Raw genomic sequence first — 132,589 nt, forward strand, 5'->3', positions numbered from 1 at the left:
CTGAGAAACCAGAGCGAAGCAAGCTTTGTCGGGGTAAATAGGTAAGGTGACGGAGAAAGAGCAGAACAGGAAAGAAAAAGAGAGCTTGGGTATCGATGAAGCTGCCGTGGGCAGCATGAAGCGCTATCGGGCGGAGGGGGAGTACCAGGAAGGGGGCATTGGCATTGCCGGGCCGTCCCGGGCTATGAGAGGTAAAAGTGAGCGAGCCATACACGCACAGCCCACGCGCCAACAGAAACGGGCCCTCGCAATCTGTGGTCACGCTCTGCGATACTGTTGCACGTTCCCTGATTCGTTCGCTCTGAGCTTTATCGTTTCGGTTGTATGGAGAGACCACATATAGTCGTCAGCTCGTCGAAAGCGACGGAGCACCCGCTATAATGTTATTGGGGATCGTGGGAAGGCCAGGATGTCCGTCAACACTTACGGTTGTGAGGGTGCAAGCGGGGAATTGTGGCGGAGCGAGAGGGCGGCCCGTTTCGTTCATTCCATCTTGAGCAGGAAGGAGAGAGAGGAGCCAAGAGACCAGGAAACCGCCATACCCTCGATGCGGTTGGGCACCGTGAGAACCGTGGCGTCACTAAGCCCTAGCCCGTACGTCAAGAAGCTGTACATGTACGCCAGTTCCATGCAGGCAGTTTCCTCAGGGGCGGTGGTCCGCCTCGCAGATTCCCGGTGGCACACCTCTTGCCCGACCTCCTTGTACGAGGAGACGTAGACCTGGCTCCCCTCCTTGAGGAAGTCGTAGAGGCGGTTGTAAAAGTAGGAGAAGGCGTAGATGGGATGCCGCCTTGACGGAAACAGCGGCTGCGGCACGCCGCGGGCGCCACAGGCATCAAACTTGCAGGTCGACGTTGTTATGACATGTTCGCGAAATAGTCCTGCACACGCGTTAAAGTCCGTGGCGTCACTGTTTCGAAGTTCCACACCGTTTACGCGCTTCGTATACCCTCTCGGGAAGCACGGGAAAGACAACGTCCCGTTCGCTTCGGCGAACAACGTCATAAGCCTCTTCTTCGCCTCGTTCATCCCAAGGCCGAGGTAGCTGTGCTGATACATGGCGATCGTGCGCTTTGGTGTGCGCAGCTGGTAGGCATAGTTGAAGGGCAGCCATTCTCCAGACGTGGGCGTCGTCTCGAAGACGACCTGTGTCGAGGCGCCTCCCATATCGATGGTCGCGACGGTGGCAACGTCCGTGTCGAGTCTGTCCAGCAGGTAGTTCACCGTCAGCCACCCGTAGACGCCCTCTTGAGCGCCAGAGATGATGGAGGCGCCGCGAGACTGAAATGGAGATGCGTTGAGTGTGTGCTGGGCAACGTCCAGCAGCGCCTGCTGGGCGGACTCAGGTAGGAGCCTAAGGCCGGCGGTGGCCTTGAGAGTGACAGAGGTGCACTTCTGGTAGCTCTGCGGAACCACCGTATCCGCAAAGCGCAGAAGCCCCTCAAGCGACGCCTTGGCGCCGTCCAGGTCGGTGGCGAAAGAGGACAGATCCGGCTCTGCTCGTTTGAAGCGCTCTCTCAGAAGTACGAAACCGGTGCGGCCGCGCTCGTACTGAAATACATGCACACGTGAGCCAGTGCTGCCAGCGTCGATGACGACGTCGTATACATTCGCGTACGCCGAGTCACATGGGGAGAACAAAGGGCTTTGATGGTAGACGAGGAAACCGAAGATAACAAGCGCGCTAAGCACAAGGGTGCTGGCGACGCGCAGGCGCTTCGATTGTTGAGTCATGCGCCGCACCGAGGAGTACGGACGCATCCCATCCTGACACACAACAGTGTCACGTAGGTTGGAATCCAGCAACGTCAGACGTGGAGCAAGGAACGAGGGGGCCGCAGAGAGTTGTACGTAGAGGAGAAAACTAGGGTCCTCATGGAGGTCATGGTAAACGTTAGACGAAAGGAAAGCAGTGCATTAGAAATGAGGCCAGTGAGCGCGGATAGGAAGACAAGCGGAGACGGTGTGATCGTAGCTGGTGTGGTAGCGAGAAGTTCGTCGCCAGAGAAAGTGGGTCGGAGCGGGAGACTACAGAGGCAGCGCGCAGAGGAAGCTGCAGCCTATAGCCCCTGGCAAGGTGGGCGGGGGGAAGGGAAGACAAGGGTAGCTGGGGGGTGAACTTTAATCGTCACCGGCCTTCACCCCCTTTCAGTAACAACGTCGAAGTCGACAAGGAGACCGTGTGTGCACGGCAGTGTGATCGTGGAAAGGGACCACGGCATTACCTTTGCTTGTTTCGTATGTGCTCGCGTGTATGTTCAAAACGTCAGCACTCTTCGCAGAGAGAGAATGTGTGGCGCTTCTGTGATCGGCAACAGTCGCACGCGTCTGAAAGCTACGAGCACGCACAGCACACTCACAGAAGAGAGGAAAGAGAAAGGGCAACGGAAATCGAAATGCTGGTACTCTTAGTATGTATGGCTTAGTTAGAGTCAGGAAAGGGAGTGTGAGCGAGCGACTGTGGCGCATGCGCAAATAACGAGAGAGCCAAGGCTAAAAGAAAGGGCACGCACAGAGACGCACACGCCCCCCCCTCTGGGATGATGAAAGACGCGTCCAGCATGTGTGCGTGTGGGAAGGAGTGTAGGTGACGGCAAGCAGGGCGGCAGCTTCGGATTCACTCTGTGCTGGGCGAATCACTTGCCAAGCGGTGATAAAAATCTTTGATGTGCTCGACCGCCTCTTCCGCGGAGTCAGTGAAGAGCAAGCTATCGATCTCCTCCTGCGATATCACGCCGTAGTTAGCCAGAGCCTGCCAGTTCACCACCGTCTGCCAAAACTCCTTGCCGAGCAACACCACTGGCAGCGAAGGTATTTTCTTCGTCTGTTTCAGAGTGAGCAGCTCAAACATTTCGTCCAGCGTGCCAAACCCACCTGGGGCGATGACTATGGCGCGGCACGAGTACATCATCCAAAACTTGCGGGTGAAGAAGTAGTGGAACTCAAACGCCAACCCCTTCGTCACGTGGGGGTTGAGGCCATTCTCAAATGGGAGGGAGATACCCATGCCCATCGTCACAGCGCCAGGTACCGACTCTGCACCGTGGTTCGCCGCCTCCATGAATCCGGGGCCGCCACCCGTGGTGACGACCAGGTCGTGAAAGCGCTTCTGCAAGTCGTCCAGGGACTCCGACCCATCCTCTGGAGTCAGCCTGAAGTAGTCCGGAATGTGCCTGAAACTGCGGATGATCATGTCCTGCTCCTTCTGAGAGAACTCGGCCACCATTCTCGCCAGATTTTCCACCACGTCGACCCACTTGCACATCCACTGCGTCTTCTTCAGGCAAGCGAGCTTGTTCTGAAGGCTCGCCTTCGTACTGTCGTCTGTCGCGGCCGCCAGTTTGGAGTGGATGTCCTGGACGGTGCTGTCGTACTGCGCCTGAGTCATCGAGCGGGCACTGCCGAAGAAGAGAACCGTGGTGCGGATGAAGTGCTGCTGAAGGCGCTGCTTGGGCTCCTCGAATTCGCACAAGATGCGGATCATGCGCCCTGAGTAGCTGTTGAGAAACTCCATGTTTCGGTAGGACTTGATGGTGGGAGTCAGCTTCTGGCCGGAGAGGTCCTCCCCCTTCTGCACATAAGGGGAGGGCTCGTGCGAGTGGCGCAGGGTCGACATGGCCGTTTATATGGGACGCAGTCGAGACGTCTGTGTGTCGTCCGTGGTGTGGGGGAGGAGTGCCGTTGATGAAAGCACGCAAGAGACTTCTGAAAACGCAATCGAAGGAGGAAAAGAAGCGCCGAAGGCGTGCGCCTGGTCGTGTCGTTTTTGTTCGAGTTGTGATGGAAGTCGAGAGCACGAGAGAGAGAGAATGGCAAGGAGAACCACGTGGAAGAGTGGGCGCCACACTATCAATACTCCAAGATGGACAAGGAACAAGAGGAAGGAAAGGAAAGAATAAGCGGAAGCAGAAACGCTTATTAGCGTATGGAGATAACGGCACTCGCGGGGTTGTTGTTCGAGGGGTTGTCTGTCTCTACTGGAGCGTGTGTCTACGCGTGTTTGAAGTGCACCAGAGAATAACGGCGATGTCCCTTACGAGCAATGAAAAACCGACAGAGGGAGAGGTGCAAAAGCAACGGGCCAAGAAATGATCGTTCTCTATGCGGTGTGCGCACCGGTTGAGCGAGGAGGAGAAGCAGCAGAGGACTAGCGTCGTGCCAATCAAGTGTGCGGCGAAGTAGTGACGGCCATGAAAGAGTGAAAAAAGAGGATCGATGCAACGAGGGGGGAGGGGGCGAGTACCGCAAAGACATGTAAGGTGAGTGTGCGAAGGTAGCGGGTGTACAATCGTGATAAGACGCAGCGCATGAAGGCAGCAAAATTAAGGCCATAAGTAGGAAACAGTGAGTGGTTCAGGTTCGTCCTCCCCCCTCCCTTCCCTGAACGGACGTCCCGCTGGGGAGAGGAAGGTATGCGTAAAGGCAAGGCGATCAACCGGGGCGCGGTGCCTCCTGGGTGCACACGTTAGATAGAGGTGAGTTTGCGGGGCGCTGAACTGCCTCTCCTAGAGAAACAAGAGCGGGGAGGAGCAGATTAAGATTGCCGGCCGTTCCATCGGACTACTTGCTGATGTGCGAGTGATACGTACCGTATCGAACCATTATCCATCACGTTCGTTTTGGTTCTGGTTCTTTCGTTAGTGTGTGCATACTCTACACTCGCTAGACGCTATCGATAGTCCGCTACTGCATCGGCTCTTATCTTATTTCCTTTTGTTTCCGTTGCTGCTGCTTGGCGTCCGTGTTCGGTGGTGTGGCGGTGGCCATATCGGTGTTTGCGCGTGCGCCTTATTGCCGGTGTCCATGGGGGCACCCCAAAAGACAACCATCATCTACAGCACCACCTCGCACCACTGCAGCAAAGAGAAAGAAGCTTCCTTCTTCGTTGTTCGATGGGCCTATTTGCTGTCTATATGAGTCAGGCGCCACTCTGCGCCACCACCACCACCCGCCTGTCTGCCACAGGCCCCGTCGCCTGGTGCGAAGCATGCCGTTCGCACACGCGTTGCAGCTGTGTGCCGTCCCAGTCAGCTGAGAGCACGGCCTCTGCCTCACACGCTACGCACCACCGCTCCGCGGGTCGCCTCGCAGCCGCCCCCATCACGCCGGCCGCCACCTGGTGCATCCCCCTCGGTGTGGCACGCAGGCTTCACACCAGCAGGCAGTCAGGGGCCGGGCGGGATACGCTCGAGCTCGGTTGGCGCTGTGCCCATGATGTGGATGTGCAAACGTGTGCACCGTCGCAGGTCGCCCCGATGCCACGCCGTCCAGCGCCTGACCGCCGGCATACCAGCGGCGTTACATCGCTGTGACCCCTCCCGCACATGCCAGGCACTTGAGCCTGCCACCGCCACAGGCGGTTCTGGCACTGGCAGGGGCTAGGGACCGAGTGACTTCTCCCCGCACAGAGTGGGAGTACCGGACCCCTACATTACCCTGAGGTGTAGCCCCATCACGAGTGCACCGAGAGAGGAGGGAAAAGGAGAAACAAAGGGACTGGGGAAACAACTGGGAAGAACACAAGAAAAACGGAAGAGAAGTCAAAAAAAAAGATATAGTAGGAAAAACATTTTACACACGCACGCGCCCGTACAGAAGTCTCGAACATGCACCGAAGGGAGACGCGAAAGAGAAGACCGGAAGAGGTAGGGGGAGGCGGAAGCGGAAAGCAGAAGAGGGACAACAATAATAGAGCACCAGACGCAGTGCGCAGCCACTGCCGCACCACCATTTGCACCACCCTACCGATGTGCTTGGCCCACTTCACAGCGTCGCCCCCCCCCCCACACACACACACCTCTGCTGCTTGTTAGACTGTAGGGGACTTCGCGTCGTCTTCGCGAGTGCCAGCTCGTCATCAGCCGCGTCAAATGTCACATGGGACCCATGGGTATCTACTGCGCAGCATACACAATGCGCATCAAAACCGCCGAATCGGTCTCTTGCGTACCTCAACAGGAAACTGATGTTGACGCCCCCTCCCCTGCACACACACCTTCGGCTGCTGGCTCTTTCTTTCACGCAGAGGTGCGGGTGAAGTCAGTCGACAGTGCGCGCTCAGTACTTGAAGACCTGCTCCTCCGTGTAGCCTAGCGTTTTCAGCAGGCCGCCTACCTGGCCCTGCTGGGGCGGCTTGCCAGGCTCAAACAGCTTGTCGCCGCTGATGGCCTGCATCATCGGAGGGGGGCCACATACGAGGATCTTCGTGTTCTTCTCCCCCGGCTTCGGCATAAAGGTGGTTACCATGGCACTATTCACATAGCCGATACCGCCTAGCCATCGGTGCGGCACCTCCAGAAGGGTCAAATACATGTTGAAGTTGGTGTAGACCTTCTGCATCTCAATCAGTTCGTTAGCAAGCAGAATGTCGCGGCGCTGGTTGTTGGCATAGATGAGAGAAATGTTGGTCTTGTCTCTGGGATTCTCTAGCACGGCACGAAGCACCTGGTACATTGGAGCGATGCCGGTACCACCGGCGATCATGCCCACGTGCTTCCACATGTTGGGCTTGTACGCAAACTTCTCAAAAGGGCCCTTGACGAGCAGTTCGTCGCCTGGTTGCATGGAGAACAGATAGTTGCCCATTTTTCCTTTTGGATACTTCTTCACAACAAGTTCAAAGTGGCCCTTGGTGCTATTAGAGGAGATGGGAGTGTATGGCCGAGCAACGTCCTTGCCGTCTGCATCGGTGTACTTCGCGATGATGCACGAAGCAACTGGCATGTAGAAGCTATCATCGGGGCTATCGAGGGCAAAGTAAAAGCGGCGCGTATCGTGCGACTCGTACCGAGAGGAAATCAGCTTAAATGGCTTGTACGCATCGGGGGAGAACGTATCCACTGGTTTCTTGGCGCAGGTGGCCGCTAAGCGCTCCGACTGCTGCCTGGTACTCCACATGGCACCAGCGCTAACACCGCCTACTAGGCCGGCGACGGCGCCAACAAGGAAACGAACCATGATCTACAGATATTCGCAAGCACTACAACGTTGCTGTGGTAGGATGCTTGTGTACGCAGGAGCCGAACGGAGAGAAGGTGAGGGCGAGTTGGTGTACAGTAAGGGGATGGGTGGTGGTGCGTCTGCCGGTGCCAAGCCTGCTATCAATCAAGAAAACAGAAGCTAAAAGAGGCTTTTAAAGCCTGAGGTTGAAGGAAGAGTGGAGGCAGCGGCAAAGGGAGAGGATCGCAACGACGTTTCCAGCATGAGACGCGAAGGCGGAGGAGTGCACGAGGGCAAGTGTGGAGGCGACGGGGAGAGGGAAGGTAAAAGCAGAGGAAAAGGGAGAGAGGAGAGAGAGGAAGCAGACCAGGACCAATAGCGATTGCAGAGGAGCCCACCTTTTTTTGTTGCTCAGTGCTCCTATAGGATCGACAGAGAATTTCAGAGGAGTGGCCATGCAACGGGAGCATTCGAGCATTGGCGGCAAAGCACCCTCGAGCTGCAAGGAAATAGGGCGAATCCCTGAGAGAAGGAGGATCGGTCGGCTTCGCCGGCATCTGTGCTAGCGAATGTTCACCTTTTCGCTTTAGCTATGTGTGTATGGGTAGAGGGGGACATGCTCATGGGACGTGTGGGTGTCTCCAAACGAAGTCGCATCTTGAACACAGAAACAGAGATGAAGAGCTGTCTGTGTGACATGCCTCCTCGTGTATAGAGAAGCACGCCTCTCACCGAGTTCCCTTGTGCTTGCATGTGTCTGTCCATGTGTGTTTGCGTTTCCGTGCTCCAGTCCGGACGTCGCCATTTAGTGAGAAACAGAATGATACATCAGAGTGTGTTGTGGGACAGCCCCATGGGTGCCCACCTTGAAGTGAACAAACACACCGAGACGCACAGCCTCATCAGGGACATAGACATCCACACGTCGAAAGAGGACCAAGCCGCGTGCGTAGTTCTTAGTTACCGAAACCTCGCTTTCGTTTTAGCGGGACAACACGCACGGAATGAGCCGAAAAAGGAGAACAGAAAGATATACACGCGCATGCGCAGACCGACTGAGAGAGCGAGAGAGAAACAGAGAGAGAGAGACAGAGACGAGCCACTGCGCGGAGCAAACAAAGAAGGAAGAGAGAAAACTTCACAAATTCAAAACATAAGATAACAGCAAAAAAAAAAGAGAAGGCAGACATCACATACAACACAACAACAAACGTGTTTTGTTCAGTTTTCGTTTCTACGACATGTCGGCTCTCTGCCTCACGCAACAGGAGTCAAGCGCCACTCTGCGCCACCACCACCCGCCTGTCTGCCACAGGCCCCGTCGCCTGGTGCGAAGCATGCCGTTCGCACACGCGTTGCAGCTGTGTGCCGTCCCAGTCAGCTGAGAGCACGGCCTCTGCCTCACACGCTACGCACCACCGCTCCGCGTGTCGCCTCGCAGCCGCCCCCATCACGCCGGCCGCCACCTGGTGCATCCCCCTCGGTGTGGCACGCAGGCTTCACACCAGCAGGCAGTCAGGGGCCGGGCGGGATACGCTCGAGCTCGGTTGGCGCTGTGCCCATGATGTGGATGTGCAAACGTGTGCACCGTCGCAGGTCGCCCCGATGCCACGCCGTCCAGCGCATGACCGCCGGCATACCAGCGGCGTTACATCGCTGTGACCCCTCCGCACATGCCAGGCACTTGAGCCTACCACCGCCACAGGCGGTTCTGGCACTGGCAGGGGCTAGGGACCGAGTGACTTCTCCCCGCACAGAGTCGGAGTACCGAACCCCTGGGATGCCATGCGTCGAGAGGTGTGCGTGCCCCCGTCATCAGCATACAGAAGAAACGAGGAAAAAAGAAGCACGCAAGTTAGGAAAGGAAAGCAAGAGAAAGGCAGAAACTGTTGAGCTACAAACGTACAGATACACGGGCAGAAAAAGAGACGCACATGGTTGGGGAAGGGCGGGTGCGCCGTGCAGCTCCCAAGAGCACAGAGAGGCATTCACGAAAAAGGAGAAGAAAGAGGAGGTGTAGCGACAAAGGCGAAAACAACAGCGTGTGGACATGGATGATGATGGTGGCTTTTGTCAGCTGAGGGAGAAGAGGGGAGAGAAAAGAGGCTTCGACGCACCGCGGGGCTCGAAGCTGAAGAAAGAAAACGAAGTAAGGTCCGCTCCTCTGTTCTCGCTCTTTGCGCCTCCAACAATGCTCCTACGATGTCGCTCTTTCGTGTCGGGGGTGCGCAAACGTGGACATGGTGGTGGTCTTTGGTGGTTATGTCTTAGCTGTTTTTTTTCGTTACTTTTAAAGCCATGTCAGCTGCGGCGGTCTGGCAGTCGTGTGGAGGGACAGCAGAGAAAGCGAGAAAGACATGAGGGAACAAAAGGAAACACAAAAGATGCGTAAACGGAGGCAATGGTGAGAGGGGAAGGGGTGACAACCACACTTACAGCGAGAGAGAGAGAGAGAGAGAGAGAGCATGAAAAGAGAAGAGAAACAGAGGAGAAACAAAGGAAGATAAAAGTGAAAGCACACAAAAAATTTGAACAGAGAAGAACGGAGCGATGAAAGACGCATACACACACGCACACACGGCGTCGAGAAAACGTGACATTGAGCGCTAAATGAACGAAGAGATAAAGAGCAAGAGGGAGAGAAAGGGGGTGAGAGGGTGCGCGGCTGGTCGTATTCACTTTAAGTGTGTCAGTGTCAGTACCCTATGCACGGGGTTGGCCATGCACCGTCCAGAGAAGTCGAAACAACACTGCTTGCCATGTTGTCTGTTTGCCCAGATGCCCACAAGACAGACGACACACGAGTCTCCGATCGCACCCCACTGAATGAAGGAGAAAGGGAGCAAGAGGGAAGGAGCGAGAAAATGAGAGACACACAAGCCAGCCACACGATCTAGCTGCATGACGGAAGCATAGCCGAGCAAAGTGTTTTCCCCGTCACCGTCGACATGACTTCCATTGTCAGGGCATCTCGCCTTTCTCCATCCCTACGTTCTTCTACCTCTTTCCTCCTCTCGATCCATTCTCGCCTCCCAGCCATACACTCACCGCTTTTGCTGTTTCTCTGTTGAGCACCTAGGGCACGACCGAGCCTCCAACGCGCCGAGCACAGCTACACCGTCGCCGAGACTGGCAGCGACACACACACTTGCTCTCCAGTCCTCACAGTGCGTGCTGTCGCGCATCGGTTCTGCGCGTGTGTAAGGAAGCTCTCCTCCGTTCCTCACTCTCTCGATTTATTGCTGTTTCCTTACGAGATCAACAAAAGAAGTCCTTCCCTTCCCTGCTGCGATGCTCGAAGAGGTTGCCTCATGCTTGACATGTGTGCTGCCGATTTCTCCCTTGCGCATCTGCTGCCGCTCTCTCGCCGTTTCCCACATTGTCAGCTTCGTCCCACGCATCTGCCCGTATCGCACACCGAGACTGCCTTTGCCGCAGCAGGCTCGCGAGAGAACCTGGACACAGTCACGCGCGTATGATGCTGTGCAGGAGATATGTTAGGTAAGGCGAAGAAAGGGGGACGACGGAGGCACAGAAAAGCCCGCGAGTGCGCGCCTGTCCACAGCCAATCATCTCCCCACAGTGCCCGCCACACCCCCAAGACAAAAAGAAGGGGCAGAGGGTTAACAAGCGCAACGCGCAAGAACACACAGGGAAACGTATCGTCGGACTCCACCCCCCCCCTCCCTTCCTCCCTCCATCCCCCCACCGCAGAGAACAAAAGGGGAAAAACAAAAGACAACATTCGGGGCAGAGAATACAAACGTACATAACCGCAGCAGCAACACAGATGACATCGATAGGGGGGGAGGGGGCTACGGGGACGCAGGGAGAGAAGCGAGTGGTGCACACGACAGAGATCAAAGACCGTAACGCGGTAGACGGAAGAGAGAGCTGCCCAAAGAGAGAAAGTGCGGGTATGTGAAGGTGCGGGCCCTGTTGCAGTCTCCGCGACCGCGCAAACAGCGAAGGGGAGGAAAGAAGACAAAACACACACACACACACACACACACGCACACACACACACGCACGCACACACGCAAATAGCGAAGAAAAGAGTGCCGGGTTGATTGATGTGTAAGTGCTCGTGTTCATTTTTTGTTTTCTTCACGTCACTTCCTGAAAGTCGACAACATGAAGCGAGAAGGGCACAGAGACACAGAGAGCCATGCAGAAGGAGGTGGACAGCGCGCATCGCCACGCACACTCGAGGGTAGACATGCGCACACGCACTCCGTAACTGAACCATCAAGAGAAAAACATTTTAAAGCGGAATGATAAACTAAGAGCGACAAAAAAGGAAAAAAGAAAGGAAGGAGGAGACGGCAACGTCAGTTAGTCGGGCAGTCTACGTGTGTAGAGGTGAGTGTGCGATGGGTGCGAAAAAGAGTCGCGTCATAGACAAAAGCAAAGAGAGAGAGAGAGCGGCATGGCGACGCGTGGTGGTACTGACACGAGTACACGGAAAAGGGAGAGAGGGGGCTCTTTGCTTCGCTTCGTCCCTATTCGCGCTGTTTGTTTTGCACCCTCGCCTTTGCTGCAGTGAACTGAAAAGTATAGCACAGCCAGGAGGGCTGTAGAATGGCACATGATGAAGGCCGAAACAGTGCGTTCGAGTCGAGAAAAGGGGGAGGGCCTCATGGCTCTTAACTCAGATGTCTCGCCCACACTTTCCGTCACTACTCTCCATTTTACTTAGCTTGCATGTCTAGAGCTGGGGTGTGGGTACGCGGGTGTTTGTCAGTGGTGGTGTGGCAGCACAGGAATCGCAGAGGTCGGTGGAACCGCGTCGCAGCAAAGCGGGGCGTAGCACCACACCGAACTGAAATAGCGGATACAAAAGCGGGAGTCATGTGCACCTTCGCCATCACGTGCACCGCTGCTGTCTTTGCGCCCCGGTTTATTTTTTTCCTCTTCTATAGAGTCGCCCCTTCCAGCGTACACTTCTCCACCTCTATTTTCAAATTCAGGTTCCGCTGCCCTCCTTTGTTCGCAAGACAGCGTCCAGTACGTAAAGCCAGGCAGTCGCAGCGAAACACGTGTTCTGTGACCTTACCACTGGAGAGGCAAGGAGGGAGGGAGAAGCGAGGGTGAGGGAGGGAGAGGAAGGCTAGCGGGATGGCCGCGGCATCGAAGACGACAGAAACGCAAACAGAGCACAAAAACGCGTAAAATACAGTTGTGGAAAGCAGGCAGGAGGAGAAAACAAAAAGCTCAACCGAAAGGAGGAAATGACGGTGTTGAAGGCGAACAATAGTAACAGAAGGAGGCGGCAAGCGTGTACGTGCGAGAGAGAGCAGAGCCTCAAACACAAGCAGGGTTGCGCGCAGCACAGCAGTACAGAAATACGCATCGAGGGAGGCGGCGGGGGGGAGCACACGCTCAAATAGAGAACAGAAGAAGAAAAAACGCCGCCGTACATGTGTTTGTGTTTTTTTTTGTTTGTTTGATATCGACAACAAAACAAAACAAAACGAGCGAGCGAAGAGATCGAAAGCATGAGCTGACGGCCGAAGGGCACAGGTGAGAAACTGGCACAGCACGAGACACACAGGCACGCACGCACGCACAGAGAGGGAAAGAGAGGGAGAGAAGAAGGGTAGCCCAAGATAACACAAAACAGATACAAGGCGATGCACAACAGTCATACGCTCCAGGAGGCATGTTGCACGCGAAGTCAGAGAGACGGAGGGGAGAAAAAGAGAAGGAGAGAAACCGAGAATGAAAGGACAGCGAAAAGGTCAAACCGAACCACTGCTCCTTCACATCTCGACCCTGCATCTCGCTTTCTCTCTTCCACTATCCCCCTCCTCCCTCGTTACCACCTTCCTGTCTTTTCCCATCACACCCTCCTTGGGAGTCGAAGCCGTGCAATCGCCCTCCCTTTGCTGGAGCATCCGCTCACACGCGCAGGTGCGGCGATGCTGGCGTTGGCGTTGGGAGGTTGTGTGAACACGGAGGAAAAGAGAGATGCGAGAGAAGCACTTTCCTGTTCAGTCTCTCTTTTCGCTCCCTCCCTACGCATCCGCTTCGCTCTCCGCCAGTGTTATACTCCTCACATGCTCTCTCCTCTCCATCCCTGCGGCCTGCGAGCTGGTCACCGTAAGGCTCACCGTTTTACCTTTCCCCTTACAGCGTGGCGGCATCGACTTGGCCAACGTTCCGCCGCCTTCCCCCCCCCCTCCACCCCTCACCCGTCCTCCTCCGTTATTGCTTCACCACGCAGAAGCAGAGGTGTGGAGAAGAAAGCGAGGGAGGTGTACGCTGGCTCGAACGGATCGGGTGCTTACATTGTGTTTTTTATGAGTTGTACAAAGAACATGGGAGCCAACAAGAAGACACGAACTCGCACTGTACTGCAGCACCTTCGCCCTTAGCTGTAGCCCTCTCTGTCCCCTGCTGCTGCCGCTGCTGTGGCTCTGTCCTTCCCTTCTCCTTTCGCTTCGACATCGCGATGATCATCGGAGAGGGGAGAGAGCGAGTTACGTAGAAAGCACAGTGCCAAGCGAGGAAGCACGTGAGGGAGGCAAACATGAGGAGGGAAGGGACAAAGGGCAGCCGCGAGAAACAACGAAAGGAGACGAGGAAAAGAGGAACGCAGATGAAAAATGAAACAAAAGAGAGAGCGGCGCAGCACAGTGCCGATGAGGGGTCCGGCGCTCCCTTGTTTCGTTGGTGAAAGCAATGTGTGTTGTCATGTTAGCTCCACGCAGGCTTTGTTACTTTCTCCTTATCTCTCACTCTCACGCACACACTCACAATTTCTCACGCACGCGTAGAGCCGTGTGCGTTGTTTCCTTGTCTGTGTGCGTATGACAGTACACACGTTGGTGTCTTTTCTTCTCCTTTTACGATAAGTATGTGAGGACGGTGGCCCACGGCAGCTCTGCATCGACGAGGGCGTTGTGGTACACGGCATAGACGCTGGCACTGTTCTCCGGTGCATGCAGGCTCTGCAGCAGGTTCAAGACGACCGTCGTGTCAAATATGTTAAGCGTGCACCAGCGGGAGTACATGAGACGCAGCTGCCGGACGCGGATGCTCTTGCGCGGGTTCGAGCCGGAGACGGACAGCGTGTGGTGCATAATGACTTCCATGGCGGCCATGGCCTGGAACAGCGGGCCAGAGCGGCGCTTCAGCATCTCACACACAAGCTCGTCCACCTCGGTGGCCGACAGCAAGCTCGTGCCGTTCACCGACACAGTAGAGCATGCCAGGAGAGCACCAATCACCTTGGCCATCTGAACAAGCTGCGAGACAGTGGAGCCGTTGCCGGTCTCCGCGAGGGCAAGGCTCACCAAAGCCTCCTTCCATGCCGCGGTGCGCTCGCTGGCATCGACACGGGCACGGCGCAGCACGACAAACTCGGCATCGTCGGTCACCTTGTGAAACAGCATACACTGGGACAGTGGGTCATAGTGGCCAACACTGCTGATGGACTCCATCTGCGGGATATTGCGCGTATTCGGTGTCGTCGGTGTGCGGCACTGGGGTGTAATGCATGGAATGCCGGTCTCTGAGAGGTTGCTGACACTGAAAAAGTATGGCAATATCCGGAAGCGGCACTGCAGCGCCACGCGCAGCGTCGCCGCCTCACTCTTCCGGTCGGCGATCGTGTTCAGCAGCGACACACCAATCGAGAAGGCGCTCTTGACAAGGGTAACCATCTGGTCCGTGCCGTTCGAAGTGGTCAGGTCGTGCAGCATGACGTTGAAGAGGCCTAGGTGCAGCAGGTTCTGCACCTCGCTGATGTTCGGCAGCGTGGACACATCGGCAGCGTAGCAGCGCTGGATCATGTGACCCATGTTCTCGAACATGCGGGGGCATTGGTGGTATTCGGCCTTTTCAATATCGAAGCGGATCCACTCGATGATGGCGGAGATCAAGTCACTGGGCTGGAAAGAAGGGCAGGAGGTGAGTATCGAGGAGAGCAGCTCTGTGATGCGTTGCCGCTCGTCGAAGCGTGAGGTATCGGTGGTCACCTGCCGCAGCCACCATGTCAGGCACAGCACCTTGTTCTTGAGGCTCATCGCGCTAATGCCATTCAGCACGGTCGCCTCCTCCCTGGGGTCGTTGAAGTTTTGTATGAGCTGCTGCGTCACCTCCTGGATGTTGACCACCTCCGTCGCGCCCGCCATCGAGGTACGGCTGCGCGGCAGCGAGGAATGCGGCGGGGCGTTGCTGAGGGAGTGAGAGGCGGGCAGGTCGATCGACGGGCGAATATAGGCGGAGGCCGGGGACCGCCGCTCCGGCATGGTGCTCTGCACAGGCGCGTTGTAGGAGGGGCGCAAATGCGAAGGGCTCAACGCAGCCGGCTTCGGCGGGACGTAGGCGCGCGACAAGGTGGGACTGTTGCTGGGTGTGGAGGGAGAGATAGTGATGCTGGTGCCGAAACCGGAGTTATCGCGGAACGCGACGGAGGCTGGTCGAGGAAGCGCAAAGTCGCAGCGCTGCATCGTGTTGTCCTCGCTCGGGCTCATGATGGAGGACTGCAGGAAGGAGGTGCTGGCCACGCTGTCGATGTGCTTCATGGACGACGAGCGCTGCAGGTCGTCGCATGAGTCCGCCTCACGCATCACCCGCTCGGTGGAGACCCACCCCTGCTTCTTGTTGAGGTCACTCAGGTCCATCATGAGGAAGCGGATGCGGGGGCGCGGGTGCGAGTTCTCGACCGCCTTGGCCACACCTAGGTAGCGCGCCAGCACTAACGGGCGGCGCTCCTTTAGAATCGGTCCGACCGTGCGGATCAGCGTCGAGAAGACCTCGAAGATGTAGTCCTCGCGCTCGACAGGGTTGCTCGGGTCAAAGTCGCCGACGAGCAGCTTGAACATATTTTCCACGACGCGGTCCGTCACGAGGTTGATCTTGAAGAGCTCGCCCAGGAACTTGATGTTGCCGACGAGGCGGTTCTTCAGGCGGGTGCGCTTCATGTCCACCTCCTCGTCGCTGTAGGGCTTGCCAGTGGTGCGGTCGACCTTCTCGTCGGCAGTCAGCTCGATGGGGCGGTGGAACTCCTCGTCACAGGTGTGGAGCAGCTCGCGGTTGATGCGGTTGCAGAAGAGGCGGTCGCGCAGCTCCGCCTCCAACTCGCGCTCGCCATCCTTCATCTCGCACAGCTCACTGAAGAGGCGCGCGTAGAGCTCACTGTACTCCGGCTCCTGCACGGCCTTGTCAAAGAATACCTTGACTACTTCGTGCAGCTCAGATTCGTCCGTTTGACGCAGCGGTAGCTGCGTCAGCTCCTGAAGCAGCTCCGTGAACTTCTGCGGCGTGATGCGGCTGAGCACCGACATTACCTTGTGGTGCACCTGTCGCACCGGCTTCGCGCGTGTTCTGCCCTTTAGGCCGGAGCCCAGCGCGCCGCGGCTAATGCCGTCCTCCGAGTTGAGCACTTCGCTCATGGACAGCTGCAGGTGCGTCGGTACCTTTAGCGTGGGCACCTCCAGGTACTGCTGCACACACCAGCGGAGCACGCCGTGTGGCGTGTGCGAAGCATCCTTCCGGACCGACATAAACATCTCCACTGGATAGACGCGCGCCGCCGTCGCCACCTCCGTGATGGTGTGGAAGAAAGTGTGCACGGGAGTGCTGAGCGGAGAGAACAGGCTGCTTTGCAGACTCTGCATCGACAAATCTGTCAGCGGTGCCAGCACAGGTGCGCTTTTTGGTTTGACGTCTGGTGACTGTCCCAGCGCGGTGGGTGGTGCCGGGATGAGGCGAGGAGGAGTCACCGGCTTCTTCTCCACATCGGCGCTCGTCGGGTACCACGGGCGAGCCGTAGCCGTGAGTGTTTTCTTATGCGGCGGCACGCACTTCACGAACTTGGGCGGGCGGAAGACAGACTCGGTGCGCCGCTCCCTATCGATGAGGGAGCGGCAAATCTGTGTTTCCATGAGCATCTTCTAGTGAGCTGAGGTGAGTGAGTGCGGCGAAAGGAGGATGGGGGGAGGGGGCGAATACGGAAGCACACGCACACGGGGAGCAAACGAAGGGAGGAAGAGCTGAACGAGGGAGTGGGGGGACGGGGCAGGAGAGAGACAAATGTGCGCGCGGATGTGTGGGAAGTCACTTCCGATAGAAAGGCAAACAGAAAGAGCGATGGGGCAGCGAGGGGAGAAGCAGACAGAGGCATTACGATGGAAAGAAAACGGCACGCGGACAAGAGAGGCCCGAAACACGCTTTGCACGTGCGTGAGCCTGCGTCTGCGAGATAGAGCGATTGCGAGGCTACAGTCGACGTCAGCACGTGTGCTCGACACGGAGACCCGTACCAATGACAGAGACTGGCTCACATGTGCCACTGAGTCCTCCAGCGCATGTCGACTGTTGTCTTTCCCGACACAGAGACGGGTTCACCTGATGGCGGGAAGGGGGTACACACACCTCTCGGTGCATGGCATCGCAGGGTCTCACGTACACACCCGCCCTGCCAATGCCAGAACCGCCTGTGGCGGTGGCAGGCTCAAGTGCATGGCATGTGCGGAGGGGTCACAGCGATGTAACGCCGCTGGTATGCCGGCGGTCAGGCGCTGGACGGCGTGGCATCGGGGCGACCTGCGACGGTGCACACGTTTGCACATCCACATCATGGGCACAGCGCCAACCGAGCTCGAGCGTATCCCGCCCGGCCCCTGACTGCCTGCTGGTGTGAAGCCTGCGTGCCACACCGAGGGGGATGCACCAGGTGGCGGCCGGCGTGATGGGGGCGGCTGCGAGGCGACACGCGGAGCGGTGGTGCGTAGCGTGTGAGGCAGAGGCCGTGCTCTCAGCTGACTGGGACGGCACACAGCTGCAACGCGTGTGCGAACGGCATGCTTCGCACCAGGCGACGGGGCCTGTGGCAGACAGGCGGGGGGTGGTGGTGCAGAGTGGCGCTGGACTCCTGTTGCGTGAGGCAGAGAGCCGACACGTCGCAGAAACGAAAAAGGTGCGCACCAGCCTCTACAAAAAGTGTTCATCCTCTGCGCGTGAGTAGTTGAGCGCAGCATACGCGCGATACATAAGAGCAGAAAGAAGCCCAACGGCATCCACGAGGACTACACAAGGATACACGTTCACAAAGCGAGGTCACACGGCGACATCAGCATCTGCCGGGTCAAGCTTCAGGGTCGCTGTCGTCTGCATCCTCCGCCCCCGCAGCCACTGGAGAACGCAGAACTAGAGGTGTAGACTCGTACGTCGCCAAAAGATCAGCCGCATGCGTGCAGGCGGCACCCAAGTGGCGGCGCAGCGCACTGAATGGTTCGTCCGGTGCCGGTGGTGGAACGCAGTTCAGTCCCGCCTCCTTCGCTCTAGCCTCCTCTTCGCGAGCAAGCTCAAGCAGGCGCTGGACCTGCTCTTCCTCTATGGCGCGTTCTGTGGTTTGCGCCCAGGACGGCCGAAGTGCTGCAACAGATGAGGGCACGTCATCAGCCGGGGCTAGCGCGAGCGCCGCTGCCCGCCGCTGCAGCGCGCGGAGGCGCTCATTGACGGATCGTAGCTGATGCGCCATCTTCTCATGCTCTCTTGCATAGCGCATGTAGGCGTTTCCGAGATCTGCGGTTGTTTCTCGGACCTTGGGCAACGCAGCAGCGAGCACGTCTGTCGGTGCGTCCTTGAGGTGCTTCAAGGCGTCTTCGGTCATCACCGCGCCGCGGCCGGCTGCATAGCGCCGCGCCTCTGCCTCCAATGCGCGAAGGCGCTGCTCCTTTTCTGCGCCAAGTACATACAGGTTGGCCATCAGAGCAGCAGTGGCGGAGGGGTCGAGCAAGTGCTCGACACGCGTCGCCTCGCTATCCGTCAGACTCGCCTGTGGCCGCACAGGAAACGCCGGCAGCCTCGCCGTAGACAGCCGACTGGACTGCAAGAGTCGCGTCGGTGGAGGGGATTTGGAGAAGCGTGTGACCTGATGCACTCGCGCGCTGTGGTGCGCTGTGGACCGCGTCGAGCGGACGGGCTTTGACAGCGGTGGGCGTCGCACTCGCTGGCTCGGTGGGTGGCTTGTTGTCGGCGTCGCCTCACTAGACAGCGGAGAGACGGCGGCAGATGTACCCCCCTCGGTCCTCGCAGCACCTTCGTCGGGCGAGGCAACGAGCGCAGCGTCACCTGCTGGCACCAACTCCATCTCCCCCTCAACCTCACGGAGAGAAGCTCCATCCTCGAGATCATTGTCTTCAATGGGCACCTGCACGTGTCCAGAAGCGCCAACGCGGATCTCGTAGCTGCACCCCTCGTTGTCGACTACGGTGATGAAAGTGTTGATCTCTTCCTGCAAAGCTGCCATGTGCGCCTCCATGTCCGCCGCCGTCGTCACAGGAACGCGGGGCCTTTCCGCAGGTGCGGTCCTGATGCCGCCGTCACTCTCGGCGCTTGCGCTCGAGTAGGTAGAAAGGTAGCGGAGTACGTCACCGTCCGAGATGCGCCGGATGTCCTCCGCCGTGAACTCCGCGCAGAGGCCTCCTCTCGAAAGATGCACCGTCTTCTGCAAGGCAGCCTCAGCTTTGGCGATGGAGGACAAGGGCATGGGCACCGGCACCGCGCGTGCTGCAGCGCTCCCTACTCTACCGCTGACATCTGAGTCCTCATCACCGCCCCCGAGGCCGCTAGCGGATGACAGCACTGAGGAAGACGATAGCGACGACGCTGGCGATGTCCCACGAAGGTCGGCATCGTGTATGCCGAGGCGAGACGCGATAATGTCACGCCGCACCTTGGGTCCGCGATTCACCCCCACAACACTGCACTCTTCTGCATCGGTGGCCACTGCTGGCGGAGACGAACTCTTTTGCAGCGGCTGACTCATGATCTCTCGGAGGTGGCAGCGGGCCGATGCACACGTACGCCGCACACAAGCGCACAAAGTCGTGGGAGGGAGGGGGGACTCCACGCGGAGGCGTCCCCTGCAGGTGTGCAAAACGGCAACGGCTGCAGCGGCAGGCAGTAAGGAAGACGTCAGGAGGATGAAGTAGGTGGCTGAGAGAGAACTGCGACGTGGTCATCGGACGTGGAACCCTACAGGGAGGCGACTGCGGCGGGGAGAGAGAAGGTGCAAAGGCGCAGCAAAAGTGATGCAGAGCACCGAGAGAGAGAGGGGGCGCTGATTGGGCGAGGGGGTGCGGGGCGGAGAAGACCCGACTTTGCCATGGGCATAGTACCATGTTTGAAGGGAAGGACGCACAGAGATAGACGCGCGTCGTGAGGCGGTCTTTGAAGGAAGTACACGCGAACAGGCATGCGCTGTCCGCGCGCAGTCGACACTAAGCTGTGGTCGCTCAGCTCACGTGAAAGCGTCTCTCAGTTCAGCTCGTTTTGTTCTGCGTGTTGCGTGTCGATTAATGTGGAGAAGAGCCACGCAAACGCGCGGAGCACACCCGCGGCTACAGAGAGACACGCAAGCACGTACATATGAAGCCTTCGACATGCTGCACAACGAGGGGCGCACGTGCAAGCGGGAGGGTCGAAAGCTGCACAGTGGTGCACCGACAACTTCCCGCAGTCGAGACAACGCCACCACCTACCCCTTCCCGCAAGTTACACTTTGGGCCACAATGAAAAGAGGGTGAGAGAGGGAGAGAGAAGCGGCAAGTGGTGGAGTGAGGCAGCAACAGAGAAGAGGCGAAGAGGAGGGGGCAGCAGCGTCTCCCTCTCCTCATATTGCCCCCTCCCCTCCTGCCCCTCAAGCACCTTGATGTGTCTCTGTAGAGTCCAACACCGCTCACTGATACCCGACAGCCAACACATACGCAGAGAAAGGGAGACACAAATCTGCGAGAGTACCGCTGCTGCGCATCAGCTTTCTGTCTTCTTGCTGGCAGGAGTGCGCTTTGCTGGCATCGCCTCCTCCATGTGAAGCACAGGCGACGCGCCTGTGTACCAGTCGCTCTTGCCGGTGTGATCCAGTGCCAACTCTTGCAGCTGTTTCACGCTGTCATGCTCCGTTTCGTGGATCGTGACCTTGTAGGAGATGGAGGGACTGCTATCGTCCAGGTCCGCCTCCGTGGAAAGCAACTCGGCGAGGGAGTCGGCGGACATGACCTCGTCGCCCTCTGCGGCATCCTTGGCAGCGTCAGCAACGGTCTCAGTAGAGCGCTCCACAGTGGCGGCAAAGGCCTCTCCCGCTTGCGCCTTCTCTCGTTGCTCTTTGGCCAACAGCGTCACCTGGTGCGGAGTCAGCTGCTCCTTCTGTAGCTGCGTCAGCACCCCCATGAGGACCGTGGCCTCACGCATGGAGATGTACTTGCCGGACAACTTCGCCTCCTCAGCCTGAATGGCGGCTACGCGCTTCTTGACGGTGAGTTCGTCGTAGAACATCTGCAGCACCCGCTTGATCGCCACCGAGTGCGCTACACCCTTGCGCTCTAGCTCGTAGTAATGCCGCTCCATTCGGTCGAGCGGCTTGCGTATCCAAAACACGTTGTAATACCGCATTCCCTCCGAGGCTAATAGGCGGCTCTTGCGCGCCAGCTCATCGCGCAGCGCGATGCGCTCGACGGAAAGGTAGTCCGTGTCATCCTGTGTCGGCTCGCTCACGTTGTGCGGGTTGAGCGTCTTCTCTTGTTGAAAGTTGTGGTTGATGGGCGGGAACATGCGAAAGTGGTTGTACCACTCCGGGGGGATGTAGAAGCCGGTGCCCGCCAACCGCCCCATGCGCTTCAGGTGCTCCCATGGCTCGTACTTCTCGTTCCATGTGTCGAAGCGCGGCGCCACACCCGTGTTCTTGGGAATCTTATACAAACACGACGAGGAGCGCCGCATGATGGGACGAGCAAGAAGGAAAGGGTGTGACGAGGTGAGGATGACCGAACCAGAGAGTGGGCGTGCAACGAGCAGACACGCAGAGGCAGAGGCAGGCACGCGTCCGTCGCCACGTGCCGCTTCCTCGATCGAGTGTGCCCCAGCGGGGAGGGGAAGAGGACGCGGGAGGGGGAGGGGAGGGGGGCTGTGAAGAGAGAACGTGCGAGCAAACCACAGCTGCCGAGGGTCTGATGCAGGGGGACCCAAAAGGGGCGCAGGAGCCGAAAAAAACGATGCGACGGCCCTCCGCCTTCGGAAGTGACCAGATGAACTGCGAGGTAAGGGGAGAAGGGGAATACAGAGTAGAGGTGGAGACCGGAAGGAACGACAGGAAAGAGGTGCAATCCCGGAAAAGGCCCTTCGTCACGCATTGACATCCGTAGGATGCACCGTTGTTGCTACCACGGTGACGCGAGGGGCTCTGGCTGCCGAGGAGGAGGAGGAGGAGGAGCAACGACACGTGAAGACGGCGAGCAGCAGCAGCAGTGCTGCATAGCCGAATGGGTCGTCACAATGCGTGGGCGCACGAGGACATGAGAGAGGGAACGGAAGGGCCGCTGTGCACATCGGCTACACGCGCACCCTCCTCCCCCACACACACGTCACCTGCTACTGTAGGCATACAGGCGCGCGCACGACTTGCTGGGAGAGGGAGACAGCGCTGGGGATAGGGAGGGAAGGGAGCGTCCCCTCTCTCTGATCATTTTACTCTTGCTGTTCCGTTCCTCATCTCTTCGTGTGCCTTCTCTTAGCCACAGCAAATATGAGAGAAGCGTGTCGGTGGATCAACGCCGTGTGGAAAACAGCGGAGAACGGGGGAGGGGGGAGAGGACATGACAGCCGTCCATACTCGCTCCTCGCCTCACTTGGCGTCCTCGCCCAGAGCGCCGCTGCCCACACACGCACAGAAAGACTGTTGCTCCACTGTGACACCTCCGCGGCGTAAACAAACACACGCACGCACAACAACCCAACAGCTACCACAACACAGCTACCTTACATGAAGCAATCGACCAACTCCCCTCGCCGCGTAACAGCGAAGAGGAGCCAAGGCTACGACAGCACAACGCCCTCACACAAGAGAAGTGAACAGCAAGCGGCGCACGAGGAAGGGAAAGACAGAGAGCGAAGAGCAGTGGAAAAGAGCGAACGGCGAGGAGTAGGTGGTGCGCATGGGCCGACCAGCCAACGCAGTCGCCGACACACGAGATGCACTCTAAGGTAGTGAAGCGTGCTGTGCAGTCGGCCACCCCACCCCCGCGCTACTCCACTTCTTCCACAGAGCCGGTGTAGTCTGTCTCCTCCCCCGCCACCACTACATCGTCCAGCTGCAGTCGTGATGAGAACTGCCGCCACTTACCATTGCTCACATGTGCTAAAGCGCACAGACTGCATCGCCCCAGGAACACACACAAGCATAGACACACGTTTTTATAAAAGCTGCGACGCGACAAAAACTAAAGAGGCGTGTGCGCACACGCATACGCATCTGCCGGCTACAACACCAAAACGCATTCGCCAACCTCGATCCGCCGCTGGGTCGGAGAATCTATCAAGAGGAAAGAAATGTGGAAGCGGGCGAGACGAAAGAGGGTAAGAGGGGGTGTGAGCCCCCCGCGGGAGACGCAGCGGGGGAGCAGTAAACACCAAGAGAGGGGGTGAAGAAACACATTCGATACCACTGTGGCTCACCCGTCCCGTTATCCTTTCTGCTTCTCCCCTCACCCGCCTTTCGTCACACGTGCACGCACACACACACACACACACACACACACACACACACCACCTCACAAGATGAACTTCTTGATGTCCACTTTCTTGACCATCTTGTCCACGGCCTTCTTGACGTAAGCGGCGTCAATGACGAACTTCTCGCTCTTCCGCTCCGGCCCCTCGAAGCTGATCTCCTCAACAACCTTCTCCGTGATTGTGATGAGGCGGCGGGCACCGATGTTCTGCACTGTCGAGTTGATATACGCGGCGATGCTAGCAATCTCCCAGAGTGCGTCGTCCTCAAAGATAAGGTCGACACCCTCTGTAGCCATCATCGCCTTGTGTTGCGCAATAAGGTTGAAACGAGGCTCGGTGATGATGCGGTGAAAGTCCTCCTTGCTCAGCTGCTGGAGCTCGACGCGGATGGGCAGACGACCCTGCAGCTCCGCCAGCATGTCGGACGGCTTAACGCTGTGGAAGGCGCCGCTGCAGATAAACAAGATCTTGTCCGTCTTCACCTGCACATTAAACTTCGTCGACACCGTGGTGCCCTCTACCAAAGGTAGCAGATCCTGCTGGACGCCCTCGGCGGAAGCCTGGTGACCCTTGTACCCGCCCGCCGCCGTCACGATCTTGTCGATCTCGTCAATGACAACGATGCCGTCCTCCTCGCAGGCGCGCAGCGCCTCAGCCGTGACGTCCTCGGTGTCCATCATCTTGTCCAGCTCCTCCTGCAGCACAGCCGGGAAGGCGTCCTTGATCTTCATCACCTTCTTCACCGTCTGCTGGCGCTGCCCGCCCATCATGGAAGGGATGTCGAGAGAAATGAAGACGCCCTCGCCGCTCGCTGTCTTGGGTTTCTCTTTCTTCTCTTGAAGCTCTACCATGACCTCAATGTCGTCCAATGCCCCGCTGCGCAGGTGCTCGCGGAAGCCGTCTGACACGCCGGCCAAAGACTTAAGAATGCGGTCCTCCGCCTTCAACTTCGCCTCTTCCTCATGCTGGCGACGGATGTTCTGCTTGGTCTGCGACAAAGAGGCCTTATAGAGGTCCTCGATGATGCTCTCCACGTCGCGGCCGTGGAAACCGACCTCCGTGAACTTGGTCGCCTCCACCTTGACGAACGGAGCATCTACGAGCTTGGCGAGGCGGCGGGCAATCTCCGTCTTGCCCACGCCGGTCGGGCCAATCATCAGAATATTCTTTGGCGCGATTTCCTCGCGAATGTCGCTCGGCACCTGGTGGCGGCGCCAGCGATTGCGCAGCGCCACCGACACAGCTTTCTTCGCCTCGCTCTGACCCACAATGTAGCGGTCTAGCTCCTTCATCAGCTCGCGTGGACGCATGTCCCGAATGAGTGTCTTGGAGCCGGGGTTCGTGAGGGGTGCGGCTGGTGCAGGCGCAGCAGCAGCGGCAGCGGCCGTGCTGCAGCATCGTACGCCCGTGAGCAGCGTGTGCGAGGACGCAGCACCAGTGGCAGCGACGCTGGAGCGGCAGGACAGCGAGAGGGCGCGGTGCATCGCGCGAGATAAAGGAAGATGTTAGAAAAGTGCGAAAGACAAGCCGACGAGGCGAGAAGTTCCTGTGACAGGAGGAAGGGGTTAGGGAAGTAACGCGTCGGCGCCCGTCCAGTCGCCGCAGCTGTGGTGATGGCGAGAGTTGTGACGGAAATGAGCGAAAGAAGAAGCGGGAAAAAAGGCAGAGCGTGTGCCGTCCATAAAGCACGGCAAAGAAAGCAGTGCAGCGCAAGGGCACGAGGGAGCGAGGAGGACACCAGCCAGCTGCAGTAACAGACGGACGGAATGTATGTTGAGCCCCTGCTCGCCGATACGCCTTTTGCAAACAGCTACACACACACCACACACACGCAGGCACACGCGAGTGCAAAGGCTAACGAAGATGGAAAAGAGTGCGCGTGCACGTAGGTCTGTACGACAAACCAAGTATGTGTGGGTGGGCGGGTACGTGCACAGGATCAACAGCAGAAAGACGAGAAGTCGCAGCAGCACCGGGTCACAACGAGAGAGAGAAACGCGCGACGACACGTATTCGACTTTGTGTCGAGTGCGGGTGCGGAGGGGGGAGAAGTGCCAAAAAGGCAGCGAGAGGACGAAAGAAGTGGTGAGGTGGGGGATAAGGAAAAGGTACATGCGCTGCACGTTAACACGAAGAGGGATTTGTAGCGCCCTTTCATCCAATGCACACCTGCCAAGATATGCGTCGAAGCGTTGGTTCGCTGCCCTTCTACATTGCACGAAAACGCCCTTGGCACTGCCTCCACGTGATTTGGCCGTTTCGAACGCCCATGACACGTAAGGGAGAGGAAGCGAGGGTGCATACCAGGGACCCGTGTACGCGTATGTGGTCGAGGGATGCTCTGTCAGCGTGTCCCTCGCTCAGCTACGCCCATCGCCATGAATTCAACACGCGCGCTCTGTTTCTCTACACACCCGATAGTGCAAACGGGGGATAGACATGTGTGTGTCTCTCTCTCTCTCTTTGTGTGTGTGTGTGTGTGTGTGTGTGTGTGTGACTGCACTTTTTCGGCTGCCGGAGTGAAGACAACAAAACGGCGGGAGAGACACGCCCGGCACGTCTGGTCGAGTCTGTGCAGGGCGGCTGCCCGACAGCAGCGAAACAAACTACGATAGCCACATCACAGGCGGTAACGGCGAGGAGCAACACATATACAAACATCCGAGCGCCCGGAGAAGGAGAAAGCGGAGGCGAACAGATAAAAGGAGTGCTGCGAAACAGCGAGAGGGGGTGCTGTGAGGGCGCGCTGCGCAAAGCAGCGCAAAGCCGAGAGGCTCACTCACGCAGATGTGCAGATGTGCGGCTGTCTCTCTATCCAGCCCCACCCGCTGCCTTGCATACGCCATCAAGGTCCCTCCGACTGCGTCTTGGTGCGCTCCCCACACCCAACCACCCGACGGACCCACCTCGCCGCATCGCTAAATCTTGTTACTAAAGAGCAGGTGCTGCTCTTTGCGCTTGAGGGGCGCCATGGAGCGGCACTTGTGGTAAATGCGCACCAGTGTGGTGCGCAGAAGCCACTTGTGTCGCTGCAGCACCTTGGCGGTGTATGTGTCGCGGGAGCTCACGCCCAGCTCGTGCTGGAGAACGTTGAAATACGCCGCCGAGTGCAGCCCCACCCCGTCTCGGCTGTACAAGTCAGCCAGGGCGGGGTTTGCCTTCACTAAAGCGTCCTCCGTCGCGCGCATTGCCTCCGCTCCGTCGGGGAGCGGCATACGCTGAGTGAAAGCGTACGCGATGAACCGCGCCTGTGCCTCGAACAAGAGAAAGGGGGGCAGCAAGTCCTTTTGATAGCCCACCAGCGCCAACGAAGGCTCGGCGCACCAAAGTGTGCCCAGGTAAAGTCCATGGCGGCTGGCCGCTGGAGGACCGCCTGCCGCGTCGCTCGAGGTGCTGCACGCAGACGACGAGGTAGACGAAGTGAGCAGAAGCTGATCCTCCTCCAGCACGCGGCGCACGTCAGGGTGCAGAAAGGGGTATCGACGGTTGTAGCCTGTAGCGCAGATGACAGCGTCGACGTTGTCGAGAAACACCTCCGCAGACGGCGCGGCCGACGACACGTCGAGGTGACCGACGCGCTCCTTCGCCTCCGCCACAACGTCCGCAGTGCTCCGCCGCAGCGACGGATCGGCGGCAAAGCGCAGCCCGCGCCCGTCGTTGTCAAGCGGCAGCCCCACCGCTGGGATGACCTCCAGCCGCGTATTGCGGTAGCGCAGCCACTTGCGCACCAGGTCCTTTGCCGCGTGCACATCGTTGCGCAGCCACGGGAGGCGAGCTGCGAGGCCGGCGATGCGCGTGACGGCGTCGGCGGCCACCCGCACATCCGACACCTCCTTTGTCGCTCGCCCGCGTACCCACGGCGCCGCCGCCATGTCCTTCCAGAGCTCGGTGGTGAGCGAGGAGCACGCGAAGCCTGTCTGAGGACCAGATGATGCCGAGGAGAGAGCCGGTGCGGTGATGCTCTGGTACACCTCTGCCCCCATCCGCTTTAGCTCGACGCAGTAGTCGTAAGCGGAGACGCCGTTGCCGACGACGACGACGCGCTTCTTGTAAAACGAACGAAAGTCCTTCACGTGCGCAGCGTGATGCACTTCTCCACCCTCGCGTACATACCCCTCAAGTGCCTCCCGCATTCCGGCAGGGAAGCGCACTTCCTGCGTCTGCCCGGTACACACACACACCTTGTCGAAGGACCACTCCATGACATCCCCGCTCACAGCATTCACGGATATGATCTTCCACATGCGGCTTACCGGGTCCAAGCGGGCGGACTCCACCTTCGTGTTGAACCGCGTGAGACACCGTATGCCCTTCTGTGCAGCGTATTGGTGCATGTAGTGCTGCACCGCCGTGTGGTGCGGGAACTGTGCGACGGCGTAGTCGAAGCGGACATCACTGAACGCCATCAGCTCCTTGGGCAGCACGCAGCGCATAGACGGGTAAATGGGAGAGACGCATCCGCGGCTGGAGAAGATGTCGCGTGCGTTGCTGGCCCAGATGCCGCCCGGCTCGGGAGCAAGATCGAAGCATGTGACGAGCAACCCGCTCTGCCGTAGCACCGTACTGGCCACCATTCCAGCTGGGCCACAGCCGATCACCGCGCAAGACTGCATGAAGTCTCGTGGAGAAGCCCTTGAGAGAAGAAACAGCTCGACAGCGCGCCTTGGTGTCTCCTGCTTTTGCGGGGAGCGTCTCGATAGGGAAAAGGATGGGGCCACGCCACGCCAGAGGAGGGCCGGCGGCTTCGATGGCCAAAGCAGCAGTGGCTCAGAAAACTGCGCGAGTGACGCGAAGGAGAGGAATGCGCACAAGAAGAGAAATGAGTGTTTCGGCACGGATGGTGGAGAGGCCGCAGAGCTGTACGAGCACCGGCGGGTAGCAGAGCAGCGGCGCATGGCACTACCCGCGGCACACGCGCTCACTGGGCACTGCATCGATGCTACAGGCTCAGCGAAACCCTCGAGCCGGCCACTGTACGAGAACACAGAACATGCCCCAAACGCATACGGGGCTGTCACTTCTACAGTGCTAACGCCAGTGCCGAGAAACCAAGGGTGGACACGTGAGACAGGGAAGGCAGTGCATCAACAGCCACTCGGGTCTGCACACGCACAAGTCGACCATCTTCACCTTCGCTTCTATTTCTCGCTTTCTCCTTGGCGGAGAAGTACGATACAGGAAGTCGTGCGGCACCGCTTGTTGCGGGCACACAATACTGCACATCGAGTAGAAGAAGAAAAGGCAGTCGCAAATGACAACACACCGGGGGAAGGTGGCGACGAGAATGTAGATGGACAGGAGGCCGCCGGGGAGTCAGGTGCTACTCCCCCCCCCTCCCCCCTCCCTCCCTCTCCCCATCTCAGCGGTACGGCGGATGCTCACTTGAGCATGTGAGTCTGCAGAGCGCCACGTGCCCCTCACCCCTGCGGTTGCCCTCTTGCCCGCCCCGCTGACTCTTTGTCTGCCTTTCTCGTGGCTCTCTCGCGGGATCGCTCTCGGCACCGACGATGAGAACCTGTCTAGCCCTCGGCAGATGCTGCAACCCCTTCGGCGAGAGACATGAAGCGCAAACAGAGGGAGAGAGACATGTGCTGGCGAGAGAGCATCCACGCACATACACATGTCGATGTACGCGTGTGCTGCAGTGCAGCGGGGGGAGGGGGGCCAACGTGTGTGCGCATCTGTCCATCTCCTCTGCGCACAGTACCTCCGCGGTAGCTCTGTTCTCCTCACGAACTCCCTCATGACTTCGCTGCAGCGGCTTCGACAGCGCCAAAGTAGCTGCCGACGGGAGCCGGCTGGCGTCGGACCACCTCCTCTGCCTCGCGCAGCAGCGCATCTGTCACACCGGCCAGTCGGCGCAGTGTGATACTCTGCTCCTGCTCAACCATCGGCTGCGGTTGAATGACACCCACTACGGCAGGGGAAACAAAGTGACGCACTTCGATGCCGCCAACGCAGCGCTGGAACACCTCACCCTTGTGCAGCGCTTGTGTGAGGTGGGCAAGCTGTGACTCCAGCGCGCTGAGCTGCTGCTGATGCTCAGCCGAGGCCTCCCTCTTCTTCTTGTCAGCCGCCTTGAACTTCGCGGCTGGGGTGGGCGACCTGCAAGGCGTCGCCGCCGCTTTCGGTGGTGCTGCAGCTGCAGCGCGCTGACTCAGCTCCTGCCCGTTTCGATCCGGCGCGCCGTACAGCACCCACACCTCCACGCATTCCCCGCTGCGCACATCCACGTCGCCCTCAAAAGCAGCGCTGCGAGGCTGGAAGGGCAACAACGAAAGAAGCGTGCGGGTGGCTGCCGCCGCGACGAACTTCACGACAGCGACTGCCAGCACGTTGCTGCACGACGGCATGACGCAGAACGTGTGCTTCCCCGGCAAGATCTGCGAGCACAACGGAGTTATGAGGCGGCAAATAGATGGTGACAGGTACTGGCGCGGCAGCACTGGGGAGCTGCTCGGCGTGAAGCCGACGCGCATCTCGTACGAAACCACCGGCGTGAACGCCGTCTCTCCAGCGACGGTGAACACGGCGCTGTATGGGTCGGCGCGAATCGGCCGCGCTCCGATAACCACTACATAGTAGCCCGCCTGTGGCACAGTGAGGGTGAAGGTGTCCGTGCTGGTGCTCTCTTCGCGCTGGTGCCACACCCACTCCGCCCCTAGGGGTGCTGTCTGTGAAAGATCCTCAGGAAGGGTCCCCAGCGTGCCCATGTACAGAGCGCAGCACAGCTCCGTCGTGCTGGCGTGGTGATTCACAAACGACACGTACGACGGCGACCCGCTAGCGGCAAAAGTGCTGTGCGTCTTGTGGGAGGCCAGCTGCAGCCCGTAGTAGTAGAAAGCAGGGGTGAGGCGTGGCCGCACACCCCACTGCACTGCCCTCATGGCTGTCCGCACGAGTGCCTTCGCGGGGTCTGCAGGGAAGTGAGAGGCGAGAAAGTAGGTGGGGTGAGCAAAGAAAAAGAACTCTCGCCGCAGCCTCTCCGGGGTAACGGGGAGCAGCTGAACGGATTCACTACATGGCACCGCCCCTGACCCCGCCGGCGGCGATGACTGCGATGGGGTGGCCGCCTTGCCACGACCCGCTGCGTTGCCCGCTCGCTGTCCTTTACCGGCCTCCGGCACCGCCACAGACGACGGCACATCTGAATAGGACGCAGCGCTGCGCAGCACCCCATTCGACAAGGCAGCCGACACATCCACAAGGTACTGCCTCCCGTCCACGGTCACCATATTCCAACTCCACTCAAACGCCTCCTCCGGTGCCGCACCCTTTAGTTGGCCCACCACGACTTCGCACAAGACACCGACGCTGGTCAGCATGTGCATGTACACGTCGGCCAGAACCGGCGCTGGAGCACGCCGCGTCTGTAGGGCCACTAATAGTGGATCAGGGGGAGCGGCGGGCTCTAGCGTTGTCGGAACTTCCTTCACCTTGCGCGCCGGGCGGTTGGCCTTGCGCGCTAACGACGCCGCCTTCGCCGCGGACGGTAGACCGACCGTCGAGACACCTCCGCTGTCCTCTTTGGCGTCCTCTTCGGCTCCTGGCACGCTCACCTGCAGCGTCATGTGAGAGCACAGCCACATGTACACGCAGCACGCCTTCTTCATGGTGCACTGCGTGGCCGTCTGCCGCCACGTGACAGACATGAAGGGGTGCACCAGCTGCTTTGCAATCGCCGACCACTCGGTGGCGTCGCTCAGCGAGCCAACGGCGTTGCACTGCTGATCCGCTTCGCATCGCAGGGCCTCCGGCAGCCCCCAGCCTGCGACTTCTACGGGATCGTAAGAGGTGTCCGTCTCCACCCTCTTGCCCCAACGTCCGTCTAGTGGTGCCTGCGTCTTGTGATTGGGACTGGTGCAGTCGAGCGCCAGCGTCGTCCCAGGGGCAGCCGCGCCCCTGCTTTCCCGCTCCATGCTAAAGCCAAAATGGCGCAGGTAGTCAGCGTAGCGATTGAGAGGCAGCCGCGCCACGGCGGCTTCAGGCAGGTGCGTATGTGCTTCGTAGAGCGAGGCACCGTATTGAAGGAGGGAAAGAGACAAAGAAGAGGCAGCCGTGGTGGCGGTGGCTGCCTTGGCCTCTGCGGCCGCTTTCGTCTGTGCCGCTGGGGCAGCGGCGCTAGCTGCCTTCATCGCGAGAAGAGAAGGTAGGAGTCTCTACAGCACTGTGCGTGCCCATGTGTGCTGTTGCTGCCATACACAACGAGGCACGAAGCGCGGGAGATGTCCGTCCAACACCGCCACCACCACCCAGTCCGCGGTAACAGCACGAGAGACATGAACACATGAAAGGCGAGAGTGAGAGGGAAACAAAGGAGTTGGCGGGAGGGAGGTGAAAGATGACCCAGAGACGTTAAACTAGAGAGACGCGGAAGGGATGCGCTCGGCGCTGTCAAGTGAGCCGTGCAGAGCCCTGTGTCTCCTTGCGCACAGGCCTCCTCCTGCGGGGAAGGTCGCATTAGAAGCTGCGCACAGTGGATGATTCTTGCTGACGTGCTCGCCGTGGCAGAGATGGCACCATCCAGGTGCCACCCCCGTCGTTATCACCGCTGCAATCGTCAACAACGGCAGCGAGCAGCCCACACGCACGGACAGAGAGAGAACGCGAGGGGAAAAAGACAGAGGCGAGAGAGATGGGGCAGAGTCCTTCTATCGCCTTCCTTCATCCTTCACTCGAGACTCGCCTTCTCACTGCACACGGTGGTGTCTTCGCAGCGCTGGCGTATGTGTCTATAACTGTGTCTGTGCGTGTGTGCGTGTGTGTTGGTCTTGTCTGTTTTTCTGCGTTACAAGGTCGGCCCCACCCCCTCCCTCCATGTCCACGGGAAAAGGGCCCAGCGTGATGGGGCGGAGACGCAGAGAAGGCAAGTGAGCACGTGGATAGGGACGAAGCGAAAGGGAGCCACAACGCCCGCCCTCCTGTCCCTCATTCACTCACTAGTGCAACTAGGGCAACCCAGACTCTATGCTGAACGCACTGTGTTCTTCTCTTCATATGCCTCTTGTACGCTAATGCACGTGTGCCTGCGGAGAGGGACGGCAAGAGAGGGGAGGGGAGAGGGGAAGAAAACGTAGGGAAGTAGTGCAGTGAAAAAGAACCCACAGCGACCGGCAGCGTCGCCCCGCCTCGTGTGCGAGAGTCCCACCCATCCCCTCTCGTAGCGGAACCGCCCGCCCTTTGCTCACGGCCCCACTCTCTCTTGTCTCTCTCTCTGTCGTCTCTAATGCACTACTCGACTGCCGATCCGTCGGACTCGGCGACAGGGTCGATGATGCGCACCGCCGGCACTGGCAGTGGCTTGCGGTGGTATACCTGCGCATAGGTGAACAGCGCCAGCTCAAACGAGTATATTTGCGTGGCCTTGCTAATGACGCTGCGTAGAATCTGCGGGGCCAATCCCTTGTAGAAGCCGAGGAAGCCGTCCGCGGCGTAAATGTGCCGTAGTGTTGGCATCACCCGCACGTAGTCGTGCTCCCCCGTCACCTTGTTCACCGTGCGCAGGTGGTTCATGACGACGTTGTACGGGTACGCAATGCCGACTGCAACTAGCTTCGCCATCATCGTCAAGGACACCATCGCCGCCGAGGACCACCAGAAGCCGCGGTCGCCGAAGCTGCCCTCGTGCGTCACACGCTTGAGCAGCTCATACACGGTCCAGAAGCACCCCTCTTCCACAAAGCGGCCGGCTATGTTGGTGACTGTGCCGCGGTAGAGGCCCCGCACGCCATCGCGGCGAATAACATCGCTCAGCACTTGGTGAATCGTGAGCTTGTCGTCAACTTGCACCCGGGTCCGAATCACAAACAACGGAGAGAGGGTCAGGTTGGTCGCCGTGACGGCACCAAAGGCGCAGATCATCGGTCGCACCTGCTCGCTCACCCTCGAGTCGGCAAGCTCGCCCTTGAGAACGCGGTAGGTGGGAAGGTAGATGGCGTTGGAGGGCATCGAAGCCATAATGTTGGCACCGAGACCGCGGCTGAAGGCGTGAAAGAGGCCCTCGTTGAAGAGCTCGCGTGCTGTGATGAAGAGACTCTTGTGTGACTTTCCTGTGGCAGACCGGCCGGCCGATAGCCGCACGCGAATAGTGTCGAGCGGGTTCGTAACGCACGTCGAGCAGACGCCGGCGAACCCGCCGGCAAAGACGGAGACTAGGTTGTCCCTTTCGGCGCGCGACGTGGAGGTCATGATATACGAGAAGGGCTAAACAGAGAGAGAGAGCCTGCCCGTGCGTATGCGTGTGTGTGGTCCGCTTCGCGTCAACTCTCACCGCCCACCTCACATGAAGAGGAAGAAAGGAGGGGGAGGGGAGATGCACGGAGAGTCGTGCGTAAGGCGGGCGTAAGGTGCGAAGGAGAGAGCAGCAGCAGCAGCAGCAGCAACAACATCAAACGAGGCGGGCGACGACGACGAAAAGGGGAGATGAGGAGGGGTATATATATATATATATATGTGTGTGTGTGTGTGTGTCTGTATCGAAGAGGGGGTGGGGAACGACCCAACGCGCAAATCTCAACGAGAACGTAATCTGAATAAAAGAAGGGAGTCAGACAGACAGACAGACAGAGAGTGTGTGTCGCGCGGCGTGTGTTTGAATGCGTGTGCGCCTGTAGGAGTGCGTATGTACCTGTGCGGGTATGTGTTGCAGTGGCTGCAGCTCTACCTCCGCGAGTGACGTTCTGTGTGCGATGAAACAGCGCGCAACGACAGAAACAGAAGGCGAGAGGCGGTAGAGGAAAGGGGGGCCAGAAAGAAGATAGAGACATCTACGGTGGATTGAGGGAGCGGACACGCTGACGTGCAACCAATCAGCTGTCCGCGATTTGACTTTCCGTGGTCCACAAGGATGGTGGTGAGCTGCTGCTGCAGTTGCCTTCCCCGAGAACGGCAGCATCCGAGGGAAAAAGCTTCTCGCGAGGGAGGTGGCCGGTAACGGTTAACATCTTACTCTCCTCATCCCTTCTTGTTCGAATCTGCGGTGTAGAGCCTTGAGAAATCGGAGATTGTCACGATTTCGATAGAGAGGCACAGGGCTGAGAACCAGTATCTGTCGCAGAAAGCGGGTTGTCTTCGAGTCCGAAGAAACGAAATTTGGAAGATGACAGGTCATCTCCTCAGCAGGGGCATGCGGTACCTTCTCCCTTGCTTGACATCTTCCGTTTGTTCCCCCCCCCCGAATCTCTCATTCCTTCACTGCTACTGTCGGCCGCATGTTCATCAAGCACATCCCGCTTGCTGTGGGTATGCACGGCGCCTTCCCCTTCCCCCATCATCATCGCACACACAACACACCCAGCTATGTCAGAGTCGAAGCCACACTTACCCGAACTCCGGTATCGCAGTGAGCGAGCTTCACCGTATACGGCAAGGTGCTCCGCGAGGGAGAAGACGAGGGGAGGGGCCCTTGATGCCTAGTCCGAAACACAGACAGCCATCGATGCAATGGCCGCCGCATCTGAAGCATGTGACATTCTCAACGTTAACGCGGCTACCACATACGACTACCAGCTGAAAAGCAGAAAAAGGAAAACGACGATGTGCGGGGGAGGGGGGGGGACACATGATTCCTGTATCTCATTTTTCATCTCCCGGTTCCCGCTTGGAGGGGCAAAATGTGCGAAGGGCTTAGACGTGCATGAATATAGGGGGAGGGGGCCACCGGCAGAGTGAGCGCCCCACGACGGATCGGCACGTGTGCTCATGTATTTTCGGCTTTTCGCCTTCCCTCCCCGTGGATACGCATGACTGAGCTGGTGAAAGAAGAAACGTGCGCGCCCTGCTGCGGGGTTGCGCGTCGCCTGGCGACTCGCTTTCTCCTTTACGACACTGCGGCCTCGAACCCCCAGCAATCAGCGCTTCCGTGCGTTCATGCCCAAGTGCCGCGCTCTGGCACGGCTGCGCGGTAGTGACGGGCACCGAGTCTGATCACGAAGGACCGCTCTTCTCACTTCTACCCCGAAAGCTACTTGAGAATGCGTCTGCCTAGTTCAACACGCCATTGATACTGCCAAAAGGAATGGCCGCCCCCTTCGCTCCGGAGAAGACTGCACGTCGTCTGATGCGTGAACTACTCAAGGAAGGGCCCTCACCGATGCCATAAGAGCGATATGAGGTATGCGATGCTATCGTGGCGCAACGCGGGGTCGCGGAGGGCCGTGCAGTAGCGCTGATTCGACGGCTCGGCACCGGTGGAAGAGTCCCAACTACCGTCACAAAGATTCACGCTCCACGTCACGGTCAAGCACGCCTCGCACAGCGAGCCTCGATCAGTCCGCGGCATCCTTCGCGGTCATCGACGCTTTGGCGCTCCTCCGACGACAAGGGTCGCGGTGGTAACCGAGCACAGGGCTGTTGTTTACGCGTAAACAGGGCGAAGCAGCCTCGGGTTCGGAGGCATTGGTGGGGTCTGTGCACCATGCATAAAGCAACCCCTTCACAGCGACGAGTAGCCTTTTCCACAAGGAGGGAGTAGTGGTCTCTCTGGTGTGTTTCACTTCTACATCGACGGCTTTTTGCGGGGAATGGGCAGGGGGGGGGCGTGCGTTCGTGAGATTCTTGGTGACACGTTCTCGAGGAGCGTTTGGGGGTAGCCGTGTGCTGCTCGGGAAAGAGGAGATGGTATGAAAGCGGGAGCTGTACACGCTAAGCGCGCGCAAGTGTGCCACCACGCCGTGCCCGATTTCATCTCGCTCTCTCTCGTCCACACATGCCTAGTGGGAGAGGGTGCGAAATGAACAGAGAGCTTCACGGCGGGGAGGAGAACGCCGCCCAAAGACGCCGCCTCTCGCCTGTCCCCGCCCTTCCCGCCATTACGGTCACCGGCGGGACGCTGTGCGCGAGCGAAAAGAGCGAAGACAGAGGGAGAATGGGGGAAGGAGGGAAACGGAAGTGTGAGAGTGCAGCCGTTGCCTGCGCGCACTACGAGAGAGAACGAACGATCCGTGTGCAGTTCCCCACACCAAACAAACAAAAGTGGCAGCAGCGCTGGCCCCGGTGCCAGGGTCGTCCAGCGTGTCCTTCGCCATTTCGGCTACCCCCTTTACCACCGGGGATAGCCGCCCGTGGTAAAGGGTAGCGTTTGGCGGACTTCGCGTGTCGCCATGCGCTGTCACTCGCCTTCTCCTCTTTATTGGCCTTGTTCTTCCTGTTATACGTTAGTCGTGTCTTACGCGGTTGGAGAGAGGGAGGGAAGGAGAGGCGCCGGTCTCCCTGCACGGCCTCGTGATGTGCAGGAGCGGAGAGATAGGCGAACAGAAGGGCGGCACGGGCCCCGTTTCAGGACTTGCACAGCCGCCACTCTCAGGAGTGCCACACACACATGCACACACACCTTCCCACTCCATGGCTGAACTGGTAGTAGAGGTGATTATACAATTGTGTCCACATACCCTGCATGCGTGGGCGGTGCAAATGGGCAGGCGTATGGGGGGAAGCGCGAGAGGTAGCTCAAACAAAGGTGGAGCGAACAGAGGAGACGAGTGTGCGTCCCTTGTTGGGGACGAGGGCCGACTCGCGGCACGGCGCAAGAGAGCACCCGGTAGCTCCAGAAAAGATGCGCACATGCAACGACACACATCGAGACACTAGCAACTCGGCGTCGTCACCGCCCTTCTCAGCCTCCTCTGCCTCTTCGCCGCGACTCACGTCTACGCCTGCCCATTTCCGCAGCCACTGCTGCCTTCTCAGTGCTTCTTCATGCGCTTCTTATGGCGAGACTTCTTATTGCGCTGCTTACCGTCACCGTGCTTGTAGGGAGCAACGCCCTTCTGCACGCGAGCCTCGGCACGCCGCTCCTTGGCAGCCTGGCGGATCCTTCGCTGCTTGAGCTTCTTCACAACGCCGGCTTGGATCTTCTTCTCGCTCTTCGCGCGCAGCTCGCGCGCGCGGGCCTTGGTCTTGCTCGCCTCGTGCATCTTCTTCTCCCGCTCCACGCGGCGCACCTTGCGCTGACGCTGCAGAATCTCCGTCTCCTCCCGCTCCAAGTTCGACAGCTCATTCTGGAAGTGGTTGATAGTCACCTCTGCCTCCTTCTCGTACAGCCGGCGCGCCTCCTCGTCGCGTTTTTTTCGCTCCTCGCGGCTGAGGCACCACTCCCGCTTCGCCTTTGTCGTCACCTCGTTGAGGAAGCCGTCGCTGGCGGTGCCGTAGCGCTTCTCGGCCTGGGTAATCTTCTCCTCAAGCTGCTCGGCCGCCAGCTGTGCGCGCACCTGCGGGAACACGTCGTCGACGTCTTTGGTCGCCTTGGCCAACAGCGCATCCGGTACATCGCGGCGCTTCACAGTCGCTACCTGATGTTCGTTGACGGCTCCGCTCACCGAGAGGATCTTGCGCATGATGTCGGCGTCCTCGACCTCATGCACGAGGGACACCGCGGTGCCGGTCAGCCCAATGCGCGCGGTGCGCCCCACGCGGTGGATGTAGGCAGTGAGAGTCGGCGGCAAGTCGTAGTTGAGCACCGTGGCCACTCCTTGAATGTCGAGCCCGCGCGACGCCACGTCCGTGGTGATGAGGTACCGCACCTCGCTGCGCGCAAACTTCTTGAAGGCCTGAAAGCGCTCTTCCTGCAGCTGGTTGCCCTGAATTTCCACGGCAGGCAGGCCCAGTGCGTTGAACACGAGAGCTAGTCGATGCGTGGTCGTGCGGTAGCGGCAGAAGATGATCGTCTTGTCTTTTAGGTAGTTCTGGCAAAGGGCAACGAGGTAGCGCGTCTTGACCTTGGCGATGTGCTCCTGCTCACTTTCCACGGCGGCAGCGCTGTCCCGCCCGTCCTCCGCGCCGTCAGCCGATGCCCGCTCTGCCCGGTGCCGCTTCTGGCGCAGTCGCGTTTCACGCGGCGTCTCGCCGTCCTTCGCCGCCGCCTCTGCAGTGAAGGCGGCACCGACGTTGTCGGCAGTCGACGCCGACGCCGCAGGGGTGGTGCGGATGCGCACAAACTGCTGCCGGAGTTTCGACTGCAAGGCGATGTGGCCGATGTCGACGTTGATGGGCTTGAAGAGATGCTCTTTGGCAAACTCGTCCACCTCCTTCGTCATGGTGGCAGAGAACATGAGCACCTGGCGCGTCTCCTCCGGGACGTGCTGCAGGATGTCCAGCACCTGATCTTGCAGAGTGACCGTCAGCATCTTGTCGCACTCATCCAGCACCAGCACCTCCACCCCGGTCAGGTCGAGACCGGCCCCGTTCTTGTAGTTGTGAATGTAATCGACGAGCCGGCCAGGGGTGGCCACCAGGATATCCGGCACCGCATCCAGCGCGGCCTCCTGCGCGGCAGGCGCGACGCCGCCGATGGCCAGCGCCACCGTCAGCCCCGAAGTGAACTGGAGGAGCTGCGCTAGCATGTCTTGGCACTGCACACCGAGCTCCCGCGTCGGCAGCAGCACAACGGCCCGGATGAAGCGGCGTCGACTGTTCAGCGCGGTTGCTTTCTGCGGCTGCCGCGTGAGGAGCAGGTGCGCTAGCGGTAGCAGGAAGGCAGCGGTTTTGCCAGATCCCGTGACGGCTCGCGCGCACACGTCGACCCCGCGCAACGCCGCAGGAATGGCCTCCGCCTGCACTGGTGTGGGAGAAATGTACCCCAGGTGCGACACAGCGCGGATAAGAGCCTTGCACAGCCCCAGCTCCAGCCACATGATCTTCTCCTGTGTCTGCTCGCTGCCCTCGATGGCCGCAGTCGCACCAGCAGCCCCGGCCGTGCACCACTGTGCAGGCCCATCGCCGCCCTCCGACGGTATCGCCGAGGAGAGCCGCGACGATGGAGACGCAAAAGACGAGGAGGCAGCGGCGCCGTTAGTCGTGGGTGCTGCCCGCGCCACGCCGCGCCCGCCCGTCAGGCCGCTAAAGAACAAAGATGTGTTTTCCAAGAGCTCATCGGACGCCTGCGCGGCCGAGTCGGTACCCCGAGACGCGTGTGCAGCTCGGCCGTCGCGACCCCCGCCACGATACCCGCCGCGTGCACCATAGAAACGCTGTCCACCGTCGCCGCGGCCGCGACTTCCAGATGAACGTCCGCGGGCTCGCATGCTGTCGGAGCTGCGCGTGTCTGTTTTTCGGCGCTCAAGGAGAGCAGGAAAAGAAAAACTGGAAAGAAGCACTGCGCGGTGCGACCTGCGCAATGAGTGTAAGGGGGAAGAAAGGAAGGGCGCCGCTGGATTCAATCTACAGCGACAGCAGCAGAGGGGTGTCGATCGATAGAGAGAGCCGAGGAAGGGAAGCGCCATCGTAGTCGACGTATCGAGAGCAGTGTGCCGGGGTACGGTGGGGTTGGGAGAGAGAGGAGAGAGGGGGCGGGGTGGTAAGGAAAAAGGATGTCGTTGCATCAGCGCGTGAACGAGAAGCGCACACGCATGGTCACTCGCACGCACCTGCGCACGCAAACCACAAATCCGCCTTCCCTGTGCAGCACGCCTGCCACCACCCTGCGCCCACTGCAGCGGCGGTGCTCAGAGACGAAGGGCTACGTGAAGCGCATTCAAGGAAAACAAAGAGAACGAGTGCGCTTACAGCTTGCAGCAACTCCCTTGGCCATCCAAATACACACACGCGCACACATCCAACTGCCATCTCAGTTTTGGGGCGTGTGTGTGTGTGTGTGTGTGTTGCTTGAGCATCGCCCCTCCACCCATGAAGGGCAGGGGACCGCTACACTGGTAAACTCTTCGCTTTCTCTTCGTTCATCGCTGTTGTTGGAATCCGTCAGCGCACCAGCACCACCACAGCGCCTCTGCGCACACCTGTGCAGTGGACAGGTGCTTGTCTCCGTGGGCGCATGTACATGTTCGGCAGAGAACAGAGTCAGATCGCACCAAAGAGATAGAAAGATATCGGTCGACTTTAACAATTAGTGGTCGCCTCCCTCACTGCGTCAAAACAGTGAGCGGGTCTGCACATGGCGTCGCAGGGGAGGGGGGGGGGCTGCATGCGCGATGGAGCGAAAGGTTTGTCTGTGTGTGTGTGTGTGTGTGTGTGTGTGTGTGTGTGTGTGTGTGTGTGTGTGTGTGTGTGGCTTATGGACTTTCAATCGAGGACAAGACACACACACACAGCCAGAGAGAGGGAAGAAGGATTGAGGAGAGGGGGGAGCTGCCCACCCACCCGCACAGACACTCATCCATCCCCGCTAGAACGGCAGGAAACATCGAAGAAGACGAAAAAGCACAAGAGGAGAAGACAGAAGGAGGGGCGCACACCCGCGCACACTCACGTCCTCCCTTCGAGTGGAAGTTGTGCATGGCATGCGGCAAACTCACACAAAGGCGATCCAGTGTGTGCGCAAGGGAAAGAGCAGTACCAATACACAGAGAGGACAACGCGAGAGAAAAGGAAGAAGTTCGTGCGTCAACACCCACACACACACACACTAGCTCAGTCACAACCATGTCCGCGCGCACACCGAGCAAGACAGAGCGGCGCATGTGAAAGAAGTTTGGGACGTCCGGCCCGACAACGACGACACTAACGATCTAGCCCCTCCGCCTCCCCCCCCACACACACACAATAAAAAAAGGGAGCAGACGCACGCGCACAACGGAGGCCATACAAGGGGAGGTTTTTCCTTGACGCAACAAACACAAAGAAGGTTTGGCAGCAGATGAGCGCAAGGTGAAGGACGGCCGCAGAAAAAGCTGCAGCATGACCAGATGCATGTCAAGTACGCTCGTGGCCAGTTACACACACCCGCACACACAAACAAAAGCATGATAGGAGGAGGAGGGAGGGAGGGAGAGAGAGAGAGAGAAAGAAAGAGACCACAAGATGATGGCGGGTTTGGCCCCGTGCGCTTCGCAGCACCGGATACACATCCGCACGTTGCTGTTCGTGCCACCTCGTATCGGCAGATCGTTGCTCCGCCGATAGTCACCCTCGCCTTGCCTCTCTCGCTCTGTTGTCCTCGCCTTACGGTGTCTTCTACCCCATCCGTTGCGCGTGAGGAGTGATATCAGAAGACATGGGCAGAAAGGGGTGGAGGAGGAGACAGCGGAGAGGCTCGAACGGGGGCGGGTGAGTGTGTGCGTGTTGTGTTTTCTCTGCAAGCCACCTAGAACAACGAACGAAAAAAAAAAACGAAGTGATGAGGCGGAAAGCCGCTTGCCTCCGTGTGAACTCGCGCAGGTAGCGTAGGGAGGGCAAAGTGGAGGGCAGATCATGGTTCGCACAGGAACAGCGCATCACTGCGGGATGATGACTACATCCCTGAAACACAAACAAAAGACGTACACACGAAGAACACTTGCGGCACGGAAGAAGACAAAGCCGTGCCGGGAGGGAAGCAAACAAGAAAGGGATAGGGATCAGCCGTGTGCCACGCACACCTGCACTCGCCGTGAAAGGCCTCGAAAACGGTGCTCCCTTGTTCGCCTTGCATCTGCTCGGCCATCACATTCCTCCCTCGTCCGAATAAATAAAATTTTGCTACTTCTTCACTCATGACGAAAAGACACACACCTCTCGACGCATGGCATCCCAGGGTCTCACGTACACACCCGCCCTGCCAATGCCAGAACCGCCTGTAGCGGTGGCAGGCTCAAGTGCCTGGCATGTGCGGAGGGGTCACAGCGATGTAACGCCGCTGGTATGCCGGCGGTCAGGCGCTGGACGGCGTGGCATCGGGGCGACCTGCGACGGTGCACACGTTTGCACATCCACATCATGGGCACAGCGCCAACCGAGCTCGAGCGTATCCCGCCCGGCCCCTGACTGCCTGCTGGTGGGGAGCCTGCGTGCCACACCGAGGGGGATGCACCAGGTGGCGGCCGGCGTGATGGGGGCGGCTGCGAGGCGACCCGCGGAGCGGTGGTGCGTAGCGTGTGAGGCAGAGGCCGTGCTCTCAGCTGACTGGGACGGCACACAGCTGCAACGCGTGTGCGAACGGCATGCTTCGCACCAGGCGACGGGGCCTGTGGCAGACAGGCGGGGGGTGGTGGTGGTGCAGAGTGGCGCTTGACTCCTGTTGCGTGAGGCAGAAAAAAAGGGGGCACACGTTACAACAAAAAAGGACGTCGCATTTCTTTGGGGGCGTGGCGTGGCGTGACGTGGTGTTGTCAGTTTGCCCTCACACACACACACACGCACACGCACACACATGTTCGATGTTATGTGAGCGATTCGGCGCTGAATGGGGAAAGAGGCGTGAAGAAGGCGAGGCGTTGAGCACAAAGAAATGATGGGGGCAGTCCCCCCTCCCCTACTCCTCTTCCAAGGATACGCATACACACAACACGCGGGAGGGTCCGAACAGAAATAAAATACAAAGGTCGATTAGCACGCAGACATGCACACCCTGCGCTGCTGCGTTTCTTGTGTGTACGCGTGTGCATGTGCGCTACAGGGCGTCTTCTTCTCGAGAAGCACAGAAAGGTAAAGCAGCGAAGAAGAAGTGTACGCGTGTGTGATGTAGCGTTGCTGCTGCAGCGGGGCATGCAGATCGCTGCGCCTGCGTGTGTGTGTGTGTGCGCGCGCACTTTTGTAACAGACACGGACAGCCGCTGCTTTCTTCCTTCCGTTGGCACCGAAGGTCGGGTTAGTTCTCCTCTCAGGGAGGGCCCTGTGGGGGGTGCGCAGCCGATGCCGTCGAAACGCATGTTCGGGCCGTTGTTCTTCCGCCCCGTCCCCTGAGCAAGCGATCGCATGACATGCAGCCAACATACGTACGCCCACGCAGGAATGGCACACATGAGAAAGGAGAAAAAAGGGAGCGCGGACAGAGCAACCACACAACACCTCCGCATGAACGGAGAGAGCGGAGAAGGCCGAAGAAGAAGAAAGAAGGGAAGCACGGAGGGAGGTCATGCACACGCACTAGGCTCCCGAACCTGCTCTAGTTTCTTTTCCTCGTTCGCACACGTTTCTGTTGATGTTGGCTTCCCTCTTCTCCCATCCTACGCTCCCACAAGGCATCACACTCTCTCGCACCCCTCTCTCTGTACACGCACACACCCCGCACGTCGCCGCCTCAGCTCCCCGTCTCACATGCGTACACACACACGGGGCGAGGAGAGGAGCGGCGGAGTGGAAGACGAGAAATAAGAAAGACATGTGCGAGAGAGAGGCAGAGAGAAGACGCAGGCACGTCCATGTGCTGGTGAGTGAGTGAGTGACGGGTTTTGAGGGAGGGGGCCGTGTGGTGGCCGTCCTCTACCCCCCGCTCTTCGTCTTTTCAGCTTTCGTGAATACTTACACATCACATATCACACAAGCACGTGCGCATACGTCGGTTGTGTGTGTGTGTGTGTGGAAGGGGTGCGGAGCCAAGGGACTGGAGCAGAGAAAAGAGAGAATACGGTGGTGCATAATAGCGTCTCCTCTTCGCGCAGCTCTCTAAACCAAACACATCACTTGTGTAGCAGACGAGAGTGAGCGAGAAGAGACAAGAGAAAAAGAAAAAGTATGGCAAAAATCGAACATTGCGAGCCGCCGCTACACGCGAAGAGTTTTACACGACCACAACCACCCGCCTCCCTCCTGCGTTCAACTCTGCCCCATGTCCTTAGCGAGTATCATATGTGTCTGCGTGCGCGCGCGGGTGAGAGTAGCGCGTGCATGCCACACCAAGAAAAAAAAAAACAAAGAAGGCGTGCATCGTACTCGCGAAGAAAGATGCACACGTAATCCCAATAATGCACGTGCGTATGCACACAGCACAGACTTTATCGCAAGCAGCGATAGGGAGAGACGGAGACAGAGAGCAGCTGACACACGTCTCGGGGGACGAGGTGAGAGTCGCGATCGACCAAAAAAACAAGAGCCGAGACGACGATAGGAGGGAGGGAGCGTAGGTGCGCGTGTATGCGCCTGCAAGCGGGGAGAGGGAAGGAAGCGAGTGAGCCAGAGGAGCACAACGCGTGTCCCTCTGCCTGTCCTGATGTGCGCCCTGTGTTGGGGTCAGCCAACCCCCCTCCCCCTTCCATCCACTCGCGCGTTTCGACCATATTGTTACCAAAGTGAAAATTCGAAACGAGAGAACGAGGGATGAAAGACACACACGCTCACGGCACACGATTCCGCCCTCGCCTCTCCCCAGTCACACGCACACACGTGTCGGTGCGCCTTTGCCTGGAACTCGGGAACCGCCCAACGACGCAGCTATGAGCCGCTCTTTCTTTCGACGGCATGCCCGCCTCGCTCTCCCCCTCTTTCGCTTCGCCGCTCCCTCCCCCGCACGCCGTCCAGCTCTGAATTCTGCCATTACGGGGCCAGCCGGACACCTTTCTGCCCCCCCCACACACACACACGTAGCCCAGGAAGAAGCCGTGCGGAAGCCGCACGTGTGGAAGAGGGAGAGGGAGGGAGGGTGGAGCAATGCTGGCGAGTCGCGTCACATGGCGCGTACGCCACCGCGGGCGGCCAGAAAGACAAGCATCTGCAAAAGGCGAGGGCAGCATCATGCAGTCACTCACCAATGCTGATGCTGCTGCGGAACCGAAATTCCTGAAGGGCTCCCCCCTCCCCTTACTCGGCACATCATCGGTTCAAGATGTGAGCATCGCTTGTCAGGCGTCTTACAACCACGAACACGTGCACATGTGCACAAATATGTACACTAGACCGCTGCTACACTGGCAAACAGAGGCGCAGAAACCCACAGAGAGGTATGCCGCACGTATGCTCAAGGTGTCTCCGTCACCTCGTCGGCATGGCCTGAAAGACAGGACGTGTGTGTGTGTATGTATGTGTGTGTGTGTCGATAGGGGTGTGTGCAGAGCTGGTCAGTGTCTGTCAACTCCTTTCATTGTTGGTTGCTTCCTCGAAAAAAAAACGGTGAAGGGTTGATGCATAGCAGCCGAGCTCCTAACTCTTGGTGTTCTTCGGTCCCCAACCCACTCCCCACCCCTCTGCTCCACCCGCCATCATCTGTCCTCGACAAAGCCGCGTCCCTGTTCCTTCGCCTTACTCGCTCGAATCGGCCCATGTGCAGCGGCAGAAAAGACGCACGTAAGTCAACACTGACTTGAACGCGTGTCCTCACGTGTCATTGCCGATTCGATTTCGGTTCGTCGGTGTCGCTGCCGTGGCCATCATCATCTTCACGTGTGAAGTATAGCGCTGCAGCAGCGCGACAACGACGAGGGGCGAGAGCAAGGGAAAGAGCAAGAGCGGGGGAAAAAAACTGTTAGTAGAGAGACAAGGGAAAAGGACAAAGACAAGAGCGAAACAAAAGTGAAGTCGAGAAAGGGGCGGGAGCGGGGCGCGTGTTCGGTCGGGTGGGGAGGGGGGGGGGGCGTCGCCTCGACGATGGTACGCAACACAAGTGAGCTTTGCAGAGAAAAACGAAAAAGAAGGAGAGAAAAAGACCGCTCGCCCTCTCTGACGGTATAAGTGTCTGTTCGTGTGGGCGAGCGTGTGTGACGCGGAGATGAGGGGGGGGAGGAAGGGTGGTGAGGGAGCGGGTCTAGCCGGCTCTCGGGATGGGTGCGGCACTGCCCCCACCACCCATCATCGCCACCGACCGTCTTCCCTGTATGACCCCTCCCTCTTGCATCGTCTACCATTACTGCCATCTTGAAGTCCGTCTCTCTCTCTCGGTCTGCATGTGCGTCATGGTAAGGCTCACACACATACGGAATAGGTAAGAGAGAAGGAATGAAAAAGTATGAGCAGGACGGAACAGGGACGGTAGGGCACGATCTGACGAAGAATTCTTAGATCGCGCGTGCGTGTATGGGTGTGAGCACCAATGCCTCGTTGGTTAGAAGTGGAAGACAGAGCAGCCGGCGTGTGCGAAAAGAGGGAAGAAGGCCGCTGCTTACTAGACGCGACACCGTTGCCACGCCGGCGAGCCACACCTTCACGCACTCAGGTACACCGCAAACTGTACAGTAGAAGCATGCGAGAAGTGTGTACGTGGCTCCGCCCTTGCGCAGCTGAGAAGTGAGAGAGAGGTTTGGCAACAGAGAGCAGCCAGAGACTCGATGCACAACACGTGTGCTGCAAGCACAGCAAGCAGACCCACGAAGTGCATCACTCAGCCACACGAGAAAAGGGGAACGAGAAGAACATGGCAGGAGCACGGAAAAACGGGTTACGAAGAAGACAGAGGTGATCGAGCGCCGCGCATACACATGCAAGCAACACCCTACCACCCCTTCTCGGCGTTTCACTTCGAATTTTCGCACCTGACATCGTCTCTTCTTCACTTTCTCGTGCTCATCTTCTCCGAGTGCGCACGGCTCGTCATCTCAGTCTTCACAAGAGCGAGATATAGACCGCGTCAATCAGAACACCACCCCATGCACAGACACGCACGCATGCACATCTGGGTACCGTGGAGAGAGAAGAGCCGACGGCGGGCGTCAGATGCGCAGCTACGCCACACACCCGTCCTCAAAACTAAGAAGCAAAACAAGGCGCATATGAAGGAAGATGAATGCCGAGCGTGACGCGTGCGCGCGAGGCTGAGCGCACAGCGTCCCATCGCCCCCCTCGCGGGAAGAAGAAGGGGGCTTCCGGTGCTCTCCATCAGTACTCTATCGGCCTTTGGGTGAAGCCTCTCTGCTCAGCTGCTATACTCTCAAGCTCACTCACTTCCACAGCCACTATAGGTGCTGCTTCTTCACCGCTACCGCATCTTTTTCATCTCCATCCCTCACACCTCTCTCACATCTGCCTTACATCGTGTGTGCAGAAGCAGGGGGTTATGGGCGCGTGTTCAGAGGAGGGAGAGACGAGGCATGCCGCAGCAGGGCGAGAGACGTCTTGCAGCGTAAGCGGAGGATGAGAAAGAAAGAGAGACAACGCACGCACACGAAGCAGAGAAGCGATACAACGACAGAAAAGGAAACGGATGAGGCGGCGGGAGGGGAGGGTTGGTGGACGGGGAGTGCGAGCTCATCCGTCGTAGCGACGAGCACAAGGCGCCCCATCCCACCCGACGTCACAGGTGCACGCATCCTGTGCGAAAGGGAGGGAGGAGAGCGCGAGGCTCATCCGCTCAGGCACACGCGCGCGCACACGAAGATGAACACACACACAGAGACACCCCACACACGTAATCCGAGACAAGCACGCACGAGACACTGCTATTTCACTGCCTCGGTATTTGCTGTGACACTGCACAGCTTGTAGGGCTCGTCTTATCCTTACCGGGACGTAACATGTGGAAATCGGCGGTCCGCTCGTGCTTACACGCACTGCGCAATGCGGCCCGTCATATCGTAAGGGTTGTGCCGGTACTTGGACGGCTGGCCCTGGCTGCACGTGGCCGAGAAACGGCAGTCGCAGTACTGGTTGTCGTGCGCGTTGCTCGGTGCGTAAAGGCTGACGTGCGGCAACTCGTTACTGGGCATGTGGTACACCGGCTGATGTGCCAGCTGGGTCGGGTAGCCGTACTCGGCACAGCCGTACTCGCTGTAGGAAGGTTCGTACGGCGTCGCGCTGTACGGAGACTGGTACATCTCGCTACGCGTGTTGTGCTTCGGCAGGGATACCATAACAGTTCGACGGCGCGGGCGCACCGCTGGCGACGTCGGGGTCGCCGGCTCTGAAAGCGCTAGCGACTCGGACGTGGCGCTGCCGGTAACAGAGTTGCTGGACGGCGTGTGGGACTCCGCCACGGCGACCTCCTTCTGCGCCTGTAAGCCGTCAAGGCGCTGCAGTCCAGTCGCCTTGAGCAGCTCCACGTTCTTTGACTCGGTCTGCAGCTCGTGCTCGCCGTGTGCGAAGGCGCAGCGGCCGGCGTACGGGCACTCCTCGCCCTTGCAGAAGAACTGGCACAGGCTCGTCTTATACTTGGACGGCTTCACCTCCGCATGCTTGTTGGCCTTCGGCATCTTTTCCTCGCGAAAAAGAGGGCGTGTGTGTATGTGGGTGGGTGGGGACTGCTGGCGCAGAACCCAACGAGAGAAAGAGAGAGAGAGAGAGAGAGAAAGGCAGAACGCCTGTCGAGTTGGAGAAGGTACAGGAGCGCGTGCCTGTCTGCGACCTCGTCAGTCCGAAAAAAAAGGAGCTCAGTTGTGTGTATGTATGTGTGTGTGTATATATTTGTTTATACACATATATATGTGGAACCGATGGCGCACACACGCACACACACGCACACACGCACACACACACACACACACGCACACGCACGGCTTTGTTTTAAAACAAAAGTGAAGAAGAAAAAGGAAAGATATGTGAGCGACAAGAGAAAAGGTAAGAGATCGCTGAAGTGGGCGCTAAGCAGCTGAGGCGGGACTTGGGGAGCGGGTGTGGCAGGGGGAAGACGCGGCGAGGTGAAAGGAAGAGCGAAAAAGTAAGAAATCGTAGTGAGCAGGTGTGAGGGTCTGTCCGTGTGCGCGCGGACTCAGTCCGAGGAGCTAGCGGAGTCCAACACCGAAGGAGGATGAAGCTACAGGGATGTGGCGACGCCGACACCTGGTGTGCAAAAATGACGTCAGCAGCGGCGCGACCGCAGGCTGCCGCGAGAGAGGCGTGAAGCAATACGTTCATTCCCGAAACCACCAGATACGGCACCATGTCTCGCCTTCGTCTGGCTTCTACCATTGAGCACTGTCGCATCGACAGCGTGCGCGGGAAGCCTCTGTAGCTGTGAAGAAGGAAACAATGCAGAGCAGGAGTCCATGTGGAGGGCGCGCCCTCTCCTTCAGCGCATCATTTCACTCTGTGGCTGCTTTCTTCGCGTTGTGTTTGGTTAACACGCGTCCACGTCGCATCTTTTGCGAGAGAAGTCTTTGCCTGGAAGCGCATCGCCTGATAGCTGAGGAGACAGCAGCGCAGCATCAGCCCAAACCGTCAGCCACCGTCTCTCTCACTCGCACACGCAGATACGCCGCTTCACTTATGTGAAGGAAAAGCATTATGTGTATGTGTGCGTGTGTGTGCGGGGGGGGGGGGGCAGTTGGTTGGACAGTTTTATGCCTTCGTATTCTCTTTTCTTCAGTTTTGCAGGCTTCTACAAGGTACATGGCGGCGAAGGGGAGGCATCAACGCCTGACGCGCTTCGTGTCCGCCGGTTTGCCTTGTCTGCCTTTCGCACCCGCGTGTTTAGTAGAAGGGCACATACAAGCATGTGCTTGCGGGCATGTCGCTGATCCACGCGCGCTGCCACCACGAGATGCGCCTTCGCAATGAGCCCAGAAAGGGACGCAACATTACTGCGGTGTCGCCGTCGTCCGCGCGGTGTCGATGCACACGCGGCGGCTTCGGCAACGAAAAGGGAAAAAACGCACAAGAGAATGGCACCGCGGTAGAGCAGCAAACTCGGCTGACTCTTCTCCGTCTCTGCCCTCTCTCTCTCTCTTCACTCCATATCTCCTCCCGCCTCCCCCCCCCCCTTTCGGCCGCGTGCCCATCCCGCGGTTACTCTACGACACTATACGGCAGATGCAGCAAGGCGGCGGCTGTTATCAGATGATGAGGGCGTGGGAGTATATGCCTGGGTGCATGTCTGCGGCTGTGAGGATCAAGGTGCTTCCACGTGTACACATGCACACCATGTACGAAGTCATTAGCGTTAGCCGGACGACCACCGCACACGAGCATGTGCGCATGCTTCTCTGAGATTGTGCTCAGTATGTGAGTGCGTACGTGTGCACGAGAGTCTCCAGTGACATTGAAACCCCTTTTTCTACGCATCGCTACCGCTGACAATGCAGGGGGAAGCGGACACGGCGGGGGAAGAAGGGAAAGGCAGGGGGAGAGAGGGGGTGCGCCGAGGCAGCAAGCGAAAACGTGCGCCATGCGCCCGCGCACAAAGACTGACTAACTGACTGACATATTATTGTCGCACGTGCAGGCATGCACAACTCACATGTCAACAGGAAATACAACGAAGAGCACGCACACGTACATGCACGTACCTAAACATAGGATAGAAGCACGCATACATGCTTGTGTGCAATGAACGCGAGGAGGCAGATTCAGAGAAGGGCATTGTCTGCGGGTGTGTGTGTGGGAAGGGAGGCGGAGGAGAGGAGGGACGGGGATAGGCAGAGCGACTGTGTGTCGTGAGCATCAGGGTGTGCGGGTGTGTATGTTCACATGCGTGTGGACGCTCTGCACCATCATCCTGCGCCTCCTGCCCCTTCAAAACCGTCGCGGACGCGAACGCCCGTGCACCAGAGAAGATGCCGTATCACCTCGCCTCCTGCCGTCTGTCCGTCCCTACCTTTCCCCACCTCCCTGCCTCGTCAAACGTGCATGCGCGCATGCCTAGACTGAGGTGCACGCCACAATGAACACAAACTAACGAATAAGAAACGAAAAAAGGAGAAGGGGGAAGCGAGGAGGCGGACAAAGAATCCCTAGCGGACAACCGCGTGCACCTTACGCACGCACGCGCGTCCCTGCAATGCTCTCGCTGCACCGCAGTGCCAACGGCCCGTTTGCCGCGCAGACACACGCCTGCGGGAGGATGTTGGCATGCCTGTGTTAGTCCGGCGTCATCGCCTTCCGCTCGCTGACGCTCACTCTCAGATCGTCGATGCACGCGCGTGTGGTAGTAAGGTTGAGTACGTGGAAGGGGGAAGCGTAACTCAGTCACACAGGCACGCAAGCAGACGCATCACACCGAGCGCACCAGAAACACAGACACAGACACCTCGCCTGCGCCCGTTACCGGCGCAAGGCGAGTCTTTTGTTTTTCGTTGCCTGTGGTGCTGTGGTAGGGCACACGGAGAGGGCAGAAATAGCGAGACAGACAGAGAGAGACGCCGCCCTCGCAGTGGGCGCACGTGCGCCTACGCGTGTATACACGCGCCTCTCTTGTGCGCCGTGCATCGCACTGCCTCAAGAGACGCGTACCACGCAACTCCGTGAAGGAGACGCGCTGTTCTGCTGCTCAACATCGGCACCCCGTCGTTGTCGTGCTCGTGGAAGCCGTGGGCATCGTCGTCAGCGACATCACCGGCACGGGCGCCGCGAGCTTCACAGGGTTGGGGCACAGCGAGATGTAAATCGGCTCACCAAACGAGGTCATTGTTGCGGTGGACGAGGTATACGTGGCGTCGACGGCATCCGCCTCGGAGCCGCTGGTCGCCAGACTGTGCGTCAGCGGAGGCAGAGCGCCTGCGGCATGGCGCATCAGCAGGGGTGGGAGAACGAACTGCCCGCATATGCAGTGGGCATTGTCGAGGCAGTAGCACTGGCGCAGGCGGTCCGCAGCAGCCTTCAACGGCGCGCCTGGCAGCGAGTGACGGATGTCAGACTCCAGCCACGCCCCCTCGCTCGTCTCCGATACGTTGGAGGAGACGTGCTGCTCAGTGTTGCTGCCGTCCGTGGAGGGCAGCCCCACATCCAAGAACTCCAGGAACGAGTGAAGCTTCAGCGGCACATCGGAGAAGTCCTCGCAGTCCTCCTCGACCATATAGCGACACGTTGCGAACGCCATGTCGCCAGCGCAGAGAGGGAGGGGCGAGAGAGGGAGAGAGAACGCTGCCGAGGCCACAGAAGCGGCTGGCACAGAGGGGCGGGGAGGGCAGAAGGAAGACCGAAAAGAGTCCGGAGAGACACGCAGGCGGAAGAAGAGTGCGACAAATATATGAGAGCAGGCAAGCGAAGAGGCAACGCAGTGGTGAGAGAAAAGGAGCAGCGGATGACGGCAGAGGTGCTCAGAAAGTGATGGCGGTGGTGCGGCGGCTGCCGATCTACGCACTCATTCCCTTTGTGCCGACGTGGACGTACGTGTATATGTGTGTGCACGTTGTGTTGCCGTTGACCCGCGCGCGCTCTGCCTCTCTCGCGCGTTGCTGACGCAGTGAGAGAAGGAAGGAGGGACTCGATGTGTGTGACCGCCTCTGCGTTGGCGTGCCCTGTCGAAAGGAGGAGAGGACAGGTATGGTTTCTGGACCGAGGAAGATACGGTAGTGCGTGTGTCAGTTGGGACTGGTGTGTAGGAGAGAGAATGTCAAGTGGTGCGTGGGGAGGGCAAACTTCTGCGTGCGCGTGTGCACGTGTCGTCGAAGAGGTGAAGGTGGAGGCACACCCACCCACACACACACACACACACAGAGAGAGAGAGAGACGTAGAGGGCGAGTGGTGCATGAGTGGGAAGAGAGAAGCAGCGAGAGCCTCAGGAGACACGAGTGCACATTTTTGAACACACATGTGCCCAACAGAGTTCCTTATCTGCCCGCTATACTTGTATGCGCGCGAGTGTCGCCTCGCTCCGCGACGGCTGTGAACGCGTCGATTTCCGTTTCGCTTTGTGCATGCGTGTGGGGCAGTCGTGATATCAACAGAGGCGTAGACTGGATTACCGTTCATTCATCGACCACTACCATCACGGCGACCTTGTATGTGCCGCGATCATCATCACTGGCATCGACTACGCGAGCTGGAACTAGAGCAGTAGTTCAGTGGGCTAAAGCAGCAGCAAGCGAGAGGGAGAGCAATGTCACCGCACGAAGCTGGAGGCGATGAAAACAGCATAGCACACTTTCTCTCCGTGAGACGTCTCGGCGATGTAGACAGAGAGAAGCAGACAAGGACACCCATACAGCGATGAGTAGGAGGCGAGGCGAGGAAACGGGGTGAGGTGGAACAGTCGCACGCACACACGCACACACACACACACACCTATACATACACCCACACATAGAGATGCACGTACACACATACATGTACGCTCATCAACCATCCAACCAACGAAAAGAGGTGATAAAAGGCACTGAAACAGCACCACTGGAGAAGGAAACGAAAGGGTTTGAAAGGCAAAGATGCCGAAGCACACAAAACTAGAGCAGAGGTCGAGGGGTGGGGACTCGTGCACTGGTGCCGCCACAACGTCAGCGGCAACAAGCACAGCAGCGATACCAGAGCACCGGCAGAGCAACGGACGCGCGGAGAAGAGCGAGAGAGGAGAGAGCGCGCGAAGCGGCAGCCGTACACTGACACGTGTGCGCCTACATGTGCATGCAAGCGTGCGGTCACGTCTGCAAGGCAGGCCAAGGTGTGAACGTGGACGGAGATGTCAGAGCCACATGCAGGCAAGGAAATCGAGCGATTGAAAAGGAGAGCAGCGGCGCCGTTCCGCGTGGCCAATCCGGCACTCTGCCTCTCACCTCCTCGCCACCCTCGCCCCAACGCCTCCACACTGCGCGGCACACTCGCAGTGAGCAGCCGCCTTCGGACTCACAGTCCTCCTCCCGCCTCCTGCGTTCTCTGAGATTGAGAGTACGGAGAAGAGGCATGAAAGTACAAATATGAGCTATTCGGCACGTCCAGCTGTCGTTGTTGTGAGCTTCGTTGGTGACGGGCAGTCTTGTTGCATGCGGGTATGCGAACGCCTGTGTCGGTCGGGATGTGCGCAGGCATGCACGCATCATCCACCGTCAATGCACAAGGTGCCATGGACGCGCCAGTCGGCCACACCGCTCTTTTCGTGATCTCTTCCTTTGTTTGTTGCTCACACCCATCGCCCTCCACCGCAGCGTTGAAGGTGCAGCACAGCACAGCATGGCGCGGAACGGCACACGCCCACACGCACGCAAGCCCTAGATGCAATATTCCGCTTCCTCCTCGGTCGCTTCCTCCAGCACGGAGCGCTTCTTGCGACCAGGGACGAAGCGCACATCCATGCCGAGACTGCCGTCGCTGCAAGGCGTGTTGAGGCTATCCTGAGATCGACCGAGCGCCGGCACTGCCTTTACAGTGGTAGCGGACCACTTCTTCTCGCTCTGGGGCAGCGCAACCCAATCTGTCGTGGTCGCAGCAGCTTGCCCACGACGCCGGCCTGGGGTCACCGCCACAGCCGCTCCTGAGCCACCCGAAGGAATGTACACAATTGTGTTCTTCTCAGCGCAGTAGAGCAGCACTGCGCCGGAGTCCGCCTCTGCCGCGCACGAGCTCTTGAACTGGTTCGTCGTGACGGGAGCGCGGCGTTGCAGTTGCGAGGGCTTGCCACCCGCCGCCCGTGACACCTGGCACACCGCCGCGATCGGTCTGCGCTTCGCCTCCGTCGCTGACGACGCCGGCGCTGGCAAGGACGCGTTGGCCTCGGTGCTCTGTATTGCCATGTCCACGAGGACTGGGTTGCTGTTCAGTGCAGCCATAACAGAGCGGCCGCTCTGCAGGTGGTAAGTTTCCGCTACCGTTTCCGAGTTCTTCGCCGCGGCGAGTGTTGCCCCAGGAGTGGAGGCGGTGGTTTTCTCAGCCGTCGCTACGGCCGCAGCGGCGGTGGTCGGCGTATCGTCGGCATTAGCCGTCGCCGTCTCGGCCGCCACGCCATCCTCGCGAGCCATCTGCAGCCAGCGCTCCACCGCGCCTGTCCAGTCAAAGTCTCCTCCCACGAAGTCATCTTCGTTAATGTTAGCGCTGCACTGGCGCATGAGCCGGTCAAGTGGGATGGCTGTGTACGAAGAGCCGCCGATGCCGAGGCCTGACAAGATGGCGTTATAGTCCCCTGCACTGCTGCCGTATTCTTCAGTAGACGAGGTGGCAGCGCCGGAGTGGCTGGCCAGGGACGAGGTAAGGGGGTTCATGGTCCCCTCCGCCGGGCTCCACAGGCTGTCGCCCATCACCTTGCTGGTGCAGCTGCCGCTGCCGCTCTGGCCATGGCTCGTACTGTTCAGTGGGAGTTGAACAACAGTCACCGGCGCCGGCGTCGCTGCCACGAAGTCCGGCGGAGGAAACTGCGCTGCAGCCGCGCTGTTGCTGGCCGTCGTCGTCGGCGTGGGCTGCGGGCTACGAAGACCGCTGTCGCTGCTGTCTGGCATCGACGCCGTTGAGTGACGTGGTGAGGAGGCTGCGGCAACACCGCCAAAGGCCGCGAAGCTCTGAGGGTCTGAGTGTGGGTAGCTCATGGCGGTGCTCGGCAGCATGCAGACACCCGAGCCTGAAGGATGGGGAACTGCAATCAGGCGAGGCTGCGCTGGCTGCTCAACGCTAGGGTTCGGTTGACTGTGGCTCGCCAGCTCCGGAGAGGAGTTCAGGAGTGCACCGGCTGCGGCCATGAGGTTGTAGAGGTACTGCGGCGTGGCCACGTCATCCGGCGCCGTCGCCGATGCGTTGATTGGGTGTCGACCGGTGCTGTGTGCCATGGTGTTGCTACTCACCACGTGTCGTGTAGGCTGACGCAGGCGGTGCTTCGCATCATCGCTTGGCAGCGCATCGGCAGCGGCGACGCCGTTGGCCCGTCTTGTCACACTGGGAGGCGCAGAGGAGCTTGACGCGGCCGCCGGTGGCGGCGGCGGTGGCGTTGGTAGCTGCATGGTATGTTGCAAGGTCGGGTACGACGTAGAGCCGTGCATTACGGGGGCCGCATTGATGGCGTGCTGATTATTATTAATGGCGGAGAACGGGTGGTGGCCCATCGCAGGGATGTAATAGGGCATCCCCGGCATCATCACCGGCATGCTCGCGTACGCGAGGCCGCCAAAGTCACCGGAAAGGCCAAATGAAGGAGGCGTCGGCTGCGGGAGCGGCGGCGGGGGAACAGCAAGGCCAAACATGGTCGGCGGCATCGCCCCGTGCCCCGGCAGAGGTGGCGGGGGTAGCTGCTGACGGCGATTCGGCAAGGCGCGCCCTCGAGTGGTGGGAGCGTCTCCTCTGGCTGCGCTGCTGCTGCCGCTGCCACCGGGGCCGCCGCCAGGAAAGCCGTGGGCATTTTCAGTTGATGCAGAAGACGAATCCAAACTGCCTTTCTTTGTCCTCCGCTTCGCTCCTGCGATGATGGCGGGCATGGAAGCAGATGGGTCGTGCTGCAGCGGCTGTGCTGGTGCATCGCTGTGCTGCCCATCTCCCAAAGCGGCTTTCGCGTCAAAGTGCTCCGAGCAGGGCGATTCGGATGTCAACAGCGTGGCAGCCGCGGCCATCACTGCCTCTCCTGTCGCCGCTTCCGGCAGTGGGGCCGTGTCTTTCGGCTCCGGTCGCAGCTCATCCTCTCCGTGGGCGAAGGCACACTTCTCACCGAACGGGCAGCCTTCCTCGCTGCGAAAGAACGTGCACATGGAGGTCTTATACTTGGAGGGTTTCACGATGTCGTGCCGTCGGTTCTTGGTCATTGTGTCTGGCCGTGGTTGTGTGGAGCAGAAGACAGACAGACAGAGACGAGGAGTAGAATGCGGGTGATGAGCGATTCAAAAGACCTATGCCCTCCCCCACTCCTTTCGGCCCACACACACACACACCAATCCAAGCCGATCCACTCCAATAGCCACACACACACACACACACACGCACAATACATATATATATATATATACCTATATACCGCTAGCACGTATATAAACGTAAATCAAGATGTACAGAGAGAGAGAGAGGCCCGCTATAAATACCTATGTAGAGAAACAGACGTGGATGTACGCTCACGAGAGAGTGAGAGAAGAAACGACGCGAGGCACCACACACGCGTGAAGCAGTGAAACCGCAGAGAGGAGGGGGAGGGAAGACGGGGGGGGGGGGGGGGGGCGAGGAAAGGCCGCAAAGAGAATGGTGCGTACGGGCACAGGCACCCCCACCTTCCACCAAGACAAGGCGACCCACGTATGTAAGCGTCGACAGGCACAGATACCCAGGGAATCTACGGCCCAGAGTCCACCAGCAACGGCGAGGAAGCGCAGCCGAGAAGGCCAAGAGCGCTCCGGCAGGAGAACGAAAAGAAGAGCACAGAAGCAACAGGAAAAAGGAAGAGAGACGGGAGGGAGGCGGGGGGACTTCCGACTTGCGCCGCCGCCAGCCGCGTACAATGAGGAGAACAACGGAAGCAAACCCCTGGATGCCGCGTCTCGGTGTGGGATCGTGGCACTTGGTCGGTTGGTCGGTCTCTCTCCACCCAGAGAGCACGAGCGAAAAGAGAGAGAGAGACGCGAGAACGTAATGCAGACGAAGTAGAGGGGGGTGCATGTAGGTGTGTGCACGTATATGTGTGTAGGCTCCGTACACGGGCAATATGCCCACACGCACACGACAGACAGACCGACGGCAAACAGCGCACCGGCACAGCACACGAGGAGAGGGAAGAGGATAGCGCAAGAGTATCTTCAACGAGAATAAGGTGTCGAGCGCTCGATGCGAATCAACATAGACGCACAGTCTGGTTTCCCTCAGGCGCTTCAGGTTGCAACGCGTCCTGCGCAAGTGTTTAGGCGGGTCACTGTAAGCACTTAGATATGTGTACACGTATGGCCTCCGTCCCTTCACTCAGCCAAGTGTCACCTTGCTCAATGTTCCGCTAGTCCGCACCGTCCGTGCGGCTGCGGATGTCAAATCTATCAGTGTCTCCGCCACCGCTGCTCTCTTCTGTCGGATATGTTTCCCCGTTTCCGTCTTTCTCACCTAATACAACGTAGAATCTGTTCCACCAAGGTTGGAGGAAGGGGGGCACTGATGGCGTGTATAGATGGGAGCACGCGTGCGTGTGTGCGTGTACCAGAGTTCCGTTGGAGGTTGAGAAGGTGAGAGGAAACAATGAGACGCGAGCAGAAAGACGACGCGCATAAGATGAAGAATGCAATGGGAGTGCGCACGCACACACCTACTCATGGTAGGGGGGAATAGCGCGACCGCTGAGCCTGTCAACTCCCTCCCTGGGGAGTCACCTGAGCGATGTGTGTGCGTGTGTGGGTGGGTGGGTGGGTGGGCGGGTGTGTATGTGTGTATGTGTGTTTTTTTGTAAAGTGGATTGAGCCGCTAAGCGCCGGTGGTAACACATGAAAAGAGATTTCTACACTTGCAAGCAAATTCTCCCTCCTCCCACCCCTTGCCGCCCATCCAGCTTGTCTGCTGTCCAAACGTGCAAATCCACACTGAGTCACGCTCAGTGGCGGTGATTGGCGCCAGTTGTCAAACTGTGCGTGGAGACGAGGGAAGAAAATCCCTCTCTTGCGCGCTCTCGATTCCCAGCGGGAATGGGCTACAAGTCGGCGCAAGGCTTCACTTTTACTTGTGTCCCTGCTTGTGTACACTGTGTCGGTTCTGATACTCGTATGTGTGCATGTGTGAATACTAGCTCAGCCGTCCGGGTGCTCTGAACTCCCTCGCTCTCCCTCTTCTCCATGGGAGGGATAGGGAGAGCGCGATGAAGAGCCTTGGTTCTGTTGTCTCCACGTTGATACGCCAGCTCCTGGCATGGTAGCCCGGTGCAGCTTGGGTGCTGCAGAGAGGTAAGGAGAGGCGGGGTAGGGGTCTGAAGCAGACCTGTGAGGAGCTCCTTCGGTGCACGCAAGCTCGCACATGCATGAAAAAGGAAGACAAACGTAGACGCAGAAGCGCGCCACAAAAACACACGCACGCACACAGACGGAGACGGCGACAGACACAGGCAGCGAGCGAGGAGGAGAACATAATAGAAGGAAAGGAAGGAGAGAGGCGTGTCGAGTATTAACGTATGGAGAAGTGGGGGAGGGGGAGTGAGCACGACGAGGTGGTGGAAGCGCCTCGTCTCGCTCCTTTTCTCTTGCCCACACGGTGCTTGACATACAAAATCGAAACGAATTCTTCAGCGCAGCGAGCACACATGCGCAGCGATACCATCGAAAACAGTGAATTAGCGCAAAAGCACGCCAGCACACACAGAACAACAGTCCAGTGAGAATGAACGGCGAACATCCTGATCAAGACCAGCAAGGGTGGTCCCACTAGAAGCACTCCAACAGGAAGAAACCGCCACACAAAGAGAGAGAGAGAGAGAGAGAAACGCACAGGCCTCTGCATATGTGCGTCCGTGCACGTTCTCTCTCCGTTTTTCTACACACACACACACACACACACACACACGTGCACACAACAACGAGAGAGAGACACGAAAACATTTTTACCCTGACCGTGTCGCCTGTGGCTGCGTTTTCGTTGTTTGTTTGTTTTCTTACGTCGCGTACAGAGACTTCTACCAGGGCTTGCAGGCTCGCTCCCGCGGCTTACTTGAGATCCACGATCATGATGGTCATGTTGTCGGTGCCCTCCGCCACGGCCGGGCCGCCCTCCGGTGAGCTCGGTGCGAGGCATCGGTTGCACACATCCTTGCAGATGTCGATGTTCGACATGCCTTTCGCTTTCTTGTCGTTAATAAACTCGATGAGCTCCTCGCTGCTCAGCACATCGAAGATGCCGTCGCAGGCGATGGCCACGTACGAGTCGCCGGCGCTCCGCTTTGTTGTGATTACGCCGGGCACCGGCACCACAAGCTGCTGCGTTACCTCCCGCTTGGTGTCCCTCTTGTACACAAAATCGCCCATGGCGCGGCTCATGGCCAGCTGCCCGTTCACGCGGTTGTCCTGCACAAATCCGCCGGCCGCCTCGATGCGTTCCTTTTCGGCCGCCACGTCCGGCTTGTGGTCGTGCGACAGGTCAAAGGCGCCGCCGTTGCGGCATAGCACCGCACGCGAGTCGCCAACCCACGCGCACGTCATCTCCTCAGGGGACACGTACACGGTGACAGCCGTGCATCCAGAGCCGCCCTCGCCGAGCGCGGCCTTGAGCTGCCTATCGACGTCAAGGAAGGCCTTCTCAAAGTCGATGATGTGGTGGTGATTGCCTGCCGGCGTCGCGTACTTCTCCACAGCACTGGAGAAGATCTGGCTGCACAAGTTGGCGCTCTGCACGCCGGAATGGCCGTCGAAGACGCCGAAGTAGCCCTCCTTGCTATCTGCGCTGCCCGACAGGAACTTTACATTTACCAGATGCGCATCCTCCATATGTGCGCGCCAGCCCTGCATGTCGCCAACCGCGACGTTAAAGTTGGGGTTATCGGTGTGCGTCTCGCTACGGAAGTCCGTCATGGGCTTACTACCGAAGGGACGCTGCGCGGTAAGGAGCTCAGCCAGCAGCTGCTGCAGCTGCATACTCTTCTGGCGGTTGATTAGCGCATTCTCCAGCTCGTTAGTCGAGCGCTGCTTCGCCAAGTCGGCGTGCTTCTTGCGCTGGCCTTCGCGAGCCCTTCCCTCCTTGACCATCCTCTCCGTCCGCTCTGCACCAATGTGCCGCGTCGTCTTCGAGAGCTCAGAAAGGAACTTCTCGAAATCATCGTCCTCCGCCTGCTTCTTCATTTTGACAATGATGCCCTTGTTGCCATTTCCGTGCTTGCTACCGTTGTCATGGGAGCTGCTACTCTTTCGCTTCACGGGCATTTTCATTACTACCCGCTGTTCCTTGAGATCTGTCTGCTTATTTCTGTCTGTGTGTGTGACTGTGTGTGTGTGTGTGTGTGTATGTGTGTGTGACTGTGTGTGTGTGTGTGTGTATGTGTGTGTGTGTGACTGTGTGTGTGTGTGTGTGTGTGTGTGTGGTGGGCTTGTCGCGTACGTGACCGTCTTTTCGTTTGGTACCCGTCTAGGAGTGGAGACGGTAACAAGGAAAAGGCGAGCTGGGCATGTCAGGTGGGGATGGGTGGTGCAGTGCGTGTGTCGAGGAGAAGGGCAAAGCGGCAAAAACTTCGAGCGCGTTGACGGTCAAGATAGAGACAGACACACAGACATAAAGGCGGAACGAATGAGCGAGGCGGAGTCCTTCGTTTGCGTGTGCCTGTGTGCGTCGAAGGCCACATTCAACAGCCCAGAGGCACGCCCGCATTGAACCCTAAACACGGTTCCTTATGTAAAAGGGCGCACTCCGTAGACGCAGTCGCTCTCCATCTCCCTCTCTCTCTCTCTCTCTCTCTCCGCCCTCTTCCGCATTCCTTCAGGTGCGGCAGAAGCACAGGTGGGGTAGCATCGGAAGAGAATGGAGGGAAGGGAGAGTCTGGCAGGCCTTGAAGGAGAGGCTCCGCGGTGGCAGGTGGTGGGGTACGCGCATGTACACAGAAAGAGCGAGAAGAAGTGAGGCACAAATTGGTGCGGCGATGAGAGCACAAGCGGCAGAGACGAAAACGCCGCGTCCAACACCCCTCTTGGATGTCTCTGCCACTGCTTGTTTGGGCACGCGACGCACCCGCGTGAGGTAGCGAATCGATCACGCAGAGATAGGGATGGGGAGGGGGGAGGGAGGGAGGGAGAGGACGACAACGGCGACCACGAGAGAGAGACAAGAGAGACAGGAAATGAGAGGCAGGCCATCGTCTATAAGCGAAAAAGGCAACACGCACGCGCGCACACACACACAGCAACACATATACGCATATACACACACACCAGCTCACTCACTTCGGGAACGCAACAACGACCACACCTGTGCGGAAGAAGGAGGGGGAGGGGCGCCGCTCGAGCACAGAAGAAAAAAAAGACAGAGGAGGAGAACGAGAAGGCAGACATCTACACACATGCGCACACCGGGATACCACGCAAGGCAGCAGAGCAACCGAACGCTGAGGGAGGTCCCCCACCCCACTCCACCTCACACCCCCACACAACGAGAGCACCACGGGGCACAGACAGAAACAGACAGGAGAACGCGAAACGGGGAGGGGCCAACGACGCAAACGACGCCTTCACGGCGCATTGTAAGTCCGGCACAAGACATACGGATAGACAAAGGTGAGAGATTACACAGGCAGGTGCACAACGAGCAGGTCGACCAGCACGCACGCAAACAAGGGGTGGAGGCAGGGGAGGGAGGGAGGCAGAAGATAGTAATAGGTGTTACGAAAACAAGGAGGTAGAGGCTGAGACGTGTAGGCTGTATGGTGTTATTTCCTTTGGTTCCTCTTTCCACGGGGGAGGGAAGTAGTCGCCGCCTGCCTCCCATCTCTATTCGACTGGAGGAAGAGCAGATGCGCGGCTGTGCTCTGTGGAGGTGAGCGTCGTTGTCGTTGTGGCAGTAATGCTCTGCGGCGGCTGCGGCTGCGGCTGCGGCTTGCTGTTCTGAGAGCATTGAGTGTGTTGCTGTTTCTGTGGGGGCTGCGGGGCGGATATCGGCTGAGCAATTTCACGATCCTTCTGTTGCTGAAGGTCTGAAGTGTACAGGGGCCTCAGGAAAGGATGCTGCAGTGCATCGCGGCAGTTCATCCGCTCCTCCGGTTCATATCGCAAAAAGCGTGAGACGAAGTCGTGGAACTCGCGGTACGCCGTTTCGTCGTGGCCGGGAGTGTGGAGACGCCGGCCGCGCGGCCCGCCGGTGGTGACGCCGATGACGCTCTCGAGCGTGCGCCGCTCCGGAATGGGCTCCTTCAGCTGAAATCCAGACGTGGCGTTGCCGTAGTAGAACCGATTTGCCTTGGGCGACCCTGCCACCATTCCCGCCGGTATCGGGCCGAGAGTGGCCTCGATCTTTGCCAGCTGCGCCGCCTCCGTGCGGCCGTCAAACAGAGGGACGCCGGTGTGCATCTCCACTAGCACGCACGCCAGCGACCAGCGATCGATCGGCGTGCCGTAATCGAGAAACAGTATCACCTCTGGGCTTCGGTAGAACCGGCTTTGGATGTAGCGGTGGAAACGTTTGGCAGTGTAGCAGGCGGAGCCAAAGTCGATCAGGCGGATGCCGCTTCTGTTTTGATTGCGCAGCAGTATGTTCTCTGGCTTCAGGTCGCAGTGGATTATCGGGTGCGGCTTCTGCAACTCAAGCTGCAGCAGCGTGTGCGTCAGCTGGTAGGCGAACTTGCGCACTAGGTCCAGACTCACGCCATTGAACCGGGTACACTTGATGAGCTGGTAGAGGTTGAAGCTCAGCAGTTCAAACACCAGTACAAGGTGGCCCTGCCATTCAAACACCTTCAGCAGCCGCACCACGAGATGGTTCAGCGCTGGGTTCTCGTTGAGGCGCAACAGGATGTCAAGCTCCAGCTTCGCCTGGCTCCGAAAGCTCGAGCCGCGACGCGTGATCTTCATCGCCACAGCCTCGGACCGCTTCTGGTCAAAGCCGCGGATAACGGTGCCGAAACTGCCCTTGCCCAGTACCTCCTGCGCAATGTACCGCTGGAAGATCACCTCCCCTGGTAGGAACAAATAGTGACCATCCTTGTCATCGTAGCCGCTGTTGTACTTCGGTCCCGGCGACTCGAGGCGCCGCTGGGCGCAGTACCGCGCGTTCACCATCTTGTACAGGTCCAGAAGATGCACGCTGAGGGAGATGGCTGGGCGTGCGTAGGGATCGGCCCCGTCCGAGGTACTCGCGCCCGCGCCGTTGGTACCACCCTCCTTCGCGGCAACACTCAAGGAAGATGTAGTCGCTGCCGCCGCAGCAGCGCTAGACGCGGTGGGGTGGGATAGGGGCAGCTGTGGGTGCGACGGTGACCGCGTGGTGCCGGCTGCCGTGGACGCGACTGACTCGGAATGAAATGGCAGCCTGCCGTTACTAAAACCCGTTCTGGCGTGCATCGTTGCGAATGCCAGAGAGTGGTTCTTGGCAGCGGTGGTGGTGCTCGCGTCTTTGCGATGTGCAGCCGTGGGCGCCGGCGGCCCAGTCGAGTGGGGAGACGCAGAAGATGGCGCACCTGCCTCTGCGGTGACGTGCACATCGTTGAGTCGGCCCTCCGCTGACGCCGACACGGCTGGATGATCACAGCCATTTGCGCCCGTGGACGCCATTGGTGCAGCTGGTCGCACTGCCGGATCTGCATGCGCGGCAGGGGGGTTATGCGTCGAGGATGCTGGCTGGCCTTCGCCCGCGGTGCGGGGGGACAGGTGCGACGATGAAAGGCGAGGCCGGGCGGCAGTCGAGGCTGAGTTGGGGGAGCTGCTACTGCTACTTGTTGTGGGGGCGGGCGCCGCGTTCACCGCTCGAGTCTCTCGCGGCTCCGTGATGATCTCAACAGCGGCGCTCGGCTCCGAGTAGCCACCATGAATGGCATCAGAGGAGTGCCAGTGGGTGCCTATGCGGGCCGCGTGACCGTAGTGGAGGTAGTGGCGATGGCTGCTATCCACTTGCGTGGGCTCTGCCTCCACCGCATATGGCGCATGGGTCTCCCCCTCCAGCGTCGCGCACCTGCCGCGGTGGTGATGCACCAACCGCTCCGGGCTCACCCGCGACAACGTTGCCTTCGAAGAGTCAGCCATTGCTGATCTCCCCCCTTCGCGGCCAGAGCGAGGGAGAAACGGAGCAGCGGATGCAAAGATGCTGAGAGGGAGGAAGAGAAAGACGACGAGAGAGGCAAACAGCAGTAAGTAGCAAAAGGGAGTACGGAGGAGCGGCACGCACGCAGGCCAGCATGACCCCGACTCGCCAGCGACCTCCGTACAAAAAAACAAAGCGAAGCGACAGAGAAATGGCGACGGAATTCGGTGTCCTAGACCGAGGGATGCACACACACAGGCACGCACACACACACGCTCTCTTACTGCTCGATCTTCTCGTTGTTTTTTTTTTTTGTTGTTGTTGTGTCCGTTCCCCTTGTGCTGACTTCGAAACACGTCCGTACACCCGCACGCACACACATACACGCACACACACACTATCACTGACGCTTGCACAGCGTTGCACCGTCGACTTTGGTGCCGCTTTCTCCACCACAGTGTGCGTGTGTGTGCGTGTGTGTGTGTGTGCGTGTGTGCGTGTGTGTGTGTGTGTGTGCGTGTGTGCGTGTGTGTGTGTATGTGTGTGTGTGCGTGTGTGTGTGTGTGTGTGCGTGTGTATGAATTCGTGGGTCAGAGTAGGACGTCACACAGAGCAGCACCAGCACACAACGACAAGCCCGGTCACCACCAAATCAACACGCGCACACGCAAAACGCAGGTCGAGAGCGGGGCAACGAAACGGAAGCACAGAGAGCGACAAAGACCCCGAGAACAGGCAGTTCGCTACGGAGACTGGAAGACCAACAAGCGGGGTGGGAGTGGGGGTGGGAAAACGCACCCTCGCACGAGCCACGGGCGAAAGCTTAGCAGAGCGAAGGACGAAGTCGCGAGAGAAGAGAGAGCGGCAGGAAGAGAGAGAGAGAGAGAGCAATGAAAACAAAAACAAGGGCCGACGCGAAGCACAGAAATTAGAGAGAAAACGGGGCTCGCGACAGCCAACGGCGCGCACCGCACGCCCAAAAGGCGTACGCGGGCCGACAATGGAAGAAAGGCCGTTCAGAGGGAGGGAGGTGGCGGAGGTCCGCGCACGCTTGAAATGAAGCACGCGCGCCGTCATGCACATACACACGTCCGCCTCAACGAGCAAGCCCACACACGCGCGCGCACACACAACACTGAAAATAGAAGAAAAGCAAGTCGGCAGGGCGGAGAGGAATGAAGAGCGCACAGAGGCACAGCGACACGGGGGCCAACAACAACCAATCGAAAAATCGAATAGCAGCGAGGCAGAGAGAGAGAGCGTGTGTGTGTGTGTGTGTGTGTGTGTGTGAGACGGGGGGGGGAGGGCGCGTAGAACCGAGATAACGCCGCCAAGGGCAATCAAAATGTAGAGAGAGGGGAGGGGAGCGCAAGGATCTATATGGTCGTTTCTCGGCCTTTACAGAGGAGAGCGGGTGGTGGCGCACACGGCGAAGGAAACGCCGGCGGAGAGAGAAGAGCCACACGGGAGGCAGGCAGAAAAGGGAAGAAAGGCGCAAGGGAGGCCAGCGGCGCAGTCGTCCTCACCTGTGGGCTTCACAGGGAGCGAGGGGACGCGCGAGAACCGTGCCGCACTCCTCAGCGACACCCTTTTCCTTCGGATGTGCGTGGGTGCGATGCGGGCGTGTGTGGCTCGGCAAAGCCCCGCGGGACGAGAGGAGGAGGACGTGCTTTACCTTGCCACTCCAGAGAGAGAGAGAGAGAGGTGGGATTCAAAGGGTGGAGGCTGATGGCAGCCGGCAGTCTGGTATGACGCTTGTTCGACGCGGATTTGGCAATCCGCGGGGGTCCACGCGATGCAGAGGGGGAGAGAGAGAATAGCACACAACGCACAAATCAACGAACCAGCGACCGCTGTTCAAGGGGGCGGGGCGGGGCGGGTTGGGTGGAGGGATGAGATAGGCGGGGCAGAAGGGTAATGGAGTCTAACTCAGCTTCGGGGTAGCAGCAATCGACCTTTTACAGCTGTCCTGTCGAGCGTGCAGGCGTCACTGTGGGGCAACGAGGAGGGGAGGAGCGTGTGCCTGAGTGTATGATTTGTGGGTTTGATGGGGAAGCAAAAGACAACACGCGAGAGGCAGACAGGCAGAGCGAGAGAGAGAGAGGGAGAGATCACCGCCCAACGACGTGTGACTACGTCTCTCTTTTTGCGTGAATATATATGTATATATATATATATAGGAATAGGTAGATATGTAGATAGAGATAAATAGATATATTTATTGTTTTTTACTCACGCTTCCAGGCAGCCTCCCGACAACGGAATGGTCGGGGAGATGGAAGGAGAGGCAACGATGCACGTGTGTATTCGATGCCTCTCCGTTGGCGGGTGTACTTGAGTCCGTGCCCGGGTGGTGTGATGCGGGCACGCTTGCCTCTCCCCTTTTGCCGTGTGTCGCTTTGCTTTCTTCGTTTGCTGCTGGATAGGCGTGGGGCTGGGGAAGGGAAGGGAAGGAAAGGGGGAGGGGATAGCGGGTGGGAGTTGGCGGTAGAACTACGACGCTTGCTGCTTTCGATAAACTACTCGCCGACGAGAGGACAGAGAGGGGTGTGGAGACAGCCGTCGGCTTGCGTGTGTGTGTGTGTGTGTATGTCCCTCAGAGAGAGATAGAGCGAGCGAAGGCAAACACAAAGCCGACACACACTCACACATGCGCAGTGAGAGAGAGAGGAGGGAGAAGGAGAGGCACACACGCCGACGAGGAAGCGGCAGAAGGTCCACACGCGCCATGGCATGCGAAGAAAACAAAGAGTACGGGGGTACCCGAGAGAAAGGGTGCCGCAAGGCGCCATTCACTCCGGTTCCACGAAACTGCCTCGTCATCGTCTCGATGGCGCGCAGGACAACCGGTTCACCGACATGGGCCGCGACGCAGGCCCTCCATCTATCACACACCCGCCGCTGCGTGGGCTGTAGGTAGTGGAGAGCGCTGACCATGCAGAAGGCAAACAAAACCGTTCACCTCCTCAGGCTCTCCCTCGCACGGGCAGAGGGCAGTCAGAGCACAGTTGCTATCTTTGTACGCGTTTTGGGTTTCCCTCCGAGAGCCTTCGGAGGGGCGGAAGAGGCGAACAGCGTGGAGTCAAAGCAGGGGGTGGGCGCAGGGAGCTTGTGCGTCTATGGTGCATGCAATGAGTAAAAGCAAGCCACGCGAGAAACAAGGAAGCCAGAAGACTACCATGGCGCACACGGACAGTGAGAAGACGGCGAGGGGTAAGAGATACCGAGGGAAGGGCACGGCGGCAGAAGCGGGAAGAGATGGAGATGGCAGTACAGAGCTAACCCTGTATCCGTCCCCTCCCACCCCTCAGCCAACTGACCCTCCCGCCAACGCGCTCGTAGTCGGAACAGAAGAAAAGCAGGTGCAACTGGGTCGGAGACAGTTACGAGCTCCAACCAGAACACCCCAACAGATGATACTGGAAGACACACTTGCACACACACACACACACGCAGAGGCGTCTATAAACATAAGGAAGGCCTTCGTTACCACATGAGTTGGGAGAGGAAGGAAGGGTTGGGGCAGAAGGTGAAGAGAGCCCCCCCCCCCCTCCTTCCCACACCTCTACCAGTGGCACCACGAAAACACAGGGAATCAGCAGTGGCAGACAAGGCAGTGCCACCGCAAGCAGCGGGCCTCGATGTAGAGAAAAAATGATGTCAAAGTGGCTCTCTGCCCTCCTCGCACCCCTCCCGTCCTCTCACCGCCACAACGTCCGAAAGTCGGACGCTGCACAGCTGTCAGTGCTTACTCGCACGTCGCTCACCGAGTGCGGCTGCCGCTGCCGCGCCAGAGCCGTTCCACGACGCCATTCGAGAAAGCGGGCGGAACGGTAGAGATCGCCCGCCGTGACGGCTGTCGCTCACAGCCTTGTGCAGCCGATCCTGGCGTGACTGCACAGTCGATTGCCGGGCCTTCGGTGGAGAAGGGTGCGGTAGCGGCAAGGGTGACTTGTGCGCACTCGGAGACAGTGCGGCGTCTGTGCAGAGGTGCAGAACGTACCTCAGAAGACTCGCCAGCCTATCCGACATTTCAATGGATGCAGCAGCGGTGGCAGTGCTGCCATCCCTGCGGTTGCCAACGGTGCCGCTGCTTGAGGCCGCCAACGTCGTCTCGATACACGACACGATCGCTCGCAGGCAGTCCCCTCGCTGTGAATTTTCGCGCTCCAGACAATCACAGCGCTGCCGCAGCCGCAGCTGAGCCGCAGAGGACTCTCGAAGGGCACCCTCCACCTCAGCGAGTCGGTCGCTGTCCTTTTTCAGCTCTGAGAAGCGCAGCAACAGTCGGAGGCGTTGTAGCTCCTTCATGTCCTTCCTCTTATCGTCGTGCACTAAGCATTCTGTGGCAGCTCCTTCGCAACTAGCCCCGTCCACGCCTGAGACGGAATCAACCCTGCGCGAAGCCCCCGAATCACCATGGCAAGAAGACACAGCATCGGCGGGCTCTCGAGAGGAGACATTTGGAGAACAGCGTTGCTGCAGAGCAAGCATGCTGGCGCGGTGCCACAACACCGACGTATCGGCGGTAGGGAGTCTCCGCTGCGCGCCGGCCAGCTCGCCACGCAGTTGGTCCATCAGCTGCCTCGTCGCGTCACTGCTGCCACCGATGTCTTTGTCGGTCGGTGTCGTGGACTCCGTGGCAACAAAGTCCGTTTGCGTCTCTGAACTCCGGCGGTGAGTTGAGAGTGATGACGGCTGCATTTCAGGGTGCGCTGCCGCCGCAGGTGTCGATCGCGTCGTGAACATCGACGTGATGTCGAGAAGAACCACCGGCAGCGGTGAGAACGTTGCTGGTGCAGTGGAGGGCGACGAGGGAGTGTGCGAGCAGCACTCCGCCTGGGGTAAGTCGTCTTTCCACTCCGTGAACGAGCCGCATGAGACGGGTGATGTCGGCACGGGCGTCACAACGACACTGTCCGCCCACCGCACGGTGTTGGCCACTGCTGATGCCACTTCTGCGATCGACGCCAACGGTGCCGACGCGCGACCAACGGGTGACGAAGCTACGCTGACCGCACGGATGCGGCCAGTGCAAGCAGGAACACGCGGCTTGCCCTGTAGAGACTCCAGCGCTTCATACGAGCTCTGCGCACTCCTCGCCGCATGTGCCAGCGACGCTTGCAATACGGCGATGCGCTCCTGCTGCTGCTGTATAATGTGCAGAAGATGCAGGTGGGGATGAGATGATTCCCGCGCAACAGCGGTGGTGGTAGTAGTAGCGCTCAACGACGGCACAGGGGTGCCCGCGGAAGGGGCCGCCGTCTCTACGCCGTCTTCTAGTCTAGGGTGTGGCACTTGGGCCATTGTGGGTGGGGAGACGCAGAAAGCGTCCGATGGTAGTGTGTCTATCGCTGCATCTTGACGCTGTGCCGCGTAGTCTAACTCGGCCGAGGGTGCCACGGTCGTGGGGTTGACGACCGCGGTGGAAGACGCCGGGATGCTGGCCTCAGCGTAGGCGTCGACAGCAGCAGCATCGTGGTGCACAGGGGTTTCCATCATGAGAGCAGCCAGAGAGAGGAAGCGAGGGTGGGAGGGAGGGAGGGAGTGGTGCCTCGGCTTCGACAAGGGGGCGGGCGCGGCAATGGAGGCATGCAAAGAAAGCGAGACGAAGAAAAAGGAAACGGAGACGAAGGCAAGAGGTGGAGAGATGGAGGTGGATGGGCGTGAGCCTGCACGCCGGTAGGGCGGTGGGAAGATCAAAAGGTAGGAGAAAAGTGGTTTCTCCGACAGAGAGGAAAACAAGAGGGGGGGGGGGGCAGAAGATGCGCACTGGTGTCTTTACCTGCGCGGCAGGGTGAGGAGGGGCAACTCGCACCGGGTTGCTGCCTTCCACCGCCCATCCTGTTCAGCTCGACCCTCTTATCACATCAGCCGTACACTCTCTGCTCCAACCATACGGCGGCAGACTCGTCAGCGGCAGCTGCTGCCGACGTAAGAGACAAGGACTGGTCACCTTAAACACGCAAACACGTGGGCACGCAGCCGTAGGAAGAGCGGGAGAAGGAGCATCGCAGAGGAACTCCCTTCCTCATTTCTCCTCTCCCCCGTGACGCCAGCGGTGCGCTCACTTGTCCGTCAAAGGATGTCCTCATCAGTCGGTTGTCTTTTCCCTCGCCTGCGTGCAAGTTGATGATGTTGTGCTGTAGTTGGTAGGACGGAGCCTCCTCCCGCCGTGCCTAGCCTACGGCGCTCGAGGATGCTGGGTGCGAAGCAAAGGGGTCGAAAGAGGGGGAGGCGTTGAGGCCAACGATAGGGGCGCCAAAACGGAGGGAAGGAAGGAGGGAGATGCAGCGACGGAGCGACACACGCAAGCGTCACCGTGTGGTCGTGGTGATGCGGCTGTGCGTGAGTGCATGTGAAGAAGGGGAGAGAGGAGACGGAGGCACGAAACGAGGCGGCGAGAGAGTGCGAGGCGTGCTAACCCCGACGCGTCAAGCCGCATTCCTTCAGCAGTGGAGAAGAGAGAACACGTCATCTGTCGCGCAGCCTTGCAAACTCTTTCTTCCCCTTCCCACTCCCCGGATGTGCACACACACACACACACACTCACACACCCTCACCTCTCACACCGCGCAACATCACCAGTAATGCCATAAACCCCCTGTACAATGCCAGCGGCAGTCACACACACACAGACAAGCAACTCCCCTCCCTCCCCTACCGCTTCCTCACGGTGAGAGAGAGGCCGCACGTTTCACGAAGTTCTTGTTCGGGTCCGTGATCCAGCCCACTGCAGGGTACTTGCTGTGGAAGCGCTCCTCCCACTCATGCAACGTTTTAAGATGTTCGGGGGCAAGGGTGGTCCAGTCCGCGTTGATCTCGTCGCGGCCGACGATGACCTTGCCGAGCTGACGGGAGCTGTCGCAGCCGGCAAAGGCGCTGTATGGTCCCTCCGGCCCGTACCACTCGAGCGAGACGTTGTAGATGATCCCCTTCACCCCCACGAACACCTGCGGCTTCTTCTTCCCGTCGAACTGCGCCAACTCCTCCACCGTGTAGGCACGCGGCACGAACGCGTCTCGGCGGGGCTTCTCAGCCAGCCGTTGGTGACTTTTAAGCTGCAAGCGCACGAAGATAATGACGAGGAAGCCCAGAAAGACGCCAAGCACAATGCTGGCATGCGTCACCTCGCGCGCGCCAGACCCGGTCGCGTCCGACATGATGGCAATGGTGCTGTGGTGGGTTGCTTCCTTTCTATATCCTTCCCCTCCAGCAGACCTACTGCTGTGTGTGTTGCCACGCTCTGCAGACAGTGTACAGCAGGCCTCTCCCTTTCAGGCTGGCGTTGGCCTGCGCTGCACAGGTCGAGGTGTTTCGTGCTGCAACCGAGAGTAACGAGTCGAGGGGCGGAGAGAGAGGGTGAGGGTAGCGAGACGTTAGTGTGCCTGCTCGTGTGAGCGCCTGTTAGTTCATGCGCACGTGTATGCGTACGTCTGTGTGGAAGTGGGCGACAGTGTTACGAAGGACGTCAGCGAATCCGAGAGAGAGGTAGGCAAGCAGGCGCGCAGGCGATCAGATGCACTAGTGAGAACTGGAACGAACCCGATAGAGGAAGAGTGCGTGTGGACGAGAAAGAAAGAGATACAGATAGATGCCCGTGCAGGTAGCCACTTGTACGGCGGACTGCGATCCAGCAGCGCTGCCGACGCCACTACTTAAGCGTCGCAACACACACACACACACACACACAAGTGCGAGTGTGTGCGTCTGTGGGGCGAAACGGCAGACAACATGTGCGCAGTCGGAGAGCGAGGGAGAGAGCAGACGAAGGAGTGCACAGAGGGGTGTGGGTCGTTGCTGTGGATGGGAGCTGAAGAACGCACGATAGACGCGCTTCCGCGTGCGTGCGGGTGTGTGTGCGCGCGCGGCTGCCCATGGGCCGGTTGATTTACCACGAGGAAGAAGAAGAGTGCCGCAACGCAACATCAGTTCACATCACATACGCATGCGCTGAACTCTTTTTCTGTAGGGTTGTCGTGCATACTCATGACAAGAAGCATGCACTTCTCGGTGCATGGCATCCCAGGGTCTCACGTACACACCCACCCTGCCAATGCCAGAACCGCCTGTGGCGGTGGCAGGCTCAAGTGCCTGGCATGTGCGGAGGGGTCACAGCGATGTAACGCCGCTGGCATGCCGGCGGTCAGGCGCTGGACGGCGTGGCATCGGGGCGACCTGCGACGGTGCACACGTTTGCACATCCACATGATGGGCACAGCGCCGACCGAGCTCGAGCGTATCCCGCCCGGCCCCTGACTGCCTGCTGGTGGGGAGCCTGCGTGCCACACCGAGGGGGATGCACCAGGTGGCGGCCGGCGTGATGGGGGCGGCTGCGAGGCGACACGCGGAGCGGTGGTGCGTAGCGTGTGAGGCAGAGGCCGTGCTCTCAGCTGACTGGGACGGCACACAGCTGCAACGCGTGTGCGAACGGCATGCTTCGCACCAGGCGACGGGGCCTGTGGCAGACAGGCGGGGGGTGGTGGTGGTGCAGAGTGGCGCTTGACTCCTGTTGCGTGGCAGAGCTGGCGCGCTGCAGAAAACAAGGAGAGGAGAAGGTGTTGTGTCCTCGCAGAAGCCCATGAACCTGCGAGGGGAAGGATACGAGCGCCCTCGCACAGCCGAGAGAAAGACACAGGAGAGGGAAAGCACCACGCATAGAGATGCATCAGACACACGAGCACACGAACACACACTAGGAAAAGGATCACCGTCACCATCGCGAGGAGCAGCCGCAGCCGCACCAGATGTTCAGTGGGCGGCGGCTGGGTGAAGGGAGACTTCGAGGAGGTGAGAAAGAGAGAGTGCGCACACATGAACACCAACAGCAGGGGCGCGATTCAGAAGACGGCAAGACGCGCAAAGCAGCAGGCAGTCCCGCTGCTTCCCAACAGCGCCCTCATCGCACAATACCGTCGGCGCACAGCTCACGCTCCAGGTGCTCGAGGGAGTAGGTTGGAAAGAGGCTTAGCAGGAAAGCCTCCGCACACTTCGCAACGACGTAGCCGATCTTACGCAGCTTCGACACAGATCCTACGTGGCCCTCTGGCTTGAAAAGACGACCGAGCAAGGACGGTGCCCCGGTAGTCCCCGTCTCGTGACTGATCTGGAAGTTTCGCACAAACTCCTGTACGCCCTTCACGGTAATGTATAAGACGAGAAGGCAGATCATATGAGTGCTGCTCAACTTGACCTGGACGTAGAGAACGAAGAAAACAAGAAGGAGCTGGAGGAGGTGCGCGCGGTTGCGTGCAACCCGATTGGCCAGCCAGTTCAAACACCCGCCGACAGCGCGGACAACGCGAGCAAGGTGACCTAGTAGTGGTGGTGGTGGTGCTTGTGCTGCCGGTGGAGGCGTGGCTGGTGCTGCTGCTGGTGTTTGGGTCGGCGTAGGACCGTCCTCGTTTGTCCCGACAATGCGCCAGCGAAGGGTGCCCACAACGACACGCTGCCCAGCCGCCTCGCTGGCCAACGCATCGGCGCCGACAGTGTCATGTGCCAGCACGCCTCCGTCTTCTTGGTCTACCGGCATTCCAGTTGCGTCGCGTCGGTTGCTGAGGTAGTTGAGCCTCCGTGATGCTACGTAGAACTGGCGGAACTCCTCAAACGACATGACACGCCGCTCCGACAGCGGCGAATTCCCATCGTGGGATGTAATCTCAGTATCCACCGTGCTCGCAGCGGCCGCATCTGGTGGTGTTGCGACCGCAGGTGGAGCTGCTTGCGCCGGCAAAAACGGCAGCATCGCCGGCCGTTCGTCCTCTGGTGGAGGCGCAGACATGGTCAAGCTAGAGCCAAGGAAAGAGAGACGAGAAGGCGAGGTTGCGTGGCACAGACCTCCCTGATGCGCACACGGAGCGGTACACACACACGCACACACACAAATATATATATATATATATATATATATATATATATGTATATGTATATGTATATATATAATAATAATAATAATAATAATAAGCGTCGGTGCGAGAGGAAGCTGCGCTGAGGGAGAGCAGAGGCAAGCGAGCGATGCGGAGACGGCGAGGGAAAAGCCGCATCGGTTCTTGCGTGCCTGCGCATGTTTTGAGCTGTGCGCTGCTTCCCTGCCAATGTACATGGCAGAGTGCACCACAGCAGCACCGCGGTGGGAACGCGGACTTGTAAAGAGAGAGAGAGAGAGAGAGAGAGGACAAGGAGCGGGCAGACTGGCGGCCACAGAGCATCCCACCCACCCACCCCCCCCCACCCCCTCCCCTTTTTCTCTCTACCCGGACCCCCGCTTGTGTGAAGCAAGGAGGTGAAAGGAAAGGAGGCATCGAGCACGACTCTCCAGAAACGCGCGCGCAGGGAGAGATCGTGAATGCACACGACGCCTCAGACGCCGGTGCGCGCGCAGCCCCATCCGCTGCTTGTTCGCTCCTCTCCCTGTGTCCTGCGCTGCGTTGCCCGGCCCTTTCACCTTTTTCGGGGAAGGAAATGTTTTATGTTTGGTACGTCAAATCACAAGAGAGCGAAATAAAAGCAAAGAAACTGAACTCGCCGCCGCCGCACGCCGCACGCCCACCATCACCGCCGAAGAGAAAGGAGATAGAGATGCCGTGTGGCGGTGGCGCAGTGAACGCGGGAAGAGGTGTTTCGGTGTACGAGAGAGAGAGAGACAGCGTGAAACAGTAGACAATCCTTCTCGCTTCTCACGAACCCACAGAGACACACATTTACGCGTAGCCAAACTTCTTCAGCACCTCCACGTTGTGCTTGGGCATCTTGGCGAGCGCCTCCTTGCGGGCCGACTTCCACGCGTCGCGAAGCTTCGCCTGCTTTTCGTGGTGGCGGGACGCCTTCTCCACGCGAGCCTTCTCGAGATTGGCGACGACGTCGCTGTACTTCCAGCCCACGTGCTTGCACATGTTGCCGAGCACTGTGTAAGGACGCTCCGAGCGGTAGCACACATGGCGCTGGGCGCGCGGGATCACCACGCGCCCGCCCGTGCGCACCACGTTGGGCGGAATTCCCTCGTAGGCCACCAGCGAGTTAAGCGCCTTCATGCCGCGCTTCGTGTACCGGGGCAGCATGCTGCGCACAGTGCGGACAAACACGTCGGACGGGGCACGGTGGTGGAAGGGACCCTTTGTGGGGTTCGTCAGCTTCCGCTTGCGCAGGTACTGCAGGTACTTGATCTTGTTGCGGATCTCCGTACCGGCAATGTTGAGCTGCTCGCAGCGCACCACGGTGATCTTCTTACCCAGGAGCAGCTGCTTGGCAACCACAGCCGCCGCGCGACCAAGCACGTGATCCTTCAGGTCGATCACGATGATCTCGGGGCGGTGCTTCTTGGCGCCCTTGCGCTGCGCGCGGAACGCATCCTTGCGGCTAGGAAAGGCCATTTTTCACGGTGTGGGAGGGGAGTCGTAAAACAGCGAAAGCACCTGTCGTGCGGGAGCAACGGAGGCACGGGAGGGCACATGCGCATATATGTACATGTATGTATACACGTGTAGGTGTAGGTGTGCGTGTGTTTGGAGAGGTTGTGTACGTGTGTTTGTGCGTCATGATGATCATTGAAGAGGCAAGAGGAGAGGGGACAAGGCAAAGGAAGTGAGAAAGACATAACCGCCCGCGTGCGCACCCATACCACACCCTGCAGGAAAGTGTAGAGCCGCTTGCCTTGGCAGTCGGCAAACCTCTCCCTCAATAAACAGCCGAAACGAGTGATGTCCATAGATAAGTGTGATACATTCCAATACACGCAACCAACTCGGCCTAACGGGTGACTTGCCGATTTCCACGGAGGCGCACATCCACCTGCTACCCCTCCACTTGCACCCTCTACGCACCCCTAGCGCTGGCAGAGCGATCCATGAGAATTCTGTTGTTTGCAAGGCATCATCCGGCAACACACTAGGCACGAATAGGTAGACTTGCGCATCCTTTCAGCCCCCCTCCTCCCTTTCTTTGCCGTCACTCAAGTGGGCCCTGTCGCACCTTCGCGTTCGGCACCCCCTGCGCTACGCGAGTCACAGTAGCTGATAAAGCCACAAGACGGCTTATCCGCTGCTATACGCTCTAAATGGAATATAGAGGAGGGGGAGGGCGATAATGTGTGGCGGGTATGCAAGAAAACGGTCCATACGTGCGATCCCCCCCCCTTGCCGCCGTTATACAGCGCAGCAGGCCTTTCCGGATGGACTTCGAAAGTGGACGTGTTTCTCACACATACGTCAATGCGCTGGAATGTCTGCGGCAAACGCCCGAATCGCCTGATCCTACGGCCCGCGTTCCAGCCGACATCAGCACCTCTGGCGTCGTAACCCATTCGGCCCGCCAGCTGCGCGAGCCTCGATACCTTCACAAAAAACTTCTCGGCCAGACAACGGCGCGTCTTTCACCATCGCCGCCGTCGGGGCCTCCCTCTTTCCTGACACGAAGCGCGCCGCGTTGTCCTTTCCGTAGTTTGGCAAATCAGTAGTCTGCCTCAAAGACACTCCTGTGCGGCACGCAGCCTCAGAACGCCGCTTCCCACATCCGTTCGGATTCCTGAAACAGTCAAGAACATTGTTGTTTTCTGCAGCGCGCCAGCTCTGCCACGCAACAGGAGTCAAGCGCCACTCTGCACCACCACCACCACCCGCCTGTCTGCCACAGGCCCCGTCGCCTGGTGCGAAGCATGTCGTTCGCACACGCGTTGCAGCTGTGTGCCGTCCCAGTCAGCTGAGAGCACGGCCTCTGCCTCACACGCTACGCACCACCGCTCCGCGTGTCGCCTCGCAGCCGCCCCCATCACGCCGGCCGCCACCTGGTGCATCCCCCTCGGTGTGGCACGCAGGCTTCACACCAGCAGGCAGTCAGGGGCCGGGCGGGATACGCTCGAGCTCGGTCGGCGCTGTGCCCATCATGTGGATGTGCAAACGTGTGCACCGTCGCAGGTCGCCCCGATGCCACGCCGTCCAGCGCATGACCGCCGGCATACCAGCGGCGTTACATCGCTGTGACCCCTCCGCACATGCCAGGCACTTGAGCCTGCCACCGCCACAGGCGGTTCTGGCATTGGCAGGGCGGGTGTGTACGTGAGACCCTGCGATGCCATGCACCGAGAGGTGTGTGTACCCCCTTCCCGCCGTCAGGTTTTAGAGACATAAAAACGAGAACAGTAAACGACACTATTGTGTGCATGTAAATGGATTCCGTTGTGGCACACACACACACACGCAAGCATCCTACGCGAAAGCAACAAAAAAGGAGGAGGGAACAAGTCGCCAGAGACCGCGCCACGTTGCACGAGCTGAAGCGGGCCAACTGTTTCCTCTCTGTGTGTGTGTGTGTGTGTGTGAAGAATATACAATAAAAAAGAGGGGGAAGGGGTTGGCAGAGAGACACAGACACACACACACACACACATACGAGAAGAACACGCAAGCAAGTGACGGAATGAGAGTAAACGGAAACGAAAAAAAAAGTGGGGGTATCGAAGACAAGGCAGGCACGCCGACACACGCACATACAATAGGTTGCTGTTCTCTGCCGAATGCGGTGGTGGCGTTGTTCGTCTCGTCTCGATACAGTCTCCGTACGGGAGTGATACATCGCACAGCATCCGTGAACATGGGGGTGGACCAAACAAAAAAAAAAAAAGATCGAAGGCGGAAAACTGATGAAAGGAAACGGAAAGGAAAAGTGCAGTGCGTTCGCGCGCCTTTCTGCGTGCGCGTGTGTGCACGCTTCACCATCAAAGTAAACATGCTCTAGAAACGGGAAAGACACACACCGACACACACACACACATACGAGAAGAACACACACACACACACAGAGAGAGAGAGAGAGAGACACAGTAAAATGATCGAAACATGGGAGACGAACCACGAAGAGAAGATGAGAAGTAGAGTAAGGAAAAAAGAGAAATACAACGAAAAAAGGAAAGCAGTAAGCAACGGATAGAGACAAGCAGAGTCCCTTAACGTCCGCGTGGTGCAACGCGCCATGTCGACGCAGGCCATCACACTCTAGAAATGATAACTTGTAGTGGTCTGTCTTTGCACCATTTTGGATGCGCCCATGAGCTCCACCGCCCACACAAAGGTTTCACTCACCGTCCGTCAACAACGTGAGCGCGCCCTCCAAGTTGAGGTTAGCGTCATCGTCCTCCTCGTACTCGCCATTTGGCTTGAGCACACCGAGATATCCGAAACCGTATCCGCAAATCGGGGCTGCCTCTGTTGAATCCTCCACAACCGCAACTCGCTGGGATAGTGGAAGCTCCGATGCAACGAGCGCCTTGGCTGCTGCTGTCTTGTTTGCCTTTTGCTCATTTGCCCGTAAGACACGCATGCGACGTCTAAGACGCTGCTGCCGTCGCGAGATGTTGCTCCGCCCATCGTCGCCACCGCTGTTAAGGGATCCCTGCCTCGGCGTCACCCGATGCTTGCGGGACGCGATGATGCGTTGCAATCTTTCGTTGTCACTTGATCCTGGGGGACCAGGAACGACTCTGGGTTTTCGTGGCGGCCGCCTGGCTGCGTCTACCTTACCCACGCGTGCTGATGACACAACGACGAGTGTACCCACACGTTCCTCAGGAAGCTGCTCCCAGCCGCTGAGGCCACATGTAGTGCTGTTCGCTGCCCCTCGCGCTGTGCCGCAAGACCTGTCTACGACAGCTTCTTGCAAGGCCTGCTGTCGGTGCCCATCTCCGTACGAGCAAGATATGGTGCTATGTTCATCCTTGGCCACTATGTCCTCGTTGTCCACGAGGCGCATATAATCGCATTGGGAAGGCGCGCTGGACAATCCCTTTCCTAAAGCTGCCCCAACCTGTTCTGAGGCACTTGAGGAAACGTGAGGATAGGGCGGCGACAGGGCTGTGTCTTTCAGAGGCTTCAGCCGCGGCAGGATTACGGAGTGCGTCGAAAGAGGCGACGCCAGCGAGGACGGTGACTCAGCGCATGGAGCAGCTGCTGTGCCGAAGGAAACGTCACCTGTCAAGGGTACGTCAGACTTGGAGTCGACATTTAGCAGAGACGACAGATGTTCAGGTGTAGCGGCGGCTGTCTTCCAGATCGGTGGAACATACGCCGGAACTGCAAAAAGGGCCATGCCCTTTGGTGTTGCGGCGATGCACGACTGCTCGTCACTGCTCGTGAACACACACGACATCCTTCCAGTTCCAGTGAGAGTGATCGCGTCAATGCAGGTTATAGATGGGAGATTGAACACAGTATGCACGATGCCAGCAACATGAAACACCACCTGTACCCACTTGTTGCGCGGAATGATAAGGGGAAGATAGGCAGTTGTCAGCTCATCAGCCGTCTTGTCGTATCGAGCAGCTGCAACATTGGTGCCAATTATCAGTTTTGTCCGCTTCACTGTGTATTGACTCACGAGGATCTCAACCGCGAAATGGTCCGTGGAGTTGAGGCAGATTTGAGCCGCCAAAAGAGAGTTGTGTAAACGCAACGAAGAGAGAGGGCGATCCTCGCGCGGAACTTGCACGCGGGTTTGAGAAGGCGTCCCTTTCATGATAAGAACTGGCTTCTGAATGTGCTTGTCGACGTGAATGGAGCATCCACGTGGATTCACCACCTTTGCGTGCATCAACAGCTCGCTGTTGGCCTCCATTACAAGCTGTAGTTCTGTAGCCATCGTGAAGGTCTAATCGAAAATATATATATATACTCAAAATGGCAAATTTTCAGTTTGACAGCTTCGAGTGTGAGCTAGCCGTGTGAAGCGATTGCGCTCGCACACGCTCGTACCACTGAAACAGCCCTATTCACTTTTCGAGGGGACCGCACAGAAGAAAGCCAGAGAGCACGGCGCATTCTGAGCAGAAAGACATGCGAGAAAAGGAAACGAATTATCATAAATGACAGAACTCAGACTAGAGAAAGCTAGAAACATGTGCACAAAGGCTGGTCAAGGGGACATTGCATTCATCAGCGGAGGAGGGCAAGCCCCCTTTTCAAGCACATCTCTCGTGCCGCGTGGAGCGAACAGCCGATCCAAAGAGAAAAGGGAATGGTAGCCTGCTTTCGACAGAACCCTTTCTGCTACATCGCACTTTGACAAAAAGGTGTCTCTTGTTTCGTTTCGTTTTTATCACGTTTAACTAGTGTTTGTAATGATACTCGGTGAAGCCCTTCACGCTCGAGCATGAACACAAAAAATATACACAATGAGTAGATGCGGGGTAGTGCGTGCGGATCTATCTGAAGAAGGCGCCTGGTGCGCTCTCATCTATTTTTCCCTGTCAGTCGTGGCTCAGAGGGTTTGGAAGCGGATCCCGAAAAAGCATGATATCCCGCTGCTGGACAAAGTCTGGTGGCTCCAACGTGATGATGCTGCATACACCCTTCTCATCCACACGTAAAATGCCGCCTCTATTCCCGAACTCGTTGCAGTAGTTAGTTGCCGAGAAGATGGTGAGCAAATGCCGTTTTTTGTGATCCGGGAAAAACTGGAATCCTTCTTCGACCACCTGATGTGCGCGGCACACCAAATCAATGTCATTCTCAACTAAAAACCGCTCCAGTGCCCGTTCGGAAAACACAGATGAAATTCTGCGCGAGCTCGGGGCCCAGTCCACACCAGCTGGCAGATCCGTTTCGGGGTCTGCCCACAGAAGGTCACAAATGATGCCGGAGTGCGGGACGTTGCACGGACGCGTGTCCGGGATGTCTCGCACGAAGCGGAGCTCCGCGGAGAGACCGCCGTGTACGCAGAAAATGGAGCCGTTGACCAGGGCCGCCACAGGTAGAATACGGAACAAATCGGTGAACATTTTGAAAAGTTTGATGTCATAGCGCCTCTTGCATTCATCGTAAAACCCATACAAGAGCATGATTTGTTCGTCCTCGTGGTTTCCGCGAAGCATAGTCATGTGCCGCGGAGAAATAATCTTGAGAGCGAGCAGTGTCACAACGACCTCAACGGAGCGAGCGCCGCGGTCGACATAATCGCCAAGGAAGAGAAAACTGTATGTTTTATCATCGATCGATGAGCTGGTCTCTTTACGTGCCTTCTTCGCATCAGTTCCGAAAACGGTGCCTCCCAGTGGTGGGCACCGCTTGAAAATGTTAACCAAGTCGTAGTACTGCCCGTGTAGATCACCGCAGGCGTAAACAGGGGAATCTAATTCGACAAGCATCGGCTCACTGGCTATTATAGCGCGTGCCTTGATGAGAATTTGCACGATGAGACCCTCGGGGATTCGCTGCTCTTCCAAAACTTTGCTCGTGTAGCGCTCAGGAAGAAGTTCTAAAAGGCGGTAAAGCACATCATTCTCTTTTTCCACAGAGAGAGTATCTGTAGGAAGGCTACTGAGCGCACACACGGACAGATCCACGGTGAATCTCCCTCGCTTCGTGTGCGCCATTTGCGCATAATCACCTGAGACTCTGAGTTGCTGTAGCTGCAATCCACCGTAGGTTTTGAGAAAGAGTTGCGCCGCTTTCGAGTGTGCAACGTAGTACAGATGGCACCCGTGACGAAGAGAGATAAAGAAAGCAGAGGTGGATATAGCGAAATAATTGGAGCATGGGTTATTTATTTCAATGTGTCGCTCTACCGCGAACACGACAGCAAGTATATCCTTACACAGCCACAGTTCACCGCCCTCTATTACACTGCGGCCAAACTCGGGCCATTTAGGACGAGCCGCTTTGCCACCGAATCGGTGGATATGCGCCTTGCGGGCTTTTACTGTCCTTCCTCGCCCTTTCTTCGCTTACGTGCTGCGCGATCAGCGCCAGACAAGACTCGAGGTGCACAGCATGCCGTGAACTAAGCAGGCCTGGCCCAGGGTCGTGCTCGCGGGTGAAAGCGTTGGCGTTCGTCGTGTTGGTAGGGAGCGGCCAACGCGCATGCCGGATGTGCCTAAACACAAAGCCAGCCAGTGTAAGTTTAGGGCCCTCGGAGGTGACAACCGGAGCAGTAACAACAAAAAGAAAGATGGCGGCTCTTCCTACCCGACGGCGCTGAGACAAGAAGATTGTCTGGTTGTTAGATGTGATGCCAGTAAAGGGTCTGCAAGCCCCCTATCAGTAAGTGACAGACGCCAATCGAGGAGGAGTAATTGCAGACCTGGTCACCCCGCAACAGAAAGACAAAAAAAAATAGTAACATGGGGAAAAACTTAGGCACGTTACTCGTCGTTGGAAGTAATACGCTTCACAGTTCTTTCAGCTATTTTTGTTGTCGTTAGTCAGTTGTGTAGAGGATATTCTGCTTCCCTACACGCTTAGCTCTCGTCATCACCACCTGAAACTGGGGCATAGACGAGAGTGGGAGGCTCATCATCGAGCACAGAGTCATTCTGCTCAGCCCACGGCTGAGAACGACATCGCTTCCGAGACGCGGACACTCCTGGCTCTCTGACAGAGCGGAATGGCTCGGGTGTCCAAGAAAGCAGAGAAGCCGGTGGGGTGCCAGGGGCGAAATAGCAGTCAGCGCTGCTAAGAATGCACCCACTCAAAATGACTGCACTGACTGCAGGTCCGGTGCCTCTCTGAAACAGCAGCAGGCGAACGCTATCCCCAGAGAAAAGCTTCAACCTCACGGGAACGGAAAACTGGGCGGTGTCAGTTACTGCTAGGGGAACCGGAGGACCAACTACCTTGCCATCGGAGTCAAGGCGCTGCATGAAGAGGCACACTTGTCGCAGTGAAGATCCTGCTACGGATGCCTTAAAGACTATAGATGATACCTCGATCGAATTCGTTGTTGGCGCTACGGGGACTTGCAGGTCGGTTGAGTGGGTTGCTGTTTTTAAGGCGGTCACACCCTCCACCTCGATCGAGAAGAGCATCGGGACATCTGTTAGTCCGTTTTCCTCTTCGAAAACAGAGTAGAGGGATTTCCTGAATGGCAGCCCTGCTTTTTCGAGCATGATGAGCACTACAGGAGAGATACCTCCCTCCACGCGAAAAAAAAAAACTAAGGAGGTATGGGAAAGCGAAAAAGCGCTGGAAATGCGAAGACGGGAGAATTAGTTGACATACAGTTTTTTTTTTAAGTCTCAGCTTCCAAAATTGGCAGGAAAACGATCCTTCCGCCATAATGTCCATCGCAGAACCACAGATAAAGCAGATGGCGAGTGGAGTGAAGATGAAAAACAGTTGGTGGTGGTGTTTCTCATTTGGGAGGATGCAGTTCCGGGCTAAACTCGATTCGGCTGTAAGACGCAACCGCAGTGCTTTTGAGGTCTCTCGCACGATCTGCTGTCACACCGCGGGGTGGCATAGCGATGCTTGTGCGGCACGACGCACTCTTGTGCTCGAAAAGAACTGCCCGTATGCAACAACAGGGTGCAGTAAACACGTTTCTGGGGGGTGCGTGTGGTTACAACCCCATTCTTCCCTTTCGCTCAAAATTTTCTCAGTGAACCGTAATTCGAGCACCTTTTCAAGGCTGCTGCCACAGATTTCCCTCGCCCGTTGCTCTTACTAGTTTGAAAAAAAGCACATGCACTCTGATAAAGCGAGCCCTTGCGCTCAAGGTGCGCTGAGAGAGCATTTTAGTCTTGCTCCCTTTTTCTTCCATTTCTGTTACTCTCCGTCCCCCCCCCTCTTTGCCGCTGAGGGGATTTTCCAAAAGTGCTGATTCCCCTTGATGGACAACAAGGCTTGTCAACGGTGAAATGCTGTCGCTGGTCACTTGCCCAGTGCCTTTAAGCTTCTTCCTGTGCGAAAGGGTTGTCTTCCCTACCTAACGGTAGGTGCTCCTCCACATTTGTGTCATGGCTTCTCAACAGCTTGCCGACTGCAGGGCGGCCACCTGGAGCACTCAGTAGCAACACCATGGCAGAACTACGTCCATACACTTCCGCTCCTGTTTATCACCTTTTCTTTTCCGTTGCTTGTAGAGAACGCACACCGCTCTCGCTCGCAGCCTCGTCGCCCCCCAGCCCTAGTGGCACCTCACTCTTTTCTTTCTGGCCACAATGAGGTCCGCATCTGCATATGGTCTCGACGGGCAAGCGAGGTCGCTGTGCTCGCTGTATCACCCATCGCTAAACTCCCAGGAGTGTCACCGCTTTCTCATCGGAACCGCCAACCCTTCGGCGGACAACAAGATTCACCTCATCGAGTATCAGGACGACACGAAATCGTTAGAGTGTGCCACGGTATGGTCACACAACGACCCGGTAATGGGGTTGTGGTGCTCACCCTCTCTTTCTGCGGACAGTCTCCTCGCTGTCTCATCGCTGCGGAAATTGGTGGTTTTCCAAATTTCGGAAAATGTATTGAATGAGCCCAAGTGCATTGCCACAATGAACAAGAACTACAGCCGTGTGTTATGGGATTTGGACGGGCTCCAGAGAGAATTCAGGGCAGTCCATCAAAACACACTGACCACGGTCTTCTTGAGCTCCTCTAAGCTCGGTTCGGAAACAGTCAACTACACAAGCAGTGGAGGTTTCATTCGCTGTGCCGCCTTAGCGCCTTACGACCCCAATCTCTGCCTTATCTCTTGTGACTCTGATGGGCTGCAGCTTGTTGATCTGCGTAGCAAAAAAGCGTCTTCCTTCGCGACTACCAAGTACAGCCACGGCTTCGGCTACACGACGGCGGTCGACTTTGATCGCTTAAAGCCCGGGCAGTTTCTCTCCGCAGGCACGGACGGCTACGTGTACATTCACGACATCCGCTACAATACCTCCTGCTCTCTCGCAATACTGCGGCACATGAAAGCACATGAGCACGCAGTGCAGAGCTGCTCGTTCAACTCATTTCGAGACGAACTTGTTCTGTCGTGTAGCTCAGATCAAACTCTCAAGCTGTGGGATGTCGAGCATAACAACGAACCAAAGTGCCTTCGGCGACTCGCAGACTATGGAGACAGCGTTGTTGCCCTCTGTTGGAGTGGCAATAGCCCATGGGTGTTTGCAGGCCTGTCTTTCAACGGAAAACTCCTCGTCGACACAGTTCCCAACGAAAAGAAAATGAGTATTTTGCTCGACGAAAAGAAGTGGTGTGAGACTTGACAGAGCATTTTTTTGTTGCTGTTTTGTTCTCTCCAGATACTTCCTTTTATCTTGCCTTCAGAAAAAGGGTTTCGGGTTAGATGCTTGTCGGTCGTCCGACACGCAGAAGCTGCTTTTCAGTGATGCTGATAATTATCGGAATATGTGCTGCCGCTTTGTGTGCGTTCTTAGACAGTTTTCTGAAAACTGCTGTTGCAAAAGGAAATAGTAGCGGGAAGAGGTCGTTGAGGTAGTTGCATCAAGTGCGCTTTTTTATGCAAACCGCGGAATAAGCGAATTCTTGCCGCGTTTGACGTCGATGGTAGCGCTCTGTGCGTACAAAGAGGACCCATTGCTGGCGGTTCTGAAAAGGGGAAGACTTGCTTTCGTTGAGTGCCTCACGTCAGGCTTTTCTTTGCTCATCCATGTCCTCCTTCAAAATATCTCTGCTTCTGTTGCGCTCCTTTTCTTTCCGTAGCCACAATCATACCGCTGAGCACATTTTTCCACTAATAATACAGCTTCATTTTGCTTTGATGGGCTGGGCAAGGCCATTTTCATGCATTGTTTTCTAATCGTATCACAAGTAAAAAGCCTTTTCTATGTCGTCCTCCGAAGAGCTCCGTAAGCAGATAGAGGCTATTGCCTCCCAGATCGCAGACATCAAAAAGACGAAGGGTACTGATAGTGATGAGTACAAGTCGCTGGTGAAGCAGATGGGTGCGCTGCGCAGCCAGCTTCCGCAGGATGAAAAGAAGACGAAGAAGGACAAGACGGTAGAGCCGTCGTACTTCGAGTCGCGCCTGGCGATGGTCAAGGAGATGGGTCTTCTTGGCGCTGCCTACCCCCACAAGTACCACCGTCAATACACAATTCCTCAGTATCGCAGGAAGTACGCGCCTTTGCTTACAGAGCCCGACACATCCCTCGACGAAACGGTGACAATCGCGGGCCGCATCATCAATAAGCGTAGCTCCGGTTCGAAGCTGCACTTCATTACTATCCAGGGCGATATGGAGATTGTGCAGGTGATTTCTGCCCTCACGGAATACATTGACCAGTCCAAGTTCGCTGAGATCCACTCCAAGCTGAAGCGCGGCGATATCATCGGTATTGCGGGTAAGCCGTCCCTATCCAAGAGCAACGAGTTTTCCCTCAAGGCAACCGAGATTACGCTTCTTTCAACTTGCTACCACATGCTCCCCGACGACTACTTTGGCCTTTCTTCCTTTGAGCAGCGCTTCCGTCAGCGCTACCTCGACTTTATTGTCAACCGCGACAATATCAAGACCTTCATTCAGCGTGCAAACATCATCAAGTACATTCGCAAGTTTTTCGATGAGCGGGACTTCGTGGAGGTCGAGACGCCGGTGCTCAACCAAATCGCTGGTGGCGCCGCGGCGCGTCCTTTTGTGACGCACCACAACGACCTCAACCAGACCATGTTCCTGCGTATCGCGCCGGAGCTCTACCTGAAGGAGCTCGTCGTCGGTGGCATGGATCGCGTGTACGAAATAGGCAAGCAATTCCGTAACGAGGGCATCGATCTGACCCACAACCCCGAATTCACAAGCTGCGAGGCGTACTGGGCGTACATGGACTACCACGATTGGATGACCGCAACGGAGGACCTTCTGTACGGCCTGGCCGTGGAGCTTCACGGCTCGCCAATCGTCCGCTATGCGCCGAAGGACTCAGAGGGCAAGCCGCTGCCAGAGGCCACCTTCAACTTCAGCAAGCCGTTTAAGCGTCTGCACATTATTCCGGAGCTGGAGAAGCGCTTGAAGGTATCCTTTGACAACGTTGACTTCGAGTCCGATGCGGGCATTCAGTTTCTGATGGACCTGTGCAAAAAGCATAAGGCTGACTGCCCTCCACCGTACACGGCGCCTCGTCTTCTTGATGCCCTGATCGCTGAGTTCCTGGAGCCCGAGTGCCACGACCCCTGCTTCATCTGCGATCACCCTCGCGTGATGTCACCTCTCGCCAAGTGGCACCGCAACGACCCTCGCCTGACGGAGCGCTTTGAGCTGTTCGTCAATAAAAAGGAGCTTGCTAATGCGTACACGGAGCTGAACAACCCTATCGTGCAACGTGAGGAATTCCTTAAACAGGTGCGGAACCGTGACAAGGGTGACGACGAATCTATGGAGATCGATGAGGGCTTCGTCGCAGCACTGGAGCACGCGCTGCCGCCCACTGGTGGATGGGGTCTTGGCATCGACCGCCTTGTGATGTTCCTCACAAGTCAGTCCAACATCAAGGAAGTGCTTCTGTTCCCTGCCATGAAGCCTGAAGGCAAGAACGCGATTAGCTACCCTCCGGGAACGATGCTCAATGGTCAGGGCGTTCCTCTGTTGTAGTAGTAGTCTACCGTTTTTCTTTTTCTTGTCCGCTTTTATGAATGTGATTCTCTTCGTCGAGGCAGCAGCGATGAAGCTACGAGGTGGTCATAGCGGCACGTGTCTGTCAGTTTTGCCTCGCTTCTCTCATGGCGGTTATGCCCTCCGGCGTACATCAGAAGCGAGCAGAGACAAATAAAAGGAAGAAAAAAGAAAGACAAGCTGCTGTCAAAACCCCAGCACAGCGCTCATCCCTTGAGTCCGACTGGAACACAGCAAGCGAGGTCAAGTGTTGTTCGATTCGAAGGCCTCCCTCCCTCCCTCTCCCTCTCTCTTCGAGCCCTTTTCGTTTCCCTCCTCCCTAAAAAAAAAGCAAAGAAGGGGGAGGGAGGAGGTGGAAGACCTACACGTAAAAGGAAGAATGTGGACGGTGAGACGCAACGAAGAGGACGCAGCGTTTTTTTTTTCGTTGATGATTCAAAAGTAGTGGGAAACCTGCGCGGGGCGAAGCGCGCTCGGTGCACAGAAGCAATTCGTGGCGTTCACATGCGCTTTGCTGTCGTCTTCGATGACGTGGTAGCGATAAGCAACCGCCGAAACAAGTCAAAAAGCACAGAAAAATAGCTCAGGCTGATTCTCTTTCGCTTTTCTTGGGTGTTTGGCTCCCTCCTCCAAAGGTGCTTCGCTACGCCACACTATACACCTGCTCGTGCGCGCAAAGCGCTTGCGCTTACTTCTGCAGCCCTAGGTGTGCAGCGCAGTTTCAGTAGCAGCAGTGACACACTGTACCTTCTCTGAATCTCTCTCCACTCGACTTTCCTTTTTTTGTTGTTGTTCGTTTTTTTCTCGTGGCACGTTCTCATTACGGGATGTGGTGAACCCTAAGAGGTACAATCTCTCTCAGGCGGCGCGCACACACAAGGTACGGCAACAACTTATAGGGTAGGTTTTGTCTGCAGCAGAACAACTGCTCTCTATTCGCATGGCAGCAGTGGCTGTACTCTAGGTGCTTGCGTCTCTAGCGTGGGGAGTGCAGCGGCAGCGTCTGGTTAGCAGTCAAGCGATTTGGGCGATCGTTGTTTTGGGAGTGTGCACGATAAGCAATGCAGCGCATTCGACTTGTCGGGGTGGGACGAACCGCCATCGGCGCTTTGAAGCGGAGCAGCATCGATCTAGCGCGGGAGGCCATGGAGCGCGCCTTTGCGGAGGCCAACATCGCTGCCAAAGACGTTGGCGCCCTCATCGCCACCCCCTCGCTCTCGTCTGGGCACTTCATGCAAGCGCACTACCTCGCCACACAGTTCCAGCTCACTGCCGCAAATCCAGCGATGCTGTTCAAAACGGTAGACACGGGTGGCGCCAGCCCGATCAGCAGCATCGGCGCTGCGCTAGACTTCTTCCGCCGCATGCCGGGCCTCAACGTAGCTGTAGTGGTGTCGAGCGATGCGGTGCACACTCTGCCAAGTTCCGAGTTCGCGAAACGCTCGAACGAGAGCGTCCCTTCTCCCTACCTGGCAGAGCCGCACATACCACATGGCTACGACTTTTACGCGCAGTGGCAAATGAAGCGGTACGGGTTGAAGCGCGAGCAGCTGGCAATGGTGCCGGTGCTCATGAGCGCCATGTCCGTGCGACACCCGGATGCCATGTGCAGGAGGCGCTACTCCTTGGAGGAAGTGCTCGGAGCTCGCCAAATCGCACCTGTGACGAATCTTCCCGAGTGTGCGCGTCGCGCAGACGGTGCAGTCGCAATCGTGCTCGCACGGGAGGAACACTACAAGCAGCACCTCGCGACGGGACCGCTCGACGGCCGCAGGCCGTACGTCCTTGGCGTCGGCGAAGCCTCCGGCCCGCTTTACCCGCCAGCCACGCACGAGGAAGTGACGCCTGAGACGTTCTCGTGCCATCGCGCCATGCGCCTGGCGTACGAGGCGACTGGTGGACTCTCCACCTCTGACATCGACTTCTTCGGCTTGTACGACTGCTTCCCGATCTGCTTCATTCGCGCCTTGGAGGCGGCTGGGTTGTGCAGGGAGGGCGAGGGCGGGCAGATGGTGGAAGAGGCCTACCGTAGGGCGGTGCAGCATGGCGGCGATGTGGACCCGAGCGAGTTCCCCATCAATACCCACGGCGGTCTCATGTGCTTCGGAGCGCCGTGGGAGGTGCCGGCAATGTACAACGTGGCGGAGGCTGTCGCGCAGTTGGGTGGTCAAGCGGGGCCGCGGCAGGTCCACCCTACCCCGCGACGTGCGCTTGTGTACGGCAACGGCGGCATTTTTTCCGCTTCGGCGGTGGCGATCCTCAGCACCGACGCACCGTAGGCCGCTGCAGCCCGCTGCAAGACATCTCTTTGCGCATGCCGTGCGTGCTCACCCAAAAGGCATTGTGGGGATCCCAAACGCACATGCCTTCTGCGTGCGGCCACCTGAGATTTGACGACGCATCGGCTCGCTACCGCCACACTCCTTGTATGGCACTACCTCTTTTTGCTCCGCTCCTGCGAGCGTCCTCTAGTCTTTCGTGTTGGTTTCCCTTCAACCCCCCTCCTTTCATCCTGCACGCGCCCGGTGGCCGCGACGGTGCAGCGGTGTTTATGTTGTTGGCCTCTACTCGTGTGTGAATGTGCATCGCCGTTGCATGCAGCCAGCCGTTGCTGCCGAACGCCACCGCCACTACCGCAGCACCCACAATCCTTCCCCTTCCCCCTCTCGCAAGCACTTCCCTCCCTTTGGTAGCCATTGAGGCCTGAAAACATCCGGAACGCCGTCAGAGCGTCCCCCTCTGCGCACGCTTCCCTTTCTCGCTGGCTTGGCCATTCGTCTGCGTGTGCGCGCGTGGGGCTAAGGAAAACCGCGGCACTTAGCTACCGTTCATGCGTGCAGGCGCGTAGCGCAGCCACGCTGCTCGACTGAAGCTCCAAAGCAAACACATCTGTGGTGGATGCTAGTACCACTCCATGGTCAAAAGCGGCCTGACGGGTCTTCCCACGCACACACACACACACACACTTCCCTCCTCTTCAATGCCGCAACAGTACGGTCCCCCCTGTCCTCTCTCCTCGCTTCTCTGGCAGCGCCTTCAGTTCGTAGTAGTAGTAGTGTGTGTTGGTGTCTGTGTCACCTTCCACGCACAGTCGACTTTCACCATAGAAAGCAAGAGGAGGACGAAAAGGAGAAGAAAGAGGGGAGAGACTGCTGCGCCAAGTGGCAGGGTAGCCGTGCCCCGCATGTGCATCCATTCCCCGCCATCACGACGGTCTTGCACACACACACATACACGCGCGCCACCTCCGACGCAACTTTTGGACGTCAAAACAAGAAAACGATCCCGTAACGGCACCGTCGCATAACGTGAGCAGCACAGGCGTGAGAGACAATCACCGGCAAGGATGCGCGCCTCTACGGATGGGCCAGCGGCACGGACAGCGGCCGATCTCGACGAGATGGACGACAAGCTGCGCCGCCTCGGCCTGAGCGTGGATCGCCCCACCACCACGCCGCCGTCCTTCGCCCTCTCAGCGGCGCACGGCAGTGCGGACTACATTCACTCCATCCGCGCAGCCAAGGCGGAGAAGCAACAGGCGCGCCTGGACAGGTTGGCGCGGCTGGCGGCCGCTGCAGAGAAGCAGCAATCATCGAACTCTGTCGCTGTCGTTGTTGCTGCTGCAGCATCGTCAAGGACTGGCGCTGTCACCGACACCTCCCGCGCGGATCATACAGCTGTGGGCGACAAGGCGTTGCTCGCGAGCGACGTTGCCGATGCCGCCTTGAGAGCGAGTGAGAAGAGCAAGAGCGACCTCGCGCAGCAACTCCGAGCGGAGCGGATGCTGAAGGTCGCCTCGGACCACCAGCAGAGCCTCGCGGAAGAGCATGACCAGCTGGTTTCCATGCTACCGTTAAGCAACACGGTGTCACACTCGCTGACGGTCACAGCGCCGGAGTGGCGGGAGCGCAAGCGTCGGGAGACGGCGGTGTGGTGTGCAGGGGTGGCGCGAGGGCTGACTGAGTTGGCCATGGAGGTGTCCGACAACCGACACCTGCCTGCCACAGGGCTTGGTGGCCGACCCGTGTACCGGCTGCACCAAGACCTGTCCGTTACGCAGTGGCGGCAGTGGTTGGAGAAGCTGGTGTTTCCTGCGTCGCCGTCAGCCGCCGCAGCGGAGATCAAGCGACGCAGCGATGATGGAGCTGCCGGCACCGACAGCGAAGTCGTTGACTCCTCAGCCTCGAGGAGTGCAGATGCGCAGCAGCCGCTACTGCAGCAGATGCTCGACGCCAGCCTGCAGCTCGAGGCGGCAAAGTGCATCACGTCGGCGACTGAGGCTGCAGCGCAGGAGGCCGTGCGAGCGCAAGCGGAGGCCGTGACGTGTGTCCTGGCTAAGCTGCATGCAGAGGTGGCACGTCAGCGCAAGGCCGCCGAGGAGGCTGTGCGGCTGGCCGCTGACGAGGCCAACCTCCTTGCTCCACATTCCATAGAGGGCGATGTAGGCGTCGCTGGCACTCTTCACCGCGAGGAACTAGTGCCGGGGTGGGCGCAGCGGATGCCGCCGGCGGCGTGCCTCGTCTATGGCGACGACCTCAGCGGCGCCCGGCTCCTGGCTGAAACGATCGAGTTGTGCGTGCAGCGCAAATCGCATCAGCAGCAGGCCCCTTCATCACAGTCGCCACATCGCCGGCTTGCCGCATCGCGCCAATACTCGCTCGCAGCTGGAGAGGGCGCTGAAACCAGCGCGGTTGATTTTTCGCCCACTACACTCTCGTCCACTGCACCGACCTCCGCCGCCGCACCGGTAGAGGATCTCTTCTCCCATTTTGTAGTGAGCGAAATCGGTGTCGAGAGCAGCGACCCCTCGATGGCAGAGGGGGGCGTGGTGGCTACGTACATCACCCCGCGCACGCTGCTCGGAAACAGTGTGCTGGGTGCTGGGGGCGGTGATGCGAAGCGAAGCGGTTCTGCAGGGCGTTCGCAGCGGACGCAGCAACACTCTTCGGGTGGCGGCGGCAACCCTGGTGGCGGTGGCAGCGCATCTCAGGGGGTCGCCACCGCCGCTGGCCCCGGCACCAGCAGCAGCATCTCCTCCCGCTTCAGTCAACGGGTGAATGCGGTGTCCGCGGAGGGCCGACGCGAGAGCGAGCAGCTGATTGAAGCTGTCGTAAGGGAAGTGGTGCGAGTGCATCGCCACAACTTGGGCGTCTTGGCGGGTGATCGCATGCCATCGTGGGCGCCGAAGCCAACGGCCCCCGCCCCTGCCCCTGCTGCCGGCTCTGTCGCCACAGCAGAGGAAATCAGCCAGCCCAGCGCGGCGGCCTTGGGGTCCGTGCCGCTTCGTACGCTCTTCCTCGTTAGTTTCTCCGACTCCGCCTCCTTCGTTGAAGTGCTAGCGCGGCGGCTGAGGCAGGCGACGGCGGCGGCGGAGACGGAGCTAATGGAGATGGAGGGCCGTCGGCGTGCTGCCGAGCAGCAGGCAGCGGCCGCCGCTGCAGCGGCCGAGTCGAGCAAGCAGCGCACGTCGCCGCCAGTAAAGGGGGTGAAAGGTGCCTCACCTGGGCCGCCGCGCTCCAAGAGCAACCGACTTGCCAAGACCGTGGCCGGCGTGGAAGAGCAGGCCGTGTCCGCCTTGGTAGAGGAGCTTCAAGCCACGATGGCGATGCCGCCGCTCGGAGTGCTGGCAACCTTCCTCGTCTACGACCTTCCGACACGCCAGCGGCGGCTCGAGGCGGCATCGTTCGCGACAGACGCGGCGGCAGCACAGCGGGCCAGCGGCGACGATGGCGAAGATGACCTCAGCAACTTCTCGGGTGCGGGTGGTGGCGCGCTGCTGCGCTCCGCGGGACCAGAGTATACCCATCCCGTGTACAACCCATCCTCGGAGGAAATCCAGAGTTTCGGGCCTCCGTCGACGGCCAAAGAGTTTGCGCCGGCGCGGCTCATTAGCGCCCGTCCCGGCAGCCTCTCGGGTGGATCCTCCTCGCCATCTCTGCTGTTCCCCCCATCGCCCCCCGGTGCCGCGTCCACCGTGACGACAGCGTCGACTCTCTGCATGCAAACCTGGAGCGTAGAGCGGCTGCGCACCGAGCTCAAGCAGCAGCACGCACAGCAACAGCGCCAGCGCAAGGACTGGATGGCCGCAGTGGTGGCTCATGCACACCGCGAAAGCATGGAGACTGTCTCCGGGGGACTGCTCAACGTCGGGGCCTCGTTCCGCCACGCTGTGAAGCGCCGCGACAAGCCGACGGCGAGCGGAAGCGCTAACTTCGCCAGCGCCTCACCAGATTTGGAGCGTGAAGGCTCCATCCCACGGCGCGCAAGCATGTCAATGATATCTCGGGCCGTCGAGTCTTCGGCAGTGACGGCTGGCAATCTGCTCGAGGAGAAGGGGCTGCCGCGCGCACTCTTCTTTGTGCGTGTGCAAGACGTGAGCGACCCCACGACGCCGTTGGCCAGCTCTGTCGACCCCCAACTGGACTCTGCAAACCTGGGCACGGCGATCTGGCGTGCCGCCGCTACCTCGCAATTCCACGCAACTGATCTGCAGCATGGGTGGGCTGAGGCGCGTGCGCGAACTGTGAATGAGCTGACAACACAGCTGCGGCTGCTCTGCCGCCCTGCTGCGGGCCGCGTGCTCACGAATGAGTCCCTGGCGCCGCGGCAGCTGGCAAAGCCCTTCCGTCTGGCTGATTACCGCCTGACGGAGGCGACCTGCCTCCGCCTGAAGAAGACGAGTAAGGCCTTCCTGGGCACTCTGCCCGCAGCGCCGGCGCCACATTCCCTCGAGGGGAGTGGCGCCTCCCCGGGCGAGGCCGTAGCCGCCGCCGCTAGGGACGCGCTCGCAGCAGAGACGGAGGTGTGGGCGACCGTCCTGCAGCACGCGGAGCAGCTGTACCACCTCGTCGCCGAGGAGGTGTTTATGGACAGAGTGGCGCAGCCGGAGTGCCCTGTCGCACTGCCGGCTGCAGCGACGCTCAGTACCACGGCGCGGTTTACTGGCATCGATCAGAGCTACGCACGGGCCAAGGAGGCGATCGCGGCGTGCACGGCGTACGCTGTCGCCCATCTCGAGGACTGTCTCGCTCTTCTGTTGCGCTTCTCGGTGGACGTGTGTCTTGGCCAGCTCGCTGCGTCGGTGCGCCTGCTCTTCTGCAGCATCGCACGCCATCATCGGGCGGAGATGGATGTGTCGTTCAATGCTGTGGCCTCCGTTCTCGTGAACAGCAGCGACAAGGTCGACGAGGAGGTTCTCAGAGTCGCACCGCGACTTTCCGCCGAGGCTGCGCGAGCCCTGATCGAATCCCTGCGCCCTGTGAACCCAAGCGAGGCGAGCGCCATGCTGTCTGCCGAGCTAGCGGTGGTTTACTGGCCGCAGGTAACAGCCGTCGCAGCGGAGGTGGTCGTGCAGTTTTTCAAACGCTGCTCTCTGCACAACCTAGCCGGCGACGCCTTCTACTCGACCACGAACACGCCACAGCCACCGCAGGAAGCTCAGGTTGTCGCAAAGGAGAGTGAATGTGCGAGGGACAGCAACGCAGGTGCGGCGAACGACGCCGCGGTGCCCAAGCTGGAAGCCAAGATTTTGGCGGAGGAGCACGTTCCAGCAGCCGTGCAACTCCTCCTCGAACAGGCCATCAACGCGCCAGCGCCCCTCGCGCGTGTCGCGCTTCTTCTGCAGGAGTCACGGCGGATGGTATGTGCCGCGCGCGACGGCGCCGAGGCTTGGGTGGAGCTGCTGTACCGCGAGGCGCTTGGCATGCACGCAACGGCGCCGGTATCAACTGTGCCAAGCGCGCGACGGCCGGGCAGCCTTGACGAGCTCGCCGACGGCCCTCTGGCCGTGCTGCGCATCCACACTGACGAGGCGACGAATCTGCGGCGGCCCAGCCCGTGGCGATGCGGCCAGCTGGAGTTACTTCTGAGCTCCGTCCGCCCCGCCAAACCGAATGTCATGGTGCCCGTGGAAAAGTTCGAGCGCGGCCTCCTTGTGCATCAGCTGCAGCGCCTCTGGCGCTTCCTCCCCGACATATCTGCCGAGCTGGCGGCGAAGGCGAAGTATTCAATGAGGAACCATGAGGCGAAGACCCCGGCGCCAACGACGCGTCTGGTCCGGCCAGCCACGTTCTCCTCAGCGACTGCACGGTCCCCTGCGCTGCCGGACCCGTCGCTCGACGCGTACCTGCTGACTAGCTGCCCCTGCCGCCCCTCCGCAGAGCTACACTTTCCTTTTCTCACCACGGCAGACGTGGGGCGGCTCTCTGCAGCGGCGGCGGCCGAATTCACATCCACAGCGGCGGCGGCGGGAAAGCCGCTGGTGATGGTTGACCTAGAGCTGTGGCTGGCAAACCTCGCACTTCGCCGCTGCTGCTTTTGCGCAAAGTGCGACGCACCGGCGCCTGGTGCTGGTGGCGGCAAACCCGAGCTGGCGGCAGTGCAAACTTCTCAGTGCATGCGTGCATGCGCCGCGATACCGAGCTCTGGCGCCGTGAGGCACACCATAGCCACTCTGCCTGCTTGCGTGTTGGCGCAATACGCTGCGCTCTGCACGACAGCGATGCTGCCTTTGCCGTCTCTCGTCACAACCCCGCCTCCCTCGCTGGGCGAGATGCCGGCGGAGTGGATGCTCGTGCAATGGTGGTGGCGCGCGTGGTGCGGTGAGGACGCATGGAGTCAGTCTGAGGACGTGCAGCGGTGCTATGCGCTGTGGCGGATCTTACTGGGACATGTTCCGCCAAGCCGACCCTCGTCCCCCAACTCTGCGGCGCCGACTCTATTAACAATGGCCCCTCTCTTGTCCTCCCTACTGCGCCTCCTCGTGGGCATCGGTAGGCATGCCGGCGCCACAGAGGAGCGAGTGCGACGTGCCTTCCACTGCCTTGCGGCTCTGCGGCGAGTGCCTGCAGGAGCGCTGGACACACACACCGCCACGGCCGAGGAGAACGCTGATGTCGATGCGGCGATGACCATTGAGGACGACATGACCCTCACAGTCGATGAATGTGCTGCCTTGGGACGTCTGCTAAGTCCGACAGCCCTCACCGTCGGCAGCAACGCCCCTGTAACGACAGCGTCAGCGACAGCAGCGGCAGCGGCGGTGTCAGTAACATCTGAGAGAGAAGTCCGCGGGCACGAATTTATCACGGATGTGCAGCTTCTCCTGCAGGTGGAGGGCACCAAGGGCGTGACGCTACCACTGCTGCTCTCCTCGCGATGGGCCAGTCTACTGATGAGGGAGCACTTCTAGAGTTCGGGCGACGGTGGCGGCGGGGCAGGAAGGGCCATGCTGGTTGCACTGAAGACGCTGCTAGCGCATGCGGCATGAGGCAGACGACGACGTCCGCAGCCCGCAGAGGCGCCCTCGTTGTTGCGATCGGTTATGGGAGGTGCAGCAGGAGAAGCAAGCGGTGCCGCCCACCCACCCACGCGCCCCCTCCTCCTCTTGCCCTCTCCCTCCGCTCTGTCGACCACTGCGTGGCCGCTGGAAAACGAAATGGCCTATCTTTCTAGGAGAACACGGCGGTAGTGACGGCGCCGGCCAGATCGGTGGCAAGATCCGCATACCTTCCTATGAAAGCGGTATCACGGAGAAAACCAAAAAAAAATAGAAGAGGGAACTGGATGTACAGTAGCGCTTTGTCCCGGGTGGAATGTGGTAGGGGGACCGCCCACTCCAAGAGAAGGAGGAAGACGATGGACGGGGTCTTGGTTGACCTGCGCCTGTGCCGCCCCCCCCCGCCCCGCCCTCGTCGGCTTTGTTTTTTTCTTTTTTTTTGGAGTGTCCGTATCGTTGGCTCTGCTGTTGTCGCGGTGTCCAACCTGGCCCCATCATGTATAGGTTGCCCTTGTTCACTGTGAGGGGTTGACGCGCACCCCCGCCCCTTTCGAAAACAAAAAACACCCTTTTCGCCTGGTATTGCTCGTCACGCATATCCTTCTGCCTCCTCCTCCTCCTCCTCGGATCTCCTCCCTCCGTGGAAGCGAATAAAGCGAACGAAACAAGGGGGTTGGGTTGTTTCGTCGCCGCAGTGCTGGCGGACGCATTCACCGACCGACGCACACGCGACATTCTTACTCGCACAGCGAAAGGCGGTCCTCTGACGAGGGAGAGGAGAGGGTGGAGAGGGACACATGTAAGACGAGCGTGACTGGACGTCCTCGCATAGCTTGGCTGTCGGTCTGCCCCCCCCCTCCCTGTTCAGAACGCGAACAGATGGATGTGTCGGTGGTGGTCGGTGCCGTAACGCATCAAGCATGGATCAGCTTGCAAAGAACGTATGGGGAGCACGTGGACGCGTCTGCTTCGGCCGCCTGCATTTCTCCACCGTTCCTCATCCCTTTCCCACCACCTACTTGCGCGATCGATGCCGTCTTGTCTGCTCCCCTTAACGCGCTCGTTGCACCGCTTCCCGCGGCTCTATCACGGCCATATACTTCACCTTCCTCCTCCCCCCTCCCTCTTGGAGCAACGCTGCAATCAGCGACCACTGTGTGTGTGTGTGTGTGTGTGTGTCATTGTCGTCGTCTCGTTGTTTCGCTTGGCGCGCACGCAGTCCTCCGTGCCACGTGTTTGGCGGGTTTACGTCTTTTCGCCTGTCTCTCAAACCGTCGCGGCCACGGCGGCGGCTTTTTTTGTGTGTGTCCTCCTCTTCTCCCTCCTCCCTCCTCTTCTCCCTGGTGTTGTTCTTCGCGCAAGTGAGCGAGTGTTAGTGGATCAACGCGCATGTGTACGGTGCCCGTGCATCCCCTCCCTGTCTCTCTCTCTCTCTCTCTTGCCTCCTCTCTGCATTCCCCCTCACTACCGCCTTTCGCCCACCTCACGCACATAGACACAGTCGCTGCGGCGCTGACTCGCACGTACACGCGCACGAACACTCACCCGCTTGCAAGATGGAGACCTACAAGGATGTCATTGTAAGCCATCCGCCGGCGATGTACTCGCAGTCAGGGTACACGACACACTTTGCTTTAGAAAACTACAAGGGCATCTTGCTCTGCCAGCGACCGTCGAACCTTGGCTCGGCAGCTGGGTTCGGCGGCGCCGGCGGTGTCGATGGCTACAATCAAGGAAACTCATCCTCTCCCCCGTTCGTTCCTTCGAATCTCACTGGCAACCCACTTGGCTACGGGCCGTCCAAGGAGAGTCGCGACGCCCGTGCCGAGCGGGAGGCATTACGCGTGGCGAACCAGCGGCAGCGCCAAACAAAGTCGTCGCAGGCGCTCTCGCGCCACCGCCGCTGGCTGCGCAGCTTTGCACGGCAGGTGAAATCGATGAAGGAGTCTGACCGGCAGCTCGAGGTGGAGGCGGCGCAGCGAGCCGCCAGGGTGCGAGAGGCGGAGAAGCGCAGGCGTGCTGAGCAGCAGCAGCAGCAGGAGCTGACCGCCATCGCTGTTAGCACAGATAATGCCAGCGCGCCGCCATACAACATGCACAAGTCGATGGAAGCACACGTGGCGGCCACGCTCAATGGCACGGCTGCCGCAGCGGTGCCCTCCTCCCGCAAGCCGAAGTGGGCCTTGACGGAGGAGGAGGCGATGGACGCCGAGCTCGACTTCGACCGCGACCTCCTCGACTTCGCTGAGAACCTCGACTACGAGAAGTTCATCTCTGACTTTGAAGTCGCGGAGGCGCTGGGCGTTATGCGGGATCGCGTGGAGGAGATTGCGAGGGCAAACAACTGGTCCGTCGACGACATCCGCCGCGCGACCACCGACGATGATGACGATCTCAACTCGGTCGTGTCGCCGTCCGAGGCGCGTCTCATTCTCTGCAGCAAACAGCGGCAGCAGCAAGGTGGTGGTGCTGCCGCTGCGGAGGCTCGAGCCGCGCTCCCGGAGGCGCTGGCGGTGCACGCGCACGACTGGGACAGCAGCAGCAGTGGCCGTGGCCGGCTGCTAAAGAAGGCGATAAGCCGTGACGCTCTTGCCCTGGCGGATCGGCTGTTTGCCGCCTCGCCATCGCTGCAGAAGGTTCACACGCGGCACAGCCTTGCGCGTGCGTTGCAGCGGTGCGCCTTGGAAGGCCACGTCGACGTGACGGAGGCCACGTTGCTGCGGCACGCGTCCAAACCTAGCGCGGCGAAGGGCGGCAGCGGTGTTGACAATGATGCGGCGTCGCCTTCCCCTGCAGCGGTGGACCCTCCGGCGATTCCGGAGCCCTTAGTCGTTAAGATAGGCGCGGATGCGATGCCTGCGCCTTACAGTAGTGCCGACGGAGTCACCGGAAGTTCTGCGGCCGGCATACAGCCGTCACGTATTCTGCGTGAGCTTCAGCAGTCTAAGGAGCGTACACAAGGACTGCCGTACCTCTACCGCTGTCCCGCCATCTAGACTACACATGCACGCAGGCACGAGCTCGTGAGTGGTCTGTGTTGGTGTACGCGATGACATCACGTCGAAATCCTTTGTCACCATGTAAATCTTCGCGCATGTACAATACTAGAGGAGCGCATGCTTGTGTGCTTGTGTGTGTGAAAGCGAGGGTATGTGTATGTAGTCAAGCGGTGTGTGCTCACTGTCATCATCGTCGCCGTTTCCTCTTCTTTCTCGATGGCTCTGTGGACACGCGCTTGAGCACTGCCCCTCCCCAACACACAGACACACACACACACACACAGACACACACAAACCTTTTCAGAACTGCCGTAGTAATCAACCACGGCAGCCGCAACAGCAGCGCGTGGCACTGCCTCGGACCTACACGCAGGTGCGCATGCACAAGCAACGGTTTCCTTCGCTACTGCGCGTGCGCGTTCCGGTGCGTTTTTGTTTCACCGCGTGTGGCGTCACTTTGCCGCCGTTTGCCATGGCGCTCTCCACCTGTGCCATGAAAGCCGCTGATGCAGCAGTGACGGTGTACCCACCTGGACTTGGATAACTCCCGGGCAATCAGTTACGCCTGTGCCTCTTCTCTGAACACACAACCACACACACACACACACACACATGTGCATGCGTGCACGCGAATACGCGCGCTCAGGGCAGGCACGCCTTGCCCACCTGATAGCCATCCTTTCTCAAGTTGCGTGTGTGTGTGTGTGTTCTCACGGTCAAACTGCGTAGAACGCTGCCCTGGGACACACGAACTTATGGACTCACCCCTCATGGTTCATTAACACGATTGCCACGAATGCGTTGCCGCACGTCTCCCCCCCTCCCCACCACCACCACCAACTTTCTTACCTGCTCACCTCCATGTTTATCACTTCACTGCTCCTCCGTTCTCTCCATCCGCCGCTTCATCGACCGTCGTGTGCGTGGGCTGGGGTGGTGGTGAGGCTAGCATCACGACCACCACTGGCATTGGCAACCAAGCTCACAACATACATCTGTACCTTAAGCTGCTCTCGCCGCCCTCTCTCTTCTCCCTCCTACATCTCTCCAAAAGAGCACGTGCTCAGTGGATCTAACTCACGTGTACGGGAGCACCGAGAGGCAGAGAGACAGACACACACACACACACACACACAAACGCGAATCTACTCGAAGAGAGCCCGATCCTTACACATACGCATACAGCCGCTTGCCCTCTCACCCACGCATCTATACGCACACACAGAGAGAGAGGGAGGTGTTCATAGAACCTACTGCACCTGAGAAAGAGTTAGCCGCTACAGCTGCGCCTTCCTCGCTCACGCCCCGCCCCGCATCGCTCGCCACTGCCTCATTTCGCTCATAACTCTCTCTCTCCTCTCTTCTCTCTCGCACGCTCTTTAATACCCTTTCCTTCTCTTGCGCATCGTCGCCCTCCTGTCCTACTACCCTGTGAGCGGGTTGTCTTGCAAGCACGTAGCAGCAACGGAGCGAGCCACACGCACTTCCAGAGAGAGAGAGAGAGACACCCGTACACCCGTACACACACACATACCGGCACAGCGAAGAGAGTGCGAGACGAGGTCTTTGCGCTCATTTTATTTTCCTTCAAAGAGATCGGCCATAGAAACTTGCTCCGTAGGGCCGCCCCCCCCCCCTCCACCCCCTCCTCACCGTATTCGTACCGGCGTACGCCCCCCTCCACGCTCTTCCAACCAAAAAAACGCAGACAAACACATACACGCAGGATGCTCGCTTCGACCCCCGGCAGCAACTTCGGAGGCGCTGTCGCATCCTCGAACAACAATGGCGGCCAGCAGCCGCAGCGTCGCATGCATCCAATTCGCCCGCTCACCATCAAGCAGATGCTGGAGGCTCAGAGCGTTGGCGGCGGTGTTCTGGTCGTGGACGGCCGCGAGGTGACGCAGGCGACCGTTGTAGGCCGTGTGGTGGGCTACGAGAACGCCAACATGGCCTCTGGTGGTGGCGCCATCACTGCCAAGCACTTTGGGTACCGAATCACCGACAACACGGGCATGCTCGTCGTGCGCCAGTGGATCGATGCGGACAGGATGCAGGAGCCCCTTGCCATTAACACGCACGTCCGCGCGTCTGGCACAGTGAATGTGTGGCAGCAGACCCCCATCGTCACCGGCACCGTGGTGAGCATGGCGGACAGCAACGAAATGAACTACCACATGTTGGACGCCATTCTGACGCACTTCCGCCTGACACAGGGCAATAAGCGTGCCCCGAGCAGTGGTGTCTCGATACAGAATACGGCCTCGGCCGTTGGCATGCACAATATGCTGCCTGGCGGCGACAATAAGGTGCTGCTGACAGACCTCCTTGTCTCTTTCATCAAGCAGCACGGCAGCAGCGGTGCTGGCATGTCGATGGATGAACTAACGACGTCGGCGCAGCGCTACGGCTTCACCCATGGCGACGTGCGCACCGCGATGCGGACGCTGGCAGCGGAGGGGAAAGTGTACCAGACCCACGACAACCGCTTCAACATCTAAGCAAATGCGCGCGTCGCTGAATATCATCACCACCACCAGTACGGCTCATGTACGCTCCCCCTACCTGTTGCGTTATTCCTCCCTCCTCCCTCCACTCGTCAGACCCATGGTCGCGGGAAGGGGGCACACACACCTCTCGGTGCATGGCATCCCAGGGTCTCACGTACACACCCACCCTGCCAATGCCAGAACCGCCTGTGGCGGTGGCAGGCTCAAGTGCCTGGCATGTGCGGAGGGGTCACAGCGATGTAACGCCGCTGGTATGCCGGCGGTCGGGCGCTGGACGGCGTGGCATCGGGGCGACCTGCGACGGTGCACACGTGTGCACATCCACATGATGGGCACAGCGCCAACCGAGCTCGAGCGTATCCCACCCGGCCCCTGACTGCCTGCTGGTGTGAAGCCTGCGTGCCGCACCGAGGGGGATGCACCAGGTGGCGGCCGGCGTGATGGAGGCGGCTGCGAGGCGACACGCGGAGCGGTGGTGCGTAGCGTGTGAGGCAGAGGCCGTGCTCTCAGCTGACTGGGACGGCACACAGCTGCAACGCGTGTGCGAACGGCATGCTTCGCACCAGGCGACGGGGCCTGTGGCAGACAGGCGGGTGGTGGTGGTGGTGCAGAGTGGCGCTTGACTCCTGTTGCGTGAGGCAGAAAAAAAGGGGGCACACGTTGAAGCGACGTCTGGTGCTACGCGTCAGATCTCTCAGCCGCGGCCCTTCTCCACTTTGCGTGTGTCTCACCCCCTCCCCCTCCCCCTCCCCCTCCCCCCGTTTTTCCGTTTCTCTTGTGTGTTTGCGGACGCTTCCCGTTGGGGCTGTTTATTTTTTATTTTTTATTTTGTTGTTGTTGTTGTTGTTGCTGCTGTTGTTGTTGTTGTTTTGTGCGGCACTCGTAACGCCCTGAGCTGCACGGCGTAGGAACTGGGAGAAGGGGGGGGAGGGGGAGCAGAGGGGGCGTGTGTGGATAGCGGCATCACCCAACTTGTCTCGCCGCCTCTTGTTTACTTTTCATGGGGCGGCTGCTTGTGGTTCTCTCTCCCTCCTCTCCCTCTTTTCGGGTGCTGATCACGGTGGTGATCCTGATGATGCTTTATTTCGCATACAGCGTTCTCGTCTCTTCCTCAGGCCGTTACATGGAATACTCGTTTGAGGTACGCCGTGGTCTATGAGCTAGCTTGAGCGAGGAATGGGAGGCGACCCGTCACGAGTGAGGGCGCGCCGGCATGATGTGTTTTCTCGGCCTCTCGCTACCGAGACACTGCCGCTAATGATGGTTTGCGCGGGACAGAAGCAACGAGAATCAACCAGCGCCACACCCACCCACCCACCCCCTTTCCGCTCTGTCGGCGCCTAACTTGCCTGCATGTGCATCGACACCCAATCTCGCGGTGGCTGTAAACGAGAGAAAGGAGGGGGGGGAGGTGGGGGAAGTGTGGCGGCAAGCGGGGAAGCAGAAAGCAGCTCAACTTAGCACTCCTCAGCCTTGAATAACACTGTCTTCTCCGACAGACACGCACCCGCCCATGCACACACGATCAGAAGCCTGCATTGGCGTTGTATGACCTTCTCTCTCTTCACCTTTTCATCTCTCCCACCGTCTCGCTCCTTTGTACCTCCTCCTCCTCCTCCTCCTCGTTCCTTCCGCATACGTGACCCCACTCACAAACCCACTGCAGCACAGCCGCCCTGTCGTCCTCCCTGCCCTTCGACAGACCCACTCGTCAGGCCACAACCCCCCGTATCAGGTCGCAGTAATCTGCCCAAGAGAAAGCCTCAAGCATGCGCCGTCTGTCTAGCCAGCTTATGTGCACCGCTGCCGCGGCCCGCTTCGCGTCCGCCGGCGGCGCGAAGAAGTACGACCTGTTCGGCTACGAGGTGGACACGAACACGGCGCCGTGGATCGACAAGGTGAAGAAGTGCCGCTACTACGACGAGGCCGGCGAGGTGCTGGTGAACATGAACGTGAAGAACTGCCCGCCGGATCTGGAGACGTACAACGCGACGCTGCAGAAGATCTACGAAGCGCCGAGCAAGCAGGACAAGCCGGTGGAGAACGAGAGCAAGTTCTGCGCGATGATGGACCTGATGGAGGAGATGCAACACCGCAACAAGGTGAAGCCGAACGAGGAGTCGTGGACGTGGGTGTTGAAGGAGTGCGTGCAGAGTGGGCAGTTCCGCCTCGGCTACTGCGTTGCGAGGCTGATGGAGGCTGAGTTCAAGCGGGTGCCGGCAGAGCTGGTGCAGCAGAACGAGGCGAACGCTTCGAAGGCGAAGGCGGACGGCAAGGAGCATCCGAGCACGCTGGCGCAGCAGCAGAGCCTGTTCGACATCAAGATTCAGTAAGACGCTGCGTGTGCCGCTTATCACCTGCACTTTCTCCCACGCCTCCCTCCCCCCCCCCCCCCCACACACACACACTTTTGTGGCAGCTCGTAGACGGTTCGGTGCAGAGGATGCATCGCATCCGCGGCTGTGCGAAGCGAATTTTGATCGTATCGTTAAGGAATGGGTGAGAGGAGATGCAAGGGCTGCATGTGCTGGTGAGCCATGAGGCGGAAAGCAGGCATGTGTGGGTGTGTGCGCGGTGGTGTAACACTGCGCATGCCGTTGACGGCAACGCTAAGTATGAAGGAGAAAGGGGAGGGTGGTGCGAGGAAAACAAAGGAGGTGCACACGCGTGTATGTTTGCGTGCGTCTGGATGGGAACATCTGCCCTCTCCGTAGGTGGCAGGAAGCGCGACTTCTCGGATCAGGGCGGGGAAGGGGGAACGGTGTGTGTACAAAGTGTCGCGAGCGGCTCTTCTCTCTGTCGTGTTACGAGTTCCACCGCCGCACCTTCCCCCTCCCTACTACCACTACCAGCACGATCTCCTTTCCTGTCATCATCGCGAAGACATCAAGGCGTTTCTCTTCGATGCGTGTTTAGTGAGACGTACTCCGCCCCCCCCCATTCCCTCCGTCTGTCTTACTCTTCACCGCGTGCCTCGCTCACGTTGTGGGTCCTTCTCTCTGCCCTTCCTCGGCTCGCTCGCTCGCTCACACCGTATGATGGCAAGAAAAGTGGAGACGGAGTGCGATGGCCGGCCGCAGGAAGCGGTAGTCTTGTATCGCCCCTCCCTGCCTCCTCCCTCCCTGCTGCCACTTCTCTTCTGCACGTCCTCGTGTAGCAGCGCGACCAGGGGATACGTCACGTAATGTAGGAAAGGTGTGCACATACACACACACACACATCACGTACGCGCGCCAAATCGCGTTCTCTGCAGTTCTCCAACATCCGCTCCATCTCTCCATCTCTCGCTCGCTCTCTCTTCAGTGCGCATGCGAGCGCAGGTATGCATGCGTCGTCGCAGCGACGTTCCGCGTGCTCACGCTCAAAGAATGAGGAGGGTGGCAGAGGATGCTGATGCGGTGATGATGATGCGTGCACGCGTGTCGACCACCACACGGGCTCTCTCGAGCCGATAATCGATTCTTTTCTCTTATCACTTTTCCATTCTGTCGCCGCGTAACGTGTGATGTGATGTACTGTGATGTGTGTGCTTAGCAAGTAGCAACGTAGCGAACGAAATCGGAAAGACGAAGGCAACCATACGGGATCGCCTCCCCCCCTCCCTCCCTCCCTCCCGGTGCTGCTCATGGGAGGAGGAGGAGGAGGGGAGGGGGAGATAGTGGCAGTACATACACACACACCCGCGCCTGCTCACGTCGTGAGCTGCATTGCACGGAGAGGTGACCCCCTTTGAACGTGTGCGTGTGACGTGCGTGGTGTGTGTGTGTGTGCGTGTCTGTGTGTCAGCGCATAATGTCATCGAGCCCGCGCGAGTAGCTTGCATGCAGGCCATGTCACTGACTGCTGTCAATGTGACCTCTGCCCCTCCTTACACCCAACATGCTACAACACACGCACTCCTAATACCCTCATGGTGCCTTTCCTTCAATGAATCTTCTCTTGACGGTGTTGCGTGTCTGAGGACGCGTGTGTTGTGCATCGAACGTACCCAGCGGCTGCACATATTTGATGGGACTGTGATGCTGCGCCTTCTCCGCAGACCCCTCCCACACAGAGACAGATAGCTGCACACGCTTGCTCGGGTACGTCGGCCGCACTCCTCAAGCCTGGGCCAAGGGTGCTGCTCAACTCCATCGGCGCCTCGCATCTCCCTTTGTGAGGCGAAGCCTTACCCAACACCTTTTCTCCGTCCTCCTCATCCTCCCGATCCGCTGCCGTCCATTGCCGAGAGGAGTAAGCGCGAAACTTGAGAGGACGACCAAGCAGCAGCGCCGAGGCAAGATGCCGCCGCGAGCAGCGACGCGCACGGTGCGCCTCCGCCAGTCGCCGCGGGCTGCGGCACACACGGAGCGCTTGAAGCTGCTCACGTACCCCATGGCACTCGCCCAGCGCGGTGCTACAGTGCCGCTCATCCACAGCCCTACCATAAATGCCGGTCACGGGGGCGGCACGGCACCACGTCTTCTTGCTGACACACTGAGCTGCTTCAACAGGGGCGGTGGTGGCGGCGGGGCTCGACGACCCCCCGCAGCGAGAGCGCACAACGAGTGTGTGGAAGGTCCGTCCGGTGTAGTCGCGCATAGCGAAGAGGACGGCGACGCTACCGGCGCGCAGACGCTCCCGGCCCCGCGCCGATGGGTGCGAGATGCCGACGAACTTTGCGTTGCCTCCATCCACCGCAGCAACAACATCAATCGCATCAACTCCTACATCGCCACGTACAAGCTCGGCGACCCGCAGTGGCGTCCGCTACTGCTACCGGAGGTGCACGTGCTGCCCAAGGCGCGCACTGCTAGCACCGACACACCGAAGACTGCAGGCGCACAAGAGCAGAAGACGACGGGCCACTCCTGTCGTCTCTCTTCCTCGGCAGCATCGAGTACTGTGGACGGATACGACGTCTTCATCGACTACAACAAGCTGACGACGCTGGAGCTCATGTCGCGGCACGCCAACTACGCACTGCGCCACCTCGTGCAGAAGGGTCATGCCATGTATCTCGTGACCTTCGCCCAGCACTCGGTGGTGCAGATGCGCGGCTTGGTGGAGGCGTCCTACATAAGCTGTGCGTACGGCATTCGTGGCGAGCGACTGCGCACGCACATCATCCACACGGGCCCCGTTGACGTGCGCGAGGTGCTGGAGATAGACCCCGTGACGCTGCGCGTGTCCTTCGACTTAGAGAAGCAGCACGTGCGCCGCGGTGTGGTGGCCGTGTCCACTGTGGAGGGCTACGGGACCTGGTTTCAGCGCAAGCCGATGCTCTGGCAGCGCACACGCCGCATCGGCGCTCTGCAGAGTCAAATGGGCTCCTACGACTACCAGCTGTGCGACAGCGCCGAGGTGGGGCGGCTGCGTCCGTACGAAGTCTCGCTGCTCGCACCGCACGTGCGTCTGATCGGCGTCCAGGGCGGGGCCGACGCTGTCGCCCTCATTGCCTCCTCACAGGTTGCCCAGAACGAGCGGCTTTACTTGGGGCAGTTCGAGGCACCGGTGCTCACAGCCGTGGACGCCGTGCATCAGCTCATCCATCGCACCGCGTTGCATCATCAGCTGCTGCGGCCTGCACGGACGGAGGAAGCCAGTGGCGACGCTGCGGTGCCGACGGTGGCGGCGTTGGAGGACCCGCGGCTACAGGAGCTGCGCCGCCTCGCCGGGATGGAGCGCTTCCTCCCGGTCAGCTGGGTGACCCGCACCCCACCGCCGTACGTGCCGCTTGAGTCGGACCTTCCTTTCCGCATTCAGCTCTCCCGCCCCGCTGTGATTCGCACCGATGCGCGCAGCACGCAGACCGGCGGCACGGCGGACAGCAACGCGGCCATTGTCTTTCCCACCGGTGGCTCCGTCGGCTCGCCGTTTGTGAGGGGGGTGCCGCTGAGCCTCTTTGAGTACAACATCCACCAGGGCGTCGACCACTACATCTTCGACGACGCCCCCAGCGCGCGGCCGCTTAAGTGGTGGAACCAGAAGTCAAACATGCCGTACAGCGGCTACGTGTACGGCATGCGGAGCGGTCTGCTGGACTGCGTCGAGCCGGCAGAGAAAATACCGAACCCACTCGCGCCTCCAGCTGCAGCAGCGGCGTCGGCGACACCTGCGAAGTCAGGGCGCCGGCGCAAGAGGCGCGTCGCACGTGCACAGCGGCACACCTCTTCTGCGGGCACTACAGCGGGGGCGGCAAGCGAGGTCTCACTCTCTGCGATAGACGAGGTGGCAGACGCGGTGGAGCGGGCAGCGCCGAGCTCTTCCCCCTCTTCTTCAGCGCATGTAGGCGACGCTGAGGACGATAGGCCGCTGAACCTGGCGGCGGAGGAACTAGCTGCCGGCGAGGAGGAGCTTACCGGGTATGAGGAAGACAGTCGACGAGAGGCGGCCTTGGCTTGGGCTGAAGATGGCATGGACGTTTCCGTGGAAGATCGGCCACCGCTGCACACTCTTGTGGCACCTACGACGGCTGCCCGGCGACGTCTGCGGCGGTATGCGAAGGCGTCGTCATCGCCGTCGAGCGCTGCTGCTGTGTCCTCTTCATCTGGAGCGTTGGAGAGCCGAGCGGATGTGCTGCTGCAGCGGCAGATGCGGCTGCGGCTAATGCGACGGCGACGAAACGCGCAAGGAGCGTCACCGCTGCCGCCCAAGGACGGCGCGCGTCCTCCGGACACCACCTCTGACACGAAGGCGCTGTAGGGCACGTGTGGCGCGTGCTGCCACAACACATCGTCTGCACTCTCGCTTCTCTCCGCGTCTTTCCTTTAACGCTCGCGTGTTGCGGGAGAAGGCGCGTCTGGCCGCCTGTCTATCTGCGTGCGTGTGTGTGCGTGTGTGCGTGTGTGTGCGTGTGTGCGTGTGCGTGTGCGTGTGTGTGTGCGTGTGTGTGTGTGTGTGTGCGTGTGCGTGTGCGTGTGCGTGTGTGTGTGTGTGTGCGTGTGTGTGTGCGTGCGTGTGTGCGTGTGTGTGCGTGTGTGCGTGTGCGTGTGCGTGTGTGTGTGCGTGTGTGTGTGTGTGTGCGTGTGTGTGTGCGTGTGTGTGTGCGTGTGTGTGTGTGTGTGTGTGTGCGTGTGTGTGTGCGTGTGTGTGTGTGTGTGCGTGTGTGTGTGCGTGTGTGTGTGCGTGTGTGTGCGTGTGTGCGTGTGCGTGTGCGTGTGTGTGTGCGTGTGTGTGTGTGTGTGCGTGTGTGTGTGCGTGTGTGTGTGTGTGTGTGTGCGTGTGTGTGTGTGCGTGTGTGTGTGTGCGTGTGCGTGTGTGCGTGTGTGTGCGTGTGTGCGTGTGTGTAAGCACTTAAAGCCGTGGACGGCACGAACCCGCTGGAACTGAAGGCACTCCCCTCCCCCACCTTTGCCCAAGTCGCGTGTGTGCACGGGTCGGCATCCGAATATGCGCATCACTCGCCGCCTGATGTGTCGCAGAGAAGCTCGGCGCAGTAGATGATAGGCGGTATGAGCGGGAGCAGAGGCGAGTAGGAGGGGAGGGGGCCAGGATGCCTGCGCACGACGAAGTGCTCCGCCACTCCTCCCCACTCCACCTGCGCCCACACAGGTCGTCTTCTTTTCTCTTTGTAAAGAACGCCCGCTTGGTCTCCACTCTCATCTACGCCCCTCCCCCCGTCTGTGCCGACGGCGCGCACGCACGCACGCACGCACTGCCTTATCTTATACACACACCCCCTCCTCCTCCTCCTCCTCCCTTTTTTCCCGGCTGGTCCCTAAAGCTCACGCACACACGCTAACCGAACCCACATTCCCATCATGTCATACTGCAAGATCGAGGCCCCGTACCCGGAGGCAGAGGCCGGCGAGAAGCGGATCATTTTTGCCCTTGACCCCAAGGGCGATGAGGTGGAGCAGGAGCAGTGCATGCTGCAGCTTATCCCTGGCCGTGTGTTGGAGATGTCGCGCAACGACGCCGCGAATCATCAGACGCTCGGCGGCAGCATTGAGCAGCACACCGTAGAGGGTTTTGGCGCCAAGTTCTTCCACGTGAAACTGGCGAAGCAGGCCGTCTCCACGCTCATGTACGTCCACGCTGAGGACCACGGCGAGAAGGTTCGCAAGTTTGTCGCCATGTCCAACGCACCCATGTTCCCGTACAGAAGCCGCTACCCCGTCGTGGTGTATCTGCCCAAAGATGCGGAGCTGCGCTACGGCATCTGGTGCGGAGGTCAGCAGATGCAGGCAGCCACGGAGTGAGACATCTGCTTTCTAGCTCGCTCACTCGTTGTGTTTCTCACCTTAGCGATCGTCCGGTGGGCTTCATTGTTCACGACCTCATCCTCTTCCCTTCTCCCCTCCTTACTTGTCGCTCTGTCAGCGTCTCTGTGCTTGTGTGCCACTAGACAGGGCACCTCTCGCCTCTTCTCATTCTCCACACCCCCTCACCCCCTACCAGCTCATCAGCCACCTCGCCCTGCACCACGCACTTCTTTGCGCCCTTCCCCTGCCTCTGCACCTCATGAAGTTTATTGTTTTTTTTTTTTGCTTTGCTTACGACGCCTGCGCGCTTGCTGCCTCGCCCTTTTTCTTCTGCAGCTCTGTAATACCGTGCGTGTCTGCGTGTCTTTCCTCCGCGGTCACGTTCACGGCCAAAGTGTGGCTCCCTCTCTTTGTTGTCTGCTCTTCTCATCGCTGCCACGTAGAGTTGCGTAGGCTGTGTCGCAGTATGTGTATGCAAGTGTGTGTGTATGTGCTGGGCCCCGGTGTGCCCCCTCCCCTCTTCACCTCCACACTGACCTGTTTTTTTGTTGTTGTTGACTTATCAACCCTTCTTCCTTGTTTCTCCCTCCCTCTCTCTGTATCTGCTCTCTATCTATCTGTCGTGGGTGTGGTGCGGACACACACAGGCGCACACACGCAGACAGAGAGAGGGAGAGCAGACACACGCACACACACACGTACATACGTACGTACGCATATATATATATATATATAGGTATGCGCGTGTGCACAGCGAGAGAGAGAGAGACTCCCTCTCGTCTGTTGATGACTCATCCTTTTCTTCTGCCCTTTAGAGAGCGTACGCAGGCCTGACAAATGCCCCCCCCCCCTTCACACCACCACCACCACCCGCCCGCCACGAGGGGCCCGCGCAGCCACGGCAGAGTCAAACACATGCGCATCTACGCCATTGCACTGTTTGTCTCTATGGGCCATCGATGCACCAACCTCGGCTAGCCTGCCCCACCCTCCATTCAACGTCATGCCTATGCGTGTTGTGCCGTGATGTGTGCACAAGGGGGGGGGAGGAGGCCCATGGCTGTGGTGCAGGGAGGGAGATAAAGCAAGCGATCACAATACAAGATCGGTGGCACGTGCGCACAGTCGCTGCCCAAGTGCTGTGAGGAGACCCACATCGATACACGTCAGCATTCACAAGACGTCTCTTTGTGGACTTTGTCTTTCGGCTCGACTCTGCAGCCGGGGTAGCAGTTACCTTGGCTTGGCACACGCGTGTGCACGTCTTCTTCACCTTCACGCTTCCTCCCATCCGCGCTGGGAGGCATGGTAGAGGTGTTCATGCCAGCCATACCCGGGAATAGATGCTCATTTATGTATGTCTATGCACACAGCACACGCATCTATGCTTAGTCTGCCGCTCGTAAGCGATCACCTCCGACCCTATGCCCTCGTTTTTCTTCGTCTAACTTACCTCCCCTCCCCTCCCCTCCCCTCCCCTTTCAAGCTTCGTCGTGTCACGCGCAACACACGCGCACGCATACGCACAACCTCTGGGTAAGCTGAGGCAACGGCAGTAATCGAAAAGGCGACGGCACTGCAGTGCGCCTCACGCTGTCCATCTCCCGCAGGCTCGTTCTTTTGCGTTTTTTTTTCTGCGCGTCCGCGGCAGCTGCTCTGCTACGCGGAGGAGGTAAGCGAGGTGGGGCGTGTAAATCCTCATCGCCCCATCCCTCCGTCTTTTCATACGTGGGCCTCATGAGCACGCACCGCGGCACGAAGGCCGCTGCTCATGCCCCTGTCCAGCCCTCGCTGCGCGCCGTCGACGCACATGTGCAGATGCTGCGGGCAGAGGCGCGGACGGGGCTGGGCTCGCAAGATGTGCGTGGCGCACTTATCAAGGAGGAGCTGCGACCGCCTCGCTTTGTTTGTGGCGGTCGTGGAGCACGCGGCCCAAAGGCGCCCTCGCTTACCACCCTCTCCGCAGGTTCCGGATTCGTGGCTGCGTCAGCAGGAGCGGGCAGCGGCATCGCTGACATACCGTCCGCGTGGTTAGAAGGCGACTTCCACCTCAAATCAGCTGTCGCTGATGAGGACGGAGCGGCCGCCGCGTCCCCGTCCGCCTGCATGGCCCTCGCAGGAGAAGCAACCGCCACCATGTCTGCCGACGCGGCACCTTTGCCTCCAGACTCTAGCAGCGCGCTCCGCATGTACGAAGCGCTGTGCGCCGCCGCCGATGAAGTGGACTACGACGTGTCGTACGAGGAGGCACTGCGGCAGGTGGAGGATCGCGATGGCCATACGGGGCTGGCGACCACATGGCGAACCCGGCGTCGCCCATCGGCACCGCTGCCTTTCAGTTCGATGGCGGTGGCGGCCTCAGCGTTGAGCTGGGACGCACAAGGGGAGCGTTCGGTGTTCGCAGGCCGCGTAGAAGCGGCTGGCAATATCCGTGTGGCTGCGTCTCAAGGACTGTACACGCAACCGCCGTCGCGGCCGTCCGCGGTTGGCCGCGGTGCCGCTGGCCGCCTTGCTGCTGCACTCTCTGCCTCTCGGCCCGCCTCGCAGGCGTCCGTCGTATCCGCCGGGACGCCATCGACAATCACCACAACGAGAAGAATGAAACCGCAGGTGTTGCGCTCGTGTGGCGGCGGCGGCGGCGGCGCGTTCCCCTCCTTATCCACGGAGGGCACGGCGGTCGCGTGCAGTTCCGCGGCAACGTACGCGATGGCGCTCCGCCAACGTGTGCAGGAGCAGCGCGAGTACGCGAGCCGCGTTGGAGGTGGCCCACCGCGGTCGAGCTCGACCCCGGCCGTACGGCTTGACAGAGAGGACAATGGGGACAGCGGCAGAGCTGCTGTGCTCGAGTGGCGGACGCGCATGACGGCAGCTGTGACTGTGGCAGTCTGTCCATCATGTCACGCGTGGTTTGAGCGCGCGCTGCAACAGCCACAGCAGCCTCTGCTATCAGAGGAGGCTCGACAACGGACAGCGGGCGAGCCGGATAACGCTTCAAGGTGCTGCTGTCCTCGCTGTGGCCATGACGTCGACACTGCAGCCGGCGCAGACACTCCGGCGGCCGCTGCGGCGGGGGCAGGACCGCGGTGGGTCTGGGCTCCGTCTGCCGCAACAGGCGGCTCTGAAGCAAGCAAGCGAGACTTTGATGGAACTCCTGCAAGAGTCCTTGACTCCGCTGTGGTCCGTTGCCCGCAGCAGCCATCCTCCCCAGCTTCGGCAGCAAGGCATTGTATCGCCAACGGCGCAGGTGGTGAGACGTACGGCACCGACAGCGTTGGCTTCGCAGGGAGCGGCAACGGAGGTGAGGAGGAGTCCTTCGCCGCGTTGGTGGCGCGCATCCGGGCTTCGAGGCTGAGAGCGCAGGAAGACGAGGAGAGCAGCAATGCGATGGCCACCAGCGTCTCAGAGGCACGCGCGCGTCAGGCGCCGTTGAGCAGCGCTTCCATAGCGCCTCTACGTCCACCGAAGGAGTTGGCACCAGCTACAGCGCCTAAGGGTGTCGGTATCTCCAGTGTATGCACCGAGACGGACATGTCAGGCGGAACCATGTCCTTCCCTCCAGCAGCACCACTCTCTGGGCCTCCTCCCTTGGGCGAGCAGACCTTGCCCGCCCGCATGAACCCGCTCGCCCAGAGCCTTCGTGTCGCCCTCAGTCGCCTGTACTTTTACGACCTTTGGGCGAGTGCGATGGGCAAGCAGACGTGAGTGGCCGAGAGGTGGAGGCTCTGCACGGGCAGCCACTGTGCTCGCTGGCGATGCGTCGATGTATGAGAACGATGGAGCGAGAGGAAGCGGTGCGGTCGGCCTCATGCACACGGAACCATCGCTGCATTTTTTTTTGTTTCTTCTGCCGCCGCTGCCACCGCCTCCCTGCCCCTGCCCCTCCCCTCCACGCCGCCTCCCCAACGTTCTTCAGGTGTGCCACTCCTGTCGACGCCATCGCGCAGTCTGTCTTATCTCTTTCTCCGTCTCAGAGATAGACGCGACGACAGCTGCTCACGTCTTTCGACACGATGTTACATACGTTGCCCCCACCCCTCCTTCAGTGCGCGGTTTGGGGCCTCTTCCTGCTCTCCTCCACGTCTCCCCGCTGTTGCCCCCATCTCCCGGTGCATCCGTGTCGGAGCCCATGGTCGAGTCACGCGGGTCAACGCGGCCGCAGGGGCGACAGACGCGGAAGCGGTGGTAAGAGGAAGGTGGACGGTGGGCTCGAGCACACGCTCACGAGTGTGCGTTACGCACCGAACAAGCGCACGTGAGCGTGAAGATCACGCACTTCGGCGTGTAGTAGGGCAGCAGCCGTAGAAGAGGATGCCCATGGCGAGGATAATGATGGATGGTCGTCTGATCATTGTCCACTTGCAAGCTGGTGCGCTTGTACGCGTTCATGAAGGGGACGAGGGGCGGAGTAGATGAGCGGTGCGTCGTGCAACAACACACTCCTCTCTAGCGCTCCATATCCCGTCAGCCCCACCTCGCACAAGTTTCGCCTCATGCAGGGCACAGGGTTTGGGGAGCATGGGTGTCGGGCTGCAGAGGTCCATTCCCCCTCCCTCCCTCACCCGCTCCTCCCTCGGCCTCTCTTTTATGACATCTCTTACACACACACAGACACAGACACCGACATACTTTGTTCGCTGATCTGCGGCTTCTTCTTTATTTGGCATCCCCCCCCCCCTCGTCCTCCCCCACCGCCCCCCTGTAATCATCCTGCCCTTTACCCCTGCTGCTTTGGATCCCTCCTGCCCTGCCCTGCCCCTCCTGGCACGGCACTCGAGCACGCGCACACACGGCATCAAAAACGTGCAAGCCGCGGCGGATGATGATGGGGACATTGATGTATCACGACAGCCGCCATTGGCCCCTCCACAACGCCGCCGTCATTCTCCGCTGGCTCGTCAGGCGCGCTTCCTTTTCCTCGCCTCGGCCTCTTACCCTCTGCCCTTCCCTCTCAGGGAAAGAGAGAGAGAGGAGGCACACGTTGAAGCGACCTACGCGTGCGCTTGCGCACGTCGTGTTATAGCTGCCCTTGCGGATACTCTACACCTCTCTCTGTGTGTGCGTGTCGCCCACTCTATTTCGTTTCGTATTGCACACCCAATCCGTGTATATGTGCCTGTAAAGGCACATGCACATATACACGGATTCGCCCACCCACCCACCCACCCACACACACACACACACACACACACACACGCCTTGACAAGGAGCATGGCTGCATCTGTGCACAGCCCCGCCTGCCCCTCCCTTGTAGACCTGCATCTTGTACTCACACCCGTCTTCTCGTTCCTCGTCTCTACCCTCTCCTTTTGCAGAATGGTCGGCAGCACCTTCGAGTATGTCTTTCAGCAGGTGCTGTGGCTGATTGGCACGACCGCGCAGCTGATCGCAGCGATGGGCATCGGCATGAAGTGGATGTTCATGACAGCGCGCTGCGTCACCTTCGCTGCGATGGACTTGGTGTACTTCATGCCGAACGTCTTCTGGTACCTGCTCTCGCCAAACATAATCCGCCGTGTGTCGTACCGCTCCTCCCGGACAACGAAGCTGCGCAACTTGGAGGCGCTGCTGTCGAAGCAAGTGAAGCGGGAGTCGCTGGCGACGGCGGTGCGCACCAGCGCCTTCCCTTGGAGTCCCATGAACAGCAACTACGAGGCGTCCCTATCGGCCAGCGCCCTCGGTGGTGTGCACCCTGGCGCCTCCCCGTCGCCGCTCCAGCCCAGGGGCCCGGAAGAGGTGGACCGGGAGACGGTGGAGCGCTGGGCGTCCTCAATCAACCCCGCTGACGGCACCTTCGTCAGCGGACTTCCAGTGCACGTTGGCGACGAGGCTCATTCTTGGACCGCGTCTCGGCACACCGCAGCACTGACCTTCAACAACTCCTTTGACGACACGCTCGAAGCCCTGCAGCGGATGTACAGGCATCGCAGCCAGCAGCAGGCGAGAATTGTTTCCATGCCATCACGTGCGGAGCTGTCGCAGACGCAGGTGCCGGTGTCAGTGACACCGGCCGTCCCGAACGAAAGCTTCACGGACTCCGACGCCGAGGCCGACGTGGAGGACCGGATGAACTTGCACAACCGCGCCACTCTGGACATCTACCTCCCCGTCCCGCTCGATTCTCTCTTCCGCTTTATGCATCAGGAACGCAAGTCTGAGGAGACGGCGCACGCGCAAGCCGGCGGTAAGTACCAATGCAGCCCCAAACCCGGCAGCGCCGCGCCGGAGCAGCAGCAGCAGCGTCCGTCGCATAAGCGCCGCGGTAAGCTGACGCGCAAGAGGTTTCCGATCTTGATCTCCGTCACTGGCGGTGCGTGGATTGTTGGCTTCTACTTGTGGAACTTCTTGGTGGCACGCCTCTTCGCCGCGCGCGGCTACGTTGTCTTTTGCCCCGACTACCGCAACTTCCCGCAGACGACGATGGAAGGCATGACGCTGGACGTCTCGGACGCCATCGCGTGGGTGCTGAATAACGCAGAGCGCTACAACGGCGACCTGAACAATGTGACGCTGATTGGGCAGTCCGCCGGTGCGCACCTGACGATGATGTCGCTGCTGTCGCAGGCGCAGCTCTCCGCGTACCGGCACAACGCCGAGAAGGGCATCCACGAAGGCGTTCCACCGCCGTCGGACGTCGCCTACAACGTCCCCCGCTACAACCCGCGTGAGTCGATCCACCGCTACGTCGGCCTCAGCGGCATCTTCAACGTCGCCGGCCTCGTGAAACACTTCGACAGGCGCGGCCTCTACCGTGACGTGCTGTACCAGATCGCCGGCGGAAAGTCACATATGGCGCGCTACACGCTAAACGCGTACTTTGACGACCGCCGCGGCGGCGACACGGGCGAGGTGCTGCCGGACAACATATTTGACTTTTTCCCACAGCGCATGTTCTTTGTGCACGGCGACGCGGACAGGAGCGCGCCCGTCACGGAGAGCGCGAACATCGTGTATGTTATGCGCAACGCGCAGCGAGACGCGATCGTAAAGGTCATACAGGAGAACCCAGAAGCGGCCAAGACGCTGCCGAAGCCGGTGACCATAGAGTACATCCTCGTCCCCGGCGCCACGCACACCGACTCCATTATCGAGGAGCCGCTCTGCGGCAACAGCCACATCGTCGAGTTCTTGTGCTATTACGACATTGACGACGACGAGCGCCGACACGCGCAGTTGGGCGGGCGAACATCGGTGGGGGCGGTCAGCAAAGACGGCGGTGCTGTCGTGACAGACGCGGTGCACTCCAGAACGTCGAGCTTGGCCGTGAGCAGCGCGGCCGGCGGTGCCGCTGACGGTTCTGCCTTCGGGCCGAAGCTGATGGATCTGGACGCCATCTCACAGGGTCTCAGTCCCGCGCTGTGCGGTATCTCGCCGGATGCGCGCTACACGTACCCCGTGCTCCCCGCCACGCGGCCGGACGGTATCTTGATCTCTCCGTGCCCACCCTCATCGCGCAGTAAGCTGATGCGGCTGGCCAGCTACATCTGTCCTTTTTGAGAAGACGCGCTCCAGATGATTTGGGCATGTCTGTGCGCGTGCGCGTGTGTGTGCGTGTGCGTGCACTCGTCAAGCAGCCGTCCAGCTCTACGCCTCCGTGTCGATCTCTCCGCCGGCCCCTCCACCTCGCTTCTCCCCACCTCCACCCCTTTCTACTTCTGGTGCTCATGAGCATCATCTCGAGTAGGACGTGCGAGGCGCCTGATCGCCTCTTTGCCTGACGTCCTTTGTGTGTGTGTGTGTGTTTATTGTTGGAGGTGGGGGCCTGGGCAGGGGCCGAGGATGGAAGCTGTGCGCCTGTGTGCGCGTCACGAGTGCGCCGTGGAGTACGCGAGGTAGTTGGCGCCGTAGCGCTGTCCCTTTCATTTATACATATCTCTCTCTCTCTCTCTCTCTGCATATGCACATCTATATATCTATAGCCGTATATAGCGATATCTATATATATATATATGTATGTATGTCTATAGTCGTAGATAGATAGGCATACGTCAAGCTTGCTCTTTGAGCGGCGCTTTGCACAGTTTTTAGACCGTCACCGCCGCTCCTTCTTCCCAGGTCGGTATTTCCCCCTTTGCTCGTTTCCTCATCGCCCCGCCGATGGCACGGCGATGCTCACCCGCCGCGCACGCAGGAGTGAATGGGATGTGTGCGTATATGTGTGGGTTGAAGGGAGGGAGGGAGAGATGCATGTGCGCATCTGCATGTACCCTGCGGGTACATGGGGTCGGTGTTTACGTGCTTGTGCTCAATTCACGGCTCCCCCTCTTTGTGCGCGTGGGAGAGGGGATGGCTTGAGCGGCACGCGTTCCGTCGCTGGTGTAGTTGTACTGCACACTCCCTTTTCTCTCCGAGTCTGTTTGAGGGCCGCCTCGGTACCGCGGTACTCCGAATCCGCATGTGTCTGTGTTTTTTGCACTAACTCAAGCATCGGTTATGAATGGTGCTTGCCCCGATTCGCCAATTTACCCTCCTCCCCCCTCTTGAGCGAGATGGCAGCCAACGAAACTGCGAAGCAAATCAGCCGCGCGATGGCAGTGGGCAGCCTCCTCCATCTCCTTCTCCTCTTGCGCTCTTCATGTGCCAGCGTGCATCTTCCACATCCCCTGAGGCATGGTTACGACGATGTCGCTCCTCTGCCGCTACGCTGCGCAGCGCACGTGCTCGCATTGTTGCTCCCTTGCGCCCTCCGCTCTGCTCTCCACTGTGCAACCTCTTCCTCATCCCCGCTGCACCTTCTTCTTCGTACGAACGGCGCCCGCCGCTTCCGGCACGCACGCGCGTTGATTCGGAAGAAACCGCCGAGCCGGAAAATCATCTTCATATCTGTTTCTCTCTCATATTGGGTATCTCTTCTTCTCGCTTTGCCAAGCTTCCCCCTCTCCCCTCCCCCACCTAAAAACCCCGCACCCCGTCATCACGAACCCCTCTCCGTCATTCGATGTGAAATCATCTTTATTAGCCGCACGTCAGTCGTTAGTGATTGCTGGTGTTACCCCCTCCCCTCCCCCGTCAAAACCGTCCATCGCTTGTTTTGCTTCGTTCTCTAACTCACTGTCATCTCTGCCTTTCTCTCCTCCGCATCCCTGACAGTGATCACCGTTGTTATTGCTGCTGTTTGCGCGTGCGTGCTGCCACCTTCAGCCCCTCCCGCTCTCCCTTATCGCGCGCTCAAGCGTTCACGTGCGCCGTAGCAGAGAGACGCACGTAGTAAAGCATACACCGTGCTGTGTGCAGCCCGATCCTCTCCTGCTCGCCCCCTCCCTCTCTTTCTGCTGCCCCAGTCAGTCGCCCTTCCTCTCCAGCATCCCCCGGCGCGCTCTGAAGCCGCTCCCTCTCTCCCTCTGTGTGTGTGTGTGTGTGTGCGTGTGTGTGTGTGTGTGTGTGTGTATGCGTCAGCACGCGCGGTGCAGGAGAGACGCCCCTCCTTCCTCTCTCCCCCTCCCCAATCTCCGCTAGGGGGTCTCTTCTCATATCCGAACGCACAAAAGTTTTGTTTCGTGGATTTGTGTCCTTTGCCGCCGTTCTATTTTCATTTTTCCGCGAGTCTATCCGACACGCAGCCCCGCACCCTCTCGGCTTCGCTCCCGCGCTCGCGCACTCTCGATCCCTGTGCGTGTATCCCCCAGAAAAGCACACCGACACACACACACACACACACACACACACACACACACATATATATATATATATAGGCGCATCCACGCGCGCATACGTTTTCACACTTTTGCTTTGGGGGCGGTGTGCGTTCGCGTTCTCGACGTCTGCAGCGCAGGAGTCACAGGCGTGGCCTGTAGCCAAAGGAAGTGGCGCAAGGGCGAGGGTGGTGGTGGTGGTGGTGGTGGTGGTGGCCGAGGACAAGTCGCTCCGGAGCAACCTGATCAGCGCCCCCGCGACCCCACCTTCCTCTCCTTGCCTATCAGTCTTCCTGCATCTCTCCAATCTGTGCCTATCTTGATCTCCGAGGTGCGCCTATACGCTCCCCTCCCTCCTCTCCTCCCCTCCCCCCTGACCCGCTCTCCTCTCGCGGCTCGGGCGAGTGTCGCTTCGCTTGTTGTCTTCCGCTACGGCGGCGCGTTTTGTGGTGCCCTTGTGGGTCGCTGTGTGCTGCTCTCTTCGTTCCCCCTCCCTCCCCTCGGCGCGCTGACACGCGTGTGGGGGTCGAGGAAGTGTGCGGCGCAGAGGCCACTGCTGTGTGTGTGTGTGTGTGTGTGCTGTGTCGACCGCTGCGCTTCGCTCCTCTCTTGCTCTCCCTTCTGACGTCTTTTCGGCTTGTCTTTTCGCCTCCTGTCGCTTCACTAGCTGCTCCCCTTTACGCACGTCGGTGTCTGTCGGCGACTGGATTTGTTTCTCGCTGCCCTGCTTGCCGTTCTCGTTCTCCTTTCCATCGCCACACAGGCTCCCTCTCTCCATCTCCCGAACGTCTGCGTTTCTGTGAGCGTTGTGTGCGGGTGTGTGCATGTCGGTGAGGTGCGGCGCTTGACAAGACGGGGCGGCTTGCACTACTCACTTCTCTCGCCAGGCACAGCCTGCTGAGAGGCAGCGTCTCCCTCTGTGCTGCTCGTTGGCCAGCCAGCAAGACCATCGCACAGGGCCAAACACACAGCGAGGCGGCATTGCCTTCCTCACCTCGTACACCCCGTGCTGCTGTTTAGTGTTCAAAGTGGTGGTGAGAGGGGAGGGCGGTAACACACGCCAACGCACACACCAAAGGCAGAAACGCCACCACCTCTGTCCTCAAGGTGGCGCCACCCCACTCCTTGTCGTCGTCGTTGTGTTTTGTGGCGAGTGCAGTGGCGGCGAGCGAGGGGGGCTCTGCAGTGCCGCCGTGGTCCTCTTCAGACGCCCACAGGTACGCGCTTCTCCGCGAGTGCAACAGGAGCGGGCACCGCTCACGCAGCGGAGGGCTTGTTTTTCTGTCGCTCTCGTTGTCCCGGCCCACCACTCTCTCTCTCTCTCTCCAGCCCCGCCCTTCGCGCCTCTCCGTTTGTCTTGTCGTTGTGTGTGCGTCCTTGTGCAGAGCCGCTGGAAGAGGAACGAAGTGGACGAGGGAGACACGGGAAAAGGCAAGCACGCTACGGCGGACATGCGTGTGCACGCACACATCTGTTGTTCCTCTCGTGGACCTCGTCTGTCGTTTGTTCTTCTTTGCTCGCTGTCTGGAGCGGCAGCAGCAGTGACTCAGATCCCTTGTGTTTTTGTGCGTGCGTAGGGACACCGGTGCTGCCTCCACGTGTGACGTGTGCGGGATTTGACCGCCTCGCCACGCTCTCGAGCTGCTTCCTGTCCTTTTTCCTTCTCTCTCTCTCTCTCTGGGCCGCTTCCGCCCTCCGCCCCCTCCCCCAACCTGCCAACTTGCGTTGCAGATGCTGCCCTACGCTATTCGGCAGATTGTGTGGATGCTCACCAGTGCCCTGCAGCTGATCTATGCGCTCAGCACAGGGGTGGTGTGGGTGATGCAGATGCTGCGGCTTTTTGTCTACGGCGCCTGCGTTGGGGTGTGCTTTATCCCGCACTGGTGGTGGTACCTGACTTCGCCCAACATCATTCGCCGCGTGTCGTACCGTTCCTCCGAGAAGACGAAGCAGCGCAACATCTTGCGCGTGTTGGAGGCAGAGGGGGTCGACCTGCGTGAGGTGCTGCGCAAGGACTCCATCACGCAAGCAATGCAGCCATCACAGCAGATGCAGCTACCACCGTCCCCAGCCGCTGCGGCGGCGGCGGCGGCGCGTCGTCGACGTCATTTAGCGATTGCGGCTGCCTCCGGGCAGAAGGATGGAGCAGCCAGAGATGGCACTGACACCCTACCCCACACGGTCGACGGCGAAGTCGATGATCGTTCTCTCTCCCAGCTGCATAACCCCTCCCCCTTCTCCACTCTGCGATGCTGGGAAGCCTCTGGAAGCGGGTATGGCCAGCGCACACCGCTTGGCCTCAGCAGCGAGCCTTTAGGCCGTGACTCCGACAGCTACGATGAGGCCAGCTTCGTATCCTCGTCTTCGCAGCGCCGCCGCCGCCGTCGCCCAACATCATCGTGCTCGACGCTGATCAGACCATGTCACGGCGGCACCGAAGCCTCCACGAGCGGCCCACCCGTCGCCACGACGCTTGAACGACTGATGGGCGCCGTCACATGCAATCTAAACCCGGCTGACGGCTCCGCCATGCGTAGCTTGCCACTGCGATGGCGCCAGCAGTCACAACCTCAGCGGCTCATCATCGAAGACGCCGCTGCGCACCGCTTGCGCGAGCCAGAAGAAGCCATCGAGCGGCGGCAGGATGTTCACAACGGCCCTTCTGTGACTGCCACGGCACGCGCCAAGGCACACGGCAGCTCGTCATCAAGCGGTGGAACAGAAACCCAGCCTTGCAAGCCTCGGCGTGATGCCGCAGGCGACGAGGCTGCCGTCTTCCGCGCAGCACCGGCGGACAGCACGGAAGAGCACAGGAATGGGTGCAGACTTCGCGGCAGCCCGCAGCGCGTGCAGGGGTACGAAGGTCGTCCTGTGCACTACAAGACTCTGCCCAAGGCGAACCCCTCAAGCGACCCGATGCTGCGCGATGTGCTCGCCGCCTTCCACGAGGCGGAGGCGTCGGACGTGACGGTGGGGCTCTCACAAGCCGGCCACCCGCCAGGGCCGCATTCGCGACGCCAGCCCAGCGGCGCGGCAGCGCGGCGGCCGCGTCGGCAACGTGGAGCACCGTCGCCACAGCGCCGCGGAAGAGCTACGCACAAGCCGCGTGCGCAACCGCAACACAAGCCGCGCGCCCGCACGTTCCCCGAAGAACACCTCTTTGCCGAACTTGACGAGGAGGATGACGAGGATCGCATGAACCTGCACAACCGCGCTACCGTCGACATTGTCCTGCCCGCGCCGCTGGACGCCATCATGAAGACGCTCGAATACACCCAGCAGAGCAAGCGGCTGCGCCGCAAGCGTTTTCCTATTGTAATCGACGTCTCAGGGGTGGTGTGGATCATCGGCAGCCACCTCTGGAGCACCATGATAGCGCGGGTGCTGGCACAGCGCGGCTACGTTGTCTTTTGCCCCGACTACCGCAACTTCCCGCAGACGACGATGGAAGGCATGACGCTGGACGTCTCGGACGCCATCGCGTGGGTGCTGAATAACGCGGAGCGCTACAACGGCGACCTGAACAATGTGACGCTGATTGGGCAGTCCGCCGGTGCGCACCTGACGATGATGTCGCTGCTGTCGCAGGCGCAGCTCTCCGCGTACCGGCACAACGCCGAGAAGGGCATCCACGAAGGCGTTCCACCGCCGTCGGACGTCGCCTACAACGTCCCCCGCTACAACCCGCGTGAGTCGATCCACCGCTACGTCGGCCTCAGCGGCATGTACAACATCGAGGGTCTCGTGGACCACTTCCAGGCCGCCGGTCTCACCACCCCGGTGCTGTACCAGATCGCCGGCGGCCGGGACCAACTAGCGCGCTACTCCATTCACGCGTACTTTGACGACCGCCGCGGCGGCGACACGGGCGAGGTGCTGCCGGACAACATATTTGACTTTTTCCCACAGCGCATGTTCTTTGTGCACGGCGACGCGGACACGAGCGCGCCCGTCACGGAGAGCACGTCCCTTGTCGGTATGATGCGGGCGGCGCAGGAGCGCTACACGCTGCGGCGCAGTGCATGCAACGAGGAGGCGCGGCGTCACGCACAACGCAGTCGTCGCTTGTTGCCGGGCTCCTTGGCTGCCGCCGCCGGTGAAGTAAAGAGCAGCAGTGCGGCCACAGCGGCCGGTGTCTTCCCAAGTCCCTTGACGGGATTGCCGTCGCGGCATGCCGCCGTGGCGGACTTCGATACGGTGGGCTCGGCAGCAGCCGCGACGGCTGCCGAACAGGCGGTTGGCGCGGCCGTGAGGTTGGCCGACAACGAGGAGCTCATCTTTGTCCACAGTAAGGACCTTGTCGATACCGGTGCAGCACCGAACGCGGCGCAGCAGCCGCAGTACTCCTATGGGTCAGGCGCGCCTCGTGTTATGATTCTGTCGCCGACGATGATCAGCCCCATCATTCCACCCTCACGCGAGGACCGCCCTCAGCCGCCGGTGGAGCTTGCCTTTCTCGTCATCCCTGGCGGTCGACACTCGGACGCCTTCGTGGATGAATGCATCGCCGCGGGTCGCAGCTGCTGTGTTGACTTTCTGTGCGACTACGAGTCGACGATCGACCTCCAAGGCAACGCCCTAGAGCCGGGCTCGCACGGGCCCAACGCCGAGGGTGCCAGTGGAAGTTCCCTCGGCGACTCGGTGTGGGCCTCGTCCTTGCCGGAGGCGGACAAGGCGCCACTCTCATGGGCGCATGCAACAGAGATGAGTGTGATGCCTGACGCCGTGTTGCCGCTTGCCGTACCCTACGAAGATCGCTCGCTGCCACTGCGACTGTGCAGAATGATCTGTCCATTCTAAAGCGTCCATGATCCTTCCCCCTCCCTCCCTTCCGACCTCAGGTGCTGCTGAGATTTGACCCTCCATGGTGTCGAGGTCACCAATGTGCATGCATGCGATGGGTTGGTCTCGTGCGTGTGTATGTGTCCCTGTCGGCATCCAAGGAGATCCGACGCCGCACACGCGCGTGGACGATGGCGCGCTGGCGTCTCTCGGCGCGTGAGGGACGATGTCATCAATCCGCTACAAAGATGCGTTTCATGGGTAGCTCAGCTTAAACGGAAACAGCACCGCGTGCGTTGTTCCCTGCATGCGTGCGCGTGCGTATGCCATTTTGTGTTACCATGAGTGCGAGACAGACAGGAAATCCCCCGAAGACGACAGGGAGAGGCGCTTCGCGGACGATCACGGTGGAGTCGCACACAACCCAGCAGGCGCAACGCAAGTGGCACCCGTACTAATGAACACAAAGGTCCGTCATCAGCCTCTGCAGCAGCGCCGGCGCCACGATGGTGGTCTCGCGGGGCTGGGAGGAGGTCGTGGCACCGCCACGCCGTGATTCGGCTAGTGGGGTTCCTATTCCAGCCACGCACCCATGCACGCGTGCGCACATCCTCCTCCATGCACCAGGATGCACGGTCGAAACGCCCGCTAACGCTTTGCTTCTGCGTCTTTTCTCTCCCTCGCCCTCCGGTCTCGCTGCGCATGGCCGTGCTGCCGTCAGCTCGGCCGACACCCGGCCTCCCGTCAGAGATGTAGGGAATCCTTCCTGAGCCACGTACAGGCCCACAACTAGATATACGCATACACACGCGTGCGGAGCGAGCCTTGGGAGCGTGCTCCCGTGACTGTAACGAAGAGAGGCGCATGTCCACGACACCCAAACACTCCAACGCAGCAGCACCTCCGTTTAAGTCTCCGTCATCGATCGCATATCTTCTCGAATCTCACCCATCCACCCCCTCTCTCCCCGGAAACCTATCAGAGCTGCTGCGCCGCTCGTCCTTGTTGCCACCACCTGACTCATCAGCCTGCCACTCATTGTTGTGGAGCGCCCCGTATGTCCAGCGAAGTCGAGGAACTGCTGGCGCGACACCAGCGCAAGTTTGCCGTGTACGAGGAGTTTCTTCGCACCGACAAGACCCCGCCGCCGCCGCCTAGGTCGCCGAGCCCACAGCAACGAGAGCAGCTGCGGCAGCACCGGACAACCCCAAGTGAAACTGTGCCGGCTACCCACAATGCCGGTGGGCGTGATGTTGATTACGTCAGTGGTGTGAGCGCTGGCGACCACGACGAAGAACGCGTAGGAAGATCGCGTGATAGAGGCGGACATGCAAGTCCAGCTGCGCGCGCGCCAAAGACGACGATGGCGTCCGCGACGTCGGTAGCTGATGTGGTTCAAGCCACCGCAGTGCATGGAAGCCCGGTGGGGCCCACCCGCTCGTATGCGAGCGTTCAAGCTGGTATGCCGCCGTCGTTGCAGCGGCGCACCACCTCGCGGTCGCCGTTCCACGTGCATACCACTGCGGCGGCGGCGTCGGCAGCTCGTCATCGCACTTCCGCTGGCGAGCTCGATGACATCGACTACCTTATCGGTGAGCGGCTGCGCTCGGCGGGGCGGTACCGGCTAGCGTCGACGCCGGACGCCACATGCATCAAGTCGCAGGCGTGGGCGCTGCGGCGCGATCAGGTAAAAGAAGCGTTGTGCCGTGAGCAGGAAGATGCGAAGCTCAGGGAATGCACGTTTCGGCCACAGCCTGGGCCCGCGGCGATGGAGAGCACACGTGATGCGGCAGCCGTATCGAACGGTAGTGGCGGCCACAGCCCCGACGTCGGGGCGGTGGAAGTTTCCGTGACCGAGGACCCTGGCGTCTCGCAGCATCTTGCACGGTTAGAGAAGGCGCGCCGGCGCCGCCGGGAGACAGAGGCGCGCCTTAACGGCAGCAACGCACATCACTGGACAAGTCGGCCCACAGTGCCACACGAGTTTCAACTAGGACTCCGAGTTGCCGAGTCGATTCCGTCACTGCGCAAGCCCTACATGCCGATTACCAGCCTTGGCGGTGACCGCGGTACTGCCACCTTGTTGCAGAGACATGAGCGAGAAGAGATCGTGAAGCGCGCGTCAGCTGCGCAGAGGCAACAGTCCTTCCCGTCGGCGCCTCCCTCGCATGCCGGGGACCGTCGCGGCAGCGGCGCGCGGTCGCCGTTGCCCACCACGACGGATGCGGCGAAGCGTCCGATGAACGGCGAGCAGAAGCGGCCGCGACGGCAAGAGGGCTTACCGCGGACGAGGCAGCGACTCTTTTTCTCGACGACGCTAATACCGGATGTGGTACACGGCGAGGCATCTGCTCTGGAGCCCCAGCGCTCGTGCCTCGACGTGGGCGCACGAGACATGGTGTGTCGTCTAACGGACCAGCTGGCTCACAAGGATGCGGTCATTCAAAAGCAAGTAGAAGACCTGGAGCGGCTGCACCGCGAGCTGGATGCGGCGATGGAGACGCTACAGCAGATAGCATCTCTTGGAGCTTCATGCTGAGGTCACCAGCGCACGCACCCACACGCGGGCATGTATGTGTACGCGTACGCAGGACCGCACTGTGTGGGTCCCGTCTTTTTCCCGTTCTCCTCGTCGCTGGAAGCGTCGTCGTGCCGCCTCACGGTTTCTGTGCTTCGATTTGTTGTTGTTGTTGTCGCTGTAGATTACCCGCTGTACTGTCCCCGCGCGTGGGCACCCTTCGCATGATGTGGAGCGCACCCCCTTCCTCTTCTCTCAACTGTTTCGTCCGTGCCTTTCGCGGCTACCGCGCTCCGCGACGACGATCATTGCAACCTCAGCAGCGTGCGTGTGTGTGTGTGTGTGTGTGTGTGTGTGTCGATCCCCATCATTCCTCCCTCGTCCTCTCACCGTACCCGCTCCTGTTTACGATCGCGCAGCGCCCCCGACTCCTTCCACACGCACACACACACGCGCACGCACGCTGCTGAGGTTGGCGTACCTGCTAGGGGATGGTGCTGCTGATGCTGTTCCTCCGCCCGGACGCCTTTTAACCCACCCACCCATCCCCCTCACTCTCTTTCTAACCCGTGAGAAGTGGTGCGCCGGGGCAAAACATTATCTGCCGTGTGGCAACGCGCCATGGCACATGGCGGCTCCCCTCGACGTTTTCTCTGGCGGCGGGGACTCATCGCTGCTCCGGCCGGCAGCGCGTGCGGGGGTTCGACGCCGACGCCAACACAGCCGCCGCGCACCGTCTCTGCTCGTCACATTTTTAGCTCTTGCGCTCCTGAGCGCTCTCCGTGTCAGCGCCGTCAGCGACCCCTTCGAACAGGTGCCAAACGCCTTTCACACCACCAACACCGCCGTGCGCGCCGTCTACGAGGCGGCGCAGCTCACCTCTGCCAACTCTGCGCTGGCCAGCCAGCGTCCGCTTCGCAGCGATTCCTACGTGCTCTGTGTCGCTAACAGCGGTGGCGGCAGTGGTGGTGCGGCGAACAGCAGCTCGACTGCAGTCGACCTCATCGCACAGGCGTGGTGCACTGGGAGTGGAAAGGGTATTCTTGTCAAGCAGTCTGTTTTTTGGAGTATGCTGGCCTCGCCTGGCCTCCAGCTGAGCGACTTGTCGCTGGTAAGCAGTCGCGCACTCTCGTGGGACTGTCTTACCTACTCATGCGACATGGAGAACACGATCGTGGCGCACGCGACTGCGAACGCGTCCAGCAGCTCGGCAGACGTAACCTACGCGTCGCCGTTTCCAGCCGTTGGCGGCCTCGGCGTTTCCACGCCCTGCTGCGGCTCCACGAACAGCACGTTCGTGCTCTACATGACGCGCGGCCTACTGGTTCAGTCCGCTACCTTGCCTGTGACAGCCTTGAACAACGAGGCCGCGGCGCTCTACAGCGCCTTCATAGACGCCGAAAACGCACGCGATCCGCTCGGCGAGCGCAGCAACAACAGCAGCGACGGCGGCGGCGGTAGCGGAGCACACCGTTCAGCGCAGCCCGCCTCCGCCGCCCCGGCAGCATCGCAGGCAGACCGCGCGGAGGCCGTGGCCACCAAGGACTTAGTCGCCGCGCCGTCCAGGTCGAAGGAGATGGACTTCTGCCTGGTGCGGCAGCTCCCGCCTTCTTTCTACGCCCGAAGTGCTCGCTCAGGCCTCGGTGACGGCGGCGCCGTCTTCGCTGTGAGCGCGTCCATCTGCGGCGCCGATATCAGTGATCGCATCAACGAGCAGGACGCCACGCTTGTCATGCGCGGCTACACGGCAGTGCTGACGGCGGCAGAGGGGGTACAGGCACTTTCCTTTCCAAAGGAGCTTATCGTGGGCATCGCGTCGTGGATTGCCTCCACCCAGCACAACGCCTCCTGCACCGACGACGCCAAGCAGAGTCTGCTGCGCACGAAGGGGTGCTGCAAGTGGGGCTGGAACGCGAGCCAGGCCACCGCTTACCGCACCGGCGAGTACCTTGAGTGCCTTTTCGACACGTCGGTGCTCGCGCACCTGCCGCCGCTCGTGCTGTCCGTGCGCAACGAGTCCATCGTGAGCACGGCCGAGACGAACAGTACATGCAGCATCGCGCTGCAGCTCAGCTCGTGCGTGAGCCCAGACGGCAACGCACTTCGCTTCTACTCCACTGGATCGCTCGTCGATGAGCTAAATCGCCACAGGTACTCCTTGAAGGACTTTTACGAGCCGGCGATCGTGGTAGGGGTGCAGCACCTGCGCGGCGCCACCGTCGCCGTGACACGGAGTGCAAGGGTGGCTAAGTGGTCCACCGGTGCCTCCGATGCAGGGCACAACCTCGCGCTGCTGTACCTGGCAGTGCCGCGCGGGGCGGCGGTTGCAGCGGATGTGAGCGCGGCTGGCGCCTTGTGTGTCGCCAAGACCGTGTGCAGCACAAGGCAAACATTTTACCCATCGCTAAACCGGTGCGCCTATGTGCCGTGCACGCGTGTGCTCTTCTACTCCTTTCACGCCGACACGTTCGCCTGCACCCCGCGCACTGCCTACGTCAGCATCTTCGCTACTTTTGGCATTGCGCTGCTGGTTGCCGAAGCCATCGTACTGCACCTCCGTCGCAGGACGGAGCTGGCGAAAGAGGAGCACATGCAGCTGTTGCTGCAGGTGCAGCGGCGCAACATAGAGGCGCGATGATGGTGCCGAGCAGGTGCGTGCGCCGTTGCTTGCTCGCTTTATTCTTCTGGTTATTCCTCCTCTGTGCGTGTGCGTGAAATCCATCGCACCCCTTTCTAACGATCACGTCTCTCTCTCTCTCTCTCTCGCTGTCTGTCTGCTCCTCTTGTGGCTCTTTCCTCTCTGTGTTGGTGCGCGTGGAGAGGACGCACGCACAGACGGGCAGACACGCTTCCAGAGAGAAAGAGAGAGAGAGTCGAAAGCAGTGTCGGTGAGCCGTCACCGCCACTCCACACGCCATCGTGCGCTCAGCCCCGCTCCTTATATCCCTTGCTGCCTTCGCTACATATATATATATATATGTGTGTGTGTCCGTGTATGTATTAGGCTGCTGATGGTCCGCGTATGGAGTGCGTCGGGCGCTGTCGTCCCCGCAAGACGCCCATGTTGACTATACACAGACAGACACAGAGACGGACAATATCCACGGGCACACTCGCACCCTCTTTCTCTGCGCGCATGTCTCCCCCTCCCTCCCTCTTCACGCCCGCATGCCCGGGCAACCGCACCATCACAGCCCTCTGCCGACTTTCAATGTGTGTCTCCGACTGATGTGCTCTCACGCTTTCCGTTGCGTCGACGCACCTCTCCATACCCACACTTGGCAGCTCTTCATGGCTGCTGCCTCTTCCGCCACCCCCGCGGTTGCACCAGGGGACCGCTACTTCACCCGTGAGCCCTGCTGCCTACAGTGCTGTCACCGCAGCAGCGGCGCGTTAGTGGCACGGCTAGCCGGATCACTTGAGCACAATGCCGCCACTGGCGAAGATGCGGAGCTAGCCTTTCCATCAGTCGCTGCAGCGGACCGCGACGTAGCGTGGATCGCGGTGAGGCCGTACAGCTACCTCTTCCGCGCACCGGTGAAGGGTCGGTGGCTGGGCCGCGGCCTTCTGGAGCTCTTCCTGCAAGAGTTTGCCTTCGTGCCGTTCGACACGACTGCCACCGCCACAGCAGCGCCGTCGTCGTTGGCGCGGGCGCTCGCATCCGACGGCACAACCTCCAGCGCCTTCCGCTCTGCAGTGGTGCCACTCCTGTTACAGGGGCGAGCGGCGTCGATGTGGCCGTCACGCACCGCGTCCCTGTTGCCCTCGACGTGCATCGGTGGCGGCGCCACGCTCGACCGTCGCTTCACCCTCCCCGCGTACATTGAGGAGCTGTGCGACGGCGTGCTTTGGCTGCACGACCGAGAGGCGGAGTGCCGGGCGGCGGGGCGCCGGTACCGAGAGGCACTCATCGATGCTGTCGCACGCGCGCGACGCAGCCACCTCAGCCCCGGCAGCACGGATGGCGGTGTTCGTGACAGAGGCGACAGCGGTGCGCTTGAAGAGCAGTCGCAGATGGGGGTACCTCCTCAAGCGACGGCGCCAGCAGCCACGCTTTGCGCGATACCGAGCAGCGAGGCAAGCGCGGCGCCGAGTGAGTGGGCCGCGTGGTGTCGTACAGTTCTGTGGCTGGTGGAGTTGCCTTCCGAGGCCGAAGTCGATGCGCTGCTGCCGCGCGTGTTGCTGGCCGCATCCACGCCTCCATCCGGAGACAGCACCGGTGCGCAGGTAACTGAGGAAGCAGACACCGCGAGCGCCTCTGCCGTCCGTGCTCCTCCTCCGCCACTTCTCTCGCTTCGGCAGAGGGACGTGGTGTGTCACCGTGTGTGGCGTCGCGAAGGACGCATGTTTGCGCACGCTCCGCTGGAGATCATCCGCTGCGACGTTGCCGCCGTTGTGACTGCCGTGCCTCCTGTGGCGCATTGCAAGACGCCGCTGTCCGCGGCGAAGACGCTTGCCATGATCGTGGTAAGTAAGCCGCCGGGGCTGCCGGTGCACCCCTCCGGGTGCTACCGAAAGAATTCGGTGACGAGCATCCTTGAAGACGTGCTGGGCGGCGGAGGCGACGGCGATGTGCGTCGCCTTTACCGCATCGAGGAGCACTACGTCGGCCCGGCGACGGGCAGTACTCTGCCGCATCGGCCGTACGCCTCCGTTGTTCACAAGAAGGGTGGCTTTGAGCTCATTCGAGTGTGGCTGCGGCGCACTCCGTGCGCGAGGGACGCTAGCGTAGCCGTCGCTGACGGCTCTTTGTCGGTTCCCGCCTCTGCCGATGAGACTGGCGTGACTGCCGAGGACTGGGCAGTGCTCAAGACCCTCTTCATGCGCGAACGCGAGGCGACGACGCAACGGCCTCAGCCGAGCAGTCCGCAAGAGGATGACGGTGCAGATTGCCACGATGCCATCGCCGTCGCAACGGAGACGGGACGGCACGTGAAGCGTCCGCGCGAAGTCAAAGGCGGCGATGAGGATCAATCGTGGACCGCCAATGCCCACCAGGATACCACCACAAATGTGATGCGCGCATCGAGGGGCGACGCCGCAGCTGCTGTCCCGCCCTCGTACACGATGAAGGCCTTCGTCGTGCATAGACTTGACGCGGCCACCAG

General features: G+C 59.6%; 38 protein-coding genes across 38 annotated transcripts in view; 15 read left to right on the plus strand and 23 right to left on the minus strand.

Moving 5' to 3' along the window:
* Nucleotides 1-483: 483 nt before the first annotated feature.
* LMJF_15_0030 (ATP diphosphohydrolase) lies at nucleotides 484-1,761 on the minus strand (the record flags this gene model as incomplete). Its single annotated transcript, XM_001681865.1, has 1 exon — nucleotides 484-1,761. The coding sequence occupies one exon, from the start codon at nucleotides 1,759-1,761 to the stop codon at nucleotides 484-486; it is 1,278 nt and encodes a 425-aa protein (XP_001681917.1).
* Nucleotides 1,762-2,617: 856 nt separating this feature from the next.
* Nucleotides 2,618-3,616, minus strand: LMJF_15_0040 (conserved hypothetical protein; the record flags this gene model as incomplete). The annotated part of the gene is made up of 1 exon (XM_001681866.1): nucleotides 2,618-3,616. One exon carries the CDS (start codon nucleotides 3,614-3,616, stop codon nucleotides 2,618-2,620), a length of 999 nt encoding a protein of 332 aa, XP_001681918.1.
* Nucleotides 3,617-6,057: 2,441 nt separating this feature from the next.
* On the minus strand, nucleotides 6,058-6,897 carry LMJF_15_0050 (putative cytochrome-b5 reductase; the record flags this gene model as incomplete). Its single annotated transcript, XM_001681867.1, has 1 exon — nucleotides 6,058-6,897. One exon carries the CDS (start codon nucleotides 6,895-6,897, stop codon nucleotides 6,058-6,060), a length of 840 nt encoding a protein of 279 aa, XP_001681919.1.
* A 6,890-nt stretch (nucleotides 6,898-13,787) lies between these two features.
* Nucleotides 13,788-16,838, minus strand: LMJF_15_0060 (putative eukaryotic initiation factor 4a; the record flags this gene model as incomplete). Its single annotated transcript, XM_001681868.1, has 1 exon — nucleotides 13,788-16,838. One exon carries the CDS (start codon nucleotides 16,836-16,838, stop codon nucleotides 13,788-13,790), a length of 3,051 nt encoding a protein of 1,016 aa, XP_001681920.1.
* A 1,196-nt stretch (nucleotides 16,839-18,034) lies between these two features.
* LMJF_15_0070 (conserved hypothetical protein) lies at nucleotides 18,035-19,441 on the minus strand (the record flags this gene model as incomplete). Its single annotated transcript, XM_001681869.1, has 1 exon — nucleotides 18,035-19,441. The coding sequence occupies one exon, from the start codon at nucleotides 19,439-19,441 to the stop codon at nucleotides 18,035-18,037; it is 1,407 nt and encodes a 468-aa protein (XP_001681921.1).
* A 1,265-nt stretch (nucleotides 19,442-20,706) lies between these two features.
* On the minus strand, nucleotides 20,707-21,672 carry LMJF_15_0080 (conserved hypothetical protein; the record flags this gene model as incomplete). Its single annotated transcript, XM_001681870.1, has 1 exon — nucleotides 20,707-21,672. One exon carries the CDS (start codon nucleotides 21,670-21,672, stop codon nucleotides 20,707-20,709), a length of 966 nt encoding a protein of 321 aa, XP_001681922.1.
* A 1,826-nt stretch (nucleotides 21,673-23,498) lies between these two features.
* Nucleotides 23,499-24,770, minus strand: LMJF_15_0090 (putative heat shock protein HslVU, ATPase,subunit HslU; the record flags this gene model as incomplete). The annotated part of the gene is made up of 1 exon (XM_001681871.1): nucleotides 23,499-24,770. One exon carries the CDS (start codon nucleotides 24,768-24,770, stop codon nucleotides 23,499-23,501), a length of 1,272 nt encoding a protein of 423 aa, XP_001681923.1.
* A 1,608-nt stretch (nucleotides 24,771-26,378) lies between these two features.
* On the minus strand, nucleotides 26,379-28,073 carry LMJF_15_0100 (conserved hypothetical protein; the record flags this gene model as incomplete). The annotated part of the gene is made up of 1 exon (XM_001681872.1): nucleotides 26,379-28,073. The coding sequence occupies one exon, from the start codon at nucleotides 28,071-28,073 to the stop codon at nucleotides 26,379-26,381; it is 1,695 nt and encodes a 564-aa protein (XP_001681924.1).
* Nucleotides 28,074-29,201: 1,128 nt separating this feature from the next.
* LMJF_15_0110 (conserved hypothetical protein) lies at nucleotides 29,202-31,595 on the minus strand (the record flags this gene model as incomplete). The annotated part of the gene is made up of 1 exon (XM_001681873.1): nucleotides 29,202-31,595. One exon carries the CDS (start codon nucleotides 31,593-31,595, stop codon nucleotides 29,202-29,204), a length of 2,394 nt encoding a protein of 797 aa, XP_001681925.1.
* Nucleotides 31,596-32,691: 1,096 nt separating this feature from the next.
* Nucleotides 32,692-33,648, minus strand: LMJF_15_0120 (putative mitochondrial carrier protein; the record flags this gene model as incomplete). The annotated part of the gene is made up of 1 exon (XM_001681874.1): nucleotides 32,692-33,648. The coding sequence occupies one exon, from the start codon at nucleotides 33,646-33,648 to the stop codon at nucleotides 32,692-32,694; it is 957 nt and encodes a 318-aa protein (XP_001681926.1).
* A 3,494-nt stretch (nucleotides 33,649-37,142) lies between these two features.
* Nucleotides 37,143-39,089, minus strand: LMJF_15_0130 (putative ATP-dependent RNA helicase; the record flags this gene model as incomplete). The annotated part of the gene is made up of 1 exon (XM_001681875.1): nucleotides 37,143-39,089. The coding sequence occupies one exon, from the start codon at nucleotides 39,087-39,089 to the stop codon at nucleotides 37,143-37,145; it is 1,947 nt and encodes a 648-aa protein (XP_001681927.1).
* Nucleotides 39,090-47,573: 8,484 nt separating this feature from the next.
* Nucleotides 47,574-48,221, minus strand: LMJF_15_0140 (conserved hypothetical protein; the record flags this gene model as incomplete). Its single annotated transcript, XM_001681876.1, has 1 exon — nucleotides 47,574-48,221. The coding sequence occupies one exon, from the start codon at nucleotides 48,219-48,221 to the stop codon at nucleotides 47,574-47,576; it is 648 nt and encodes a 215-aa protein (XP_001681928.1).
* A 3,011-nt stretch (nucleotides 48,222-51,232) lies between these two features.
* Nucleotides 51,233-51,781, minus strand: LMJF_15_0150 (hypothetical protein; the record flags this gene model as incomplete). Its single annotated transcript, XM_001681877.1, has 1 exon — nucleotides 51,233-51,781. One exon carries the CDS (start codon nucleotides 51,779-51,781, stop codon nucleotides 51,233-51,235), a length of 549 nt encoding a protein of 182 aa, XP_001681929.1.
* A 2,105-nt stretch (nucleotides 51,782-53,886) lies between these two features.
* On the minus strand, nucleotides 53,887-56,394 carry LMJF_15_0160 (conserved hypothetical protein; the record flags this gene model as incomplete). The annotated part of the gene is made up of 1 exon (XM_001681878.1): nucleotides 53,887-56,394. The coding sequence occupies one exon, from the start codon at nucleotides 56,392-56,394 to the stop codon at nucleotides 53,887-53,889; it is 2,508 nt and encodes an 835-aa protein (XP_001681930.1).
* Nucleotides 56,395-59,247: 2,853 nt separating this feature from the next.
* Nucleotides 59,248-60,462, minus strand: LMJF_15_0170 (putative protein phosphatase 2C; the record flags this gene model as incomplete). The annotated part of the gene is made up of 1 exon (XM_001681879.1): nucleotides 59,248-60,462. The coding sequence occupies one exon, from the start codon at nucleotides 60,460-60,462 to the stop codon at nucleotides 59,248-59,250; it is 1,215 nt and encodes a 404-aa protein (XP_001681931.1).
* A 1,548-nt stretch (nucleotides 60,463-62,010) lies between these two features.
* Nucleotides 62,011-63,576, minus strand: LMJF_15_0180 (putative serine/threonine-protein kinase; the record flags this gene model as incomplete). Its single annotated transcript, XM_001681880.1, has 1 exon — nucleotides 62,011-63,576. The coding sequence occupies one exon, from the start codon at nucleotides 63,574-63,576 to the stop codon at nucleotides 62,011-62,013; it is 1,566 nt and encodes a 521-aa protein (XP_001681932.1).
* Nucleotides 63,577-67,993: 4,417 nt separating this feature from the next.
* LMJF_15_0185 (conserved hypothetical protein) lies at nucleotides 67,994-69,754 on the minus strand (the record flags this gene model as incomplete). Its single annotated transcript, XM_001681881.1, has 1 exon — nucleotides 67,994-69,754. One exon carries the CDS (start codon nucleotides 69,752-69,754, stop codon nucleotides 67,994-67,996), a length of 1,761 nt encoding a protein of 586 aa, XP_001681933.1.
* Nucleotides 69,755-70,923: 1,169 nt separating this feature from the next.
* On the minus strand, nucleotides 70,924-71,415 carry LMJF_15_0190 (conserved hypothetical protein; the record flags this gene model as incomplete). Its single annotated transcript, XM_001681882.1, has 1 exon — nucleotides 70,924-71,415. The coding sequence occupies one exon, from the start codon at nucleotides 71,413-71,415 to the stop codon at nucleotides 70,924-70,926; it is 492 nt and encodes a 163-aa protein (XP_001681934.1).
* A 1,736-nt stretch (nucleotides 71,416-73,151) lies between these two features.
* Nucleotides 73,152-74,354, minus strand: LMJF_15_0195 (conserved hypothetical protein; the record flags this gene model as incomplete). The annotated part of the gene is made up of 1 exon (XM_001681883.1): nucleotides 73,152-74,354. The coding sequence occupies one exon, from the start codon at nucleotides 74,352-74,354 to the stop codon at nucleotides 73,152-73,154; it is 1,203 nt and encodes a 400-aa protein (XP_001681935.1).
* Nucleotides 74,355-74,952: 598 nt separating this feature from the next.
* Nucleotides 74,953-75,621, minus strand: LMJF_15_0200 (putative 60S ribosomal protein L13a; the record flags this gene model as incomplete). Its single annotated transcript, XM_001681884.1, has 1 exon — nucleotides 74,953-75,621. The coding sequence occupies one exon, from the start codon at nucleotides 75,619-75,621 to the stop codon at nucleotides 74,953-74,955; it is 669 nt and encodes a 222-aa protein (XP_001681936.1).
* A 2,695-nt stretch (nucleotides 75,622-78,316) lies between these two features.
* On the minus strand, nucleotides 78,317-79,876 carry LMJF_15_0210 (conserved hypothetical protein; the record flags this gene model as incomplete). Its single annotated transcript, XM_001681885.1, has 1 exon — nucleotides 78,317-79,876. One exon carries the CDS (start codon nucleotides 79,874-79,876, stop codon nucleotides 78,317-78,319), a length of 1,560 nt encoding a protein of 519 aa, XP_001681937.1.
* Nucleotides 79,877-80,483: 607 nt separating this feature from the next.
* LMJF_15_0220 (putative protein phosphatase 1 catalitic subunit) lies at nucleotides 80,484-81,608 on the minus strand (the record flags this gene model as incomplete). Its single annotated transcript, XM_001681886.1, has 1 exon — nucleotides 80,484-81,608. The coding sequence occupies one exon, from the start codon at nucleotides 81,606-81,608 to the stop codon at nucleotides 80,484-80,486; it is 1,125 nt and encodes a 374-aa protein (XP_001681938.1).
* An 864-nt stretch (nucleotides 81,609-82,472) lies between these two features.
* Nucleotides 82,473-83,120, minus strand: LMJF_15_0223 (conserved hypothetical protein; the record flags this gene model as incomplete). The annotated part of the gene is made up of 1 exon (XM_001681887.1): nucleotides 82,473-83,120. The coding sequence occupies one exon, from the start codon at nucleotides 83,118-83,120 to the stop codon at nucleotides 82,473-82,475; it is 648 nt and encodes a 215-aa protein (XP_001681939.1).
* Nucleotides 83,121-84,173: 1,053 nt separating this feature from the next.
* Nucleotides 84,174-85,217, plus strand: LMJF_15_0225 (conserved hypothetical protein; the record flags this gene model as incomplete). Its single annotated transcript, XM_001681888.1, has 1 exon — nucleotides 84,174-85,217. The coding sequence occupies one exon, from the start codon at nucleotides 84,174-84,176 to the stop codon at nucleotides 85,215-85,217; it is 1,044 nt and encodes a 347-aa protein (XP_001681940.1).
* Nucleotides 85,218-85,798: 581 nt separating this feature from the next.
* Nucleotides 85,799-87,559, plus strand: LMJF_15_0230 (putative lysyl-tRNA synthetase; the record flags this gene model as incomplete). Its single annotated transcript, XM_001681889.1, has 1 exon — nucleotides 85,799-87,559. One exon carries the CDS (start codon nucleotides 85,799-85,801, stop codon nucleotides 87,557-87,559), a length of 1,761 nt encoding a protein of 586 aa, XP_001681941.1.
* Nucleotides 87,560-88,641: 1,082 nt separating this feature from the next.
* Nucleotides 88,642-89,859, plus strand: LMJF_15_0240 (putative sterol carrier protein; the record flags this gene model as incomplete). The annotated part of the gene is made up of 1 exon (XM_001681890.1): nucleotides 88,642-89,859. One exon carries the CDS (start codon nucleotides 88,642-88,644, stop codon nucleotides 89,857-89,859), a length of 1,218 nt encoding a protein of 405 aa, XP_001681942.1.
* Nucleotides 89,860-90,926: 1,067 nt separating this feature from the next.
* Nucleotides 90,927-96,770, plus strand: LMJF_15_0250 (conserved hypothetical protein; the record flags this gene model as incomplete). The annotated part of the gene is made up of 1 exon (XM_001681891.1): nucleotides 90,927-96,770. The coding sequence occupies one exon, from the start codon at nucleotides 90,927-90,929 to the stop codon at nucleotides 96,768-96,770; it is 5,844 nt and encodes a 1,947-aa protein (XP_001681943.1).
* Nucleotides 96,771-98,413: 1,643 nt separating this feature from the next.
* On the plus strand, nucleotides 98,414-99,853 carry LMJF_15_0260 (conserved hypothetical protein; the record flags this gene model as incomplete). The annotated part of the gene is made up of 1 exon (XM_001681892.1): nucleotides 98,414-99,853. The coding sequence occupies one exon, from the start codon at nucleotides 98,414-98,416 to the stop codon at nucleotides 99,851-99,853; it is 1,440 nt and encodes a 479-aa protein (XP_001681944.1).
* Nucleotides 99,854-101,583: 1,730 nt separating this feature from the next.
* On the plus strand, nucleotides 101,584-102,357 carry LMJF_15_0270 (putative replication Factor A 28 kDa subunit; the record flags this gene model as incomplete). Its single annotated transcript, XM_001681893.1, has 1 exon — nucleotides 101,584-102,357. One exon carries the CDS (start codon nucleotides 101,584-101,586, stop codon nucleotides 102,355-102,357), a length of 774 nt encoding a protein of 257 aa, XP_001681945.1.
* A 1,778-nt stretch (nucleotides 102,358-104,135) lies between these two features.
* Nucleotides 104,136-104,699, plus strand: LMJF_15_0280 (putative ribonucleoprotein p18, mitochondrial precursor; the record flags this gene model as incomplete). Its single annotated transcript, XM_001681894.1, has 1 exon — nucleotides 104,136-104,699. The coding sequence occupies one exon, from the start codon at nucleotides 104,136-104,138 to the stop codon at nucleotides 104,697-104,699; it is 564 nt and encodes a 187-aa protein (XP_001681946.1).
* A 1,948-nt stretch (nucleotides 104,700-106,647) lies between these two features.
* LMJF_15_0290 (conserved hypothetical protein) lies at nucleotides 106,648-109,050 on the plus strand (the record flags this gene model as incomplete). Its single annotated transcript, XM_001681895.1, has 1 exon — nucleotides 106,648-109,050. One exon carries the CDS (start codon nucleotides 106,648-106,650, stop codon nucleotides 109,048-109,050), a length of 2,403 nt encoding a protein of 800 aa, XP_001681947.1.
* Nucleotides 109,051-110,108: 1,058 nt separating this feature from the next.
* On the plus strand, nucleotides 110,109-110,549 carry LmISP1 (putative ecotin; the record flags this gene model as incomplete). The annotated part of the gene is made up of 1 exon (XM_001681896.1): nucleotides 110,109-110,549. The coding sequence occupies one exon, from the start codon at nucleotides 110,109-110,111 to the stop codon at nucleotides 110,547-110,549; it is 441 nt and encodes a 146-aa protein (XP_001681948.1).
* A 1,740-nt stretch (nucleotides 110,550-112,289) lies between these two features.
* LmISP2 (putative ecotin) lies at nucleotides 112,290-114,254 on the plus strand (the record flags this gene model as incomplete). Its single annotated transcript, XM_001681897.1, has 1 exon — nucleotides 112,290-114,254. One exon carries the CDS (start codon nucleotides 112,290-112,292, stop codon nucleotides 114,252-114,254), a length of 1,965 nt encoding a protein of 654 aa, XP_001681949.1.
* A 1,506-nt stretch (nucleotides 114,255-115,760) lies between these two features.
* LmISP3 (putative ecotin) lies at nucleotides 115,761-118,046 on the plus strand (the record flags this gene model as incomplete). The annotated part of the gene is made up of 1 exon (XM_001681898.1): nucleotides 115,761-118,046. The coding sequence occupies one exon, from the start codon at nucleotides 115,761-115,763 to the stop codon at nucleotides 118,044-118,046; it is 2,286 nt and encodes a 761-aa protein (XP_001681950.1).
* Nucleotides 118,047-121,912: 3,866 nt separating this feature from the next.
* LMJF_15_0330 (conserved hypothetical protein) lies at nucleotides 121,913-124,981 on the plus strand (the record flags this gene model as incomplete). Its single annotated transcript, XM_001681899.1, has 1 exon — nucleotides 121,913-124,981. The coding sequence occupies one exon, from the start codon at nucleotides 121,913-121,915 to the stop codon at nucleotides 124,979-124,981; it is 3,069 nt and encodes a 1,022-aa protein (XP_001681951.1).
* Nucleotides 124,982-126,020: 1,039 nt separating this feature from the next.
* LMJF_15_0340 (conserved hypothetical protein) lies at nucleotides 126,021-127,502 on the plus strand (the record flags this gene model as incomplete). The annotated part of the gene is made up of 1 exon (XM_001681900.1): nucleotides 126,021-127,502. One exon carries the CDS (start codon nucleotides 126,021-126,023, stop codon nucleotides 127,500-127,502), a length of 1,482 nt encoding a protein of 493 aa, XP_001681952.1.
* A 607-nt stretch (nucleotides 127,503-128,109) lies between these two features.
* On the plus strand, nucleotides 128,110-130,119 carry LMJF_15_0350 (conserved hypothetical protein; the record flags this gene model as incomplete). Its single annotated transcript, XM_001681901.1, has 1 exon — nucleotides 128,110-130,119. The coding sequence occupies one exon, from the start codon at nucleotides 128,110-128,112 to the stop codon at nucleotides 130,117-130,119; it is 2,010 nt and encodes a 669-aa protein (XP_001681953.1).
* Nucleotides 130,120-130,649: 530 nt separating this feature from the next.
* LMJF_15_0360 (conserved hypothetical protein) overlaps nucleotides 130,650-132,589 on the plus strand; it is a gene marked incomplete at both ends in the record, with an annotated part of 3,204 nt that continues 1,264 nt past the window's right edge. Inside the window, one exon of the mRNA XM_001681902.1 lies at nucleotides 130,650-132,589. This exon is cut by the window's right edge and continues 1,264 nt beyond it. Within this exon, the coding sequence (XP_001681954.1) occupies nucleotides 130,650-132,589 (1,940 nt within the window).

This window comes from Leishmania major, chromosome 15 (assembly GCF_000002725.2).
Source record: "Leishmania major strain Friedlin complete genome, chromosome 15".
NCBI lineage: Eukaryota > Euglenozoa > Kinetoplastea > Trypanosomatida > Trypanosomatidae > Leishmania > Leishmania major.